At 42.3% G+C, this 126,220-nt stretch overlaps 7 protein-coding genes and 2 pseudogenes across 15 annotated transcripts; 3 read left to right on the top strand and 6 right to left on the bottom strand.

The window, feature by feature from the left end:
- The first annotated feature begins 8,928 nt into the window (after nt 1–8,928).
- On the top strand, nt 8,929–18,876 carry LOC110503905 (14-3-3 protein gamma-2). 2 transcript variants are annotated; one of them, XM_021582536.3, is made up of 2 exons: nt 8,929–9,241; nt 14,780–18,876. In XM_021582536.3, exons 1-2 carry the CDS (start codon nt 9,155–9,157, stop codon nt 15,437–15,439), a joined length of 747 nt encoding a protein of 248 aa, XP_021438211.1. In that variant the 5' UTR covers nt 8,929–9,154; the 3' UTR covers nt 15,440–18,876. The 2 variants fall into 2 exon arrangements, with proteins under 2 accessions (XP_021438211.1, XP_090074662.1); XM_090218536.1 differs by having other exon boundaries at nt 8,984–9,241; nt 11,109–18,876.
- A 16,450-nt stretch (nt 18,877–35,326) lies between these two features.
- LOC110503359 (calcium/calmodulin-dependent protein kinase kinase 1-like) lies at nt 35,327–54,524 on the bottom strand. Its single transcript, XM_090218534.1, has 17 exons — nt 53,584–54,524; nt 53,280–53,327; nt 53,102–53,155; nt 52,912–52,963; nt 52,677–52,810; nt 52,539–52,575; nt 52,329–52,350; nt 51,809–51,897; nt 51,208–51,407; nt 50,945–50,998; nt 50,652–50,725; nt 50,329–50,416; nt 50,043–50,171; nt 49,574–49,677; nt 40,654–40,698; nt 37,170–37,184; nt 35,327–35,520 (listed from the first exon to the last, which is right to left on the bottom strand). The coding sequence occupies exons 1-17, from the start codon at nt 53,845–53,847 to the stop codon at nt 35,424–35,426; spliced, it is 1,506 nt and encodes a 501-aa protein (XP_090074660.1). The 5' UTR covers nt 53,848–54,524; the 3' UTR covers nt 35,327–35,423.
- A 1,707-nt stretch (nt 54,525–56,231) lies between these two features.
- LOC110503460 (vacuolar protein sorting-associated protein 37D) lies at nt 56,232–59,435 on the top strand. The gene is made up of 4 exons (XM_021581798.3): nt 56,232–56,455; nt 58,224–58,395; nt 58,546–58,625; nt 58,745–59,435. The coding sequence occupies exons 1-4, from the start codon at nt 56,330–56,332 to the stop codon at nt 59,252–59,254; spliced, it is 888 nt and encodes a 295-aa protein (XP_021437473.2). The 5' UTR covers nt 56,232–56,329; the 3' UTR covers nt 59,255–59,435.
- A 2,172-nt stretch (nt 59,436–61,607) lies between these two features.
- Nucleotides 61,608–67,632, bottom strand: LOC110503358 (dicarboxylate carrier UCP2-like; annotated as a pseudogene).
- Nucleotides 67,633–72,054: 4,422 nt separating this feature from the next.
- LOC110503904 (prolyl 4-hydroxylase subunit alpha-3) lies at nt 72,055–88,283 on the bottom strand. Of its 8 annotated transcripts, none has more exons than XR_016491476.1 (13): nt 87,853–88,283; nt 85,673–85,827; nt 85,296–85,525; nt 84,221–84,370; nt 84,016–84,067; nt 83,398–83,561; nt 82,921–83,097; nt 80,346–80,410; nt 79,714–80,032; nt 78,646–78,708; nt 77,628–77,696; nt 75,588–75,684; nt 72,055–73,523 (listed from the first exon to the last, which is right to left on the bottom strand). XR_016491476.1 is itself a non-coding variant. In XM_021582534.3 (13 exons), exons 1-13 carry the CDS (start codon nt 88,041–88,043, stop codon nt 73,453–73,455), a joined length of 1,644 nt encoding a protein of 547 aa, XP_021438209.2. In that variant the 5' UTR covers nt 88,044–88,283; the 3' UTR covers nt 72,055–73,452. The 8 variants fall into 8 exon arrangements, 2 of the variants coding, with proteins under 2 accessions (XP_021438209.2, XP_021438210.2); XR_005039400.2 differs by having other exon boundaries at nt 77,628–77,995; nt 79,714–79,873; XR_016491478.1 differs by having other exon boundaries at nt 85,673–85,840; nt 87,853–88,252.
- A 2,040-nt stretch (nt 88,284–90,323) lies between these two features.
- On the bottom strand, nt 90,324–91,407 carry LOC110503357 (odorant receptor 131-2-like; annotated as a pseudogene).
- A 6,703-nt stretch (nt 91,408–98,110) lies between these two features.
- LOC149972387 (odorant receptor 131-2-like) lies at nt 98,111–98,722 on the bottom strand. The gene is given in 1 exon segment (XM_090218071.1): nt 98,111–98,722. A coding segment is annotated over 1 exon segment (612 nt).
- A 4,880-nt stretch (nt 98,723–103,602) lies between these two features.
- Nucleotides 103,603–106,509, bottom strand: LOC110503356 (odorant receptor 131-2-like). The gene is made up of 2 exons (XM_021581719.3): nt 105,632–106,509; nt 103,603–103,696 (listed from the first exon to the last, which is right to left on the bottom strand). Exons 1-2 carry the CDS (start codon nt 106,507–106,509, stop codon nt 103,603–103,605), a joined length of 972 nt encoding a protein of 323 aa, XP_021437394.3.
- A 16,906-nt stretch (nt 106,510–123,415) lies between these two features.
- On the top strand, nt 123,416–124,740 carry LOC118944108 (uncharacterized). Its single transcript, XM_036962086.2, has 4 exons — nt 123,416–123,834; nt 123,919–124,039; nt 124,143–124,216; nt 124,368–124,740. The coding sequence occupies exons 1-4, from the start codon at nt 123,721–123,723 to the stop codon at nt 124,407–124,409; spliced, it is 351 nt and encodes a 116-aa protein (XP_036817981.1). The 5' UTR covers nt 123,416–123,720; the 3' UTR covers nt 124,410–124,740.
- The last annotated feature ends 1,480 nt before the right edge of the window (nt 124,741–126,220 follow it).

Below are 126,220 nucleotides of genomic sequence, written 5' to 3'. Positions count from 1 at the left end.
TCACTCGGGATACGTCATCAGAGTCGGTACAGCCAACTGGCTTCTTCACGCATCGCGCCGACAGAAATAAACATCTCTCTGGTAAAAAGAAGGGCGGGTGTGTATGCCTTATGATTAACGAGACGTGGCGTGATCATAACAATATACAGGAACTCAAGTCCTTTTGTTCACCTGACCTAGAATTCCTTACAATCAAATGCCGACCACATTATCTACCAAGAGAATTCTCTTCAATCATAATCACAGTTGTGTATATCGACGGCCCTGAAATAACTTCATTTGACTCAATGCTAATTGGAAACCACATATCCCGAGGCTGCATTTACTGTAGCTGGGAATTTTAACAAGGTTAATCTGAAAACAAGGCTCCCTAAATTTTATCAGTATATCGAATGCGCGACCCGGGCTGGCAAAACCTTGGATCATTGTTATTTTAACGTCCGCGATGCATATAAAGCCCTTCCCCGCCCTCCTTTCGGAAAATCTGACCACGACTCCATTTTGTTGCTCCCAGCCTATAGTCAGAAATTAAAAAAGGAAGTGCCCGTGCTCAGGTCTGTTCAACGCTGGTCCGACCAATCGGATTCCACGCTTCAAGATTACTTCGATCACGTGGACTGGGATATGTTCCGCATAGCATCAGACAATAACATTGATAAATATGCTGATTCGGTGAGTGAGTTTATTAGCAAGTGCATCGGTGATGTTGTACCCACAGCGTCTATTAAAACATTCCCCAACCAGAAACCGTGGATTGATGGCAGCATTTGCGCAAAACTGAAAGCGCGAACCACTGCTTTTAATCAGGGCAAGGTGACCCAGAAACATGACCGAATACAAACAGTGTAGCTATTCCCTCCACAAGGCAATCAAACAAGCTAAGCGTCAGTATAGAGACAAAGTAGAGTCGCAATTCAATGGCTCAGACACAAGAGGTATGTGGCAGGGTCTACAGTCAATCACGGACTACAAAAGGAAAACCAGCCCCGTCGCGGACCACCATGTCTTGCTCCCAGGCAAACTAAACAACTTCTTTGCTCGCTTTGAGGACAACACAGTGCCACTGACATGGCCCGCTACCAAAACCTGCGGGCTCTCCTTCACTGCAGCCAACGTGAGTAAAACATTTAAACATGTTAACCCTTGCAAGGCTGTCGGCCCAGACGGCATCCCCAGCCGCGTCCTCAGAGCATGCGCAGACCGGCTGGCTGGTGTGTTTACGGACATATTCAATCAAACCTTATCCCAGTCTGCTGTTCCCATGTGCTTCAAGAGGGCCACCATTGTTCCTGTTCCCAAGAAAGCGAAGGTAACTGAGCTAAATGACTATCGCTCCATAGCACTCACTTCCATCATCATGAAGTGCTTTGAGAGACTAGTCAAGGACCATATCACCTTGCTTGATTACCAACAACGACGAGACGGCCTAGAGGGAGGAGGTGAGGGCCCTCGGAGTGTGGTGTCAGGAAAATAACCTCACACTCAATGTCAACAAAACTAAGGAGATGATTGTGGACTTCAGTGAACAGCAGAGGGAGCAGCCCCCTATCCACATCGACGGGACAGTAGTGGAGAAGGTGGAAAGTTTTAAGTTCCTCGGCGTACACATCACGGACAAACTGAAATGGTCCACCCATACAGATAGCGTGGTGAAGAAGGCGCAGCAGCGCAAACTTTTACAGATGCACAATCGAGAGCATCCTGTCGGGCTGTATCACCGCCTGGTACGGCAACTGCTCCGCTCACGACCGTAAGGCTCTCCAGAGGGTAGTGAGGTTTGCACAACGCATCACCGGGGGAAAACTACCTGCCCTCCAGGACACCTACACCACCCGATGTCACAGGAAGGCCAAAAAGATCATCAAGGACATCAACCTCCCGAGCCACTTCCTGTTCACCCCGTTATCATCCAGAAGGCGAGGTCAGTACAGGTGCATCAAAGCGGGGACCGAGAGACTGAAAAACAGCTTCTATCTCAAGGCCATCAGACAGTTAAACAGCCATCACTAACATTGAGTGGCTGCTGCCAACATACTGATTCATCTCTAGCCACTTTAATAATGAAAATTTATGTAATAAATGTGTAACTAGCCACTTTAAACAATGTTACTTTATATAATGTTTACATACCCTACATTACTCATCTCATATGTATATACTGTACTCTAAACCATCTACTGCATCTTGCCTATGCCGTTCGACCATCGCTCATTCATATATTTTTATGTACATATTCTTCTTCATTCCTTTACACTTTTGTGTATAAGGTAGTTGTTGTGAAATTGTTAGGTTAGATTACTTGTTCGATATTACTGCATCGTCGGAACTAAAAGCACAAGCATTTCGCTACACTCGCATTTACATCTGCTAACCATGTGTATGTAACAAATACAATTTAATTTGATTTGATTTAGAAATACATTCTATTAGGATTTTCGTGGTAGCCTATTGGTTTTCGTGGTTGTAAATGGAACTGTACATATTGGAAATGTGTGTACGGTAGGCTGGAATTGCTTAACTGGTTACGTTGGTGGAATTTAATCCACAGGAGTATATTGTGTCATATCACGTGTTGCTATACTCATGAGCAGTATGGTTTTCCATGTTTGAAGTGGGCCTATAGCCCTATTTGTTTTGCTAGACAGCTGGTCATGGCATCTCACTGCAATAGGCTGTAGGCTATGTTTTGGTTATTTGGATCTCCATTTGCCTTTTGTTTACTGCATTTGTTTACTGTTAATGTAACTAACCTAAATATAGATTGTTTCATATTGATCTGACATTTTGTTTACTAGGCCTCTTGGTACTGATGTTTTGTTCCGTTTGCATTCATTCGTTTACATTCACAGTGATGTTGGTATTCTACACTCTAAAAGAAAAGTGTCCTGGAGTTTCCTTTAGGGGTTCTTCAAATTGAAACTGTGGGGGAACCCCAAAAAGTTATTTTTTTACTACCCCCCTTCCCTGTTATTATTAATAATACTAACAATACACAGTAACACAATATTTTAGTTCTCAGTGTTTATGATTTTAGCAGAATAAAAAAAACTAATATGAGGTAAGCTCCCAGCAGAGCCCCAAGTCCATTGGGTATATCCTCTGGAGTGTTGACGTTGATGTTCTCTGTATCCATAGCCAGAATGATTTTGCAGTGCATGGTGATCGAACAGGTTTCCTGTTATATTCAGAGGTGTGGGGAGAGGGAAGTATGTGAATCCCCCCAAAAAATAGTAATTATACAGATGATTAACAAAACATGCACAACAGTATTCATACCTTGTTTTCTGTGGTAAATGTGAATGAAAAAAAAACTATTTTGATAATGATTTTCATACACATACCTTGTCCATAATGTAGAGGCCTATGGGATATTCATTGACAAGGGAAGGGAGGAGGATGGTAAATGTAACATACCAAACCAATTGACATACCTTTGTATGCCTCCTTGTACCTGCAGACACAGACACAAATGGGTGCAGTTCAGCCATCTGCACCCAATACAGCTAGCCTTCAACATATTCTTATAGCCTACAGTACATATTCTTAACTCTTTGTTGATTGATTTCTATTGAATTGTGTCCATTTTCTGTTTTTAGAAAGATTTGCCTAAACATGTTAAGATTGATATTTCTTTATGATGATACTATCTATTTAGTTCATGGTGTTACGCGGAGCAGGTGAACACAAGAGCAGACAGACGAGGAGATTGGGGTAAGGTATTTATTGAAAAGCAGGGGAAAGATGGGCTGCAGGCCAGGGGAAGCTTGGGCGGGTTGCAGGAGTCTAGGTTCTGAGGCTGGATCAAGGGGAGTTGGGGCTGGGTAAGCAGGTCCAGAGCGGAATCCAAGGAAACAGTGGAGTGGGGGTTCTGGGCAAGGTGGCAGGATTGACGAGACGTGGGACTGGAGATAGTGACCAGAGTCATAGCGGACTGAACTGTAGCGGAGAGAAAACAGTGTCAGGCATGGGAAAAGAGGCACAACATGAAAACAGGATATATGCATGAGCCAATGACTAAAACACAGACTGACTGATCAGAGGCTACGATCTGGCAGCATGGAAGTGGCAGGGCTGAGTATTTGTAGATGTCTTGATTATGGAACAGGTTGCAACTGGTGGGGATCTGCTCTGACTCCAGCACACCTGTCTCCACTCACACAATCACATACACCCACAGAGCGGGAGAGAGCACTGGGGAGTGGCGGCAGGTCAAGGAGACACAGGATGAGCAGTATAGGGCGTGGCAGAAGCAGATGTAACACATGGGGCCCCCAAGTGGGCTCCCGAGTGGTGCAGCGGTCTAAGACACTGCATCTCAGTGCAAGAGGCGTCACTACAGCCCCTGGTTTGATTCCAGGCTGTATCATCGCCCGGGGTAGGCCGTCATTTAACTAACTTGCCTAGTTAAATAAAGGTAAAGTAAAAAAATATGTAATCATACAAGAGACAAACCTTATCTTAAATTGAGGAGCTCTTTATTACAAGTTTCAGTTAAGTGCCTGCACCTGCTGTCCTTTCATATTCAAATCCAAATGTTTCAGTTGGGCAGTTAGTGTCACGTTCGTCGTAATGAGTAGACCAAGGCGCAGCATGAGTAGAGTTCCACATATTTTAAATAAACCGAAATTCAGCAAAACAAACAAGCACAAACGAAACGTGAAGCTACTGGTGTGCACTCAGGCAACTAAATGTCAACAAGATCCCTCAAACACAAATGAGTAAATGGTACTTAAATATGATCCCCAATCAGAGACAACGATAAACAGCTGTCTCTGATTGGGAATCATATCAGGCCAACATATACATACAAAAACTCTAGATGACACCCCCTAGTCACTATCACACCCCAACCAACACAGAAAATAAGCAGCTTACTATGGTCAGGGCTCGACAGTCCTCCCCCCCCCCCCTCAAAGGTGCGGACTCCGGACCGTGGACCGCCGTTGGTGGCTCCGGACCGCGGACCGCCGCTGGTGGTTCTGGACCGTCGCTGGTGGTTCCGAACCACGGACCGTTGTTGGAGGCTCCGGACTGTGGACAGTCGTTGGAGGCTCTGGACTGTGGACCGTCGCCGGAAGCTCTGGACTGGGAACTGTCGCCGGAGGCTCTGGACTGGGGAGGCGCACTGGATGCCTGATGCGTGGTGCCGGCATAGGTGGTACCAGGCTGATGACACGCACCTCAGGGCGAGTGCGGGGAAGAGGCACAGGACGTACTGGACTGTGGAGGCGCACTGAAGGCCTGATGCATGGGACCGGTACAGGTGGTACCGGGCTGATGACATGCACCTCAGGGCGAGTGCGGGGAGGCACAGGATGTACTGGACTGTGGAGGCGCACTGGAGGTCTAGAGCGCAGAGCTGGCACAACCCTTCATGACTGGATGCTCACTCCAGCCTGGCAAGTGCGGGAAGCTGGCACAGGACGTACTGGGCTGTGAAGGCGCACTGGCGACACAGTGCGTAGAATCGGCGCAGGATATCCTGGACCGAGGAGACGTACTGGAGATCAGGAGCGCTGAGCCGGCACAATCTGTCCTGGCTGAATGCCCACTCTAGCACGGCAACTGCGGGAATCTGGAACAGAGCGCACCGGGCTGTGAATAAATTTGGGGGGCTGCCTCTCGTGCTTGCTTTGTTGGTATAACTCCTCATAACGTCGCTCCCCGGCCTGCGTCCAGGGTCCTTTGCCAAGTCCACTCCTCCTGTACACGCTGCTTGGTCCATTTTTGGTGGGATCTTCGTAATGAGTAGACCAAGGCGCAGCATGAGTAGAGTTCCACATATTTTTTATAAACCGAAACTCAGCAAAACAAAACAAACAAGCACAAACAAAACGTGAAGCTACTGGTGTGCACTCAGGCAACTAAATGTAGACAAGATCCCACAAACACAAATGAGTAAATGGCTACCTAAATATGATCCCCAATCAGAGACAACGATAAACAGCTGTCTCTGAATGGGAACCATATCAGGCCAACATAGACATACAAAAACCCTAGATGACCCACCCTAGTCACTTTCACGCCCCAACCAACACAGAGAATAAACAGCTTACTATGGTCAGGGCGTGACAGTTAGTTTCCTGAAAGAACCCCCATCAACTAATGTCATTGGAATTTCATGATTCCTATAATTGTACATTAATTAAATCACTCAGTCTATTTTATAAGAATTTGTAAGATTCCTATTTGCATAAAATAGACAGAGACCAGTCTTTTCAAAATTAGATAATAGTATTTATTCTCGGAGCTCGCTGCCATGAAACCACGAACAACAGTTTATTTACAAAATATGACGTCATAGGTTATAAAATGTCCTTCCTCCTATTGACCAGGACCCAACAGGTTTAAAATTTAATTCCAACCCCCTTGCTCGCTCACTCCAGACACATAGTTAAATCAAGATTAAACTTCTGAAGTCTTCATCTATCACTATTCAGCAGACAGCTCCAGATAATGTAAAACCTAGGAAAACACACACTGCCTTATCTAAACATCCCAGAGCCAAGATGAGTCAGTTCAACCATAGGTTAACGATCCTTTCTGCTTACTTAAAACCCACAATCCAGTCCTCCCCAACCTAGCTGGAATGGTATTTATTATGTTTAATTACCCACTGTTTCATCTACACAATCGCTTCCTTATGAATTAATTTTATTAATCAGATATAATAAAACAGAGTAGAGCGTAATTAGTTATAGTTCTGTTTAAAATGTGGATATTGTTTAGTTATTATTCATAAAATTCCTATCAACTAAGGAGGTTCCTCGATGAACCCCACCTCCTATGGGGGTCTTAGAAGAACCTTTTGGGGGGCATTTTCAGTGCCCCCCCAAGGTTCTTCAAAGAATTTTGAGTATCTTAGAAGAACCATTGTTGAACCCCTAATATTTAGAGTGTAAGCCAAACTGCTTTTCAGTACTTGTTTGCATGCATAAATAACTAGGCTACTACTTTTAGCTTTTGCATTATTTTGTTAAAACAGCTGTGTGTACGGGTGCATTCACATAGGGTAATTCACATATTAAAAACAGCCTATCTTGTAGCCTATATTCATTACCAAAACGGCCCCACGTCGCAAGGATTTGTACATAATTCCTGGAAGCTGAAAATGTCCCAGTTCTTCCATGGCTTGCATACTCACCAGACATGTCACCCATTGAGCATGTTTGGGATGCTCTGGTTTGACGTGTACGACAGCGTGTTCCAGTTCCTACAAAATCCATAAACTTTTCACAGCCATTGAAGAGGAGTGGGACAACATTCCACAGGCCACAATCAACTGCCTGATCAACTCTATGCGAAGGAGAGGCATGAGGCAAAGGGTGGTCACACCAGATACTGACTGGTTTTCTGATCCATGCTCATACCTTTTTTAAGGTATCTGTAACCAACAGATGCATATCTGTATTCCCAGTCATGTGAAATCCATGGATTAAGGCCTAATGAATTCCATTCAATTGACTGATTTCCTTATATGAACTGTAGCTCACTGAAATAATTTAAATTGTTTCATGTTGCATTTATGTTTTTGTTGTGTGTATTTGATTTTGAATTTAAGGATCCCTTTAAGTATAAAAAAATATACAGACAAAAATGATTTGATGAAACATTGAATTTGGCTTTACTGCTATTAGCCCATAGAAGGGAAAGAAACGGGAAAGGGGATACCTTAGAGGGGTCATATACACAGCCCATGCAAATAAACAGATATGTCTATCTTAAACAGACATGTTTTTATGGGGATTATTTTATTATGCTAATTCTGCAGAATGCATGTTCGCCATTCTGCCCAGAAACTTTTCACAGCCATTGAAGAGGAGTGGGACAACATTCCACAGGCCACAATCAACTGCCTGATCAACATCTATGCGAAGGAGAGGCAGGAGGCATATGGTGGTCACACCAGATACTGACTGGTTTTCTGATCCATGCTCATACCTTTTTCATGCTCCTATCACTTAGAAAAAAGCAGGACTGCTTTCCAGCTAATATTGAGACTTGTGTGACTGACAAACATATACTACCTGCACCTACAGTGCTCTGAAACTATGTCAAAAAAGTCAAAATACGTCATGTTTGGGGGTGAATACTAAACTTCCACTTAGGTTGAATTTTCACTTAGTCATGCATTAATGTCAATGGGAAGTTAGGATTCACCCCTTAGTGATTCTCAAATGCAATGAGTTTGCACAGGCTGTGATGATTCATCCATCATTTGCACTGAGTCATGATGTAATACCATGCTGTATCAGCAGAGGGGGTTCTGAATGACTCATTGGATTGGTGCTACTGGACTAAATGTACAGAAAACAGGAGGTCCCTTCTCCATCACTCCATCTCCCTGCATAAACTTGATTTTAATGCACTGACATTGTGTGTGATATAGTGCACTACTTGGTGTCCAAAACGGACCACTATATAGGGAAATAGGTCCCATTTGGGACTTCCAATACCCATTGAATATGAATAAGGATATATGACCTTTCAAAAATGTTTGGCAAGACTTCCAGTTGGGTTGCAAGGATAGAATCTGATTTTATCAGAGGAAACAGGCAGCACAATCAAGTTGTGGCACTAGCATATGATAAATAGTTGTATTAAGCTTATCTTGCCAGGAGAGGTCACCCTTTGCGTTGGTAACTGTGATTGGTTAGTTCAGTGACCGGTGTCAGGTAGAGGTAAGGTTGAGCTGGGGTGTGGAATTGAAGCTAGGGTTATGGTTATGGATGAGGTTATGGTTGAGCCGGGGTGTGGACATGAAGTTAAGGTTAGACTTAGGGTTATGGGTTAGGGTAAGGGTTAGGTTTAGAGTCACTAAGGATACCTATTGGACTCATTTTCCCACATAGCCATTGCTTGCCTAGTGGGAATGAAACAGGAAATCTGATTCGCTCTCATCCCACATATGCAGGACCTCTGGATTCCCATATAAGGACTGTTTCATCAGTAGCAAGACACCCACCTTTCTGAGTGATGACGCAGTCAGGGGAAAGTGTGAGGAACGAGAAAGGGTGTCCCGTCCGCACTAGCACAGACTGCACCGAACAGCTGCAGCCTAGGTTCACATAGAGTTTCACAGCATTGCGAGTAGTACACATATAATTTCATCCCAAAACCTATAGAATAACGTTCACACTAACTAAATATTAAAATGGTTGATCGCGAGCAGCTGGTGCAGAAAGCCAGGCTGGCTGAACAGGCTGAAAGGTATGATGATATGGCAGCTGCCATGAAATCGGTAAGTCTCTCCTCCAAAATCATTGCATGTGAATTGACTACTGTATGAATAAGGTATGTGATATGGTGTTCAATGAAACATTGAATTCTCTCAATGTAATTCTAATAAATATGAATTCTCTATTTAGATATTTGATTGCATTCCTGGAGATTTTTCATGGATGTAATGTGTATAGAGATACACCAATACTAGCCTAGACCATTCAGAATATCACGTCTGTTTCATAGGGCTCGATCTCTGTTTATTTATAACGAATAAAATAGCCAAAATTTGGAGCTCAAACATTCAAGAAAGGCAATCAATATTTGCTATCGAATGCTCCTTGGGCAGTGCTTGGGCGGTGCCTGTCTCGTGCCTTTAAAAGAAATACAGTGGAGTAATATTACCACGAAATGTATTCGGAGGCACCAAAGAACATTGATTTCTCTGTCAAACGTGACCCTCACATTACAACATTTGATAAATGTTCTATGCCACTGGGCACAGACGTCGATTCAACGTCTATTCCACGTTGGTTTTAACATAATTTCATAGAAATTACGTAGAAACAACTTTGATTCAACCAGTGTATGCCCAGTGGGATTTAATATCCCTATGTGATTTATTACATTCAGATCGTTTAGAATTTGGTATTTAGGATATTGCCACGTGAGGTTGCTCAAATACTGATTGGTTCTTCCTGTAATATCTAGATTTAATTAAATAATAGCCTAGTAATAATAGTCATATTTTAAATACATTTTTGTAAATTAAATGTGTCCTCTATTGATTCACATACATACATGCATACATACATACATACATACATACATACATACATACATACATACATACATACATACAGTACCAGTCAAATTTTGGACACACCTACTCATTCCAGGGCTTTTCTTTATTTGTACTATTTTCTACATGGAATCATGTAGTAACCAAAAAAGTGTTAAACAAATGCATATATTTGAGATTATTCAAAGCAGCCACCCTTTGCCTTGATGACAGCTTTGCACACTCTTGGCATTCTCTCAACCAGCTTCATGAGGTAGTCACTTGGAATACATTTCAATAAACAGGTGTGCCTTGTTAAAAGGTCATTTGTGGAATTTCTTTCCTTTTTAATGTGTTTGAACCAATCAGTTGTGTTGTGACAAGGTAGGGGTGGTATACAGAAGATTTGCTAAAATACCAAGTCCATATTATGGCAAAAAACACTCAAATAAGCAAAGAGAAACGACAGTCCATCATTACTTTAAGAAATGAAGGTCAGTCAATCCGGAATATTTCAAGAGCTTTGAAAGTTTCTTCAAGTGCTGTTGCAAAAACCATCAAACGCTATGATGAAACTGGCTGTCATGAGGACCGCCACAGGAATGGAAGACCCAGAGTTACCTCTGCTGCAGAGGATACGTTCATTAGAGTTACCCGCCTCAGAAATTTCAGCCCAAATAAATGCTTCACAGAGTTCACGTAACACTCCTCTGAACAGTTGATGTTGAGATGTGACTGTGTGAATCAGGCCTTCATGGTCCAATTGTTGCAAAGAAACCGCTACTAAAGGAGATCACTAAGAAGAAGAGACTTGCTTGAACCAATAAACATGAGCAATGGACATTAGACCGGTGGAAATCTGTCCTTTGGTCTGTTGGGTCCAAATTTGAGATTTTTGGTTCCAACTGCCGTGTCTTTGTGAGACGCAGAGTAGGTGAACGGATGATCTCCGCATGTGTGGTTCCAACCGTGATGCATGGAGGTGTGGGGGTGCTTTGCTGGTGATTTATTAAGAATTCAAGGCACACTTAACCAGCATGGCTACCACAGCATTCTGCACCCATCTGGTTTGCACTTAGTCCCACTATCATTTGCTTTTCAACAGAACAATGACCCAAAACACACCTCCAGGCAGTGAAAGAAGGAGAGTTATGGAGTGCTGCATCAGAAGACCTGGCCTCCATAATCACCTGACCTCAACCCAATTGAGATGGCTTGGGATGAGTTGGACTGCAGAGTGAAGGAAAAGCAGCCAATAAGTAGTAAAAATACAGAAAACCCCTTGAATAAGTAGGTGTGTCCAAACTTTTGACTGGTACTGTATATCTGTTCATATAGGCTACAGATGTTCTCTGGATGAGGATCTATTCCTGCATACATGGTATTCAGTTTCCAGCTCTTTACACAAAACAAATGTATGAGGCAGCATAATTCTCTTTAGAATGTTCTGTATTTTGTCAGATTGCAGTGAGTCAATGATCAGATTGGATATTGATCCTTTTGCGTTCAGTTGTTGAGCTACATTATCATTCTGCAATGCACCTGTATGTCACATTGTGTGTCAATGTCAACGTGTGCAGTAGCCTCTAGACATACTGTATGTCTGGATATGGTTGAGTTGTGTGTTCTTTAAAGCAATTTTAATGAAATTTAGGTTATTGTTTGGTTTATTGATGCAGGTCTCACAGTGTGAAAATACATTGTCATTAGGCCCTAAACCTATATGCCCAGTCTCCTCCAATCATTATGTAGCCTAGCCTTAGTATTAAAACGGTACTCAACAACTTTTTCTCATAATGAAATTAAATCTTAACCATTTATTACTTTCTAGTAATACTTTGTCTCATCGCCTGCATAATTTAGATATCTTTCCCCTGCAGATTTCTTGTTGCAAGCGATAGCATTTTAGTGATGTCGGCCTGTAGGATTCCTTTCCCTTTAAGCAATCTGCTGTGTCAGTGCATGCAGTCAGAACAGGGCCTTTGGCAGTGTAGTGGTGTGTACTCGTTCCCCTCTCCAATGGGACATCCCTTGCCACTGCAGCCAGGGTTCTCTTGATGGCAGGAAAAAGCAATGAGAAGTATACTTTTATGTTCAGATCTCACCTTGTACAGTACAATATTATCCTGCATACATGTTTGCATTGGTTCCAGTGCTGCTTTGTCAGTGAATGCATCGAATGTCATTGAAGACATTTCTTTATTTTTATTATGTCATGTATTTACAGTAGCATAATGTGTTCAGGATAGTCGTGACAGATTTTTACCCAGCCCATCAATAAATGTTCAGCTTGGCAATTAGGTATTCAGATCAGTATGGTAGGCTGCCTCTCTTCAGTTATATTCACTGATATCAGCATTTTGGTACAATGATTCACTGACAAGAAATGCATATGATGGGCTTTTCCAACATCACTTGTGGTCTTTTGCACCCTCTGTCCATTAGGTTTCTTACGGATCCATTACAATCAGATGGACTAACAATTAGTCATTTCAAATTTGCTTAGTAATGCCATGGCATTTGAGCTGTGAATTGTATGTTCTTGCATTTCAAGCTGGGAAGGAAAAAGGCCTGTTTAGAAATATTCTGTCATCCATGCACACGATGGCTGTGATGTCACCTATCAGCCGCATTCTTTATGCTCCTCTATCAGGCTGGGAGGGTAATGTCACATCAGCTCACCAGAAAGGAGCAACGTCAATGAGAGAGAGCACTTTGAATGGGCCACCCATTAAGCTACATTTCCTCTGTAGCCTTTTGCTGTCAGCATCTTCCCTCTCTATAGTTCTAATCTAGATAATCTAATTCTTTTTGCAGATATTGATTTAGGTGGCTATAAATATGTGTGTTTTATCAATGTAAGGTTATCTGGAAGTGGATTGGAAGTGATATTGATCGTCTCCGGTCTTTTCAGTTGCTCTTAATGTGATTCAACACACATATGGGGGTTGTTCCATAACGTGTGTCATTTGCATCCCTTTGATATTTTAACTATAAATGTTGCGCAAATATTGCATTTTAAAAGCAAGTTATATTAAATGAAATGCCCTTTAATATAGACCACATGAATAATTCAATGAATCAGATTTTTAACATGAATAAAGATTCAGCATTGTGACATGTCCCTCTGTGCACTGTCTGACTGTCTGTGATTTCCAGGAAGACTTTAACCTACTTAACCCCAGAATTTCATCGTTATTGTAAAGCCCTAGTTATTTTGTTGTTTTGAAAAGATCATTTCTGAATATTATTCTTTATTTCATGTGATTATTGATTCATTTTAAGGTAAAAACAACATCCTGCCCTTCATTTTAAGTTCTATCCTATTCCTTTAAAAAAAATGTGATCAAAATAAACAAATCAAATATTGTTAGTCTACATATGTTGTCTACGAAGAATGTGACAAACAGTGAAATGCTTACTTAAGGGTCCCTTTCCAATAATGCAGAGTTAAATAGATATAAAAAAATAAACATTGAACATCTAATAGTGAAATCATAGTGTAAAGCAGGTGAGCTGGTTCTACTCTTTCTGGCCATTTTCAGGTGTTTTGTGGTGGAAACCTGAGTGTGTGGAGCGTAACACATCAACAGTGTTATCCATAGACTGACTAGAAATGTTTTAACAATTTCATTTACTTTTTTGAACCTTGCATTCAATTGACCCTTCCTGTTGCACACAAACATCCATTCCCCCTGTCAAAAAGGAATTTATGGCTGATTTAAGATGTCAGCTGTGTTACGGTCAACCCTGTTACTTAATTTGACTTTTTTATTTAGCCTCTTGAGATTTTAAAACATGTTTATTTTATTATGTTAAACATGTGATCTTTGACAATGTTGAAAGTAGGTGAAATCAAACCTTTTTTCCCACCAAGTTACACATCTCAAAAGGCACCGAATTGTTAGAATGACCCAGGTAAGATACTGTATATGTGACATTTGTGTGTGGGTTCATTATAATAAATCTTGAGAATATTTATTGTTACTTGCTATGCAATGTCTTTAAGTCAGACACTAAAATACCTTGTAGGTTAGTAGAATGAAGTGTAGCATTTAGACCAAGTCGTCAGGATATACAACGTTAAAAGTTCAAAGGTTACTGAACAGTTGTACTTTTTACTGTACACTATTTGACATTCCCAGGATTAACACATTACCTCCCACCCTGTACGTATAGAGTCAAGTAGTAGGTTCAAAGCATGTCCAGGGTGACAGCATTACATAGGGTTTTAGACAGGTGAAAGGTCAGTTTAAAGCAGAGGAGAAGGTCAGGGAGACACGTGAACTGCCTGTGCGATGATCGACTGACCGTCTACACTTACACTGCAGCTGCCCCTGGATTCCTTGTGGGAACATAGCTACCTCCAACCCTCTGCCCTCTCTCCAGTCCCAACCCCCACCCCCACCCCCACTCTCTCACTATCTTCAATCTGGTTCTCCACTTACGAGCATTAGCTGTCCACGTGGCAGTTTGATTTACTGGTGCACTAAGTGAGCTGATTGCCATGGAAACTAATTGAATCTTGCTCATTCCCAATGCAGTGCTGTATGTGCATCCAGTTTGAATTCTAACAGATCATACTGTACAGTAGATATGATAGGTGTGATACTATATAGGGTTGTGACATGCTCTGATATGATTTAATGTAAAACCATACCTTCTGTACGTGATATTGTTGAAAAATAACTGTTTAAATTCATGAATGCATAAACTAGGGGGTTATTGGCTGTCTTACACAGTGCATTTATGACCACTGCTCTGTCCCCTCCCCAGGTAACAGAGCTGAATGAGGCGCTATCTAATGAGGAGAGGAACCTCCTGTCTGTGGCCTATAAGAATGTGGTCGGGGCCCGTCGTTCCTCTTGGAGGGTGATCTCTAGCATCGAGCAGAAGACCTCTTCAGATGGAAATGAGAAAAAGATTGAGATGGTTCGGGCCTACAGAGAGAAGATTGAGAAGGAGCTAGAGACTGTGTGTCAGGACGTGCTCAACCTGCTGGATAACTACCTGATCAAGAACTGCAACGAGACGCAGCACGAGAGCAAGGTGTTTTACCTGAAGATGAAAGGCGACTACTACCGCTACCTGGCTGAGGTGGCCACGGGCGAGAAGAGGGCCACCGTCATTGAGTCATCAGAGAAGGCTTACAACGAGGCCCATGAGATCAGCAAAGAGCACATGCAGCCCACCCACCCCATCCGCCTCGGCTTGGCTCTCAACTACTCTGTGTTTTACTACGAGATCCAGAATGCCCCTGAGCAGGCCTGTCATCTGGCCAAGACCGCCTTCGATGACGCTATTGCTGAGCTGGACACCCTGAACGAGGACTCCTACAAAGACTCCACTCTCATCATGCAGCTGCTCCGAGACAACTTAACACTGTGGACAAGTGACCAGCAGGATGATGAGGGAGGGGAGGGCAACAAAGATTAATAAACCACACTTAGAAAAGATATATAATGAAGGGCCGGTGGGCTTTGGCAGGCGCTTTTGCTGATGATCGTACCGCAGCAGCAGTTCTTTATTTTTCCATGTGTTAAAAGAAAAGAATCAAAAGAAAGGTGAGGGGAGGTTACATCTTAGGCTAATATATATATCGATATATATGGTTGAAAGGGCCTCCGTCTTCTTGATTTTATCTTTGACATTTGCCAAAACCACTGAAATGTCAGTCAATCCTGAAGTGGTTGTTGTTGGATTGGTTTGGCAGTCTCACACTGGCATAGGGACTGGTGTCGTACCAAGGGAAGCTGCTTAGTTAGGTTTATGCATGATAGAGATGCAGACACTTGAGGAAGGGGGGAAGTTTGCAAATAGTTTGCAATGGTTCCAGTACTAGCAACTCAGCCACTTTTCAACCTCATATTCATTATCTCAGCACCAAACCAGTGTCTACTTATGTGAAAACATCGCGTTTCTATGATCTGTGGTTAAAAAGATAAGAAGAAAGGTCCTAAAAAATGATTCTGTGACATGAATTTCTAGCCAGAGATGGGTTCTTGCTCCCCACGTCACCGCAAATCTCATAGTGTTTGAAAATCACTTTTTTTGTTGTGAATTTGAACATGAATTATGCCCCTATTTAAGATTTCTCTATTTTTTTTGTACCTAATGATCAATGAAAACTTGCTCGGTAGGTCTGTCCTCATTGTGGTTTTACAAGCGTGTTTAATACGTCTTAATAACACACTTCATTTGAATATTTATGACATGCGTATCTGGTAGCACTTATTTGTTTTTCCTTCGCCTCCAACCCCTTTCGATGTGGGTGGGGCTAGGTCTACATAAAGGTGCTAGTTTTAAAAAACCTCACAAAAGCTCTGATGAAGGCCGTGAGGCCGATACATAAGCTTATTAAAGATCAGTGATACTATCAAGAGCAGTGTTTCCTTTTTCATTCAAAATCACTGTTTTTAAAATGTTGACACTTTTGATGTCATCGGGTAGAACATTTTAATGCTATTTTTTTATATATTTTTTTAAGTCAACAAAACATACATTTTCACATATGTAGACATTGGTTTAGTGCTGGAGATGATGAATATGAGGTTTGAAAAGTTGCGGAGTTGCCCTTTAAGATATATCACTCACTCTTGAAGGGAGTGCAGGACAGCCAAGAAAATGCTAATAGTATTAATCTGACCAAATCAACTAGAAAAAGTCAAATGCAGATGTTTGGTTAAAATGTTTGATGTTTATTGTAAAGGATAAAATACTGTTATCAATTTACTCTTTCACATGACTTCTAGTTTTAGGTATATTTGGCATTAAATCTAATGTGACTGTCCTCTGACAGCTCTAAATATGATACTGGAACCATGGCTTAACCTCCAATAGAGTCTATCTAAAGGCAGAGACAGTTTAAAACTGAGTCATTATGTTAAAGCAGCTGCGGAGTTTGTGGTTTACTTCTGTGTTTGTTTTATTAAATGCACTTGCCTACTACACTGTTTCTTCAGTGTAAGATGATTACTACAATAATATCGATTATTCAGTATTGTGCATGCTGGTGAAGTATTTAAACATACAGTAGCTTGACTTTATTAACTTATACTGTGGGTGTTAAGTATTCATATGATTGAGAAAACATAGGCTTTGTCTGATTATTTCTTATTTATAACTTATTCATATTTGTATTTTTTTTGCTATATCAAAATGTTGATCGTAAAAATGGACATGTTATGAGCATTGCTATAGTGACATGCAATATGTATTTAATTTGTTAATGGAAGGGGAAAAACACACCGGTGATTGCTTAATCTTACCAACTGGTGTTTGTCATGTTAAATTATAATAATGGCTTTGTCACGTTAAATTATAATAATGGCTTTGTCACATTAAATTATAATAATGGCTTTGTAAAACAAATACTTTGTTCTTTGAACTATTTGATGACTTATTTTGTCATGTTATTAACCAGTTTGAACAATGGTGAAGTTTTCAGAATCTGTTTCTGTTATGAATTCACCACATGGACCACAATATATTTCTGACAGTATACATTTTTTTGGTTTGTTTTTATACCTTTTAGCTGTTTGAGTGACGAATATCTTGAATGTGAGTCATTATGTAGCAGTTGCACAAGAAACGAGAACTATGATTCTAATTTAAAAAAACTATATGACAATTTATAAATGCACCATTTCCATGGCAGTCTGGTGTATTGTTGTAATGTCACTAAGTCAACGTTTGTGTTTTGTTGTAACCTCGTGTGTGCTGCTAGTATGCTATTCTTGAAATAGTAGATTCAGCATACTCCATAGGCATCCTCCATAACCATATATGGAAAAAGAGAATTATAACAACACAATAAAAACCCACTTATGCTTTTAGAGGCACACAAACTTGCATGACTCCAGTGCAGTGAATGCACATTTATGCTCATGCAATATAATGCAAAAGCTAGTCAAATAATAGCTGGCTATTAGGACTTCAGGTTGAAGCAGACAGGGAGAGTCATTTGTCATACACTGTTAACATGATTTACCACCGAGGGTTGAATGTCCCAACTGAATGATTCCCACGAGGACAAAAGAACAGATCTAAATGATCTAGGACTTTAACAGTGTCCCAAATGCCACCCTCTTCCCTATATAGTGCACTACTTTTGACCAGAGCCCTATGGGGTCTTGGTCAAAAGTAGTGCACTATAGGGTGCCATTTGGGACGCCATTTATTCTTTAACTCATTGTACATCGCACATCCTCTGAGCTAACCATGTATCCGAATAGATATTGCTGAGGATCTTGTTTTCCATTTTGCTGCTATGTTCTAGATTTTATTAGATTTATAATCTTGATCATAATTGGCCAAAACTCAGCAATTTATTATCTGGCCATTATCTGCCCTGGCAAACCCAAACACCTTGAGGTGTGTCCGATTTAGATATTTATATTCATAAACCTAGGGTGTTACTTTATGCCATTCATCTAGTGACATCAACAGAGAGACAGTGTTATACCTTCCATTTTTGCCATGCTAATCTAAGAACGGTTAACACATGTCATTTAGTAAGTACAGTTAACACATGTAATTAAACCTGGTACTTTATTAATTTACATAGTCCCTTCTGGTATACAAGGCCACTTTGGAACCCTGTATGTTACTTTTCTCTCTGTATGTCAACGTAGATGGCGAGAGTTAACAATTCAGATTGCTTTTCCTCTGAAAGAAACTTTAATTTGCTTGGTGTAGATTTTTGGACACATCAGAAGGGATGGTTCATTCATTAAGTACATGTTTTGTTTGTGTTTTTATTTTATTTTCAATTTGTTCATTCAGATCCTTGTGTCTGTAAGTTCAGGCAGAACACCACTGTAACATGTATGCTCTCTTTTCTCTGAAATTAAATTAAACTTCCATTGAATCAAGTAAAGGCTTGGGACCATGGCTATACAACAGAAAACATGTAGACTGTAGGCACATAATCTTGTCAACAAATCGACTACCATAAAAATGGAGGATGTTATTAAGAAACTTCGTTGCTATCTGTTGCTCATTCAAGTTAGTAGTTTGTCAGTATATAGATTTTATTTATTTATTAGTGTCATACCAGTTCATTCACCATACTTCATCCTATGAATCCAGTGCTACAATATTTCCTGTCCTCTCCAGTATTTTACTCAGTGCTACAATATTTCCTGTCCTCTCCAGTATTTTACTCAGTGCTACAATATTTCCTGTCCTCTCCAGTATTTTAATCGGTGCTACAATGTTTCCTGTCCTCTCCAGTATTTTACTCAGTGCTACAATATTTCCTGTTCTCTCCATTATTTTACTCAGTGTTACAATGTTTCCTGTCCTCTCCAGTATTTTACTCAGTGCTACAATATTTCCTGTCCTCTCCATTATTTTACTCAGTGTTACAATGTTTCCTATCCTCTCCAGTATTTTACTTGGTGCTACAATGTTCCCTGTCCCCTCCAGTATTTTACTCATAGACATTTAGAGAGTTTAGTGCACCATAGACATTTTAAAAAGGAGTTTAGTGCACCATAGACAGTGTGACAGAGAAACTCATTTGGGACACTGTGCTCTTATTTGAAACACTCATGTGCTGTTCATGTTCTGGGTCAAAGATGCTGGGTCAGAGATTAAAGTTCAAACATGTTTGTAGGTGTCGGTAGAAACTGTGTGTGTGTGCATGTGTATGTGTGTGTGAGAGAGAGATAAGGTGCTTTGCTCATCATCATCTACAACATCAGAATATGGATCAAAGCATACTTCTAGGCTATAACAATAGAGACCACGTATACTGTACTCTCTTCCTATGGGTGAAATATAGTATTCTTTACTCAACACCTATATTTAATTTACATGACAATAAATCTATGTCATGTGGATGCTATAAGCCAATACTATTTGCCATTCCCTGACAGTAGTTTCTCTTTCACACACGCCAATTATTCATGCACATCTGTTTATTCCAATACGGAAACTGCACCCCAAACTGACTGATAAGCTGAAGTGGCAAGTTGTTTGATCCCCCAACACTATACTGCAGTCTCTTACTGCAGCCTGCTGTACTGAAGCTTTCATGAGATTAATTTCTGTGCTTGGATCTGTCTCCGTTGCCAGCCAATAACTGATAGGCTCACCCTGCGCAGCCACCAATCCCGTTCCTGTTGCTAGGGCTATAATAAGCCTCCCGTTATTAGCCCCAGTTCCTTGCTGCACTGTTCAGACACCTATAGCATCCTGCAAAAAAAGATGAAAGCTCAAGCAGCAGAGGAAGCATTAGAATTCAGCAGCACCAACCTGTTCCCCAAGCGGCGTTGTAGTGCACTACATTATCTGCACCAAGGATGACAAAACCAACATTCATACAGTGGCCAAGAGATTGTGAAAGTATCCATGAAACTATCAAAATAGTCGAGGAAACACATTGTTGCAAAATGATTTATCTGTTGATTATCTGATGATTTCCTGGATTGAGGCAACAGACTAGACATCATAGTCAATTACAATACTAAAGTATAATCAAATTAACCAGATAAGTTCTATGTACAAATCACTGATAAATCATGTCAAACCAATACCTATTCTATGAGCTCTATTTACATAACACTTTCAAGGGTTTATATTGCATTAACAAATTATTAAATAACCGATAACATGCCATGCTTCCTCCGAAACACGACCCCACCAAGGCGCAGTGCTTCTTGACACACTGCACACTTAACCTGGAATCCAGCTGCACATCCAGGCCGGTGAAACCCTCCCCTAACCCGGACAGCACTGGGCCAATTGTGTGCCGCCTCATGGGTCTCCCAGTCACGGCCGGATGCGACACAGCCTTGGATCGAACCAGGGTCTGTAGTGATGGCTCTGGCACTGCAATGTAGTGCCTTAGACCGCTGCGCCTCTCGGGAGGCCCAACAATGAACTTCTTGACCATCTAGTTTGGAGTTTAGTGTCAAAAGGCAGTCCTGCTTAAGGTGTTGACAGATAATTAAGGAAGATAATGTATGATTAATTGCCGGAAAAAATACCAAAGCTACAGTAATAACCAAGCTACATACAGTTGAAGTCGGAAGTTTACATACACTTAGATTGGAGTCATTAAAACTAGTTTTTCAATACCCTCCACAAATTTCTTGTTAACAAACTATAGTTTTGGCAAGTCAGTTAGGACATCTACCTTGTGCATGACAAGTAATTTTTCCAACAATTGTTTACAGATGATTTCACTTATAATTCACTGTACCGCAATTCCAGTGTGTCAGAAGTTTACATACATTAAGTTGACTGTGCCTTTAAACAGCTTTGAAAATTCCAGAAAATGATGTCATGCCTTTAGAAGCTTGTGATAGGCTAATTGACATAATTTGAGTCAATAGGAGGTGTACCTGTGGTTGTATTTCAAGGCCAAAATCAAACACAATGGCTCATTGCATGACATCATTGAAAAATCAAAATACAGTGCATTGCGAAAGTATTCGGCCCCCTTGAACTTTGCGACCTTTTGCCACATTTCAGGCTTCAAACATAAAGATATAAAACTGTATTTCTTTGTGAAGAATCAACAACAAGTGGGACACAATCATGAAGTGGAACGACATTTATTGGATATTTCAAACTTTTTTAACAAATCAAAAACTGAAATATTGGGCGTGCAAAATTATTCAGCCCCCTTAAGTTAATATATGTAAGTCGCTTGGGGTCGCTTGGGGTATGTCTCTATCAGTTTTGCACATCGAGAGACTGACATTTTTTCCCATTCCTCCTTGCAAAACAGCTCGAGCTCAGTGAGGTTGGATGGAGAGCATTTGTGAACAGCAGTTTTCAGTTCTTTCCACAGATTCTCGATTGGATTCAGGTCTGGACTTTGACTTGGCCATTCTAACACCTGGATATGTTTATTTTTGAACCATTCCATTGTAGATTTTGCTTTATGTTTTGGATCATTGTCTTGTTGGAAGACAAATCTCCGTCCCAGTCTCAGGTCTTTTGCAGACTCCATCAGGTTTTCTTCCAGAATGGTCCTGTATTTGGCTCCATCCATCTTCCCATCAATTTTAACCATCTTCCCTGTCCCTGCTGAAGAAAAGCAGGCCCAAACCATGATGCTGCCACCACCATGTTTGACAGTGGGGATGGTGTGTTCAGGGTGATGAGCTGTGTTGCTTTTACACCAAACATAACGTCTTGCATTGTTGCCAAAAAGTTCAATTTTGGTTTCATCTGACCAGAGCACCTTCTTCCACATTCTTCTTGCCACTCTTCCATAAAGGCCAGATTTGTGCAATATACGACTGATTGTTGTCCTATGGACAGAGTCTCCCACCTCAGCTGTAGATCTCTGCAGTTCATCCAGAGTGATCATGGGCCTCTTGGCTGCATCTCTGATCAGTCTTCTCCTTGTATGAGCTGAAAGTTTAGAGGGACGGCCAGGTCTTGGTAGATTTGCAGTGGTCTGATACTCCTTCCATTTCAATATTATCGCTTGCACAGTGCTCCTTGGGATGTTTAAAGCTTGGGAAATCTTTTTGTATCCAAATCCGGCTTTAAACTTCTTCACAACAGTATCTCGGACCTGCCTGGTGTGTTCCTTGTTCTTCATGATGCCCTCTGCGCTTTTAACGGACCTCTGAGACTATCACAGTGCAGGTGCATTTATACGGAGACTTGATTACACACAGGTGGATTGTATTTATCATCATTAGTCATTTAGGTCAACATTGGATCATTCAGAGATCCTCACTGAACTTCTGGAGAGAGTTTGCTGCACTGAAAGTAAAGGGGCTGAATAATTTAGAACAAAAATAGAACTGTTTGGCCCTAATGACCATCGTTATGTTTGAAGGAAAAAGGGGGAGGGTGTCAGCATCATGTTGTGGGGGTGCTTTGCTGCAGGAGGGACTGGTGCACTTCACAAAATAGATGGCATCACGAGGAAGGAAAAAGATGTGGGTATATTGAGGCAACATCTCAAGACATCAGTCAGGAAGTTAAAGCTTGGTCGCAAATGGGTCTTCCAAATGAACAATGACCCCAAGCACACTTCCAAAGTTGTGGCAAAATGGCTTAAGGACAACAAAGTCAAGGTATTGGAGTGGCCGTCACAAAGCCCTGACCTCAACCCTATCGAAAATTTGTGGGCAGAACTGAATAAGTGAGTGCGAGCAAGGAGGCCTACAAACCTGACTCAGTTACACCAGCTCGTCAAGAGTTTGACCCAAGTTAAACAATTTAAAGGCAATGCTACCAAATACCAATTGAGTGTATGTAAACGTCTGACCCACTGGGAATGTGATGAAGGAAACAAAAGCTGAAATAAGTCATTCTCTCTACTATTATTTGGACATTTCACATTCTTTAAAAAAATGTGGTGATCCTAACTGACCTAAGACAGGGAATTTTTACTAGGATTAAATGTCAGGAATTGTGAAAAACTGAGTATAAATGTATTTGGCTAAGGTGTATGTAAACTTCAGACTTCAACTGTATAAACTTCATTCAAGACAATACATGTTTTGTGTTTTCATTCAATCCTGACTAAAGCTGTGTGTACAGTATATAGAGAGGAAACCTCACGGGCACCATCTGAACCATGCACTACATGTGTTAATAGTCTTTGACAGAATAAACTATGCTATTGTATTCTATTCTTACAGTAATGTTATTACATCATTTGCCTGCTATGTCCACTTTGGAATCTGAAGCTAGCCTGCTGTGCTACAAAGTGTTTATTTACAGTGTTAATGACTATCATAACGTAGAGGGAGGGGGTGTGCTAAATTTGGCTCAGAGATTTTTGCTTGTTATACAATAGTATGTTGGTTTCTGATGGACTGACGACACAGTAATCTAGTCTCTGTGGTGGGCTGTCACATTGATGTACCCAGTCTACTCAGTGTCTACTCACAGGCCGCAGGCAGAGAGTACTGTTATTAGAATTATCTGTGTACTCGGATTCTACAGTACCTCTAGCTTTTTAATAGGATGACATTTCTGGAGCTCCACTGGTATTCTCTTTTTTTTCCTTCACATTTTGGATTATGAATAACAAAATGCATGGTGATCTAATGCATCTACTTGTCTTCTGGTATATTTTACATGCAGTAAATTACGAGTACCAAAGATACAACTATTATGTAAGTTAGGAGTACCAAAACAAAGCATTTTCATAGTTCCATGTTGGGATACAGATAACCACAGCTTGCGGGGTTGGGAATGGCAAACCTTATTGATTGAGAAGTTTGAAACTAGTCAAATCTGGCATTCTATCAGATAATTGTCCCAATCTAATCCTTTATCAAACTTCAAGATTTGCTGACCTGTTTTGAGGATTAATTTCCTCCTACTCAGATTTGTCTGTTACCTTTGCTCGTGAAATATACTGTATATACAGTGGAAGTCGGGCGTTTACATACACCTTAGCCAAATACATTTAAACTCAGTTTTTCACAATTCCTGACATTTAAAGTAAAAATTCCCTGTTTTAGGTCAGCTAGGATCACCAGTTTATTTTAAGAATGTGAAATTACATAATAACTGTAGAGAGTTTTACTTATTTCAGCTTCTATTTCTTTCATCACATTCCCAGTGGGTCAGAAGTTTACATACACTCAATTGGTATTTGGTAGCATTGCCTTTAAATTGTTTAACTTGGGTCAAACTTTTCAGGTAGTCTTCCACAAGCTTCCCACAGTAAGTTGGGTGAATATTTCCCCATTCCTCCTGACAGAGCTGGTGTAACTGAGTCAGGTCTGTAGGCCTTCTTGCTCACACACGCTTATTCAGTACTGCTCATACATTTTCTATAGGATTGAGGTCAGGGCTTTGTGAGGGCCACTCCAATACCTTGACTTTGTTGTCCTTAAGCCATTTTGCCACAACCAAGCTTTACCTTCCTGCTTGATGTCTTGAGATGTTGCTTCAAAATATCCACATAAATTTCCTTCCTCATGATGCCAAAGCACCCCCACAACATGATGCTGCCACCCCCGTGCTTCACGGTTGGGATGGTGTTCTTCGGCTTGCAAGCCTCCCCCTTTTTCTTCCAAACATAACGATGGTCATTATGGCCAAACAGTTCTATTTTTGTTTCATCAGACCAGAGGACATTTGTCCAAAAAGTACGATCTTTGTCCCCATGTGCAGTTGAAAACCGTAGTCTGGCTTTTGTATGGCGGTTTTGGAGCAGAGGCTTCTTCCTTGCTGAGCGGCCTTTCAGATTATGTCGATATAGGACTCCTTTTACTGTGGATATAGATACTTTTGTTCCTGTTTCCTCCAGCATCTTCACAAGGTCCTTTGCTGTTCTTCTGGGATTGATTTGCACTTTTCGCACCAAAGTACGTTCATCTCTAGGAGACAGAACGCGTCTCCTTCCTGAGTGGTATGACGGCTGCGTGATCCCATGGTGTTTATACCTGCATACTATTGTTTGTACAGATTAATGTGGTACCTTCAGGCGTTTTGGAAATTGCTCCCAAGGATGAACCTGACTTGTGAATGTCTACAATTGATTTATTTTGATTTTCCCACGATGTCAAGCAAAGAGTCACTGAGTTTGAAGGTAGGCCTTGAAATACATCCACAGGTACACCTCCTATTGACTCAAGTTATGTCAATTAGCCTAACAGAAGATTCTAAAGCCATGACATAATTTTCTGGAATTTTCCAAGCTGTTTAAAGGCACAGTCAACTTAGTGTATGTAAACGTCTGACCCACTGGAATTGTGATACAGTAAATTATAAGTGAAATATTCCATCTGTAAAAAATTGTTGGAAAAATGACTCGTGTCATGCACGAAGTAGATGTCCTAACCGACTTGTCAAAACTATAGTTTGTTAACAAGACATTCGTGGAGTGGTTGAAAAACTAGTTTTAATGTCTCCAACCTAAGTATATGTAAACTATCGACTTCAACTGTATTCTTCAACATCACAAAATAAAGACAAATCGTATTCATGACTGCTACAAAATTAATTATTCATTCATATTAACATTTATCTACTTCGCTGTTTATTATTTATCAAATGAACCAGAATGTTCAGCGGAATGTTTTAAGAAACCTCCCATGACACCAACCGCACAGAGAACTATCCTTAGCCACTCCTCTTCGTATAATTAACTGGAAATGTCCACTATATTCAAAACACTGTACAGTAAATCTATTTGAAATCAGAGGATTGAAACATTATGAGACTGCAGAAATACTGACTTCCAGGTGTTATATAGAAAAAGCACGGTCACACTTTATTTGGATAGTCATGCTATCAACAATCTATCTGTTGATCAGAAACTGCTTTCAAAGGTTACAGTTAGGGTTGGGTAAGGTTTAGAATAAGGGTTTGGGTAAGGGTTAAGGTTAGAGTTAGGGCTAGAGTTAGGGTAAGGGTTACGTTTAGGGTTAGGATACAGGTTAAGGTTAGGGCTAGGGTTAGTTAGTTAGTTAGTTAGTTGAATTGGTACTGATAGTCTGTAAGCGCTTCTCTCCAGTTGACCAATATCTACTGCAGATGATCTGTATGCTTGACACTTCCTGTTTTGATTGGTTGTTAGGTCTTAGTCACTAGTCCCAATCATCATAATATTAATAAAGAATAACATAATAGATGTCTGTCAGTTCTCCTGTCCGTTTTTTAAAGACAACCATGATAGGGAATAGATAAAGGTTTGGACTACAAGAAGTGACACTAACAATGCAATTTAAGGTATAAAATATAAGCCACTGAAGAAGATGCCAAGTATTAGCTATGAATTGCACTTGAGAACTGGTGCCTGCAAAATGACACAATGTTTAAAAGCTTACTCATGGGGAGTTTACTTAGAGCGACAAGGGCAGTGGGGCCTCGGCGCTGAGCACACCCTCTGCAGTGGTCACCTTCTCAGAGTCCACACCTGGGAGAAGGCTGCAGCCAGGAGACTGAAAATGTTTGTATCAGAGGAGAGTACTCTCATGTGGCAGAAGTTATTATTGTCCATATCGGCATTCCAAATTGCACCCTATTCCTTCTATACTGTAATGTGCTTCTTTTGACCAAGGCCTAAAGGGCTCTGGTCAAAAGTTGTGCACCATATAAGGAACAGTGTGCAATTTAGGACGTATCATTGCAATCATCACCCAAGAGATGTTAATTTACATTTACAGTTTGATAACTATCCAAACGTTCTGCTTTGTACTCATGTCATTTTCCTGGTGAAGTGTCTTGGCACGTAACCGTGTTAGTTTCTTCTCTCCTCGTGCTTTCCTGTTGTTATGACAGACACATTGGGGTTTGGAGTGTATCTTCAGTGTGTACAGTATGTGTATGACAGTCGGTGCCCACATTGAGTTCGGTCTACAGTATATGCTTTAGAGTGCACCTGGCTGTAGTATATTGTATGTGTATTGGGCTGCTATATTAAAAGGCTTGTCTCCCTCCTGCATCTGCTCTGGGATACCTTTACCAACAAAGATTTGGCATTGACCCTTAACTATAGGCTGCAGCACTGTACATGACTAAGAAATGTAGCATATGTTCTAGCTTTGTCTGTCCAGTAGTTTTATGGGCTTTCAAAAACCATACATACAAAACATGTATTGTACCAAACACTGAAAAAATGACAAGTAGCAGGACCATGGACGTTAGAGGTAATCTCCCTATGCTGGGTGTGACATGCTGTGGGCCCACACAGCAGGCACGTAAATAATACACAGTACCTACTGCACAGACCTCATGGTACAAAAGCAACAACACGCCCAAAAGATTACACTGCAAAACGCACTGGTAGCAACAAAGGCTTGGCTTGAGCATTGCAAATAGTCATTTTATTTCCTGTTGTTGCACTTTTTGATTGTGTAAATCATGAACTTTTTGATTGAAACGTATAATTGTGCATTTCCTGTTTTGCTATCTATAGTTGGTTCTGGTTGGTCTGAGGGAGAGACCGAGAGCAGACCCAACAGAGACAGTATACAGCTGTGGAGATTTGTCAAGACCTTGTAAATGAAAACAAATACTTTGAGAAGACTGTCTGTGTAATCAGCAATTATTTGCATTGAGTTTCAAAAACAATTCCATGAAACGTTTTGTTATTAAGAATCATTTTATTTATTTATTTGTTATTTTTATTTTACCTTTATTTAACCAGGTAGGCAAGTTGAGAACAAGTTCTCATTTACAATTGCGACCTGGCCAAGATAAAGATAAAAATAATGGGGTGCAAAGGAGCAAAATAAATAAATAAATTAAATACAGTTGGGAAAGAGGTAGTTGATAGGGCTAAATTATAGGTGGGCTATGTACAGGTGCAGTAATCTGTGAGCTGCTCTGACAGTTGGTGCTTAAAACTAGTGAGGGAGATAAGTGTTTCCTGTTTCAGAGATTTTTGTAGTTCGTTCCAGTCATTGGCAGCAGAGAACTGGAAAGAGAGGCGGCCAAAGAAAGAATTGGTTTTGGGGGTGACTAGAGAGATATACCTGCTGGAGCGTGTGCTACAGGTGGGAGATGCTATGGTGACCAGCGAGCTGAGATAAGGGGGGACTTTACCTAGCAGGGTCTTGTAGATGACATGGAGCCAGTGGGTTTGGCGACGAGTATGAAGCGAGGGCCAGCCAACGAGAGCGTACAGGTCGCAATGATGGGTAGTATATGGGGCTTTGGTGACAAAACGGATTGCACTGTGATAGACTGCATCCAATTTGTTGAGTAGGGTATTGGAGGCTATTTTGTAAATTACATCGCCAAAGTCGAGGATTGGTAGGATGGTCAGTTTTACAAGGGTATGTTTGGCAGCATGAGTGAAGGATGCTTTGTTGCGAAATAGGAAGCCAATTCTAGATTTAACTTTGGATTGGAGATGTTTGATATGGGTCTGGAAGGAGAGTTTACAGTCTAACCAGACACCTAAGTATTTGTAGTTGTCCACGTATTCTAAGTCAGAGCCGTCCAGAGTAGTGATGTTGGACAGGCGGGTAGGTGCAGGTAGCGATCGGTTGAAGAGCATGCATTTAGTTTTACTTGTATTTAAGAGCAATTGGAGGCCACGGAAGGAGAGTTGTATGGCATTGAAGCTTGCCTGGAGGGTTGTTAACACAGTGTCCAAAGAAGGGCCGGAAGTATACAGAATGGTGTCGTCTGCGTAGAGGTGGATCAGAGACTCACCAGCAGCAAGAGCGACCTCATTGATGTATACAGAGAAGAGAGTCGGTCCAAGAATTGAACCCTGTGGCACCCCCATAGAGACTGCCAGAGGTCCGGACAACAGACCCTCCGATTTGACACACTGAACTCTATCAGAGAAGTAGTTGGTGAACCAGGCGAGGCAATCATTTGAGAAACCAAGGCTGTTGAGTCTGCCGATGAGGATGTGGTGATTGACAGAGTCGAAAGCCTTGGCCAGATCAATGAATACGGCTGCACAGTAATGTTTCTTATCGATGGCGGTTAAGATATCGTTTAGGACCTTGAGCGTGGCTGAGGTGCACCCATGACCAGCTCTGAAACCAGATTGCATAGCAGAGAAGGTATGGTGAGATTCAAAATGGTCGGTAATCTGTTTGTTGACTTGGCTTTCGAAGACCTTAGAAAGGCATGGTAGGATAGATATAGGTCTGTAGCAGTTTGGGTCAAGAGTGTCCCCCCCTTTGAAGAGGGGGATGACCGCAGCTGCTTTCCAATCTTTGGGAATCTCAGACGACACGAAAGAGAGGTTGAACAGGCTAGTAATAGGGGTGGCAACAATTTCGGCAGATAATTTTAGAAAGAAAGGGTCCAGATTGTCTAGCCCGGCTGATTTGTAGGGGTCCAGATTTTGCAGCTCTTTCAGAACATCAGCTGAATGGATTTGGGAGAAGGAGAAATGGGGAAGGCTTGGGCGAGTTGCTGTTGGGGGTGCAGTGCTGTTGACAGGGGTAGGAGTAGCCAGGTGGAAAGCATGGCCAGCAGTAGAAAAATGCTTATTGAAATTTTCAATTATGGTGGATTTATCAGTGGTGACAGTGTTTCCTATCTTCAGTGCAGTGGGCAGCTGGGAGGAGGTGTTCTTATTCTCCATGGACTTTACAGTGTCCCAGAACTTTTTTGAGTTAGTGTTGCAAGAAGCAAATTTCTGCTTGAAAAAGCTAGCCTTGGCTTTTCTAACTGCCTGTGTATAATGGTTTCTAGCTTCCCTGAACAGCTGCATATCACGGGGGCTGTTCGATGCTAATGCAGAACGCCATAGGATGTTTTTGTGTTGGTTAAGGGCAGTCAGGTCTGGGGAGAACCAAGGGCTATATCTGTTCCTGGTTCTAAATTTCTTGAATGGGGCATGTTTATTTAAGATGGTTAGGAAGGCATTTTTAAAAAATATCCAGGCATCCTCTACTGACGGGATGAGGTCAATATCCTTCCAGGATACCCCGGCCAGGTCGATTAGAAAGGCCTGCTCGCTGAAGTGTTTCAGGGAGCGTTTTACAGTGATGAGAGGAGGTCGTTTGACCGCTGACCCATTACGGATGCAGGCAATGAGGCAGTGATCGCTGAGATCTTGGTTGAAGACAGCAGAGGTGTATTTAGAGGGGAAGTTGGTTAGGATGATATCTATGAGGGTGCCCATGTTTAAGGCTTTGGGGAGGTACCTGGTAGGTTCATTGATAATTTGTGTGAGATTGAGGGCATCAAGTTTAGATTGTAGGATGGCTGGGGTGTTAAGCATGTTCCAGTTTAGGTCGCCTAGCAGCACGAGCTCTGAAGATAGATGGGGGGCAATCAGTTCACATATGGTGTCCAGAGCACAGCTGGGGGCAGAGGGTGGTCTATAGCAGGCGGCAACGGTGAGAGACTTGTTTTTAGAGAGGTGGATTTTTAAAAGTAGAAGTTCAAATTGTTTGGGTACAGACCTGGATAGTAGGACAGAACTCTGCAGGCTATCTTTGCAGTAGATTGCAACACTGCCCCCTTTGGCAGTTCTATCTTGTCTGAAAATGTTGTAGTTTGGAATTAAAATGTCTGAATTTTTGGTGGTCTTCCTAAGCCAGGATTCAGACACAGCTAGAACATCCGGGTTGGCAGAGTGTGCTAAAGCAGTGAATAGAACAAACTTAGGGAGGAGGCTTCTAATGTTAACATGCATGAAACCAAGGCTATTACGGTTACAGAAGTCGTCAAAAGAGAGCGCCTGGGGAATAGGAGTGGAGCTAGGCACTGCAGGGCCTGGATTCACCTCTACATTGCCAGAGGAACATAGGAGGAGTAGAATAAGGGTGCGACTAAAAGCAATAAGAATTGGTCGTCTAGAACGTCTGGAACAGAGAGTAAAAGGAGGTTTCTGGGGGCGATAAAATAGCATCAAGGTATAATGTACAGACAAAGGTAAGGTAGGATGTGAATACAGTGGAGGTAAACCTAGGTATTGAGTGATGAAGAGAGAGATATTGTCTCTAGAAACATCATTGAAACCAGGAGATGTCATTGCATGTGTGGGTGGTGGAACTAATAGGTTGGATAAGGTATAGTGAGCAGGACTAGAGGCTCTACAGTGAAATAAGCCAATAAACACTAACCAGAACAGCAATGGACAAGACATATTGACATTAAGGAGAGGCATGCTTAGTCGAGTGATCAAAAGGGTCCAGTGAGTGGAGAGGTTGGTTGAGGGTCACGGCGATTTAGACAGCTAGCCAAGCCAACCGGTAGCAAGCTAGCATAGGATGGAGTCTGTTGTTAGCCACCTCTTGCGTTCGGTCAGTAGATTAGTGGGGTTCCGTGAGGTAGAGGGGATTAATCCAAATCACACAACAACAACAAAAATAAGAACAATAGATATAGTTATAGAGGCCCGAGAAGAAAACATAATAATAATAAAAATAAATAAATTGTCCGATTGTCTATTCAGATAGCAGCCGGTAAGACAGCTAACGGTTAGCGGGCCGCAGATGGGCGTTCAGGTAACGTCGCGACAGAGGAGCCAGCCGGATCTCCTTCAGGTAGATAACGTCGGCAGTCCAGTTGTGAAGGCCCGGTGGGGCTCCGCGTAGGCAGTGAAACGGGTCCGGATAGGTGACTGCAGCCCAGGAGTGAATGATGGAACTCAGGAGTGATTGACGGAGCTGGCTAGCACCGGAACAATCGATGTTTGCTCCGGAATCGACGAAAGCCGACTGTCACACGGATAGCAGCTAGCTAGCTGTGAGATCCGGGTATGAATGTCCAGAGAGCAGTTGAAATCCAGGGACATGGAGAGAAAAATTGGTCCGGTATGTTCCGTTCCGAGCCGCGCTGCGCCGTACAAAACTGGCGATAGATTTTCGAGCTAAAGGATAGCTGATGACCACAAACCGTGGTTTGCTGAATACTAACGATTTGCCAGTAAAGAAGCTAACTAGCTTCTGATTAGCTTCTGGATTAGCTTCTGGGCTAGCTCCTGGCTAGCTTCTGGCTAGTTTCTGGCTAGCTTCTTGGAGTTTCTGGCTAGCTTCTTGGAGGATTACAGATCTGAGGTAAATAATAATTTTTTATAAATATAAATTGGTGAGGCTGGTTGCAGGAGAGTGTTTAGAAGATGAGTTGATGGAAAATAAAAATAAAATGTATGTGAAAAAAGTTGTAAATATATATATATACAGGACACGACAAGACGAGGACAAAAGACGTCTGAACTGCTATGCGATCTTGGAGAAGAAGGACTGTGAATCATCATGAACAGAAGGACTGTGAAAACAGTCTACCAAGGAGTATAGCCGAGAGATGAGCTCTCTGGCGCATTGGCTGGTCTGAAAGTGATTGTTTAATTTGTGTGTTTAGGACTTGATAGCATGTCAGTGACACCAGCATTGTCTTTGTGTGAAATTCAACTGAGACCTTAGTGTGTTTAGGCTGGGTTTTGCAAACCAGTCAGTTATATGAAGCTCAGAGAGAAAGAGACATGGGCAACATGACTGCTAGCATGTTGGAGTCGTGAGTGACTTAGAACAGACTGACAGAGTTGGGGATGCGAAATGGACTCTGAGAAACCCAAGCCCATGATGGAGCTGACTGGGTTGTAACAGCTGTAATGGGTTTAGCTGGGCCGGGGGAGTCCCACTTGGCCTCTGCATTGGCCTGGCTGGCTCAGCCTGTTGCTGAGGCTGTCATGGCAGATGTCACTGGCAAGAGAGCAGAGAATGATCAGCTATACACCATACAGTTCTCCCAAAGAAGACAGGCTGTGCTGGAGGGTTGGTGGTCTCCCGAGCACACAGGGGAGGTGTAACATAACAATCAATTATCAACTGAATTGTACCTCTATCAGTAGACCAATGGATTTTGATGTTTAATGTGGAGAAACAAGTCAGTTTTATGCATTCTATTTCTAAGGTGTGGTCCGATCAAAAACAGAGAAACTATTGTGGTGTTGCTTGGCAACTGTTTCCACAGTAACCCTTGCTCAGAAACATTCCACTGTGGTTTTCGAGGAGTGCCATGTATAGCAATGGGAAATTGAAATGATCACAAAAATGGCAACTAATGTAAAGAATGATTAAATATGGTCCAAAGTGATGGGCATGTTTCAATACATGAATGGACATATAATGAACATGCCTTTTTTTATATGGTTACAGCTCACATGGAGGCTGTGCATGCAGCATGTACCCCTGACACCTGTGCAGGAAGTCACACACTTCAGTATAGGGAAACTTAAATCCTGGAGTGTTTTTTTTTAGATAAAGAGACTGTGTGTCATGCCAAATCCCCTGCCATAACACATATGACTAGTATGACAGCCCCTTGAGATAAATGGCTCTTTAGTACTCAATCACAGGATAAACATACCTATTTGCACCTCTTCCTGCTGAGGAGTGCATGACAGAGACATAAGGACTTCATCTGTACACCTCTTATCAAAAGTGGGCACACCTTTACATGCATTGTGTTCCCTGACTGTTGACAGAAAAAAAGAATGGGACAAATGGCATGATGTTTCATTGTGGTCATTGGCAAGTGGTATTAGATCATTCTACAGAAGGAAGTTGGTGTCAAATACATTATGACATGTCTGTCTGAAGCAAGCCTAACATAGCCTCTGTATGAAGAACAATGAAGAAGAAAAAACTGACCTGAGGCACAATAGATGATACAGTCAGACACAAGGTGCCATCTAGTGGTATATTTACAAAGAAACAGGGACATTGAACATAGGGACATTGAACATAAGGCCAATGACTATTTGTCTGTCAATTTTGAATAAACAAACACTGATAATCAAAGTAAACACAAACCTTAGAGCAATTTACCACACCACAAATATTTATTAAAAACAACATTGTTCTCAGACACATTTTCCACCAACTTCAAGTACAAAATCTCTTACCTAAACAAGTCACAGGGGCGCTTTGATACGTTTGACCTGTCCCATCCTAATTAAGGTCACAGGGGAAACACTGACCAAAACTAAGGTTCCTACCCTGCCACAATAATACAAGTGTTATTCCAGTTAGTTTTTTGTTACAAAAGCATGTGGATGGTGTCAGAGAGACATACTTGAATAGCCTACTGGGCGGTGACATGAGGGAATATCAATATGAACTATTGAACAAATAGGTGGTCATATTGTTGGAAATTATGTGGTATACTTCAGCATTTCAGAAATACCAATTTAAAAAAGTCTGACCGAAAACAAAAACAGGTGGATTTTTTTTTATTCAAGTGTTTACATTATGATATTATATTACTTTCATGTCAGCTAAGATGATTCAGAATAAGCTGCACATTTGAGCTCCTCACAATGCAGACTTTGTGTCGACGTAACTTGTTTTTCCCTCTTAAATCCTAAAAGCTATTCTGACACATGTTCCAGAAGTCCATTTGACATCTAGATGTGATATCACTCACTTCAATTTGTAAAACAGTAAAAAATATATATATTAAAAATAAAGCCTTCAGTCCTACCCTTTCTTTTGAAACGGCCCCAGATGAAAGATTGCTGGCACTATAGGACATTAATAACACCTGCGTACAAGAGCCAGCACATCATGCTAGAGAGAGCCATCCAGAGAAAAAACAAGAATGTTCATTTGCTACCTTTAATTATCTTCAACATCAACTGTATGAAAGCATGCAAAAATGACTTCTTTAGAATGGTACATATTTACATTGTAACAACCACATTTCAGCTCAATACATAGGTGTAATATTTGGAAAACACAGAGCTAATAGTACAAAAGGCATTCAGACCATTATGAGTAATATAGTACAGTACGTCATGAACAGACAATGAAACCCTATGTTAACAGCAGACACAAACATCACGCAGATGGAATAAGACAAAAGTTAAAAACCTAATACATGGTTTGTACTGTAGTTATCACAAATCTTTCTAAAAGACTGTGAGGGTGAGCTCTTTCATTTGGATCTCTCTTCAAATATATTACATTAATATTACATATTATATGAAGATACAGCAAAGAGTTTGCTTTGAACAGGTCTGTCCCCTAATTTAAACAGGTCTATCAGAAAAAAGGGTTTACCAGCAGCCCTCTGCAAGTGCACCATCATCTTCAGTAAGGTCCTCCAACTCTCCTTCTCCGTTTCCATCCAATTCTCCTTCTCTGCTTGATTTCCTGCGGGCAACACATGTTTTATTGTCCCCCATGATGAAATCGGGTCAAGGGGGACGACTATGGATCGGTCTCAGTAGGTTTGCACAACATCTTCTGGCGAAACTTGGGTGAATGATGTGTCTTGCCATAGAGATTCGGCATTTACAAAATTACACAGATTGGCCCAAGGGAGGCGCTATTGCAATCAACTCAAATTCCAACATTTTAACAATTTTATTTAACCTTTATTTAACCAGGCAAGTCAGTTAAGAACAAATTCTTATTTTCAATGACGGCCTGGGAACAGTGGGTTAACTGCCTGTTCAGGGGCAGAACGACAGATTTGTACCTTGTCAGCTCGGGGGTTTGAACTCACAACCTTCCGGTTACTAGTCCAACGCTCTAACCACTAGGCTACCCTGCCTATCTCCTGTACCGTTTGAGCTACAATCATGAGATTTTGTACATACAATGTCTTGCAAAAGTATTCAGATCCCTTTGGATTTCATCACGTTTTATTATGTTACAAAATGGGATAAAAAAATATTTTTTTAAAGATGAATAGAAATGAAATAACTATGTTATTAAATAACATGTTAGAAACACCTAGAAACACCTTTGGCATCGATTACGCCGGTGAGTCTTCTTCGGTAATTCTTTTTTTTTCTTCTTTAAAAATCTTTTTTATATTGCAGCTAGATTTCAGCTTCCATCAACGTAATTTTCAATGGAATGTACTTTTATTTTCAATATATTTCCCTTTGTTATTTTCCCCTAACCCTACCACCCCTCCCCAAATTGGAGTAAACTAATGGACAACAACGCTTCTACTTCCAGTTTATACATACTATATACATTTTACAGACACAATGTGTTTTACAATAGTTAACTCTTGTTTGTTTTTAATCCCATCCTTCAGCTACCATCAACCCCTCCCATCTATCTCTGAAGACCATCCAGTTCTATTAGACATATATTGTTAACTGTGCTGTTTCACAAAAGTCTGCACCTATATACTGTACATTTTATGGACTCAGTATACTTTACATTAGTTATCTTGTTGTTTTTAGTCCCAACCTTCACCTGAACTCAACCCCTCCCATCTATGTCATTTTCTATTTGCCATATATTTTTTCAACTGTGCTGTGACGTTTCACAAAAGTTCTGAACCTTTCTATTCTCATAGTTTCTACAGAATGTAAATTAAATATAAAAATGGTTGCAAAAAGTATTACTACAGTTGAAGTCTGAAGTTTACATACACCTTAGCCAAATACATTTAAACTCAGTTTTTCACAATTCCTGACATTTAATTTTAGTAAAAATTCCCTGTCTTAGGTCAGTTAGGATCACCACTTTATTTTAAGAATGTGACATGTCAAAATAATAGCAAAGAGAAAGACTTATTTTAGCTTTTATTTCTTTCATCACATTCCCACTGGGTCAGAAGTTTACTTACACTCAATTAGTATTTGGTAGCATTGCTACATTTCGGGTAGTCTTCCACAAGCTTCCCACAATAAGTTGGGTGAATTTTGGCCCATTCCTCCTGACAGAGCTGGTGTAACTGAGTCAGGTTTGTAGGCCTCCTTGCTCGTACACGCTATTTCCGTTCTGCCCACAAATGTTCTAGGGTTGAGGTCAGGGCTTTGTGATGGCCACTCCAATACCTTGACTTTGTTGTCCTTAAGCCATTTTGCCACAACTTTGGAAATATGCTTGGGGTCATTGTCCATTTGGAAGACCCATTTGCTACCAAGCTTTAACTTCCTGACTGATGTCTTGAGATGTTGCTTCAATATATCCACATAATTTTCCTATCTCATGATGCCATCTATTCATGATCCCAGTCCCTCCTGCAGCAAAGCAACCCCACAACATGATGCTGCCACCCCCGTAATTCACGGTTGGGATGGTGTTCTTCGGCTTACAAGCCTCCCCCTTTTTCTTCCAAACATAACAATGGCCATTATGGCCAAACAGTTCTATTTTTGTTTCATCAGACCAGAGGACATTTCTCCAAAAAGTACGATCTTTGTCCCCATGTGCAGTTGCAAACCGTAGTCTGGCTTTTTTTATTGCGGTTTTAGAGCAGTGGTTTCTTCCTTGCTGAGCGGCCTTTCAGGTTATGTCGATATAGGACTTGTTTTACTATGGATATAGATACTTTTGTACCTGTTTCCTCCAGCATCTTCACAAGTTCCTTTGCTGTTGTTCTGGGATCGATTTGCACTTTTCTCACCAAAGTACGTTCATCTCTAGGAGACAGGCAGAGCTGTCAATTTTTTGGGTCCTTAAATTAAATTGGTATACCTTTTTATTGATCACAATTTTCTTTAACCAATTTTAGACTTTAATGGAGGGCCGACAGTCAAGTTCCTTACTTTTTCCTTCTTTCACTGGCGTCTTCCATTTTTGCCGTAATGCTGCAATTAGTTGGTTGTAATTTGGGTCAGAGCAGACATTTCCATATATTATTTTTAGCTGCATGTGTGACGTAACTCCATCAGTCCCATTTGTGATCTAATTTACAAAGATGCTACCTTATTTCTATTAGTATATTTGAGTTTAACCATATTTTTTGTTGCAGTATTTGTTCTGTCTTTTCTGGTGGATTAAACAGAAATTGCAACCAACTTTCTATGGCTTGTTTTAAAAATAGTGATATTTTGGAGATTATTTAATTTTCAAATAACCAGAAATTAGATGTTGTAATCTGGAAAAGGGACATTCTTGAACATGGCGTGAGACATTCTTACTAATCTGCTAGAGAACCAGTTTGGATTTAAGTATAACTTTTGTATTACTTTTGTATTACTGAAGCCTTTAGTGAGAGGTCTAATGGTTTAATGGTTACCCCTGTATATAGCCTCGTTATTGTTATTTTATTGTGTTACTTTTTTTACTTTAGTTTATTTAGTCAATATTTTCTTAACTCTGATTTCTTAACTGCATTGTTGGTTAAGAGCTTGTAAAGTAACCATTTCACAGTTAGCTCTGTATTCATCGCATGTGCCAAATAAAAATGGATTTGATTTTAGTTTTATTTAATTTGCCTTTTTTCTTTTCAAAATTATTCAAGCTCTGCCAAGATGTTGGGGATCATGGCTAGATAGCAATTCAAGTCTTCCCATAGATTTTCAGGAACATTCACTGTCTTCTTGGTAACTCCAGTGTAGATTTGGCCTTGTGTAGTAGGTTATTGTCCTACTGAAATGTGAATTCCTCTTCCAGTCTCTGGTGTAAAGCAGACTGAAGCATGTTTTCCTCTAGGATTTGCTTGTGCTTAGCTCTAAACCGATTATTTTTGTCCTGAAAATCTCCCCAGCATTTGCTGATGTCATACCATGATGCAGCCACCACCATGCATAAACACAAGGCAGTTACTCAGTGATGTGTTGTTTTGGATTTGATACCTTACTACCTTGTTAAAACCAAGATGTATGTTTTTGTCATTTAGGTCATTATTGTTGAGTACTATAATGGTATTGAGCCAGTAACAGTTTTCTACCATCAAAGACATTGAACTCTGTAGCTGTTTTAAAACCACCAATCGCATCGGCAATTTTTTATTTAAGTGAGCAAGTCGGTTAAGTACAAATTCTTACGTACAATGACAGCCTAGGAACAGTGGGTTAACTGCCTTGTTCAGGGTAGAGTGACAGATTTTCAACTTGTCAGCGCAGGGATTCGATCCACCAACCATTCGGTTACTGACCCAATACTCTAACCACTAGGCTACCCGCCACCCGTACATCCCTGAGCAGTTTCATTCCTGTCCTAAAGCTCAGTTCAGATGGACGACTGTATCTTTGATGTGTCTGTGTGGTTTAATATATAATCCACATCATAGTTATTAACTTGACCATAGTAAAAGAGATATTCTATGTATGTTGTTGTTACCCATCTACCAGTCACTGCCATTCTTTATGAGGCTTTCGAAAAGCTCCCTGGTCTTTGTAGTTGAATCTGTGCTTGAAATTCAGTACTTGACTGAGGGACCTTACAGATGTTGTATATATGAGGAACAGAGGAAGGTTTAGTCATTCAAAAATCATGTCAACACGTATTATTTCACACAGAGTGAGTCCATGTAACTTATTATGTGATTTGTTAAGCAATATTTTACTCCTGAACTAATTTAGGCTTGCCTAAAAAAGGGTCTGAAAACTTATGCAATGACTATATTTTAGTTATGTAATTTATACAGAATATATACTTTTTTGCCCCCTCTGACAAATTACTATAAAATCCATTACTATTAAATCCATCCTAACACAACATGTGAAGAACTCAAAGGGGTCTGAATACTTTTGCAACTTGCAAAGCATCTCCTCATGAGCAACACGTGTCCCATAAGGACCTACTATCTCGGCCTATTACAATTTCCAGAACCTATACTTTTTTTACCCCAGCAAATGTTTTACAAGCATATCTCCAGTCCCTTTTGAGCTACAGTCATGACATTTTATACTGACAGTGCATTCAGAAAGTATTCAGATCCTTTGACTTTTTACACATTTTTTTTACGTTAAAATCAATCAATTAATCATCAATCTACACACAATGCCCAACAATGACAAAACGAGAAAAAAAATGTATGCATCTCCTCATGATAAGTCCTGTTTTATATCAATGCATCTCCCTATCAGGCAGTGGAGTCTGGTCTCTAACATCCCGTCCAATGTGAGCTATCAAGTTTTGATTTCCAGCAAGGGAAAAAATTTGTTTAAAAAAAAATCTTTCTCATTAATCCCCGCGACATACATTTGTATAATTGTCACTAAATGTCACTAATTGGCCCAAGGGGGGGGGGGCTCTGCATCATTCGTGGGGGACAACTTGTTTATTGTTTCCTTGTTACTATGTGTTGTTAAAGGAAACTAGAAGGGGAAGGGTCATGACAAGAAGAACTCTGCATTAAATGCCATGCATGTCAGGAACAGCATTACCAATCAGGTCCAATACACATCAACTCTCAGCAGCGCATAAAAAGACAGTACTGAGACCATAGAAATAGAATCACATAGAGTAGAATGATAGTGATCAAACCCCAGAAGAAAACCTGTTAGCACAAGACTGGCGTTGCGTCCCAATTCCAAATTGCAAAATATTCCCTATATAGTATGCACTACTTTTAACCAGGGCTCTTACCTCAATGAAGGATGAACCTCGGTTTCCAGTCGCCCCCAAGAGTCCCTGCAATGGGTAAGAGATAGACAAGAAAAGGACAATATCAGCAAATATGTGCTTGTTAAAGACTGCACGTCAATGGTAAATAAGCAATGTAATCATAAAGTTACATTACATGATGGAGATAGATACTGTAGAAAAAAAATCTGAACATTTATGATGGACTAATTAATATTAGCATATTTCGTTAAGGCACAATCTAATAAACCACTTAGCAATGTCATCAAAGCTGTTGTGTGCCCTGATGTAGTTGACTGAGCTGAACTGTAAGTGTGTGAGAAGAAGACAGCTGTGTGTGGCATCGGAGTCGTCATGCTCATAGAGGGCACAGGGGCATGTGCCCCCTCAGATTTGTCATTTTTTGTTGTTTTGTTTTGTTGTTTCTCTGTAATACTACTAGCCACTTTGACATTTTATGAAGTTGGCATTAGCTAACCCAGATAGGTTCCTAATCTCCCAACCTCGTAACTAGCTACCAAGAAGCCATTTCAGGCTATCAATCAAGTTAGTTGTACAACCATAGACGACGCGTCCAGCTTCCACTAAAGTAAATTGAATTACCAGAATTATATAGCCTAATTAGCCTATTCCTGTCGAGACATAAATACATGAAGTCGTTCAAAAGAGGCTACTACACCAGAAAGCATGATTTGGCCACAGAGGATCATTAGCTTATTTTTAAAAAAATAAGCTGTCGATTTTAAATCACATTGCCTACAGTCGGAATTTGGGCAGCGCTGTCACACCCTGGTCAAAGTATTTTGTGTTTATCTTTATTTATTTGGTCAGGCCAGGGTGTGGCATGGGTTTTGTATGTGGTGTGTATGTATGGGGATTGTAGCTAGTGGGGTGTTCTAGCTAAGTCTATGGCTGTCTGAAGTGGTTCTCAATCAGAGGCAGGTGTTTATCGTTGTCTCTGATTGGGAACCATATTTAGGCAGCCATATTCTTTGAGTTTGTCGTGGGTGATTGTCCTTAGTGTTAGTTTGCACCAGTTTAGGCTGTTTCGGTTTTCATTACGTTTATTATTTTGCACTGTTTGTATTTAGATTCGTGTTGCTATAGTCACAATAAACATGGATCGTAATCTACACGCCGCATTTTGGTCCGACTCTCCTTCTCATAAAGAAAACCGTTACAGAATCACCCACCACAAAAGGACCAAGCAGCGTGTCAACAGGCAGGAGCAGCGCGAGGAGATGCGCAATAAGGATTTCTGGACATGGGAGGAAATCCTCGACGGGAGAGGACCCTGGGCTAAACCAGGGGAGTGTAGCCGCACCAAGGTGCAGCAGGAGAAGGAACAGAGGCAGCAGCAGCAGGAGCAGCAGCAGCTGCAGTGGGAGAGGCTGCACCACCTGGAGAAATGGACATGGGAGGAAGAACTGGACGGTAAAGGACCCTGGGCTCAGCCTGGAGAATATTGCCGCCCCAAGGAAGAACTGGAGGCTGCGAAAGCTGAGAGGCGCAGATATGAGGAGGCAGCTCGACGTAGTGGATGGAAGCCTGAGAGGCAGCCCCAAAAATGTATTGGGGGGGGGCTAACAGGGAGTATGGCTACGCCAGGTAGGAGACCTGGGCAGATAGTCCAGCTCCGCGTGTCGGCCGGGCTAGATTGAGCGTCGAGCCTAATGCCATGAAGCCGGCTCTACGCAGCTGGTCCCCAGTGCGTCTCCTTGGGCCGGCTTACATGGCACCAGCCTTGCGCTCGGTGTCTCCGGTTCGCCTGCATAGCCCAGTGCGGGCTATTCCACCTCGCCGCACTGGCAGGGCGACCGTGAGCATTCAACCAGGTAAGGTTGGGCAGGCTCGGTGCTCAAGAGCTCCAGTGCGCCTGCACGGTCCGGTCTACCCAGTACCACCTCCTCACCCCAGCCCTCCGGTAGCAGCTCCCCGCACCAGGCTTCCTGTGCGTGTCCTCGGCCCAGTACCACCAGTGCCAGCACCACGCATCAGGCCTACAGTGCGCCTCGCCTGTCCAGCGCTGTCGGAGCCCTCCTCCTCTCCAGCGCTGTCGGAGTCTCCCGCCTGTTTAGCGCTGTTAGAGCCTTCCTTCTCTACAGCGCTGCCGGAGTCTCCCGCCTGTTCAGAACTGCCAGTTAGCATAGAGCTGCCAGTTAGCATAGAGCTGCCAGTTAGCAAGGAGCTGTCAGTCTGCAAGGAGCTGCCAGTCTGCATAGAGCTGCCAGTCTGCAAGGAGCTGCCAGTCTGCAAGGAGCCGCCAGAGCTGCCTGTCTGCAGGATGCCGCCAAAGCTGCCAGTCTGCAAGGAGCCGCCAGAGCTGCCAGTCTGCAAGGAGCCGCCAGAGCTGCCTGTCTGCAGGATGCCGCCAGAGCTGCCAGTCTGCAAGGAGCCGCCAGAGCTGCCAGTCTGCAAGGAGCCGCCAGAGCTGCCAGTTAGCATGGAGCAGCCAGGGCCGCCAGTCAGCATGGAGCAGCCAGGGCCGCCAGTCAGCATGGAGCAGCCAGGGCCGCCAGTCAGCATGGAGCAGCCAGGGCCGCCAGTCAGCATGGAGCAGCCAGTCAGCATGGAGCAGCCAGTCAGCATGGAGCAGCCAGAGCAGCCAGTCAGCATGGAGCAGCCAGAGCTGCCAGTCAGCATGGAGCAGCCAGTCAGCATGGAGCAGCCAGAGCTGCCAGTCAGCATGGAGCAGCCAGTCAGCATGGAGCAGCCAGAGCTGCCAGTCATCATGGAGCAGCCAGTCAGCATGGAGCAGCCAGAGCTGCCAGTTGACCAGACTCTCCCAGATCTGCCAGTTGACCAGACTCTCCCAGATCTGCCAGTCGACCAGACTCTTCCAGATCTGCCAGTCGACCAGACTCTTCCAGATCTGCCAGTCGACCAGACTCTTCCAGATCTGCCAGTCGACCAGACTCTTCCAGATCTGCCAGTCGACCAGACTCTTCCAGATCTGCCAGTCGACCAGACTCTTCCAGATCTGCCAGTCGACCAGACTCTTCCAGATCTGCCAGTCGACCAGACTCTTCCAGATCTGCCAGTCGACCAGACTCTTCCAGATCTGCCAGTCAGCCAGGATCTGCCAGTCAGCCAGGATCTGCCGAAACCACCAGCCAGCCAGGATCTGGTAGATTCATCAACCTGCCTGAGCTTCCTCTCACTCCTGAGCTTCCTCTCACTCCTGAGCTTCCTCTCACTCCTGAGCTTCCCCTCAGTTCCGAGCTGCCTCAGTCCCGAGCTGCCCCTCAGTCCCGATCTGCTCCTCAGTCCAGTGGGGTTCTGGGTGAGGACTACTAGGCCATGGTCGGCGGCGAGGGTGGACTATCCAGGGACGCGAGGAGAAGGGACTAAGACATTGATTGAGTGGGGTCCACGTCCCGCGCCGGAGCCGCCACCATGGACAGACGCCCACCCGGACCCTCCCTATTGTTTTGAGGTGCGTTCGGGAGTCCGCACCTTAGGGGGGGGGTTCTGTCACACCCTGGTCAAAGTATTTTGTGTTTATCTTTATTTATTTGGTCAGGCCAGGGTGTGGCATGGGTTTTTGTATGTGGTGTGTATGTATGGGGATTGTAGCTAGTGGGGTGTTCTAGCTAAGTCTATGGCTGTCTGAAGTGGTTCTCAATCAGAGGCAGGTGTTTATCGTTGTCTCTGATTGGGAACCATATTTAGGCAGCCATATTCTTTGAGTTTGTCGTGGGTGATTGTCCTTAGTGTTAGTTTGCACCAGTTTAGGCTGTTTCGGTTTTCATTACGTTTATTATTTTGCACTGTTTGTATTTAGATTCGTGTTGCTATAGTCACAATAAACATGGATCGTAATCTACACGCCGCATTTTGGTCCGACTCTCCTTCTCATAAAGAAAACCGTTACAAGCGCACGCGGCAAATGCCAAATATATGAGTGTTGAGTTGCAACTGTCAATGAAAAGTAGGGCCCAGCCAGGTACAGTGCCTTCGGAAAGTATTCAGACCCCTTGACTTTTTTGTTACGTTGCAGCATTATTTTAAAATGGACGAAAAAAAAAAAATCCTCAGCAATCTACAAAAAATACCCCATAACACCAAAGCAAAAACAGATTTTCCATTATTTTGCACATTTATTAAAAATAAAACAAAAAACAGGTGCATCCTGTTTCTCTTGATCGGAGTTCACCTTTGGTAAATTCAATTGATTGGACAAGATTTGGATAGGCACACACCTGTCTACATAAGGTCCCACAGTTGACAGTGCATGTCAGAGCAAAAACCAAGCCATGAGGTCGAGGGAATTGTCCGTAGAGCTCCGAGACAGGATGGTGTTGAGGCACAGATCTGGGGAAGGGTACCAAAAAATGTCTGCAGCATTGAAGGTCCCCAAAAACACAGTGGCCTCCATAAGTCTGAAAAGGAAGATGTTTGGAACCACCAAGACACTTCCTATAGCTGGCTGCCCAGCCAAACTGAGCAGTCGGGGGAGAACGGCCTTGGTCAGGGAGGTAACCAAAAACCTGATGGCCACTCTGACAGAGCTCCAGAGTTTCTCTGTTGACATGGGTGTCCTTCTGGAAAGTTTTCCCATCTCTGCAGCACTCCACCAATCAGGCCTTTATGATAGAGTGGCCAGACGGAAGCCACTCCTCAGTAAAAGGCACATGACAGCCCGCTTGGAGTTTGCCAAAAGACACCTAAAGACTCTCAGACCATGAGCAACAAGATGCTCTGGTCTGATGAAACAAAGATTGAACTCTTTGTTCTGAATGCCAAGCGGCATGTCTGGAGGAAACCTGGCACCATCCCTACGGTGACGTATGGGATGTAAACAAGGGCACCCTCATAGACGTCATCCTGACCAACTGGCCCTCCAAATACACCTCCGCTGTCTTCAACCAGGATCTCAGCGATCACTGCCTCATTGCCTGTATCCGCTATGGAGCCGCAGTCAAACGACCACCCCTCATCACTGTCAAACGCTCCCTAAAACACTTCTGTGAGCAGGCCTTCCTAATCGACCTGGCCCGGGTATCCTGGAAGGACATTGACCTCATCCCGTCAGTTGAGGATGCCTGGTCATTCTTTAAAAGTAACTTCCTCACCATTTTAGATAAGCATGCTCCGTTCAAAAAATGCAGAACTAAGAACAGATACAGCCCTTGGTTCACCCCAGACCTGACTGCCCTCGACCAGCACAAAAACATCCTGTGGCGGACTGCAATAGCATCGAATAGTCCCCGTGATATGCAACTGTTCAGGGAAGTCCGGAACCAATACACGCAGTCAGTCAGGAAAGCTAAGGCCAGCTTCTTCAGGCAGAAGTTTGCATCCTGTAGCTCCAACTCCAAAAAGTTCTGGGACACTGTGAAGTCAATGGAGAACAAGAGCACCTCCTCCCAGCTGCCCACTGCACTGAGGCTAGGTAACACAGTCACCACCGATAAATCCATGATTATCGAAAACTTCAATGAGCATTTCTCAACGGCTGGCCATGCCTTCCGCCTGGCTACTTCAACCTCGGCCAACAGCCCCGCCCCCCCCGCTGCTCCTCGCCCAAGCCTCTCCAGGTTCTCCTTTACCCAAATCCAGATAGCAGATGTTCTGAAAGAGCTGCAAAACCTGGACCCGTACAAATCAGCTGGGCTTGACAATCTGGACCCTCTATTTCTGAAACTATCCGCCACCATTGTCGCAACCCCTATTACCAGCCTGTTCAACCTCTCTTTCATATCGTCTGAGATCCCCAAGGATTGGAAAGCTGCCGCAGTCATCCCCCTCTTCAAAGGGGGAGACACCCTGGACCCAAACTGTTACAGACCTATATCCATCCTGCCCTGCCTATCTAAGGTCTTCGAAAGCCAAGTCAACAAACAGGTCACTGACCATCTCGAATCCCACTGTACCTTCTCCGCTGTGCAATCTGGTTTCCGAGCCGGTCACGGGTGCACCTCAGCCACACTCAAGGTACTAAACGATATCATAACCGCCATCGATAAAAGACAGTACTGTGCAGCCGTCTTCATCGACCTTGCCAAGGCTTTCGACTCTGTCAATCACCATATTCTTATCGGCAGACTCAGTAGCCTCGGTTTTTCGGATGACTGCCTTGCCTGGTTCACCAATTACTTTGCAGACAGAGTTCAGTGTGTCAAATCGGAGGGCATGCTGTCCGGTCCTCTGGCAGTCTCTATGGGGGTGCCACAGGGTTCAATTCTCGGGCCGACTCTTTTCTCTGTATACATCAATGATGTTGCTCTTGCTGCGGGCGATTCCCTAATCCACCTCTACGCAGATGACACCATTCTATATACTTTCGGCCCGTCATTGGACACTGTGCTATCTAACCTCCAAACAAGCTTCAATGCCATACAACACTCCTTCCGTGGCCTCCGACTGCTCTTAAACGCTAGTAAAACCAAATGCATGCTTTTCAACCGATCGCTGCCTGCACCCGCATCCCCGCCTAGCATCACCACCCTGGATGGTTCCGACCTAGAATATGTGGACATCTATAAGTACCTAGGTGTCTGGCTAGACTGCAAACTCTCCTTCCAGACTCATATCAAACATCTCCAATCGAAAATCAAATCAAGAGTCGGCTTTCTATTCCGCAACAAAGCCTCCTTCACTCACGCCGCCAAGCTTACCCTAGTAAAACTGACTATCCTACCGATCCTCGACTTCGGCGATGTCATCTACAAAATGGCTTCCAACACTCTACTCAGCAAACTGGATGCAGTCTATCACAGTGCCATCCGTTTTGTCACTAAAGCACCTTATACCACCCACCACTGCGACTTGTATGCTCTAGTCGGCTGGCCCTCGCTACATATTCGTCGCCAGACCCACTGGCTCCAGGTCATCTACAAGTCCATGCTAGGTAAAGCTCCGCCTTATCTCAGCTCACTGGTCACGATGGCAACACCCATCCGTAGCACGCGCTCCAGCAGGTGTATCTCACTGATCATCCCTAAAGCCAACACCTCATTTGGCCGCCTTTCGTTCCAGTACTCTGCTGCCTGTGACTGGAACGAATTGCAAAAATCGCTGAAGTTGGAGACTTTTATCTCCCTCACCAACTTCAAACATCAGCTATCTGAGCAGCTAACCGATCGCTGCAGCTGTACATAGTCTATTGGTACATAGCCCATCCATTTTCACCTACCTCATCCCCATACTGTTTTTATTTATTTATTTTTCTGCTCTTTTGCACACCAATATCTCTACCTGTACATGACCATCTGATCATTTATCACTCCAGTGTTAATCTGCAAAATTGTAATTATTCGCCTACCTCATGCCTTTTGCACACATTGTATATAGACTCCCCCTTTGTTTTCTACTGTGTTATTGACTTGTTAATTGTTTACTCCATGTGTAACTCTGTGTTGTCTGCTCATACTGCTATGCTTTATCTTGGCCAGGTCGCAGTTGCAAATGAGAACTTGTTCTCAACTAGCCTACCTGGTTAAATAAAGGTGAAATAAAAAATAAAAAAATAAATGGTGGTGGCAGCATCATGCTGTGGGAATGTTTTTCAACGGCAGGGACTTGGAGACTAGTCAAGATCGAAGGAAAGATGATCGGAGCAACGTATAGAGAGATCCTTGATGGAAACCTGCTCCAGAGTGCTCAGGACCTCAGACTGGGGCGAAGGCTCACCTTCCAACAGGACAACGACCCTAAGCACACAGCCAAGACAGTGCAGGAATGGCTTCGGGATAAGTCTCTGAATGTTCTTGAGGGGCCCAGCCAGAGCCCGGACTTGAACCTGATCGAACATCTCTGGAGAGACCTGAAAATAGCTGTGCAGGGACACTCCCCAACCAGGCTGACAGAGCTTGAGAGGATCTGCAGAGACGAATGGGAGAAACTCCCCAAATACAGGTGTGCCAAGCTTTGTAGCGCCATACCTAAGAAGACTTGAGGCTGTAATCACTGCCAAAGGTGCTTCAACAAAGTACTGAGTAAAGGGTTTCAATACTTATGTAAATGTAATATTTCCATTTTTTAAATATAAATTAGCAAAATATGGGGTATTGTGTGTAGATTGATAAGGAAAAATAAACTATTTAATCAATTTTAGAATACGGCTGTAACTAAATTTAGAAAAATTCAAGGGGTCTGAATACTTTCTGAAGGCACTGTATATTGCAATATTTCAAAATACAATTGCAGGAAAATTGTTTGGAAAGCAAATGGTTATTACTGTAAAGAGAAGACAAAGAAAATACTCTTGTCTTTTAGTTATCAAAATTATCAACTTAATTTAGCGAACAGTGTAGCCTATCTTATTGCTGCGAGTGGAGAGCATTGGCCATGTCCACAGTGAGTGTGTATTTTCACTCTTTATCATTGTTGGATCAGTGCCACTTGAAAGTTTGTTTTTGGACAAGAATTTCTTCCCCCAGGTTAGATGGACGTCCTATTGTATTTGTGTCTCCTCTTCTCATAGCCATATTAGATGGATCAATGTCGTTTTTATTGATCTGTTTGTTCTTTTCCGTCATAAGAGACGGTAGCAGCAACATTATGTACACAATAAGTAAAAAATAAAAAATAAAAGTAAGTTACACAGAATGCTAAAAATCTAACAAAATACCCTCTAATTAAAGCTGACAGTCTGCACGTTAACCTCCTAGTCATTGTATAATTTCAAAACCAAAGTGCTGGAGTACAGAGTCAAAACAACAGAAAATGTGTGACTGTCTCAATACATTTGGAACTCACTATATGTCATGTTTCTCATTGTAGCTTCAGTCTTCTGCCATACACCTGTCCTTACAGTATTCTGTATATGTACGCTTCTTTTGTGTTAAGCCCATTTACAGTAGCCTATATATCTAACCGACTCTGTGTATTTCTGTCACTTTGTTTTGTTTTGTTTGTTTCCTAATCCCAAAATCGGCAGATAAAGAAAGCAGATAAGGAGGATTTATAGGGGACTTACGCAAGGAGACCTCCTGGAGCAGACATAGACCTCTCTGCCCTCCTGTTGTGACACTCAAAGGGGTTACTAAAAGACCTCTTCCTCAGCATGGACTTCACCAGGATCTAACGTGGGGAGAGTGAGTGTCAGAGGTCCATCCCAAAAGGCAACCTATTCTCTATAGTGCACTACTTTTGACCAGAGCCCTATAAACCCTGGTCAAAAGTAGTGCACTATATTGTGAAAAGGGTGCCGTTTGGGAAACATATTCACTGTAGCAATCTGCCTTATGACACAAATGTCCCCTGACCATAGGTATTGACCTGGAAAAACTCTGGGCCCTGGTGTAGGTCCCAAACTTTTTCCCTTGTTAAAACACAAAAACTCCTGGCCCTATTTGTGATAGATGGGTAAGTTAGTAAGTAAGTCTTGTCCGAGCCAGAACAAGAGCTGTATATCCCCTGGACAGGACACTAGTGAACTGACTCACCACAGCAGACAGACTGGGGATGAGTTTGATGGAGTTTTGGACCTCCTCCTCAGTCACCTCCACCACGGTGCAGTGTTCTTCCTCCAGGGGTAGAAGGTCAGTGCCATCCTCCGTCACCCACGGGTGCTCCTGGCAACAAACAGGAGGGGAAACACAATCGTCCCACAACACATACAAGACAGCTCTACCAGGACAGTAAAACATTCATTTGAAGTGTCATAGATGGTTTCATGAAGGATTTGCTTTTTATAGGCACTATTGAAGGTCTAGATCTGCCCCCTTTTACCTTGATTTCAGGAATGGTGATCCTTGAATCAGGATTTTTATCCAGCATCCTTATAATAAGCTCCTTCAACTCCTTGCATACTTCAGGCCTGTGGTACCAAAGAGTGACTGAGATGACCACCCACCAAATAGAATAGAACCATCTACAGTACAGTAACTACAGTAGCAGTGAATGGCTAGGAACGTTAAAACAATACTATTACTATGTTATTATCAAGTTATTACATGCTATAATGTGAAGTTCTACCCATATTTTAGAGTGGTGCATAGAGAACAGACTAAATTGTTTTTGCATGGTAAATAGTGTCCCTTAGTGGAACTCACGTGTTTGGGAACTCCACAGGCCTGTTCCTGATCTTATTGTGCAGGCCGATGATGTATTCATCGATGAAAGGGCACTGATATAGGAAGATAGTGAAGAAGAAAAGGCATTAAAATGCTGCTATAAAACGATAGGCTACATGCATACACATGCTGTCTGTTTCCCACATAAACCATTACATGTATTTATTTTGTGGGATGCAACGGTTGATCAAAATATAGTTGTAGTCCTCAGCATAATGGACACAGTAAATCCATGGCAGAATACCGTACATTATGATAATAACAGAACCTACCTTCCCATAGACAAAGCAGTACAGGGTGACTCCCATGGCCCACACATCCAAGGCCTAACAAACATGAACATTGACCATTACTTTACAAAGAGAGCTTGCTGTATATTTTACAGTACAGTAAAATGTTGACGTTTGATACCAAGTCAATTTCTAAGTATTTTTGATACCAGTCAATGTAATACATTTTCATGGGGTAAATATTATTCTAGGATACAATCAAAGATGAGTGACCTGATTAGATAAATTAGCAATTAGTGTCTAACCTTGCCAGTAAAGCTCTGTTCATGATCAGTCATCATCTCTGGGGCCATGAAGGCTGGAGTCCCTGCTGAGCTGGACAGGAGAGCATCACTCCCCTCAAACTGGTTACTGACACCAAAGTCTGCAATCTTCACATGCCCATTGTCTCCCAGTAACAGGTTGGAAGGCTTGATGTCTCTGTGGATGATCTTCTGGTAGTGCACTGAGAAGGAGGAAGAGAGAATAGGACCAGGGAAAAAGGACAGGAAACACTGATTTAGTTCTCTTTTTTTAGATAAACTTTTATAAGTATACAAACAGCATTGCCCATTTGATTTAGGTTTTGACATTCAGCTGTCAAAGCACCAACTGATCCTGTCTTTTCAGGAAGGATCTGACTAGTGACTTGCAAACCAATGTCTTGCTAAAACATGAGCAGGGTTAGCAGTATGCTGCAGGTCTCTGAGCAGAATACTATTAGGCCATACGTCCTTAATGGCACTCTATTCCCTATTTAGTGCACTATTTTTGACCATGGCCCTTAGGGTTCAGGTCAAAAGTAGTGCACTACTGTATATAGGGAACACGGTGCCATTTGAGACGAAATCCAGGTGGAGGACTTACAGTATTCAATCCCCAGGATGATGTCCCTGAAGTAAAAGCGGGCTTGTTCCTCTGTGAAGGGAGTGTCTGAGGGCACCTCCATCACTGGGCTAGGACCCAGGAAAAGCAACAGAGACAGAGAAAGGTAAGTAAGCATCACCACCATAATCTTCCAAACAGTGGTCTTCCTACCAATAACAATGCCTGAAGCTTGTCATTGGTATCTTATATTCCTTAAAAATGGATACCTTATATTCACCAAATTTAGTAACTGGAGGAATTATATATAAATAACAAAATTCTTAATTTAAGTGTTATATACAGTATAATAATATAATAATAAGAATATAAGCCATTTAGCAGATGCTTTTATCCAAAGTGACTTACAGTCATGCGTAGTTATGTTTTACATATGGGTGGTCCCAAGAATCAAACCCACTACCCTGGCATTACAAGCGCCATGCTCTACCAACTGAGCTACAAAGGACCAGTGTTATAATGTAATGTAATACAGTATATTTCAGAAAGGAGTAAAACGTACCCTTTTGGCAGTAACTCAAAGGCTAGAAAATAAACAAACAGAGAATTAAATGACTAGTCATATTAGTTTCTATGTAATAATCAAACTGGACAGACTATTATAATATACAAACTATGGACCTAGTACAAGGAGATACAACAGAAAACATAGTTTACCATGTAACACCTTGTATCACCATTCAGTGCACTGACATGATGAATGCATACTTACCCATGTGGAGATTGTCTTCAGCAGGATCATCAAGAACCTACAATTGGAAGGTGTAAATCTCTGAAATTAATAAAACTAAATGTAAATGAACTAAATGAACCTTTTAAATCTTCCACTTATGTATGTCAGTGTGTTCACCTCCACCAGATGGACAATGTTAAGGTGGTCTAGTTTCTTCAGGATGGCGATCTCCTGGTAGACTCTCTCCAGTGGCCCCAGGGGTTTGGGTGGCAGTCCCTGTTCTGTGCTGGCTCCTCGGGGAGGGGGGCGTCCTATAACCAACCGCCATTATATATAGTGGTGATCATCACCAGTTCATGTTCATACCAGTACCAAAGCACATACTAGACTTAAAAGGAATATTTTCACCTACGAGGAAATCCACACATCTTCATCAGCTTCTTTTTTGAAAAAACTTTCATTGCCTATGCAAGGAAAGACATGATCAGTTTGCTCCTATAGTATAATCGTCAAAAAGGCCAAAAAAAGAGAGTTGAGGAACTGTACATTTCTCTGCTCCCACAAAGGAGATGATAAAGAACGAAATGTGCAGAGAATCTTACATAGTATTGTTCATCATCTTCATTGTAAGCTAATCTCACCACACCATATGAGCCCTAGAATAGAAAAAGAAGAAAGTCTGACAGAATCATTTTGATTTATTACACAAGAGTTCTTTATGAAATAATGTTTTCTCTTGTCAGACAAATTCAGCATCTATTCTAACTTTTCCTTTCTTACCTTTCCAATCTCATCCTTCAACTTGTATTGGTTGAGCTGGATACAATCCTAGGGAGATACAAAGTGAAGGGCATTTGGTGGTGGGATAATGCACATTGACTACACATTATTTAGGCTCATGCCTATTTCTTTTGAGACTTCATGGATGGGTCCTAAATGGCACCCTATCCCCCATATACTGCGTCTCGAATGGCACCCTATTCCCCTATGGGCCCTTGTCAAAAGTAGTACACTATATAAGGAATAGGGTGCCATTCAGGACAGAACCCTGACCTCCATTTGGGACACAGGCCTGACCTCTGACCTGGGAATCTGAAATGGACACCCGCTTGGACTCGATGGTGGGCTGTCGAGCCTCTCGCGGCTGGGTTGATCGCTCCTGCAATGATAGCTTCCTGTCTGACAATGACAGCTTCCGGCGCGCTGGTGCAAGGGGCCTTCGGTGGCCGTTGGGAGGGGTCATCCGGTTGGATGCCACGTTCATGGCGGCCACCATGTCAGCCAGCTCTGCATTGTGCTCAGAGTCCAGCTCTGCCAGCTCTGTCAGTCCATCAGTGTCTTCACTCATGGTTATCCCTGACCCTGTTCCTTTCCCGGTTCAATCACAGAGAAAGGTCAGAGATGTCATAGGGGCCAGCTAATTAGATAATTAACATTAAATCGTACATTTTAACCGACATTCATTAGCGTTCTGTACTTGTTCATCAAGCTGCTTCTTGCTACAGAAATAGGAGATTCTGCCCTAGAGATTCCTCAGTCAAGGCTTACTTACTTAACCAAGATTCAACTGTAACATCTCCCCGATATGGGAGACTACACTCAACTGGCTTTCCAATTTTGAATATCGAAAATGTTTTCCAAATGCTATTTTGTAGAATTAAGGCATGCACATGAACTAGAAATAGCTTATTATTTAAAGGGTAAGTAAGCAAAAAAACAGTATGGCAATTGAATGAACTGTAATTGGCTTGTACATTTCTACATGTACAATACAAAACTAAATGACTATGACTTTTCATGGAAATAATATGTCTAAATGCATCATAGATGACAACCACCTGAGCTCTGCTGCCTACCGATTCCTGTCAACACAAATAGCACTAACTGCAAATCCCTTCCAAATCCACCACTAAAACGTTCACATCCACACAAATCAGATTTTCTGCAAATGACATAAAGGAAGCATATTCATATTATGGCTGTTTTACTTACACACAGCTTGAGGATCCTACATTGCTTCTCAGTGTGTATAAGCTGCAGGGTCTGTCCTGCTGATGTTTAAGTGAGGAAAACCCCTTTGTGTCTCAGGTCAGGACTTTCACTGCTGAGCCAAGGACTACAGGATTACTCCAGCCTTAACGATAAACCCTGGCCGTATTTAGCCTCGTTAAGGTTATTCTGAGGGTGGCAGTCAGTGTATACATTGATCAACTCCACCCCTGGGCCAAAGCATCGGGACATTAGGTCTGTGGGCCAAAGCATCGGGACATTAGGTCTGTGTCCCAAATGGCACTATTCCCTACATAGTGCATTACTTTTGACCAAATACCTATGGGCTCTGGTTAAAAGTAGTGTACTATGTAGAGAATGTGGTCCCATTTGGGACACATACTGGGAGTTATGGCCAGGAAACAGTTAAATCAGCCATAATGGAGACATGAGATTGCTGTTAGGAAAACCACTGGAAGGGAAGGATTGATGGTGGAACATCCTTCTAATCTGTACGTGATTTCTAGCTGAGTTGAGTGCACCAGGAAGTTCTTAAGCTTGCTGTTTACCTCAGAACAAATTGGCTCAAGTGTTACATAAAACCCCTGGAGAAAAGTTTCCAACACTGAACAGAGAATACCAATCAACCAACCAGAAATGGTTGAAGATAGTGTTTGTTTGGATGACTTCTAATACAAAACAATAGAATTGTATCAAACGATTTGAAAGACATGATATGTATTAATTTGTGAATGTTCATCATTCATTTCATGTATTTTTGTATTTGTATGTATTATGGATCCCCATTAACTGCTGCCAACACATCAGCTACTCTTCCTGGGGTCCAGAAAAATTCAGGCAATTTTCAAACATTACAATGCATTCACAGATTTCACAACACACTATGTGCCATCAGGCCCCTACTTCACCACTACCACATATCTACATTACTAAATCAATGTGTATGTAGTGTGTGTGTGTGTGTGTGTGTGTGTGTGTGTGTGTGTGTGTGTGTGTGTGTGTGTGTGTGTGTGTGTGTGTGTGTGTGTGTGTGTGTGTGTGTGTCTGTGCCAATGTTTGTGATATGGTACAATGATGGTCAGATTGGGAATTTGGCCTGAACACCAGGGTTAACAACCCTACTCTTACGATAAAGGCAATGGGATATTCGTATCCACAGAGGACACCTGTTCAGTGTCCCCTCTGAAAGACCGTACACAGAGCAATGTCCCCACTCACTGCCCTGGGGCAATGGGATATAAAAAAAAATAAAAAAACAGAAAAAAGTGCATCCCACTGGCATTCCAACTCCACTTCCAGCAGCATCTGGTCTCCCAACCAGGGAATGACCAGGACCCACCCTGTTTTGCTTCAGAAGTAAGCCAGCAGTGGGATGCAGGGTGGTACTAACTTCAATGTAGTGACGTCCAAAGGATACGTAATAGCAATGACCGTATAGGAAACGGAGTGTTCTGATTGGCCCTGATGTCTTTAGAGTGAGCCTGAACGCTACCCCTACAAATAGGCGGGGTTTATGACTTTGTGGCTGGGGTAACTAGTTACGACCCTCCCGCGATGTACTGGTAATACAGTACTCATCTCAGAAACGCGTGTGCTTCTCAAAACCTACAGCAGAGGACGACACATACCATCTTTATTTTAGAGCGCTTTCTATGTTGCTCTTCATTGGACGGGTAAACTGCAGTTTGATGGTGAAGATAATGTCACTGTCATGACATTACGGGTTACTTGGGTGATGCTCGTGCGTAATTAAGCATCTGGTGCGCATCATGGGGTCCAAATAAAGGAACATTTCCATATCAAAGGTCTGTTGCTTGGACATGATGCCTTGGCATTTCGACTCAAAGTCAGTAACTGACCAATTAAGGGTTTTGAGGACTGTTGAATTGCGGGAGCTTCTGCGGGATGAAGAAAAAATTAGCCAGATCATCAGATTCAGCCAAAAGGTATTTCCCGTTTATTTACCGAAAATCTTACACACAGTTTGATGTGGTTACTGTGTGTGTATAAAGAGTGTTTTCCTTCTTGTTTTTTAATGATGAAACTTTTAATTTACATTAGAATGGGCATATTTTTTAAGGTCAGCAAATATTGCAATATAGTTATTCGCTCCTGTAAAATATGACCAAATACAGGATATAATTAGTATCATTAGTAAGATATGACAAAATATACCCCTTTACTTTTTCCAAATGTTTTTGTTACATTACAGCCTTATTATAAAATGGATGATTTTTTTTTTTTACCCCTCATCAATGTTAACAAAATACACCATAATGACAAAGCAAAAACAGGTTTGTAGAAATTTTACATTTACATAAGTATTCAGACCCTCAACTCAGTACTTTGTTGAAGCACGTTTGGCAGCGATTACAGCCTCAAGTCTTCTTGGGTATGACGCTACAAAGCTAGGCACACCTGTATTTGGGTAGTTTCTCCCATTAGTCTCTGCAGATCCTCCCAAGCTCTGTCAGCCTGGTTGGGGAGTGTCCCTGCACAGCTATTTTCAGGTCTCTCCAGAGATGTTCGATGAGGTTCAAGTCCGGGCTCTGGCTGGGCCCCTCAAGAACATTCAGAGACTTATCCCGAAGCCACTCTTGCGTTGTCTTGGCTGTGTGCTTAGGGTCATTGTCCTGTTGGAAGGTGAACCTTCACCCCGGTCTGAGGTCCTGAGAGCCCTGGAGCAGGTTTTCATCAAGGATCTCTCTATACTTTGCTCCTTTCATCTTTCCCTCGATCTTGACTAGTCTCCCAGTCCCTGCCGCTGAAAAACATCCCCACAGCATGATGCTGCCACCACCATGTTTCACTGTAAGGAAGGTGCCAGATTTCCTCCAGACATGCCGCTTGGCATTCAGGCCAAATCGTTCAATCTTGGTTTCATCAGACCAGATAATCTTGTTTCTCATGGTCTGAGAGTCCTTTAGGTGCCTTTATGCAAACTCCAAGCAGGCTGTCATGTGCCTTTTACTGAGGAGTGGCTCCCGTCTGGCCACTACCATAAAGGCCTGATTGGTGGAGTGCTGCAGAAATGGTTGTCCTTCTGGATAGTTCTCCCATCTCCACAGAGGAACTCTGGAGCTCTGTCAGAGTGACCATTGGGTTCTTGGTCAACTCCCTGACCAAGGCCCTCCCCCAATTGCTCAGTTTGGCCAGCTATAGGAAGAGTCTTGGTGGTTCCAGACTTCTTCCATTTAAGAATGATGGCGGCCACTGTGTTCTGGGGGACCTTCAATTACACTTGTTGTACCCTTCCCCTGTGCCTCGACACAATCCTGTCTCAGAGCTCTATGGACAATTCCTTCAACCTCATGACTTGGTTTTTGCTCTGACATGCCCTTTCAACTGTGGGACCTTATGCCTTTCCAAATCATGTCCAATCAATTGAATTTACCACAGGTGGACTCCAATCAAGTTGTAGAAACTTCTCAAGGATGATCAATGGAAACAGGATGCACTTGAGCTCAATTTTGAGTCTCATAGCAAAGATCCAAATAGTTATGTAAATAAGGTATTTCTGTTTTTTATTTTTTATAATTTTGCAAACAAATCTAAAAACCTGTTTTCGCTTTGTCATTATGGGGTATTGTGTGTAGATTGATGAGGAGCATGTTTTATTTAATCCATTTTAGAATAAAATGTGGAAAAAGTGAAGGGGTCATAAATATTTTCCGAATGTACTGTATGTTTTTTGAATGTCATTATCCTGTCCAGTTTCAGGGGCTTCAGGGAGCAAAGGAGACTGTGTTGGTCTCCAACAGTAGATTGGCAGAGACCAGTCTCTCTCATGAGCCAGAGCTCAATACTGGTAAGCTATGGTTAGCCAAGAAGTACCAGGAACTGGAGAAATTCACCAATATCATCCAAGCCAAACAGAACCAACTTGGTGAGTCAAATTGTTTTGTATTATTTTTGGGAACATCAAAGTTTCAGAATACTTGCCATTTTCACTAACTACTTCTGCAATTTTGTCAGTTAGTCACAACTGTGCTTATGCCCCTTTCATTATACAAATCTACTGTTGCCTTTCTGGTAGTTTTAGTAGAGAAACAAAGCCTTCACATGGTCCAGTGGCTTCTTCTGAACAAGCTGGCCCACTCTGAAGAAGAATGTGATGTAAGGCTGGACTAATTGTGTAACACAAATGATCAAATGATCAATTAAGCAATCATATTAATATCATATTTGAGTGTAATAGTAGACTATACCAAACATTGTGTCTTTCTATCTTATAGGCTCTCTCACAGAGATTCACAGATGGGAAAATATCCCTGGAGCATTTTGTGGAGTCATGTCAAAGATCTTGTAAGCTCTACCATATTCGTCTGGTTCAGGCAGAGAAAATCCAAGAGTTTATCAAGCCTGAACACAAACCCCAAAGGCCCACTGAGAATCACAATAGTAGAGAGCCATCAGTTTACTTCCCCCTGAGCCCCCATCCCAATATCTGCCATGTTTTCTATGGCCTCACCCCTGCTATTATTCTGCCTAATGTCTACCACTCTGTCAGCTCTGCTCCGGTCCACTTCCGGATGGGTCCATATCTACCGCCCCTGAGTGACCACATCATCAACAATGCTCAACTTATGAGGCCTGTAGCCTCACCTTTTGACACATGTCAACCTGTGGGCCTTAGAGTGTATGGAAAGGGACATGCTCCCAGGTGGCCAGCCAGGCCTGTACGTCTGCAGCGACTCAACAACATACAGTCCAGACATCTTCAGCAGGACCCACCACCACATTGACACTGTTGGGTAAAAAAAGACATCAACTGTTACTCTCTGGACTATAATGAATTTGTGTACTTTATGATTGTGTCTGTAAAACAGTACCCCACATGTGAAACAAGTTCATTGAGAATTGATTGACAAAAGAAACAAGTTGATTAAGAGCGTTGAATAAACACATTGTGGGTTTTGTTTCATATCCAGGCTCCCCTCATGTCATTGGAACATCATACTGTAGGCATCAATGCTTTCTTGGGTTAGGAAAACCCTAAACTCACTGTGCCTCAGTGCAGTGGGTCACAAGGTGAACTTGAACGCTTCACCTAGCTATATTTGATAGCTCAGATCATCCTCTCTCCACAGAGACTCTCGCTAAGGTCAGCCAAGGACCACATCTAGAACTGTCAAACTGACAGTTTCTTCAAGCCTCAAAATTACACATGTTCACTATACTTTTTATTACATCCGAACCTAATGTTGAATCATTGTACCAAAAATCCAGGTTACAATACAGGGGGGGGGGGTCAATGTAAATAGTCCAGGTAGCCATTTCATTAGATGTTCAGCAGCCTTAGGGCTTGGGGGTAGAAACTCTTAAGGAGCCTTTTGGTCCTAGACTTGGCGCTAGGACCGTGCGGTAACAGAGAGAACAGTCTATGACTTGGGTGAGTGGAGTCTTTGACATTTTTTTAATGAAAGCACAGTTGCCTGATTCCATTGAATGACTAACACTGTCTACAGTACTCAGTGGCTGTCATTTGTTCCCCCAGTTACGTGGATCACCAGACCAAGGATTCGCCTGATCAGCCATAGGGTTAGCCAGACTGCCATCTAGCCTAATCAAGCTCACTGCACTAATTAGCTGTCAGAGAGAGGCCAGTGAGTTTACAGGGGCTGATTAGTGATGCGGAGGATGTGAAGGCCTTTGTCAGACAGCTTACTTCTGTTACAGCTATGTCAGCAGCCCCTATTGTCCTAAGCGGCTCAAATTGGGCAATTTTCTCATCTGTCATCTAATCATCATGCGCCTGTCAACTCCACATCTCTGTGTCTCTCCTTTCTTGGTTGAAGTTAATGGGCTCAAGTTATTTTATTTCAATAGGTGACCACTAGATACAATTTGCATGCCACAAATGATGCTACAAAGGATCACAATTACTAAAGGAGTTTAGATTTAATGACACTATCCCATCATTGAAAAGTATCTGTAAGGAACCTCTTCAATGCACAGCAGTACCAAATAAGGCTATCACTCAGGAATACATCTTCATGAGGGTGTTTATGTTTCCTTCCTAGAACAACTAGCTATGTGTATAGGGATTATGGGGTATCTGTGTCACTATCCGTTGGTATAGTAGGTATTGGGTGACTCTTAGAGGGGTTTAATAGTGTAAGAATACATGTGGGGCAGCTTTGGCTGACCTAGTTCTGTGAATGTTCTCTAACTAACAAGCACCTGTGTTCTGCATTCCAAATGGCACACTATTCCCCATGGGCCCTGTCAAAAGTAGTGCACCCCTGCACATCGAGTCAGTACAGGTACTCCCTGTAATTAGCTTAATTTCTTTTTACTTAGTTATTCACTGTGTATTTATTCCTCATGTCACTATTTACATTTTTTTTTACATTTATATTTAACTATGCATTGTTGGAAAAGGCCCCATAAGTAAGCGTTTCACCGTTAGTCTACACCTGTTGTTTATTAAGTATGGGACAAATACATGTGATTTCAATAGGGAATACGGAGTCATTTGGCACTCAACTCTGAACACTAAGCAGAAAAAGGCTACAACAGACAACCAAATAACCATGTAGTTATTTTACTAATAATAAATTATATTTTACTCCTAAAATAGCACAACATGACATAATAAATAACATATTTAGGACATCCAACATTCATAATTATTTTGGACTCTTCAAGACTTGTTCCAAAATTGCAGTTACTGTATACCAGCAGTAATAAAGTATTATAAAACAACTTCACATGCAGTGGTAATATGAACAGTACCACCTCCTTATCTAAAAGCTAATGGTTATGGCATTGGATTGCTTACTAGAATGTTGGATTATTTGTTATGAATACAAAACCACCAGGATTAGGCATTAAACAAAAAATAAATGATTATGGATGTTTTGAGGAAAAGTTCTCACGTTACAAATAGGCATAATACATAACTTAAATAACATTTGATGGTCACATTATGAACCTTATAGACCAGCGGGGAAGCATAATATATCATCCCTAACCTACTGTAAACACAAGCTACATAAACCGACGCTAGTCTGTCGGGCCATTAATTCCATTATTGAGTCACAAAGTTGTATCAATAGTCTGTGTGTGGCCCATAGTCTCTGGTACAAGGCATCATGGATACACGTGGGGTCACACATCCCTGCAGGGGGTGTATGTTCCTGTACAGAAGTCAGACTCGTAGCCTGAGTGCCAGTTTGTTTGTGCCATCATGCCAACTCCTTGTCAATCATTGTCAAGGCTTGACAAGGACATCAATGGAGTTGGCAAGAGCACAAACAGATCTGGGACCAGGCTAATACTTGTGTGGTTCCTCCTTTAAATGAAGATGTGCTCTGCCTGTACAAGCGGTCATAGTTTTGAACATCATAGTCAGTAGGAGAAATCCACACAGCAGTCCGTCAGGATGATACAGGTTAGATAAAGAGACTGCTGAGATCTCATCACATGCATCTTGATTTGATCATTTGTGACAAACCTTACAATGTTCCAGGAGCCAACATGAAGGAAAGAAGGCATGAACCTGAAGGGGAAGGAGAATCAGATTATTTAACCAAGCAGAACGATTTGCTTAATTCACTGTTCATATCTTGGAATTGTCTTGATTCAGCTAAAGATGATTTGAAAGCAATTTGGCTTTTGATCACTACACACCCTTTATAGAAGGCTTTGGGTCCCTCGTTTCTCATCATTGTAACAGCGCAGTTAATAGTACCGTTGTATTTTCCAGCTGAACAGTTCATGAACCGGTTCTTCACTACATCTACAGGAGACGCCACAATAGTGGTGATGAATCCAGAACTGAAGGCTGCCGTGAAATGGCAGGGCAGGTTATCTGTAAAAATAAAAAATATATAAAACTTACAAATTATATTACTTAATATACACTTTGAAGTAATTGTAACTATTAAAATGTAAACGTGTAGGTGTAAAACAAATGCCTGCCTACCAGTCATGATGTTATACTTCAGGATAAGTTCCTTGATGATGTCATAAGTCACCAGCTCCGAACAGTTCACTATGTCGTTACGAGTTATGTTTGGGCCACAACCTGGAAGATACATTTTTAATGAAACTGTCAATTATAACTTCAGAATCTTCTTTTTATGCATGTAAAGCAAAAGTAGTGTTTCTAATTGCAGTCGGCCTATCTTTCCAGAGTCCTCTGATGCTCTCAGTCCTGGCGATGGTTCTGTAGGCATCCATGATGCCGCTATATCTCTTTACCCCTTCCCCTTCGGCTCCCCTTACGTGAGCCTGGAACTGCACTTTCACCATGTCTGTTGGCTGAGCAAAGGCTACTGCCATGGCCCCGGTCGTACAGCCTGCCACCAGCCGACTCCCAATGCCTGCATCTATGAGAGTAGAGAGGAGTAGCGAGGATGAGATATGCAGTCATAAAACACCAAGCCATATTCTTTCAGCCACATTCCTTATATTCTACTTCCACCAACTCAGATAAAAATGTGATTGAGAGATCAATAAACTGATATTTTATACTGAAAATGTATGTTTCGTACTGTCTGTTCCCTGGGTGTAGAACTGCTTCATGGAGTCAGAGACCGATGCGGACCGAGGCAAAGCTCATCTGTCACTGGAGACCCGCCACTAGGCCGTTGTAGAGACTCCTGGGCCCCTCCGTCTTCACTATGGTGTTGATGGTGCCAAACCACACCTCTGTACTTCACCATCTTCCCTTCAGAGGACTTGGAATCGCCTTGGATCTAAGAAAGACAAACACGAGTGTTAATTCATCTGTCTTGAGAGTAATCCTAGTGACTATTTAATCAAGACAGAATACCTTTACGCAATCATTATGTAAAGCATGGCTACATTGCAATGACCATACCAGCATACCTGAATGGCGCAGCGGTCTAAGGCAGAATACATTATGCTAAATTATGTCAGTTTCACAGATCATAACAGTCAATGTTCTGTTGAACCTTAAAAACATGCATTTAGTTATATCTATCAAAAATTGGTAACCTTCAGTAATACTGAACAAACCGATTTGCAAGATACCGTAGGTCTTACAAACAATGAATTTAATTTGCAGCAGGGAGCCAAGGCAATAAGACTAGTTGAAATAGCATAGACCCAACTTAGACTTTATAATAATCATGTAACACTCCATAAGTGGTGTGGCCACCCATCTACTCAGCCAATGCATACATGTCCTTGATAGGCTGTGTGCCTGAGCAGTCTCTGGTATCAGGAACAGAAGTGGCTCTTGAATAGTGTGTGACTGCCTTGGGACACAGAATAGAACACTAGCCCACTAACCCGGACACCTGCAGAAATCCAAACAAAGGTGACATCACTTTAAGAACAAACTGTTCATCCCTTTGTTGGAAAAACAAGGACAACCAGACAGGTTTGTCAATCCTGTTGACTACTTGAATTTTTTTCTTCCCCTGTGACAATCCTTGATCATGGGTGCACACAGCAATAATAAATACACAGAAAAACATCAGTTACACTGGCAAACCATTTAATTAATAAAACCAATATTTAAATTAAATTCACATTCTTTACATAATTAGAAAGCACTGTACATGAGCAGCGACTAATCAAGATGTGTGGACATTCATAAACCTTTAGAAAACATACACCCAACCGTATATACATCACGACACACAATATCAAATAGTATTTAGAGAAAGTGCTAATGTTCATCCTTAAAATGAGATGCAAATATCTTTGCTGCTCTCTTGGTCTCTTCTGTCTTCACTGCAAATATTTAAATGTCAACCATTGTGTTCATTTTTTAAAATTTATTTCACCTTTATTTAACCAGGTAGGCTAGTTGAGAACAAGTTCTCATTTGCAACTGCGACCTGGCCAAGATAAAGCGTAGCAATTCGACACATACAACAACACAGAGTTACACATGGAATAAACAAAACATACAGTCAATAATACAGTAGAACAAAGGAAAACAAAAAGTCTATATACAGTGAGTGCAAATAAGGTAAGTTAAGGAAATAAAACATTTTGCTCCCTCTCCTCTAGTGTACTGCCTATGGGCTCACCAGAGCTCCAAGCTTCCAGGGTGTCAGTCTGTAGACCCAACTTCTCCCTCTCCCCCCCTGTTGGGTGAGGCTGGGGTGGTAGGAGTAGTCTAAGGCTTGGTGCTCCTCTGGTGCCTCCAGCCTATCCAGAGAGGCCAGGTCTGGGTCTGGCAGCAGGCTGGACAAGGGGCTGGTTCTGTCTGTTAGAGATGTGACCTCATTCAGAGGCCTGGGCTACACCACTGCCTCCTCATCTGTAATGAACACGATGGGAGACAGAGAGCTGGTTAAGTGCAGGGTGCAGCAGGTGTTAATTGTATAAAACCACAGGAGGAGGCAGGTAGCTGGGTCCAGGGGCAGGCAGAAGGTCATACACAGGAGGAGACAGGTAGCTGGGTCCAGGGGCAGGCAGAAGGTCATACACAGGAGGAGGCAGGTAGCTGGGTCCAGGGGCAGGCAGAAGGTCATACACAGGAGGAGGCAGGTAGCTGGGTCCAGGGGCAGGCAGAAGGTCATACACAGGGGGTCCAAAAGTGCAACAGTACAGGCAGGGAAATGGCTAGTAACATCGTCCGGGAGATAACAGGAAATCCGATAGGCTAAAGTACAGGCAGGGAATAGGCAAAAGGCGTCGTTAGTGAGGCAGGCAAAACTATCATACACAGGAGGATTAAATTACAGGAAAAACAGAGCTCACAAAACAAACAATACCTCACAATAAAAGGGTGCAAAGAACTGAACTAAATAGTGTGCGATGACATAGAGGTGTGTGAACAGGTGATCAGAATTCAGGGGATTGGGATCTGGAGAGTGAGCAGCATTCAGGGGATCTGTGTGTTTGACAGTGTGAGCTGGAAAGTGAGCTGTGTTCAGGGGGATCTACGTGTTTGAGTGTGAGAGTTGGAAGCAGACGTTACAGTATCGTCTCCATGCAATTATGTTCCTGTAGACCTTTTAGAAAGGAGAGGGAAGTGTTGAGTGGCCTGACTGTAATAAGTAATAATAATAATGTAATCAACAAGGAAATCCTCAAGACTTACACATTAAGTAACAGATTTTGGACGCCCTTTGGATAGGTTGTAGCGGTATTTATTAGAGAGGGGTAAATATAAAGATTTTGTTTGAGCGCCAGGCAGGTATTAACCATGCCGAAAGGAAAAGAGTAGAATAGAGAGAGTACCACTATCAGACCCACACACATCAGCAGAAGAGACTGCCTAAAGGGTAGCCTGTTTGCCAGATAGCCAGTGGAGAGAAAATAGAAGACACACTTCACAGCACAGGGTAACCCCATCAATAATGTCTCATACAATAATAAATGGCAGATCAATTGAACGGTAACTTCATTAGAAACAATTTACAAGAACCCTGTCATCAGAGGATTTACAATAATCTGTATTACCTTCCAGTGGAGGAGTGCAGAAGGTATGAATGTGGGGGGTGTTCATAGACAAAACAAAGGCCTTAAAATGTCCACAATCTTCTCTGCCACATGTCATTAGTACACCCCATCCCAATACAGTTAAAATACAATACACAACTTGAAAGCAACCTTCCTTTTAACTAAAATATGCACCCAAATACTTCTGGCAGGGCAATTATAGTCCAGCTTTAATGAACTTCAATGGGAAGTGTATTTGAAAAATAGAAAGTCTGTTGCAGGGTAAAGCACTGGAACGATGGAGGGAAGAACAAGAGATCTTAGCTGTGGTCTTCAGGTGTGCCGGAAGCTTCGCAACAAAGTTGCTACTAATCCATAACCGGCTGCGGTCCCAAACGATAACAACCACGACCTAGAGCGGTCACAGCAATGATTGAGTTAAATACTTCATAAACTACACACGCTGAAAATGAACAAGGACATCTGCAGCATAGCACACCCAATCAAACTGTAGCGCCAACCAAGAGCTCCCTCCCAGAGCGCTGAAAGAGCGGTATTTAATTCCTCCTTCCTTACTGCTGATGCGCTCTTAAAGTGGCAGCGCATAGTGAAGGCTCCGTGCAGGATTTCGCCACAAGGTTTGTGTCCCAAATCACACCCTAGTCCCTATATAGTGCACTACTTTTGAACAGAGCCCTATGGGAATAAGGTGCCATCTAGGAGATGTGAAAGCATCTCACCACTGATGAGGTTATTAACATCCCCAACCAGGTGGGTGGACTTGAGGAGGAGCTGAGAGGAGTCTGTCCCTGTGCTCATCCAGTCTGGAGAGAGGAAGGTAGGGGTGGACAACTCACAGCTGAAGTACCTCTGGATGTCATCCAAAAACACAACAAGCACATTCCTGACTGAAAAGTTACATTGGTGAAACTTTCTGTGTGGGTATACAGTAAACACAGTCCTGCCCTGTGGAGCCTGGTCAAATGTAGTGCACTACATAGGGAATATGATTACATTTGGGACACAGCCTGTGAGGTGTGGAAGGAGGTACAGTACCTGAGTGCTGAGAACAGAACTGAGCTGGAGGGATGGGCATCCCTCGCAGCAGCACTGGTGGGACGGCCCACTACCCCCCCCCCCCCCCCCCCCAATGTAACCATTACATACATTTGTTAAAGTGGTTCTCCAAAGTGAATTTCAGGCAGGTGTGTATGATACCATACACTTTATATTGCTTCCCATTGAAAAGCCTTTCTTACATGTTAAAGAAAGAATTGTGAGGGACAGAGCTAGAGAAACGAGCCCTACAGTACCTTTCTGACAGCAGCCTGTCGAGATTGTTGGGGTGTGGAGTTGATCCTCTGCTCTGTGTAGTGTCTGATGTGGGAGGGGAAGCTGCTGTATGTGGGTGGCTGTGGTGTGGTACTAGAGGAGGAGGGTCTGAAACAGAGCCTGACAAATAAACACACACACCACGGCTGTTAAACCCACACAGATCTTCAAGTAGAACAAAACACTGATGCACTCAAATCCTTTTGTGATTATTATGAGCCGTTCTGGCTCAGACAAGGCTACTTACTAAATGCTAAGATGCTTTAGGAAGAACCTAATACCGTTTCTCCCATCTCAGGGTCAGACTAACAGTGAAAGCCACTGCTGTACTCACTGAGGTGTCTTTGTTGCAGTCGTCACACACTGCCTGTCTCTGACCGCGCAGCTCCTGGACTCCCTTCAGGGTGGAGACAGACATTTTGAGCAGTCACTGGCTATTGAAGACAGTGATGTTGTACCAGCCACACACTGACTGGAAGCCTGACAGGAGAGGGGACAGGTCCACTGAGGCAAACCCAATCACCCACTCCACATCTAAAAAAGGCAAGACACAGCACCAATGAAGAAGGGCATTCCACATATTAAAACATCAAGAATTGTTGTCTGTTAGCTAGAGTTTTATTGTGTGTTACTACATTGCTGTACTGTACCTCCTTTATGCCAGACTTTGAACACAAGGGATTGTTGTGGATCCGGAAGAAGTAGCCTGTGTTTATCAAACAGTAGATCAGTTCATCATGACATGGTCTGACAGAGGGCATTCTCAACTAAGATGGTTCCAATAATCTCATCAGCACATTTGTTCATAATCATCCAAACAATCAATAATATGAATTGTTAACCATTGAATCTTTGGGCCCATTAAAATGGAATATTAAATAAACAGTATGTGTTGTCTAAACCTTTGGAGTAAGCTACGTATATAGATGGTACAAAGGTAGTCTACCTGTACTCATGCTGGCGGTCCCAGACAGGGCAGTGACTGTCTGCTATGGGAGCTGTGGTGACTGGTTCAGCAGAGTCCGCCATTACGTAGGACACACAACATCTAGGCAGCCCTCCACTACGCTCAGCTAGAAGACAGCCTGCCAAGGAGACAACACAGGACTCACAACCATCAATCATCAACAAGGTGTTAAAGGACACAATCAAAATGGATGACCCTACTGGAAGGATACATCCCAAGTGGCACCCTATTCCCTATATAGTGCATTACTTTTGACCAGAGCCCTATGGGCCCTGAAAACCTGGACTTGTATGGATAACATTGAGCAGCGACATTTTGAAACAACTTGATAAACAAATACCACAAATCTAATTACTAATTTGAAAGTGCATCACCCCCAGACGTTTAGTGACTACTTAGAACAAAAGCAGAAAAAACTAAGCACACAATTCCAACTAAACAAGTTCAAGCCGAGCAGGCATTTGAAAGAGTAAGAACATTTCTGTGAGACAACTTAAAGACGAAATCCATTAAAGCCAAGATAATGGAATTCATTGCCCTTGACAATCAATCGTTCTCTGTAGTGGATGATGTTGGCTTTCGCCGACTGGTCGAGCACCTCGAGCACCAGGACACACTTCCAAGTAGGCGCTATTTTTCAGATGTTGCCCTGGCGGAGTTACACAGTATTGTTGAAGCGCACATCCATGAGCTACTTGCTATGGGCGTCACTGCTATTAGCTTCACGACTGACATTTGGACCAGCGATGTGAGCCCCATGAGCATGCTGAGTCTGACAGCACAGTGGGTCGACTAGGATTTTGTACTGAGGAAAGCCGTATCGCATGCTCAAGAATGTGCTGGTTCTCATGCTGTGAACATGCAACATTCGATGGAATTCTCTCTTAGCCTCTTTACTGTGTCGCCATTGTAACGGTGGTGAAACGGCTAGCTTAGTTAGCGGTGTGCGCTAAATAGCGTTTCAATCGGTGACGTCACTTGCTCTGAGACCTTGACGTAGTAGTTCCCCTTGCTCTGCAAGAGCTGCGGTTTTCGAGCTGCGATGCTTCGTGGGTGACTGTTGTTGATGTATGCAGAAGGTCCCTGGTTCGCGCCCGGGTATGGGCGAGGGGACGGTCTAAACTTATACTGTTACACCACCATGCTCGATGCTAGGTACAAGGACCGCTACTTCGATGCAGACAAGAAACAGGGTTTACGTGAAATGTTACAGACACAGCTAGACCAGATAGACACAGACACAATGACAGTGTGCACCGAGGAAGAGAACCCACGACAGGAGGCCTGTCAGAGCTGAAACTTCACTGCTTGACATGTATGATGAAATCCTGGTTGAGAATGAAATGACTGAACAAATGAACAACGAAACCGCACAGGAAGTAAGTGAAAGAAATACGTTTTGATTATGTTTCACTGGGAATGGGGACATACGTAAATGCCAACAAAATTACTTTTTGGGAAGTGTGTGTGTTTCAACTATCTGTACTAGAATACTTAAAAGGACGTAATTTTTTAAAATATTGGTTATTGTATCGGTATCGGGTTTTTTGTCAAGGAAAATATTGGTTATCGGTATCGGCCAAAAATGTCATATCGGTGCATCCCTAATTGAAAGATTTGACTTTATCCCCTCCTCTGGAAATAATAGCAGCACAAACGGCCTTTTTGTTATCTTCCTTTGAAACTTCTAAATAGATCCACACAGCAGACATTGTGGGCTAGGTTAGGAATGCACGTGTAGCGCTGTATTTTTTGTGCCGTCATTACATCATCTACCTACGTTATATAGGTATGCACATCAGCTTTGACATCGGTTTTGCACAACAGCGTTAAACTAGACATCAGTCCGATGCCGATGTTGACATTTTTTTGCTAATATCGTCTGATTCTGATATGCTTACCGATATATCATGTATCCCTAATTGTTACTTTAGTTTATTTAGTAAATATTTTCTTAACTCTTATTTTTCTTAAAACTGCATGTTGGTAAAGGGCTTGTATATAACCATTTCACTATAATGTCTACACGTGTTGTATTAGAGCATGTGACAAATACGATTTGATTTGTTTTGACCGATGTCTGGTAAAAAGTTGTCACTCACGTGACTCGGCTGCCTGCCGCATTGCTCAGTCTCAACGCACACACACCCCTCCAGCCCTCCCCCTCCCCACCACTCACTCAGTAAAAGACTGCCTCTTACTGATAGTCAACTGCAGCAAGTCAAAGTGAAAATAATGCCATGGCGGCCGCGGTGCAATTTAGAAGTAGCTCAAAAAACTGTAACCCGCGACCAATACATTTTCACCCGCAACGTTGTTTTCAAAGTACACAATTTTGTCAGAAAACAGCAGACATGGCAACCCTGCTCCACCCCAACTCATTACCAGCACCAGTTACCACCAGAGAGCAGCAGTGCAGCACTGTTCTTTCTGTACAATACAGTAATTTCATAGAGGGTGAAACTAAAATCAACGTTCACAAATCCTAGTCATCAATTATTTGTGGAATCGCCTCCTGGAGAACTACTGGGTTTGCAGGCTTTTGCTCCAAAACCTGCTCTTTACACACCTACTTCAGCAAATCAAGGTCCTGATGAGCAGTTTATACATAAATCCAGATTTGCTTGAGCCCTCAAATTAAAATCTGGACCTCAAAGTCAGTTCTATTGCTTTGTTTCATGCTTCCACTCTAATCACTGATTTAGGGTACCGGAAAATGATGTCATGGCTTTTAGAAGCTTCTGATAGGCTAATTGACATCAGTTGAGTCAATTGGAGGTGTACCTGTGGATGTATTTCAAGGACTACCTTCAAACTCAGTGCCTCTTTGCGTGACATCATGGGAAAATCCAAAGAAATCAGCCAAAACCAAAGCCCCCCAAAATAGTAGACCTCCACAAGTCTGGTTCATCCTTGTGAGCAATTTCCAAAGATAGTACTTTTTGGAGAAATGTCCTCTGGTCTGATGAAACAAAAATAGAACTGTTTGGCCACAATGACCATCGTTATGTTTGGAGGAAAAAGGGGGAGGCTTTCAAGCTGAAGAACACCATCCCAACCGTGAAGCATGGGGGTGGCAGCATCATGTGGTGGGGGTGCTTTGCTGCAGGAGGGACTAGTGCACTTCACAATAGAGATGGCATCATGAGGTAGGAAAATGATGTGGATATATTGAAGAAACATCTAAAGACATCAATCAGGAAGTTAACGTTTGGTAGAAAATGGGTCTTCCAAATGGACAATGACCCCAAGCATACTACCAAAGTTGTGGCAAAATGGCTTAAAGACAACAAAGTCAAGGTATTGGAGTGGCCATCACAAAGCCCTAACCTCAATCCTATAGAACATTTGTGGGCAGAACTGAAAATGTGTGTGCTAACAAGGTGGCCTACAAACCTGACTCAGTTACACCAGCTCTGTCAGGAGGAATGGGCCAAAATTCACCCAACTTATTGTGGGAAGCTTCTGGAAGGCGACCTGAATCGTTTGACCCAAGTTAAACAATTTAAAGGCAATGCTATCAAATATTAATTGAGTGTATGTAAACCTCTGACCCACTGGGAAGTGATGAAAGAAATAAAAGCTGAAATAAACCATTCTCTCTGCTATTATTCTGACATTTCACATTCTTAAAGTAAAGTGGTGATCCTAACTGACCTAAGACAGGGAATTTTTCAATGTCAGGAAATGTAAAAAAACGGAATTTAAATGTTTTTGGCTAAGGTGTATGTAAACTTCCGACTTCAACTGTATGTGTCTTGTGCTCACATATTAGTCAGGTCAACTATAAATAGTCTGCGGAATGTACGCAGAGTAAATATTATTTTGTGTATGTTTCGTTTTAACTGCTTAGTAATGAGTCAGACATACATATTTTTATTGAAGTTATTTATTTTGAAATCATATAAAGTTTGAGAATTCCATAGAATAGAAATGTTCTTGGTTGGAGAAACTCCAAAGGCATAACCTCCATCCTCCATGCATTTTATCAAACATGGGCCTCCTGTCAATCCACTCCAGGGGGAACAATCAAGGTCTACTGTTAAGCAATGCAGCTGGGAGCATGTAGCATTCCTGTAGTATACGACCTCTGTGTTTGTATCTGTGTGTGGTGTGTGTCTAAAGGGTAGGGGTGGTACGGGGTTGTGCACTGGAAGGAATACTTCCTTACATCCCAGCAGGCAGAGATATTATCCTTGTTGAACCCCTCTCCCTTCAACACTCCCTGTCACCCAAAGAATCATACTGACAGTGAAGCCCCTGGGAGCCTACAGTACATTTCACTCCTCACTCCCTCATAGACTAGGTGTGAAAGCCTGTATGCACTCTTTTCAGAGAAAAGAGTTTTGACCTACATACAAACATATATTTTGGCCTGCTGGTATGCATCTAGATACCTAGGATTTGTAGTGAGGTCAGAGACTCTGTGCTAAAGCAGATGCATTCATCCAATTATCTGGTTTACAGACCATGACTAATTAATTATGCCTCTGAATGGGAGCTAGAAGACTAAACAGGTTTGACTCATATGCACCCCATTAGCTACAAGAAGATGAGCAATAGAGAGCACACCAAATGTCAGCAAGCCCCTCAGTGGGAGAGATGACTACCTCATCTCCTGAACTGACAGCATGAATGGGAAAAAGTCACAATAACCTTTTTCCTCTGAATCACAGCGCCGCTCTTAACTACATTCTTAAGGTGTGAGATGGTTAGAGAAATATAATACGAAATAAATTGTGATGGTAAAGATTAGCGCTGTGCTAATGAGATCAGTCCGTGTGAAGCGCATCCTGACAGATTCAGTGCATCAGTTTTCAAAAGGCTGCATTATACTTTTTTTCAAACAAACTGACACCGGAGCCAAACAGCCTAGCAGCGTTAACTGAAACCAGCCCAGTGTGTGAGTGTAGAGGCCTCTCTCAGAGAGAGCTCTGCTCCAGCAGGGACTGACTGGGGAGTGGGAGCAAGAGGCCACTCTGCTTTTGGGGCTGATTGCCAAATGCCCTCCTCCACCCCCACCACCTCCTCCTTCCCAAAACCAAGTCAGCCCCCTGCCATTCCAGCCCCCTCCAGCAGTGCCTGAAGCTCCAATCACAGATGCAGGCTGCTCTTTGGCTGCCTTCCTCTCCCCCTGCCTCAAGTGCTCTAGCATGCCCTTTCTTGCTCCCTCTCTCGTTCCCTCCCTCTCTGCCTGCGTGGCGCGCATGGCTCCATTGTGGAGGCTGGTTCTTGTACTCCAAGCGGTCCCAGCAGCTGCTTTCTCTCTTCTCACTCCTCAGGATTTGGGCTACAGCGTCTCTGGAACTCCTGGCCGTACTCATGGATCCATTTGTTAGCCACTGGAACAGGGCATGGACAACAGAGAGTATGTGTTAGTAGTGTATGTCACAGAGTAGTCAAACAAACATAAAATATCATATACAGGTGTGTAAAAAAGAGTTGTTAAAAATTCACTGACATTAAAATCACCAAAAAGTGTAGACACACATTTTTATATTTTTATATGGAGCCATCAATTTTTTAACTATATACATATATATATATATATATATATATATATATATATATATTTTTTTTTCCCCCACCTTTATTTAACCAGGTAGGCCAGTTGAGAACAAGTTCTCATTTACAACTATGACCTGGCCAAGATAAAGCAAAGCAGTGCGACAAAAACAACACAGAGTTACACATAAACAAACGTACGGTCAATAACACAATAGAAAAACAATTGTATACAGTGTGAGCAAATGAAGTAAGGAGGTAAGGCAATAAATAAGCCAATAGAATTTAGCAATTTACACTAGAGTGATATATGTGCAGATGAGGATGTAGAAATACTGGTGTGCAAAAGAGCAGAAAAATAAAAACAAATATGTGGATGAGGTAGGTAGTTGGTTGGATGGGCTATTTACTGATGGGCTATGTACAGCTGCAGCGATCTGTAAGCTGCTCTGACAGCTGACGCTTAAAGTTAGTGAGGGAGATACAAGTCTCCAACTTCAGTGATTTTTGCAATTCGTTCCAGTCATTGGCAGCAGAGAACTGGAAGGAAAGGCAGCCAAAGTAGGTGTTGGCTTTGGGGATGACCAATGAAATATACCTGCTGGAGCATGTGCTACGGGTGGGTGTTCCTATGGTGACCAGTGAGCTGAGATAAGGCAGAGCTTAATCTAGCAAAGACTTGTAGATGGTGTGGAGCCAGTGGGTTTGGCGACAAATATGTAGCGAGGACCAGCCAACGTGAGCATACAGGTCGCAGTGGTGGGTAGTATATGGGGCTTTGGTGACGAAACGGATGGCACTGTGATAGACTGCATCCAATTTGTTGAGTAGAGTGTTGGAGGCTATTTTGTAAATTATATCGTCAAAGTCAAGGATTGGTAGGATAGTCAGTTTTATGAGGGTATGTTTGGCAGCATGAGTGAAGGAGGCTTTGTTGCAAAATAGGAAGCCGATTTTAGATTTAACTTTGGATTGGAGATGCTTAATGTGAGTCTGGAAGTAGAGTTTACAGTCTAGCCAGACACCTAGGTATTTATAGTTGTCCACATATTCTAAGTCAGAACCGTCCAGAGTGGTGATGCTAGCCGTGCGGGCAGGTGCGGGCAGCGAACGGTTGAAGAGCATGCATTTAGTTTTACTAGCATTTAAGAGCAGTTGGAGGCCACGGAAAGAGTGTTATATGTCGTTGAAGCTCGTTTGGAGGTTTGTTAAAACAGTGTCCAAAGAAGGGCCAGATGTATACAGAATGGTGTCGTCTACGTAGAGGTGGATCAAATAATCACCTGCAGGAAGAGCGACATCATTGATATATACAGAGAAAAGAGTCGGCCCGAGAATTGAACCCTGTGGCACCCCCATAGAGGTCCGGACAACAGGCCCTCCGATTTGACACACTGAACTCTATCTGAGAAGTAGTTAGTGAACCAGGCGAGGCAGTCAATAATGGGAAATGGGGCCTTATTTCCTTGTTATAATCTTAGTTCAAATACATGAACACACAGTAAAATAAAAAATAAAAAGTATATACTTTCTCCTTTAAGTGTCTCTCAGAAGCAGCCACTCACATTAATTACTGATACCCCTCTGTGTTTCCTTTAGCCTTGTCACTGACTGTGGGATCCAAGATGGAGTTAAATGATGTGGAATGGAGGCCCACATGTTTAGCATCCCAGAGCAGTGCTCAGTGCCTGACCTCTTCTCTATATTGTCCCCAACTCTATCTGTATAATGCAGTGCAGATGTGGCCCCAGGCTCCAGCTGTGACTTCAGTATGACAGGCAGGGGCTACTGGAATAGACGTAGGGTCCTTAGCGTTCCACATCTGACACTGCTCACTGTACCTGTGTGTTTTTCTATAGGAACTATGTGGCGTTCCCAGTTGTCTCATTAAAGCCTCTTACCCCATTTGTCCCCAGCAAGCACAGGGCAGCCAGCATGCAGAGTGTCCCCATCTCCTTGGCCGTTCCTATGGAGGTTCCACCAGAATAGGGCAGCATTCTGGAACACAAGAGACATTGGAAATGTGTCACTAAAAACATTGGAAGAAAACATTTCAAATCTTGCCTGGATTTTGTGGGCCACTATTGTGCCTGGAATGTGTATAGTCTCCTCCTCTACTTGACAATCCTAAACATTGTACCTCAATGAAAATCAAATGTTGTATATACAGTGCCTTGCGAAAGTATTCGGCCCCCTTGAACTTTGCGACCTTTTGCCACATTTCAGGCTTCAAACATAAAGATATAAAACTGTATTTTTTTGTGAAGAATCAACAACAAGTGGGACACAATCATGAAGTGGAACGACATTTATTGGATATTTCAAACTTTTTTAACAAATCAAAAACTGAAAAATTGGGCGTGCAAAATTATTCAGCCTCCTTAAGTTAATACTTTGTAGCGCCACCTTTTGCTGCGATTACAGCTGTAAGTCGCTTGGGGTATGTCTCTATCAGTTTTGCACATCGAGAGACTGAATTTTTTCCCATTCCTCCTTGCAAAACAGCTCGAGCTCAGTGAGGTTGGATGGAGAGCATTTGTGAACAGCAGTTTTCAGTTCTTTCCACAGATTCTCGATTGGATTCAGTTCTGGACTTTGACTTGGCCATTCTAACACCTGGATATGTTTATTTTTGAACCATTCCATTGTAGATTTTGCTTTATGTTTTGGATCATTGTCTTGTTGGAAGACAAATCTCCGTCCCAGTCTCAGGTCTTTTGCAGACTCCATCAGGTTTTCTTCCAGAATGGTCCTGTATTTGGCTCCATCCATCTTCCCATCAATTTTAACCATCTTCCCTGTCCCTGCTGAAGAAAAGCAGGCCCAATCCGGCTTTAAACTTCTTCACAACAGTATCTCGGACCTGCCTGGTGTGTTCCTTGTTCTTCATGATGCTCTCTGCGCTTTTAACGGACCTCTGAGACTATCACAGTGCAGGTGCATTTATACGGAGACTTGATTACACACAGGTGGATTGTATTTATCATCATTAGTCATTTAGGTCAACATTGGATCATTCAGAGATCCTCACTGAACTTCTGGAGAGAGTTTGCTGCACTGAAAGTAAAGGGGCTGAATAATTTTGCACGCCCAATTTTTCAGTTTTTGATTTGTTAAAAAAGTTTGAAATATCCAATAAATGTCGTTCCACTTCATGATTGTGTCCCACTTGTTGTTGATTCTTCACAAAAAAATACAGTTTTATATCTTTATGTTTGAAGCCTGAAATGTGGCAAAAGGTTGCAAAGTTCAAGGGGGCCGAATACTTTCGCAAGGCACTGTATGTATGTTAAAATCCCACGTGCATAGCTGTGCTCCAAGTACAACATATTTGACATTGATATGAGGGAAAGGGTGCCCAGTGAGAGAAATTTTTTCTACCACTTGAGGAAAGGAAGTGAAACCTCAATAAAATCCAGGTTCATAGGTTAAAACCTGGTGAGGTCCTGTGTCTTTTCAACAGCAGCTCATTTATTAAACCAAACACTACACTGTGGATGCATCCCAAATGGCATCAGATTCCCAATATTATGTACAGGGCCCTGGTTAAAAGTAGTACACTATAAAGAGAATTGGGTGCCATTTGGGGCACTGCCTATGGCTCCTCTTTACTCATCAGGCCTTCTGTCATAAGAACAGTCCTACTCAAAACATCTTAAGAAATGATGTGACCTTTCTGAGGAAAGAATCTCTTATTATTTTTGATGGCATTTTAACACCTGCACAGAGTGAATGTTTAGGAGGGTATGTGTTCTGGCTTGAAGCAATTTTGATGGATAAACAAGAAGGTAAAGCCCATGTCCAAAATAGAATCCTTTTACCTATAGAGTGCACTACTTTTGATAAACACTGGTAAAAAGTAGTGCACTCTGTAGGGAATAGGGTGCCATTTGGGACATTAAACAAGTTTAGCCAGCAGCTGATGTGAGCAGTGCATTTACCTCCACAACAGGAACGCTAAAGTTAGCGTGGATGAAGGCTGTGGACCCACCTGCGTCCACAGAGCTGAGCTGTGGAGGATGACAACATTCTCACTGAGTTGTGTCTAGTCTAGCCACTGTGCACACGTCAAAAAAAAGCCATCCATGCCGGAATAAGGAGTGTGGAGTTTGTCCAAATCTCACAAGCAGACATTCTTTTTCATACCACCTTAACTAAAGCTCCGTAAAGCTCCGCCTTATCTCAGTTCACTGGTCACGATGGCAACACCCACCCGTAGCACGCGCTCCAGCAGGTGTATCTCACTGACCATCCCTAAAGCCAACACCTCATTTGGCCGCCTTTCCTTCCAGTTCTCTGCTGCCTGTGACTGGAACGAATTGCAAAAATCGCTGAAGTTGGAGACTTTTATCTCCCTTGCCAACTTTAAACATCTGCTATCTGAGCAGCTAACCGATCGCTGCAGCTGTACATAGTCCATCGGTAAATAGCCCACCCAATTTACCTACCTCATCCCCATATTGTTTTTATTTATTTACTTTTCTGCTCTTTTGCACACCAGTATCTCTACCTGCACATGACCATTTGATCATTTATCACTCCAGTGTTAATCTGCTAAATTGTAATTATTTGCCTTCCTCCTCATATGCCTTTTGCACACAATGTATATAGACTCTTTTTTTCTTTTTTTCTACTGTGTTATTGACTTGTTTATTGTTTACTCCATGTGTAACTCTGTATTGTTGTCTGTTCACACTGCTATGCTTTATCTTGGCCATGTCACAGTTGTAAATGAGAACTTGTTCTCAACTAGCCTACCTGGTTAAATAAAGGTGAAATAAATACAAAAATTATAAAAAACTTGAAGTTTGACATCTCATTGCAATTTCAATAAGAAAATACTGAATTCTAATTCTGATTGAAGCGATATAGCGTACAGTATCTCCAAAGATGCCTTTACTGTATATCCACAAATGAGACAAGCATGCACATAACAGGATAACAAGATAAAACACTTACGTATATCATGAAGGTTGCCACTCGATTCCCAGTGTTGAGCCTAAAAATGGGGCTTGATGCTGACTGGTTACATGTAGGAAATAGTACACATAAATATATCATGTCCTTACCATGGCTACGTCTCAAATGGCACCCTATTCCCCTATACAGAGCACTACTTTCAACCAGAGAACTATGAGCCCTGGTCAAAAGTAGTGTACTAGGGCAGTGGTTCCCAAACAGTGGGGCGCGCCCAGCAGAGGGGGGTGGGGAGCGCGGGTCCCCCTCCCCAAAATAAGTTGTAATACTAGAATGCAAAAGGTGCAATTTCGAAATTGGGTAGTTTTCCTCTTGTCATGTCAGTTATTGCAGACCTTAGAGAGATATTTATATCCTGTCAGAAATGTCCACATCAACTAGCCCATGTCAGCTAACGTTTTGTAGCTAGATTTTTTTAGTCCATAGATTTTGGATTAATGTTCGAGTCACTCAAATATCAGACGAATACACATTAGACATGGCAAAATCTATAGAATTGCCAGAAAATGTCCTTTAAAACGGCAACATTTTCTCTACAGCCATGACAAGATGTGTATAATTACAGGAAATAAGCTTTAAACCTGCAAAATGTTCTCTCCGCCAGCAAGAGGGGTGTGAGCAGTTTGTGCAATGAACAGGGCTTGTGCCCATAGAAATAGACGTGGCATGCACAGGGGGGGGCGCGGGACATTCCCAAATGCAGGTGACGACAGGTAGCCTAGTGGTTAGAGCGTTGGGTCAGTAACCAAAAGGTTGCTAGATCGAATCCCCAAGCTGGCAAGGTACAAGTCTGTCGTTCTGCCCATGAACAAGGCAGTTAACCCACCGTTCCTAGGCCGTCAAGGTAAATAAGAATTTGGTTATTAAATGACTTGCCTAGTTAAATCAAATAAAATGCTGGAAGAGTGTAAAAGTTTAGGAACCCTTGTACTAGGAAATAGGGTGATGTTTGGGACACAGACCATCACTCAACACTAACACACAAAATGAGGGTTCACTATTGCATTAAGTGTTTATTCATTTAGTAATAAGTGTTTAGTAAACACTCACAGTTGCATGGTCAAAATGAGGTTCATAGTGTCCTCCAATCCCATAGTTCACCACTTGGAGGTACTCTGCAAACGGAGGCTGCACATTGAGACTTGTGAGCAAGGTGATTCTCTGGTCCAGCCTCCCAATGATAGGGTGGGCTGTGTCCTTTAGCCATGTACTGAAAAACAAAACACACACTCTCATAATACAGATCATGTCACTGTCTTGGTTTGAGCTCGACCTGATGTTTTGTACACTCTGTCTTCTGACAGGTGGCGTCATTCCTTCTTGATGTGCAGTCCTCAACCGATCAATGCAGATTGACTCGTCGCTCTACCTGATGTAAAACAATAATGTACACTTCACCTTCCACTGATACTGTAGGTTCCAGAGGTGTTCAGCTACGTTCCATTCAACAGTTAAAGTTTATCCCACAGTTAACTATCATACATTACATGTTATAACTAATAAGCCTGAAAATCACATGTGCACCATAAAATTAGCCCAAGCATGTTATAGTGTTATACGGTATATTCACTGGTTGCTGTGAGGGTGCATTGTTCTGCTGGTGCTTTTATTACTGCTTGCAGTGTTATGAAAAGGAACTGTAAACTATACATTTAATAGTGACATGTTTCTGATAGTAGTACCTCTTGCTGATGCGATACTCTGCAGTAGCCTGTTCCTCTCCAGATGCCACCACAGATCTCCTTAACTTATGGCACAAAAAGAGAGAAGACTTTCAATACTCAATCATTTTATACAGCAGTAACTTTGTAGGATCAAATTGCAGGGCTCTGTCTGACAAGAGAAACATGAATGGTGTGAGGATAGAGAAGAAAACATCTGAAAGAGCACAGTAAATAACATACAAAAATGAACGTCAAAACTCAACAACCGCAGTAATTTTCCAATGAAGCTGTGTCTGACGGAAATATTTGACTGCCATTTCTATCTACACCCTCTCTAAATACTTTGAACTAGACAGCTAATAGTAAACCCTTGGAGCCAAGCATGAACACCTGAATACCAATGCTCAGGCAATGATGTATGTGTCTATGTGCTCAGGGCAAGGAGTACCGCATGTGCTCCAGGCTCCAAATGACTAATACTCCAGTGCGAGTCCCAAATGGCACCCTATTCCCTATATAGTGTGATACTTTTGTAATGCACTATATAGGGAATATGGTGCAATTTGAGACACAGGCCAGGCCTGGTTTTAATCAACCCACCAGAGCGCCATGAAATGTTGACATAATGAGTGGAGGGATTTTAATTTGAAGAAGGGGTGGAAAACCTGTTGAACAATGCCAAAACATCCCAAAATCTAGGAGATCATTTGGGTTACAGCATCTCGCCAGAAAAACTAAGTCAGCCAATGAACGCTGGTGGGAGGAGTTGTAGGAAGACGCTTTCATTGTAATGGCTAAAATTGAATAAATGGAGCAAAGTCAAACTTGGTTTCCATATGTTTGTGTTTGATACCGTTCCATTAATTCCATTCCAGTCATTAAAATGAGCCCATCAGTACAACGCAGACATTCTTCTTCCAAACCAGTTTGGACATATTTTAGCGGGCTAAATCTATGACGTTTAAATGCCCATTTACTCAGTTCCATCTGACTGCGCAATCCACTGTCTCATCAGCCCATGCAGGGAAGTTATAAACTTGATTTCCACTACAAAAATAATCTAGACACTATCTCACATTTCTTTTAGACTAATATTTAGTTTTCAACAGCGGAGATTTGTATAAACCTCACTGTCATTGTTTCAATATTCAAATTCGATCTCCAACTGTCCCACAGTAATATAATGAACGTGTAGGGGTCGGGAGTCGAGACGAGAAAGAGAAGCAGGCAGCTTTCTCAGCCAGTCGAAATCATGAATCAGCTAGCATCGTTTTTATAGATGTATACAAAGAAGAAGCAATTGAAAAAGGTAAAACGAAACGAAGTGCAACTAGTTTACAGTCTTTCCAGCTTCAGTTTGAAGTTATTGTATTAGCTGTGTTGTTGGCTAGCTCCTCTGAACAACAGTGTCCTAACGAGAGAGCACATTGTCTATGCCAGGCGAAATCATGGCTCATTAGCTCATTGTTATGGATGTATCCAAATAAATGTCACTAAAAGACAGCTTAAACAAATGCACCTACTGTTGTTATTCTGTATGGCAATTGAACACTTAGAACAAACAACTGGGTCGCGTCCATAGATACAGAACAAAAATAACTCACGAAAGGGTCGCGTCTCTAGCAACCCTAGATTTGTGTCAGGACTATATATCTTGCGGAAAGATGAAATAGTACGAATAAATTAATCAAAATTATGTTTTTTAATGAAAATATGTCAATCATTATTTCAATATGCTGGTAACCCGTTGTATAAAAGTGATTATGCATTCAAAGCCGGTGTTTGTTGGATATATTGGCACGGTTTGCCGGCCCTCGGCTTGTTCTTGGGCCAATATATCCAACAAACATCGGCTTCTCAGGCATTATTACTTATTTGTTAATATTTCTTAATATTGTAAATATTGCAACCAGGTCACAGAACAGAGACTGAGCCTTTCTAAAGCCCTTGATAGATTAAGTATTTGAGATCACAAACATGCAAGAATAGAAATGACAATACTATCATACCTATCAATCCTATCATACCTGCCATTGTAATCTAAGCTGTAACTATTACTCGGGTGAAAAACTAGCACCTCAGTGGCAGTCTAAGCAGCCAGACCACAGGGGGAAAAAAGCAGATTGGAAATTTCCTAAAATAACCGTTATCCCAGCAGAGCCAAAACAAACAGTGTTCTGTGTGTAGAGTCACTCTCCTGCTCAATCTTTACTGGAGTCATAAAATAGGCCATTGACATGTAATACATTTAATAATCCTTCAGATGCGCAAAAACTAATCATGACAAAGGAGGATCTCTTCTATCAGTTATGTTATTTAAAAGACACTCGTCATTTTGAATGGACTTGGAAAGTGAATGTGGTAATCAGAATCAATGTCATGACAATAGAATCTGGGGCCATATGCATCAAGCATCAGAGTTGGATGGCTGATTTAGGATCCATTTAGCCATTAAGATCATAATGAATAAGACTGGACAGGGAGGACTGGATCCTAGACCAGCACTTCTTATTCGAGATGCTTGATACATACTGCCCTGATAGGCCTTTTCTGAGTAAAAGGGGTGACACCATGGCAGTAGATAGACACTTACCCCTGTCTGGGCGAGGTCCTTGATGCGCTCTGCCTCTGAGCCAGTGATGAAGCTGTGGTAGAGGACCACATATGGCTGCAGGCTCAGCACCTCACGTCTGATTGGCTGCAGTAGTAGCCCAGGACTGTCATTGTTGAAATAGTCACAGAACAGCCGGGGGTTTTCATAACGCATTGGCTGTGAGGAGAGAAGGGCATCTGAGGTCATTACCGGATCCGAAACATGGAAAGAAAGCAGCAGTATTTCCTTTTCATCCTCAGAACTTTAAAAACTATTTTCTTTCTCTGTGAGCTCCAGAATGTAGCCAAGTCTTAGTTTTCCACATATGGTGTCTCATATGGTGTCGTACATTTAAAAGGACAGCATGATTTCAGTTCTGTTTGGAGCATTTCTAAAAGCAAATGTACTGTATCACTCAATTGCTTCCGCATATAGCCGGCTGGGTGGAGGAGATTACAATATTATAGATGAGTATACCGGAGTGCCCTGTGTCCGACACAGTCTCTCGTAGGTGTTCCTTGTCCGTAGATAGGTGGTGTTAGGCCTCTTCAACCCAGTGTCAGCGCTCAGTAATGGTGGATTGTCAACAAGTAGTCGCTCATACTTCTCTACATTCTTCAAAACTCTCCTGTTCATGGGATCTTCAGGAAGGGAATCATGTTAATACCATCAATATGATACCATGAGTTTGGAGAAACAAATCACAGCGTACAGTTGGTAAAATAGAAACAAGCGAGCAGTACAGATGTTTTCCTGGTCAATGTATGTCGTTTTATTAAAAGGAGGCCTGAATTGTAAGGTCCAGGTCCATGTCTGCATCATGCACAGTAAGTATACAGTACTTCAGGGTTCAGCTACCGTATGGGGAAATAGGCTGATATACAAAGCAGATGGTGACCATGATATACGTAGTGGGATGTTTTTTTATGGATTGGGGCAGTCCTACTCCTTTTTCAGAATGTTATTTTCATTGGACAGGATAAAGAAAAAGGAAGTGGGCCGGAGTAAACCCCATGAGATCCAGTGGGAGCAGTTTAGACTGCTGGACCACCCCAGGCCACACTATAGTGGGATGTTTTAACTAGACAGGCTTACCATGGTTCAACAACTCCTGAGAGAGACTCAGTGCACAGGAGATGTTTCCTGTCTGAAGCAAAACAAAAAAGTTACATTTGGTCAACAAAATGCTGAAAGAATCACATCTCTCTACAAATACTATTTTCAACCAGTAGGTCTATTTTTTAAAGAATCACATTCAAAATCAGAATGACTTGTATTTCTATGTGCAAAATAGACACACCTTGAAGTGAGAGAAGGCCAGGTGATCCAGAGCATCTTCCAGAGTTCCCTCATTCTCTGGGCTCCATCCCCTCCCCGCCCCTCGGAACAGACGCACTGACTCCTCCAGCCACTGCACTGAGTGGTAGTAGTCCTCCAGCTCATAGGCAACCTACCATACAAAACCACAGGATGTTAGCATTAGAAAACAACAGAAAGATTTTATAATGACAAATTGAGACACATTCTTTTCCTGAACAGCCATACACCATACTCAAAATATATGTTGGAAGGAAAGAGTGAACACCTTTTTAGCATTGTAAATATCATTCTCTAGAGCTGAAGAGAAGTACTATGATTGTTGATGGTGGCTGAGGCTTTGTACGGGCCCTGGAAACGTGAGAAATAAAGCTAACCCTTAGATAACCCTGCTGGTTTTAACGACTAGGTTTTAGCCACCACAAAAGTGCAGTTGAAGAACTATTACTGCATGCAACATGCCAAACGGAGCATTTGTTTACACATGGTCACAGTCAGATAATCCTGGTGTTAGCACAAGTGAAGGCAAAGGCCCTTACTCCACATTCGTAGACTTCCCTAAACAGATATGATGTATTTTCCATACTGTCTCTCCCACACAGTGCACCGTGTGCACTGCCACTGTACATAAACAGTAGGATCCATTGAGGAGTGACTCATCACGAGGAAGACTTCGTCCGTCTTCCAAATGTCTCCCTATTCCCTTTATTGTGCACTACTTTTGACCAGGACCCAAAAGACAGTGTACATTACACACTCAACACAACACATACATTGCACATTACCCTTATCATACACACTTCTCATAAAGCCACATACTGTAAGTAATAAATATTGTACATTCCCTTAGTCAGTGGCGTACTATTGACGTTCAGGTATGATGGACATGGGAATGAAAGAGTGCTTATGCCTGTTCAGCTTACGTGTGGGATTTGTGTAACCATTGGCTGGAGGGAGCTTTCATCATTGTTAGATCCATGCGAGACAGTGTGCAAGAGGAGAAGGGTGGAGAATCAGGTGCAGCCAATGATAAAATGGGTGGGTTATTGGTGGCTTACCTTCCCGACCAGGAAGCAGTCATCCCCAGAAAGAGGAACAGATATTGTGGGACTGTAGATGTCAATGGGGTTGCCGTTAGTGATCCTCTGGAAGTGACCTCTCACAAGTCCCCCCACTTGAAGGGCATATACATCCTGCAGTCTCATCAACCCATTGGCCGCCCCCTGAAGGTCCTCCAGTTTTGGCAAGCTTCCCTCCTCCTCTACCTCCTCATAACCAGACCTGAAGGCTGAAACACAACACGGCGAAGTGAGTGGGGGTGGGGTGACGACAGAACACAAAAAGCGGGGATGGACCTTTGTCAAACTTATGTCCCAGGTTATGTCAGTTGTAAGGACCAGATTTGTTTTTAAAGAGAGTCATAAAGGGAAACAACCTTGGGTGTTCTCTTGTGCTTCATCACTGTAGATCAGATTAATCCACTCGGACTGCAAGCGCTTGATAAGAGTAAACGCCACCAAGGGGTTTGCCATAGCAGCTGATGGTCCATTGTACACCTCACTGTGCAATTCTGACACCTTTGCATAAAACCTGCAGAAAGAGTCTATAAGTGCTAAAGGTTTAGAGAGAATATCACCCTAAGGTGATACCATGGTAGATGGACAGAGGGGAGACAACCATGCAATGATATACAGTGCCTTGCGAAAGTATTCGGCCCCCTTGAACTTTGCGACCTTTTGCCACATTTCAGGCTTCAAACATAAATATATAAAACTGTATTTTTTTGTGAAGAATCAACAACAAGTGGGACACAATCATGAAGTGGAACGACATTTATTGGATATTTCAAACTTTTTTAACAAATCAAAAACTGAAAAATTGGGCGTGCAAAATTATTCAGCCCCTTTACTTTCAGTGCAGCAAACTCTCTCCAGAAGTTCAGTGAGGATCTCTGAATGATCCAATGTTGACCTAAATGACTAATGATGATAAATACAATCCACCTGTGTGTAATCAAGTCTCCGTATAAATGCACCTGCACTGTGATAGTCTCAGAGGTCCGTTAAAAGCGCAGAGAGCATCATGAAGAACAAGGAACACACCAGGCAGGTCCGAGATACTGTTGTGAAGAAGTTTAAAGCCGGATTTGGATACAAAAAGATTTCCCAAGCTTTAAACATCCCAAGGAGCACTGTGCAAGCGATAATATTGAAATGGAAGGAGTATCAGACCACTGCAAATTTACCAAGACCTGGCCGTCCCTCTAAACTTTCAGCTCATACAAGGAGAAGACTGATCAGAGATGCAGCCAAGAGGCCCATGATCACTCTGGATGAACTGCAGAGATCTACAGCTGAGGTGGGAGACTCTGTCCATAGGACAACAATCAGTTGTATATTGCACAATTCTGGCCTTTATGGAAGAGTGGCAAGAAGAAAGCCATTTCTTAAAGATATCCATAAAAAGTGTTGTTTAAAGTTTGCCACAAGCCACCTGGGAGACACACCAAACATGTGGAAGAAGGTGCTCTGGTCACATGAAACCAAAATTGAACTTTTTGGCAACAATGCAAAACGTTATTTTTGGCGTAAAAGCAACACAGCTGAACACACCATCCCCACTGTCAAACATGGTGGTGGCAGCATCATGGTTTAGGCCTGCTTTTCTTCAGCAGGGACAGGGAAGATGGTTAAAATTGATGGGAAGATGGATGGAGCCAAATAGAGGACCATTCTGGAAGAAAACCTGATGGAGTCTGCAAAAGACCTGAGACTGGGACGGAGATTTGTCTTCCAACAAGACAATGATCCAAAACATAAAGCAAAATCTACAATGGAATGGTTCAAAAATAAACATATCTAGGTGTTAGAATGGCCAAGTCAAAGTCCAGACCTGAATCCAATCGAGAATCTGTGGAAAGAACTGAAAACTGCTGTTCACAAATGCTCTCCATCCAACCTCACTGAGCTCGAGCTGTTTTGCAAGGAGGAATGGGAAAAAAATGTCAGTCTCTCGATGTGCAAAACTGATAGAGACATACCCCAAGCGACTTACAGCTGTAATCGCAGCAGAAGGTGGCGCTACAAAGTATTAACTTAAGGGGGCTGAATAATTTTGCACGCCCAATTTTTCAGTTTTTGATTTGTTAAAAAAGTTTGAAATATCCAATAAATGTCGTTCCACTTCATGATTGTGTCCCACTTGTTGTTGATTCTTCACAAAAAAATACAGTTTTATATCTTTATGTTTGAAGCCTGAAATGTGGCAAAAGGTCGCAAAGTTCGAGGGGGCAGAATACTTTCGCAAGGCACTGTATGCATGAGGTTTTCCATTCCAGTGATTCATCAATGGCATATGTTCTGCAAGGAATACAACGGCCTAAGTATGATGATAATAGTAGCCTATCATGAAATTATATGGAACAAAACACAATAAAGGACACACAGCCCAAACATATAGCTTACTAATTCTTAGACACAATTATTTAGCTTTATTTGTTCTCTTTCTTTCTAAAACAACACCCTCTAAACCTTAATAAGTAAGCCTACAACATAAACGAGTGATAAACTATCAAGCACACGTGCATCATGACAACGTTCCCTGTCTGTTACTCACCTTTTGATGTCTTCAAGTCTCTGCGATTCGTGTTCAATATAAGTTTCTAAATTATCAATAAGTTGTCTTTCAACAATGATGGCTTGTTTGACGTTCAATAATGACGTATACATCTCACCAAAAGATAATGGAATCAAAATCATATTGATTATAACACAGACTGAGAAAATGGATTTGAAATAATATTGCATTTTGCGCGCGTATGATGACCTCTATGACGTTTAAAAAGTTGCCTATGCTTGCGATAGATTTTTTGTCAACTCTAATCTCTATCAATGGGTCTTGCTTTAAATCTATTAAATGTAGCGCAGTTTCTTGTTTCAAACCACTGAAACCTGCCCTACGGGAAAGCTTAGCTCGGTCCTGCCGTTCTGTGTGAATCTCCGCAATGTTCTTTCTCAACAATGCGTGCTGCTCACACCTGAGAGATCAGCTTTCACCACTTCACATCATCTGTCATCAAGAAGAATGGTTCAACAATAACAATCTCATATATGAATTTGCATGATTAATGAACAGTCCTATTACATGAGGTATTTTAGGATTTGGATTTGCTCAAAATGTATTGCAATAGTTTCCCTTCGGAATTGTCATGCGTAAATGTGCCCAGTCCCTGCATTCTACTTAACATATATTAGTCTAATTAAATGATTTTATAACAACTCTGACTATCAAATAATCTAACCCTTACTGCTTTAGATATCAGTGTTTTTATTTCGCCAAAGAAACTGAACGTCTTCTTATGGGCACACATTCATCCAGTGCCCAGTGGTGTAAAGTACTTATGTAAAAGTACTATAAAGTACTATTTAAGTAGTTTTTTTGTGTATCTGTACTTTACTATTTAGATTTTTGCCAACTTTTACTTCACTACATTCCTAAAGAAAATAATGTACTTTTTACTCCATACATTTTCCCTGACCCCCATAAGTACTCGTTACATTTTGACAGGCAAATGGTCCAATTCACGCACTTATCAAGAGAACATCCCTGGTCACCCCTACTGCCTCTGATCTGGCTGACTCACTAAAAACAAATGCCTTGTGTGTAAATCATGTCTGAGTGTTGGAGTGTGCCCCTGGCCATCTCTCAATAAAACATGTTTTTAATTGTGCCTTCTGGTTTGCTTAATTTAAGGAATTTGAAATTATTTATACTTTTACTTTTGATACTTAAGAACATTTGAGAATTCCATTTACTTTTGATAGTTAAGTATATTTAATATCATGTACTTTTAGACTTTTACTCAAGGAGTAGTTCACTGGATAACTTTACTTTTTAATTTTTGAAAAATGATTTATTACAAAAAACACAAGGAAGGGGTAACATTAAACTATTAGAACATGAAGGACAAACAATACAACATCAAGACACGATCAAACATGTATCAGTCATTACGCAACAGAGCCATCCTTATGTGTGAGGGTGCGTGTGCATGATAGTGATATAAAATATATGTCATAGTTTCCTTTTTCATGATCACAATCTTGTGACACCCGAATCCTCCAAGATCCCCCCGCAGTTCCCCAATAGCTGTCCCTCAACCATTCAAGACCCCTCCTACAGTCCCCCCTGGAAGAAAACAAATACAATTAATTCCATTCCCCACCCCCAAGAACCCCCCAATGCACCAACAACCAAGAGAATGAACTAAAGGGAAAAAAGGTAAAGACAGAAGAAAACAGCAAATAATTAATAATACATTTAAAACAAAGGACATCAAGGACAACTGAAATCATAACAGCAATGCCAACTGTATATGTTTGTGTGCATGTCTGGCACTATTACACGTATGTGTGTGTTCTTGTATGTGTTTATTTGAATGAGAGTGTGTGCATATGCATGTGTACAAACACCTGCACGGCATCAGCCTCAGGAAAACCGGCATTAGTTGTAAAAACACTGCCACTTAGTGTCATTCAAATATACTTTTATTATGTTTTATTTAGACTTTTTTCACCTTTATCTTTTGTCCATCATTCTCTCTCTCGCACAGCAACTCCACTCCCACTTGTCTCCAATTCCACATCCCAACCCTCAGCTTCCCTCAGCCCATCCCGTCTATCTCTGCTGGCCACCCACTTCGTGTTTCTACTCAACACATATCTTTCAACTATGCTATGATGTTTAACGTACAATTTCAATCTATCTAATCAAATAGAATCTACATGAACTTTTACTTCAGTCATTTTCTATTAAGGTATCTTTACTTTTACTCAAGTGTGACAATTTAATACTTTCTTCACCACTGCCAGTGCGGTAACCCAAGCTGCACCTCTTGATAAATTTGGAATTACAGTGACACCTAGTGAACAAGTTTACGGTTTCTGGAAGTCTTTTCAAATTGTGAAGAAATCTTCTCTATTCCAAAGCAAGCCTCTCTGTTTCAAGAAAAATGTACAGTTTTGTTAGATAGCAACCAACAAATATAAGTGTTAAAAGACACCTGCTTTATAATGAAATTATAGCTGTCATCCAGCCAGGGTTTTACTCCTTTTAACATAAAACAGGCTACTAGTCTGTACAGATTCAAAGAAAAACATTGATTTAACCAGCAGTTCCACTTCGGGACCAGTTATTTTGACCCTGGGCTTGGTGGCCAGGCCTCTGGGACTGATCCTGTGTTTGTGTGAGCAGCACAGGACAGACTCCCATCTCTCAGGCTGTAGATAATTGGGCTGAGAAAGCGGGGCAGCAAAATGAAGCAGAAGTAGTTGAAGGTGATGTGCTAGGCCAGCCAGCGTGCATACTGATGAGGCTCTCTAAGATCGAGTGGGTGAAGGTGATCATGCACAGCAGCAACTGAAAACCTTGGAGCAGCACTGTGTGCATGGCCTTGGTTACCGACGCCCGGTCCTGACGCATCTTCCTGGTCTCCAGCAGGATCCTCATGTAGGTGAACACGATGATGGCCGCCAACACAGCGAAGAACAGCCCGTTGAGCAACACCTTGAACAGCGTCTGGATTGGGGATGAGTTGAGGACCAGGGTTTTGCAGAGCACCAGGGTGGATAGGACGATCACGCCAGGCTGAGGCTTTCCCAGAGAGAAGTCCACAATGGGCAGGATGCAGCTGACCAGCCACAGGCTCAGGATGATGATCCAGATACGGTCAGCGTGCCAGGCAACTGAATGCTGCAGAGGATAGGAGATGGCCACATAGCGCTCCAGGGACATACATGTAGCTGCCAGGATCAGAGGGGTGTTGTGGAAGGTGGCGGTGGAGAAGAAAAGTAGAGGGGCACAGTAGACGATAGCAAACTTCACGTTGTCACAATGAAGAGGAAGAGGAGGACAGAGGAGAGGAGCTGCAGAGTGTCATTGATCAGCATGTAGGCAAACAGGATGTATCGGGAGTTGTCCAGGAATTGTCTGTGGGAGGCGAAGGTGTGCAGCATGACCACAATGCAGTAGAGAAAGATGCAGAAGAAAGGTAACACCACACACACCTTGATTATCACAGACAGACTCTTGTGTGAGTTGATGGCATTGCCTGGTAGGTCTGTCAGATTCTGCATTTTTCAGTGTGGCCTGCTTGAGGAATGGTCTATGTCTGCAAATCTGAAATGTTGAGGAAAACAACGCCTTGATATGCACACAGAAAATTTCATGACAATATACAGTGCATTCGGAAAGTATTTTTCGTGGTCTGAGAGTAAGCGGGCTGTCATGTACTTTTTACTGAGGAGTGGCTTCTGTCTGGCCCCTCTACCATAAAGGCCTGATTGGTGGAGTGCTGCAGAGATGGTTCACCTTCTGGAAAGTTCTCCCATCTCCACAGAGGAACTCTGGAGCTCTATCAGAGTGTCCATCAGGTTCTTGTTCACCTCCCAGACCAAGACTCTTCTCCCCCTATTGCTCAGTTTTGCTGGGCGGCCAGCTCTATGAAGTCTTGATGTTTCCAAACTTCTTCCATGAATGATGGAGGCCACTGTGTTCTTTGGGACCTTCAATGCTGCTGAAATGTTTTAGTACACTTACCCAGATCTGTGCCTCGACACGATCCTGTCTCGGAGCTCTACGGACAATTCCTTTGACCTCATGACTTGGTTTTTGCTGTGACATGCACTGTGGGACCTTATATAGATAGGTGTGTGCCTTTACAAATCATGTCCAATCAATTTAATTTACCGCAGGTGAACTCCAATCAAGTTTTAGAAACATCTCAAGGACAATCAATGGGAACAGGACGCGCCAGAGCTCAATTTCAAGTCTCATAGCAAAGGGTCTGAATACTTACGTAAATATATATATATTTCTTTTTTAATCAATTTGATAACATTTCTAAAAACCTGTTTTTGCTTTGTCCTTATGGGATATTGTGTGGAGATTGATGAGAATTGTTTTTTTTTTTAAATCAATTTTAGAATAAGGCTGTAACGTAACAAAATGTGGAAAACGTCAAGGGGTCTGAATACTTTCCGAATGCACTGTACATGATCCCTAAGATGAATAAGATATAATGAACTAACGTCAACTTGTCCTCTGATGGAGAACGTAAAGGTTTGGGAGGGATGGGTTGTGGGCGTTTAATACATATTTCACCATAAACCACTATGACACAAAACATCTGCGGGAAGAGGCATTTCCTTATTCTACAGTTTTTGGTAGTCTTGATTTCTCAAGAGATAAATTCATTTCATGCCATTGTCAAAATGCATCATGCTCATAAGTATTGCTCAAGCTCCTTGATAGCAACAGAAGAGTAGGATATGATGGAGAGAGACAACAGGCAAGACACAGAGACAGCAACAGAAGAATAGGATATGATGGGGAGTGACACCAGAAGAACAAAACAGGCCTTAACAGAAGAGGATAGACAAAGGAGACACTAACAAACAAGAACCTGAGACAGCAACAGACAAGACACAAGACAGCAAAAGACAAGACACCGAGAAAGTGACAGAAGAGATGGAGAGGGTTTGATGAGCACAGAGTAGACTACGTCACTTCAAGCGGCTCTATAGATTCTAATTTGTTTTATTTATTTGCCCAAATTATAACAGGTGAAATACAGTGAAAACGTAAAACATGGTTTACAAAACATTTGCAGTTGAGGTGAAAAAGCCTGTGAAATTACTATTAAAACAATTGTTTGCTATATAAACTTTTTCCAAACAGGACAGGAAGAGAGATGAGGATACACGAGACAAGTTAAGTGAAAAATATATAATCTCTCAATGTTCTAATCTCTCAATGTTCATATCAAAGTGCATCAAATTCATGCACTTAGCTGTTAAAATTCTTTATTTTTTTATGCCAGGGGAGGATAACCCCAGATCCCTTACTGGCTTTGGGCAAAGCCCAAATGTCTTAAAATCTTAGAAATGCCACTGATCTCACCCTGCATCCCACTGCTGGATTGCCTCTGAAGTTAAGCACGGTCAGTTTTGGTCGGTCCCTCTATGGGAGACCAGATGTAGCTCGAAGTAGTGAAAAATAAATATGTGAAGGGAAAATAAATCATGAGGGAAAAACGTGAAGAATTAAAATGGGAAACTTCACATACGTGTCCGAAAACCATGTCTGACTCGTGAAAATTATAACAGCCCAAAAAAGTTAGTGACTTTTTTGTAAGGGAACACACCTGAAAAATGTTGGGGCTGCCTTATTAATCAATAAAAAAGTTTGAATATCAAAAGAAACCCAACTCAGACGTGTAGAGAAAGAGGACATTATATGAGTAGTAATAATGTAGGACTATAGACATGAAAACATTCCAATAACAGTTGATTATACTCTAACCGGGAAACAGGTTCATTAAGACATGTTAGTGTTTCCCCTACCACTGTAGAGGCCGGGTGGGTTTCTGGCCTAAAGATCAAATCAAGTGCACTTTATGAGAAGCTAGTACAGTAAATATTTGATTTCCTTGCAGGTTTTCTTGGGAGGAACTGGGGTATTTTATTATTCTCCTGATCAAGTCATCATAACATGCAGTGCCTTCGGAAATTATTCAGACCCCTAGATTTTTTCCACATTTTGTTACGTTACAGCCTTATTCTAAAATGGATTAAAAAAAAATTAAAAACTGAGCGATCCACACACAATAACCCATAATGACAAAGCGAAAACTGCATTAAATGCATTACAAATAAAAAACAGAAATACAGTACCTTATTTACATAAGTATTGAGACCCTTTGCTATGAGACTCAATATTGAGCACAGGCGCAGCCTGTTTCCATTGATCATCCTTGAGATGTTTCTACAACTTGATTGGAGCCCACCTGTGTCACACCCTGATCTGTTTAACCTGTCTTTGTGCCTGTCTCCACCCCCCTCCATGTGTCGCCCATCTTCCCATTATCCCCTGTGTATTTATACCTGTGTTCTCTGTTTGTCTGTTGCCAGTTTGTCTTGTCTGGTCTTACCAGCGTTCTCTCCCGCCTTCCTGTTTCTCTAGTTCTGTTTCCTAGTTTACCCGGTTCTGACCATTCTGTCAGCCCTGACCCCGAGCCTGCCTGCTGTCCTTTACCTGCCTGACTTGGACCTGATCACAAACCTCTGCTTGCCCTCAACCTGCCCTTTCCTGGCTCGTGGCTTCCTGGCTTCTAATAAATCATCTGAGAACTGTACTATCTGTAAGGGTTTTCCTGTGGTGAAGGAGAGACGGAGACAGGGCACTGGCGGCCCCTGGCTGACTGGCAGCACTGGCGGCCCCTGGCAGACTGGCGGCACTGGCGGCTCCTGGCAGACTGGGGGCACTGGCGGCTCCTGGCAGACTGGGGGCACTGGCGGCTCCTGGCAGACTGGGGGCACTGGCGGCTCCTGGCAGACTGGTGGCTCAGGCGGCGCTGGGCAGACGGGTGGCTCAGATGGCGCTGGGCAAACGGGAAGCTCCGGCAACGCTGGAGAGACGGGTAGCTCAGATGGTGCTGGGCAGACGGGAAGCTCCGGCAACGCTGGAGAGGAAGGCTCTGGCAGCGCTGGACTAAGGAGCTCTGGCGCCTCTGGAATGAGGGGCTCTTGCGCCTCTGGACTGAGGGGCGGGAGCTCTGGCAGCGCCGAACAGGCAGACTCCGGCTGCGCTGGAGAGGAGGAAGGCTCTAGCAGCGCCGGAGAGACGGGAAGCTCCGGCTGCGCTGGAGAGGAGGAAGGCTCTGGCAGCGCTGGAGAGGCGGGAGACTCCGACAGCGCTGGAGAGGAGGAAGGCTCCGGCAGCGCTGGACAGGCGGGAGCCCCTGTAAGGATGAGCCGGAGAGACAGCCTGGTGCGGGGGGCTGCCACCGGAGGGCTGTTGTGTGGAGGTGGTGACGGATAGACCGGACCGTGCAGGCGCACTGCAGCTCTTGAGCACAGGGCTGGCACCAACCGCCTTGGCTGGATCTTCACCCTAGCCCGGCAGATGTGGGAAGCTGGGATGTAGCGCACCGGGCTAAGCATGCGTACTGGGGACACCGTGCGAACCACCGCATAACACGGTGCCTGACCAGCACCACGCCCGCCACGGTTAGCACTGCTAGGAGCACTGTAGTGCTGAGATGGCACAGGACGTGCAAGGCTAGGGAGATGCACAGGAGGCCTGGTGCGTGAGGCTGGCACAGTCTTCACCAGACCCCTAGCACGCACCTCAGGATGAGTATGGAGAGCTGACCCCGGTGCCATTAAATCCCTGACACGCTCCGTCAGGCGAATGTCGTGCTTCTTGCACCAAACCAGTAACTCCCTCATATCTCTCTCCTCCAATTTCCCCATTAACTCCTTCACGGTCTCTGCTTCGCTCACCTCCAACACCAGCTCTGGTTCTGAGCTCCTCCTTGGCTCCTCACGATAAACGGGGGGAGTTGGCTCAGGTCTGACTCCTGACTCTGCCACACTCCCCCTGTGCCCCCCCAATACATTGTTGGGGCTGACTCTCGGGCTTCCGTCCGCGCCGTAGTGCTTGCTTCGCCAACCTCATTCTCCTGTAACCTTCCGCACACTGCTCCATCGAATCTCAGGCTGGCTCCGGCACTCTGCCTGGGTCGACCGCCCACCTGTCTTTCTCCTCCCAAGTTGTGTAGTCCAGATTCTGCTCCCATGTCCCGAAATCCTGACCTCACTGTTGCTGTTCCTGCTGCTGCTGCCTCTGTTTCTTCTCCTGCTGCTGCTTTTGATGTTGCCCGTTACCACGCCGCTTGGTCCTGTTGTGGTGAGTGATTCTGTAAGGGTTTTCCTGTGGTGAAGGAGAGGCGGACCAAAATGCAGCGTGGTGGTTATTCATGTTTTTAATAAAGACAACTATACATGAACAGACTAAACAAAACAAGAAAAGTGAAAACCTAAACAGTCCTATCTGGTGCAAACACAGAGACAGGAACAATCACCCACAAACACACAGTGAAACCCAGGCTACCTAAGTATGATTCTCAATCAGAGACAACTAATGACACCTGCCTCTGATTGAGAACCATACTAGGCCGAAACATAGAAATACCCAAATCATAGAAAAACAAACATAGACTGCCCACCCAACTCACGCCCTGACCAGGAAATAAAGGTCAGAATGTGACACTATCGGCCTCCCGTGTCTGGATCTGGGTCATATCCTGAGTTGTGATAACCTGTGGTAAATCAGGTAAATTGGACCTGATTTGGAAAAGCACACGCCTGTCTACATACAGTCCTGCAATTACAGTGCATGTCACAGCAAAAACCAAGTCATGAGGTTGAAGGAATTATCCATAGAAGCTCAGAGAAAGGATTTTGTCGAGGCACAGATCTGGGGAAGGGTACCAAAATATGTCTGCAGCATTGAAGGTCCCCAAGAACACAGTGGCCTCCATCATTCTTAGATGAAGTTTGGAATGACCAAGACTCTTCCTAGAGCTGGCTGCCCAGCCAAACTGAGCAATCGGGGGAGAAGGGCCTTGGTCAGGTCGGTGACCAAGAACCCGATGGTCGCTCTGACAGATCTCTAGAGTTCCTCTATGGAGATGGGAGAAACTTCCAGAAGGACAACCATCTCTGCAGCACTCCACCAATCAGGCCTTTATTGTAGAGTGGCCAGACGGAAGTCACTCCTCAGTAAAAGGTAGATGACATCCGCTTGGAGTTTGCCAAAAGGCAGCTAAAGAATCGCAGACCATGAGAAACAAGATTCTCTGGTCTGATGAAACCAAGATGGAACTTTGGCCTGAAAGCCAAAGGTCATGTCTAGAGGAAACCTGGCACCATCCCTACGGTGAAGCATGGTGGTGGCAGCATCATGCTCTGGGGATGTTTTTCAGCGGCATGGACTTGGAGACTAGTCAGGATCGAGGGAAAGTTCAACGGAGCAAAGAAAAGAGAGGTCCTTGATGAAAACCTGCTCCAGAGAGCTCATGAACTCAGACTGGGGTGAAGGTTCACCTTCCAACAGGACAACGACCCTAAGCACACAATCAAGACAATGCAGGAGTGGCTTCGGGGTTCAAGTCCGGGCCCAGCCAGAGCCCGGACTTGAACCCCATCGAACATCTCTGGAGAGATCAAAAATAGCTGTGCTACAATGCTCCCAATCCAAGCTGACAGAGCTTGAGAAGATCTGAGGAGAAGAATGGATGAAACTCCCCAAATACAGGTGTGCCAAGCTTGTAGCATCATACCCAAGAAGACTCAATGCTGTAATTGCTGCCAAAGGTGTTTCAACAAAGTACTGAGTAAACGGTCTAAATGTTAATGTATATTTAAGTTTTAGTTTTTAATACATTTTCAAAAATGTCTAAAAACCAGTTTTTGCTTTATCATTAGGAGGTATTGTGTGTAGATTGATGAGGGAAAAAAGCAATTGAATACATTTTAGAATAAGGCTGTAACGTAACAACGTGGGAAAAGTCAAGGGATCTGAATACTTTCCGAAGGCACTGTACATGGTTTATGTTATGACATTTTTTTGGGGGGAAGAACACATTTCACTGCAATGCATATAATTATTGATGCTGTAGACCTAAAAACATACATAAGTGCATTTAACAGAGCTGTGCATATGTACCAAGACATTAACACAGTACGTCATTGTCTGGGGACTTGACAAAGAAAAGTGCATTTCAATACCACAAGATCATGTGATAATTAAATCCAATACGTTGTTACATGCTGTTGCAAGTCATGTTTTATATATCCAAATCTGAAACAGTAAAGACATTATTAATGAGTACATCATGCAATACAACAAAAAATCTCTGTTAACCTGTTCCAGTAAGTGATGTCTTTTCATATAATAAGCTATTTAAATATCAACAAATATTCTCTTATTCAATCCACAAAATACATAAAAACTTTTCATCATCGGTCTTCTAGCCGATAATGGCTAGAAGACCGGCGACGCCGAGCGCTGCCCGAAAAAGGAGAGGAACCGACTTCGGTGGAAGTCGTGACATTAGGCCATAGACAAGTGGACTCAGACATTGTGGGTCCAGAATAAAAACAATGTAATCAAAGTACCTTACACTAATAAAAATTCTGAAATGAATCTGCAAGACAGCCGCCTAGATGAATGGGCATCACATCTGGATCAGACAGAGGAACAGCTGGATGGAGTGGAGGATCCCCATTTTATGACTTTTAGAGGAAGATTTCATACTGTCTGATGATGCCTCTTTAGCAACTGCTATTATTCTAGCATAGGTAAACACAATGGTGATGGACATGACCAGAAAGTAGAACTGACTTACTGCTGATCTAATGTGACCCTGCCACCTATGTACAACAAGCATCTCCACTGAGCACTGCTTGTCCAGAGTGTAAAAGTCCAGAGGTACTGAGGCAAGGAAGATGGAGACCATTATGATGGACTGTATGGCGCTGATGCTGTGGATGAGTAGGATGCAGTGAATGGCTCTGCGTACAGTGGAGAGCTCTCCATGGCGCAGAGGCATGCAGATGGCCACATATCGCTCCAGGCTCATGGCTGTCAGTGTCAGTGGCGTGGCAAAGGTCAATACACTCATAAACACACGGATGATAATACACACTGCAACTGGCATGGGGACAGCAAAGAAACTAAGTAGGAGCAAGATGTTAGCCACTATTAAGTACAGGCAGTCAACCAGCAGTGTGTGAGCGAAGAAGATTCAGCGTGTGTTTGTCCTTTTTGAAGACGGTGAAGATGATCAAGCAGATGGCATTCAGGACCTGGACTATTACGACCTGGATTATTACAACCCTCTCATTAAACTGTCACTGACCATTTCTTTTTATGTATTGAGGTTATTTGAATAATGTTCCTAGGGTAGAACGTGGCACTTATTATTGTGAGGATCAACGCTGAAGACAGGAAGCAGGTACAGGGAAAACATTTAATACACAACAGACATGAAACAGGACAGGAACAGCGTCTGGACAGGGGACAAAATAACGACATTAATGTTGACACAGGGAACAAATGGGGGGAGCAGACAACAAAGGGAAGTACCCTCCCCTCTAGGGGCGCCACCCGGCGTCCTACCTGGGCGAGCCTGACGGGCCAGCCGAGGCATGGGTGCTGGACAAGCCTGACGAACCTGCAGAGGCGTGGGAGCCTGGTGAACCGGCTGAGGCGTGGGAGCCTGACGATCCAGTTGCGGCACGAAAGCCTGACGATCCCGCTGCGACGCGGGAGCCTGCCAAACCGGCTGAGGCATGGGGGCCAGATGGCCGGCTGCAACATGACGTGGGGTGGGCGCCTGCCGAGCCCACCGGGGCAAGAAAACCTCTCGAGCCGGCATGGAAGCCCGACGAGCTAGCTGAGGCACCCCCGGTTCCATCGGTGACAGCATCCGGTCCCGACGTCACCAACAAAAAACAAACCCACCCTGATGCTTCCAATTTTGGTGTCAGCATTCTGTGAGGATCGACACTGGAGACAGGAAGCAGGTACAGGGAGAACATTTAATAGACAACGGACATGAAGTAGGACAAGGGACAAAATAACAACATCTATGCTGACACAGGGAACAAACGGGTGAGCAGACAATTATAGACGAGGCAATCAACAAAGAGAAGGAGTCCAGGTGAGTACTGCTGCACGCAATGATGGCGACAGGTGTGCATAACGAAGGGCAGCCTGGAGCCTTCGAGCAGGAGCAGGTATGACAATTGTAGGCTACTACAGTTGCTAGGCTCATTGTGAGATTATAAATGAGGATATAATCAATATGTTTAGAGTTACATAAGAGGTAACATGTATAGTATAAAGCTAGTATTTGTGTGACTGTGGATTTGAACCTGGGTCTCCTGCTTTTCAAAAGACTGTCTTACTCCACTCAGCCAGTCTTCAGTCTTAGTGGTTCTGCTGAACCACCCATGTTACACTGAGCACATGGGGCCCGATTCAGACTTGAGATACATAGACTTAAGTCAGTAAAACATGGACATTTATTTTACTTAAGTCTATGTTAAATCAACTTATCTCAAGTCTGAATAGGAATTCTACCTTCTCCTGTGTGGAATTTCACCTTTATTTGTAAATGCTTTATTTAGACAGATTATAATTATACCGAGAATACAGAGAAGGAGTGAAAGGGAAAGGAATAAAAATCCTGAGTTGTAGGGCAGAAAGAGGGACACATTTATTTGTAATGTGACCCACTCAACCACATCTCCACATGTCAAGTGAGGAGCTTGTGAATCCCATTGAGTTCAAGCCTGGGCACCCATGTCAGAAGACAAATGTTTAGATTGAAGGCAAAATGTGAACTTCAAAAATTGTGCCGCCGCACTGTTCAGAATTTCCCCAGTCTGGGGCATAAAGGTGGAGAAAGGAAATTCATGTTAGGAGTGCCCTCTGGATAACTCTATGATGAAATGGTGGAACCAACCTGGTCACAGAGCAAAACGTATTATAATTTACAAAATTCGTACCACTTTATTTAGTATGATATGTTACTTTACGAATCATACTAAATATAATAGTGGTTGTACAATACAATAGAAATTGTAAGACGTATAGTATCCTACGTTTTGATCACATTTGACCCATTTAGTATGATATACAGTGGCAAGAAAAGTATGGATTTCTGCATAAATTGGTCATAAACTTTTATCTGATCTTCATCTAAGTCACAACAACAGACAAACATAGTCTGCTTAAACTAATAACACACAAACAATATGTTTTCATGTCTTTATTGAACACACCGTGTAAACATTCAGAGTACAGGGTGGGAAAAGTATGTGAAGCCTTGGATTTAATAACTGGTTGACCCTCCTTTGGCAGCAATAAACTCAACCAAACGTTTTCTGTAGTTGCAGATCAGACCTGCACAATGGTCAGGGAGAATTTTGGTTTCAATTCAGCAATATTCTTAGGATGTCTGGTGTGAACCGCTCTCAGGTCATGCCACAGAATTTTTCATCGGGTTGAGGTGAGGACTCTGACTGGGCCACTCCAGAAGGTGTATTTTCTTCTGTTGTTGATTTACTTCTGTGTTTTGGGTCGTTGTCCTTGTCACGTTCTGACCTTAGTTCTGTTATTATATCTTTGTTTTAGTATGGTCAGGGTGTGAGTTGGGTGGGCAGTCTATGTTTGTTTTCTATGTTGGTTTTTGAGTTCGGCCTAGTATGGTTCTCAATCAGAGGCAGCTGTCAATTGGTGTCCCTGATTGAGAATCATACTTAGGCAGCCTGTTTTCCCACTGTGGGTTGTGGGTAGTTGTTTTCTGTTTTGTGTGTTTGCACCTTACAGGACTGTTTCGTTCACTCTCTTTGTTGTTTTGTTATTCAGTGTTCAGTTGATTTATTAAATATTAACATGGACACATACCACGCTGCACATTGGTCCGATCTTGACTACTTTTCCTCAGATGACGAGGAGAATTGTTACAGAACTACTCACCACCAAAGGAACAAGCAGCATGGTGAAAAGGAGGAATGGACATGGGAGGACATCTTGAACGGCAAGGGATCCTACACATGGGAGGAGATCCTGGCTGGAAGGGATCACCTCCCATGGGAACAGGTGGAGGCAGCCAGGAGAGCGGAGGCAGCAAGAAAAGGGAACCAGCGATACCAGGGAACACGGCTGGCAAGGAAGCCCGAGGAATTTCTTGGGGGGGAACACGGGGAGTGTTACCGTAAGGAGCCAAGGATGGAACCAGAGCCGGTCAGGGCGGAATTGGAGGTGAGCGAAGGGAGCGAAGCAGAGACAGTGAAGGAGTTGATGGGGAGATTGGAGGAGAGAGTTATGAGGGAGTTGCTGTGTTGGTGCATGAGGCACGACATCCGCCCGACGGAGCGTGTCTGGGATTTGATGTCACCTGAGTCAGCTCTCCATACTCGCCCTGAGGTGCGCGCTAGCCGTCTGGTGAAGACTGTGCCAGCCCCACGCACCAGGCCTCCTGTGCGCCTCCCTAGCCCTGCACGTCCTGTGCCAGCTCAGCGCTACAGCTCTCCAAGCCGTGCTTACCGTGGCGGGCGTCGTACTGGTCAGGCACCATGTTATGCGGTGGAGCGCACGATGTCCCCAGTACGCGGGCTTAGCCCGGTGCGCTACATCCCGGCATCTGCCGGGCTAGGGTGAGGATCCAGCCCTGCTCTCCAGACAGCCAGTGCGTCTCCTCGGGCCAGAATATCCTGCGCCGGCGCTGCGCACTGTGTCTCCCGTGTGTCTGCACAGCCCAGTGCGTCCTGTGCCTGCGCCCCGCACGTGCCGGGCTAGAGTCACCATCCAGCCAGGACGGGTTGTGCAGACCATTAGCTAGAGACCTCCAGTGCGCCTCCACGGCCCTGTGTATCCGGTGCCTCCTCCACACACCAGCCCTCCGGTGGCAGCCCCCTGCACCAGGCTGTCTCTCTGTCTCCTCCCCACAGGTGCTCCCGCCTGTCCGGCGCTGCCGGAGTCTCCCGCCTTTCCGGCGCTGCCGGAGTCTCCCGCCTGTCCGGCGCTGCCGGAGTCTCCCGCCTGTCCGGCGCTGCCGGAGTTGTCCTTCACTCCGGCGCTGCCGGAATCTCCCGTCCATTCGGGACCCATTGCTAGGGTCCCCAGTCTGAGGTCGGCGGCGAGGGTCGCCGCTCTAAAGAGGCCACGGAGGCGGGCTAAGAGGCGGACAAGGACTATGGTGAAGTGGGGTCCACGTCCCACTGAACTTTCTCCATTTATAGACAATTTGTCTTACCGTGGACTGATGAACATCAAGGCTTTTATTAGGGAATTAAGCCAAGGTCAGAATACGGCGTATCAGACACACCTGGCAAACCTTCATTTATTTGATCTCCACCCCAAACGAATAGCAGGTGAACAGCATGCTATTCTCATGCTTAAGTTCAAGGTCAGAATACTCATAGAGAGAACGGAACAAAAACGGAATTACATTCCATTTAAACTCAGGTCGGAAAGAGGCCCAATGTGATTTCATTCCTTTGTGACCAAGAGAAAGTTCTAAATTCTATGAAATTGCTCAGCATTCTTTTATGTTAAGAGCCGTAAATCCGGCTGGTAATATCACAGAAAGATGAAACCACAACTGTTGGATTTGCAGAACTGTCACATTTCAATTGCCGTCTCCCAGTCTGGGCTTCATCACTCAGAGGGAGAGCAAATCGATTCTTTGTCTGGATAGGCCAGAAAATGTGACAATTCAAGTCAGCTCCCATAAGGGGGACTTAACATCTAAGAATGAAAATACACATGCTTTATAATGATATACTGTTTGTCATTCAGCCAGGGTTGGACTCTTTTGATATATTTTAATTGACTAATATACAAAAAGTTGAGGTTGTGCATTACAATAGGTAGCATATCTAGGCTACTAGTCTGTACAGGCTCAAATAAAGTAATTGACTTGACCAGTGGCTCTGCTTGTGTACCAGTTCATTTGAGCCTGGGCTTGGTGGCCGGGGCTCTGGGGCTGATCCTGACCCTGTGTCTGTGTGAGCAGCGCAGGACATCTCCCCTCATGTAGCCCCTCAGGCACCAAGTGGGGATATCAGTTATAATGACAAGGTGTGTTTTTAAAAGGGACATAACATTTGGTGTTCTCTTGTGCTTCATCACTGTAGACTGGATTCAGCCACACGGACTGCAAGAGCTTGATAAGAGTAAACGCCACCAAAGGGTTTGCCATAGCAGCTGATGGTCCATTGTACACCTCACTGTGCAATTCTGACACCTTTGCAGTTATAAGTTAGAGAGAAGACTTCACTCTACGGTAATACCATGATAGATGGACAAGGGGGAGACAACCATGCAATGATATATGCATGAGGCTTTCCATGGAAATCAACCTGCCCCTAGAATGCATTTTGAGTTCATGATAGGCTAATAGTATATTTAATGAATTACTAATGTTAAGTTCCTTCTAGTTACCTAGAAGATAATAGTATCATGAAATTGTATGGAGCGGAATATAATAAAGGTAAAGAGTAAAAGTATCAATCATTTCACATTCTTTATATTAAGCAAACCAGACTGTATGATTTCCTTGTTATTTTAATTTACGGATAGTGAGGGGCACACTCCAACACAGAGACATCATTTACAAACAATGCATTTGTGTTTAGTGAGTCCGCTCTAGGAATGTAGTGGAGCAAAACTAAAAGTTGTCAAAAAGATAAATAGTAAATTAGAGATACCCCAAAAACTACTTAAGTGTTACTTTAAAGTATTTTACTTAAGTACTTTACACCACTGTATCTATCCAACTGTCACTCACCTTTTGATGTCTTCAAAGTCTCTCCGAATCATGTTCGATATCAGTTTCTAAATTATCAATAAGTTGGCTTTCAACATTCATGGCTTGTTTGACGTTCAATAAGGACGTATACATCTCACCAAAGATAATCGAATTGATTGTAAAACAGACTTTGTAAATGGATTTGAAATAATATAGCATTTTGCACGCACATTATGTCCTGGATGAAGTTTAAAATGTAAATGTTGCCTAAACTTGCAGCAGATTTTTGGTCGACTCTAATCGCCATTGTGGTCTTGCTGTAAAATTATGACATTTATGTCAATTTCTTAAATTAACTCAAAACTGTCCTACGTTAGGAAAGCTGCGCTTGACCGGTCCTGCCATTCTGTGTGATTCTCCCCCAATGTTCTATCTCAGCAGAGCACGAGCTGCTCTGACAGCTGAGATATGAGCAGTCATTACTTCACATCATCTGTCATCAGGAGGAATGTTTGAGAACGCTTGTTAATTTATTAATAACAATCTCATACATGAAGGTGCATGATTAATGAAAATTCATGTTACAGTAGGTAGGTATAGTAATTAGGAAAACTGGTTTTGCTCCAACTTTATAGCAACAGTTTGCACTTTGGAATTATAATGTGTTAATGAGCTCAGTCCCTCCGCCTTTCCACTCTACGTATATTAGTCTCATTAAATGGTTTTATAATAACTCTCTGAATGTCAAATAATCTAACCCTTATTGCTTTCAATATCAATCTTTTTATTTTGCCAAAGAAACTGCAAGTCTTCCTATGGGCGCACATTCATCTAGCCCGGTGGCTCAAGTTACAGTATCTGTGCACCAGCAACATGTCCACAACTTGACAAGTTTGGAATAATAATGACATCTGGTGTTCCAGTTTACTGTAAAGCAACCTTCTCAATGCCAAAGTAAGCTTCTGTGTTTGAAGAAAACGTTTTTTTAAAGACACCCCTTTCATCCAGCCAGGGTTTTACTCTTTTGAGATATTTTAATTGACTAATACACAGATTGGCCGGGGCTCTGGGGCTGACCCTTACCCCGTGTCTGTGTGGTGGCCGGGGCTCTGGGGCTGACCCTGACCCAGTGTCTGTGTGGTGGCCGGGGCTCTGGGGCTGACCCTGACCTTGACGCTGAACCTGTGTTTGTGTGAGCAGCACAGTACATCTCTCATCACGTAGCACCTCAAGCTCTCATCTCTCAGGCCATAGATGAGCGGGCTAAGGAAGCGCGGCAGCAGTATGAAGCAGAAGTAGATGAAGAAGGAGATGTGCTCGGCCAGCAAGCCGGAGTACACACTGATGAGGCTCTCTGTGACCGGTTGGGTGAAGGAGATCATGCACAGAAGTAGCTGAAAGCCGTGGAGCAGCACTGTATGCATGGCCTTGGCCACCGACGCCCGGTCCTGACGCATCTTCCTGGTCTCCAGCAGGATCCTCATGTAGGTGAACATGATGATGGCCAATACCACCGCGAAGAACAGCCCATTCAGGGACATCTTAAACAGTGTCTGGACAGGGGACGAGTTGAGCACCATGGTTCTGCAGAGCACCGGGGTGGAGAGGACATTCACGCCAGGCTGAGGCTTTCCCAGAGAGAAGTCCACAATGGGCAGGATGCAGCTGACCAGCCACAGGCTCAGGATGATGATCCAGATACGGTCAGCGTGCCAGGCAGCTGGACGCTGCAGAGGATAGAAGATGGCCACGTAGCGCTCCAGGGACATAGCTGCCAGGATCAGAGGGGTGTTGTGGAAGGTGGAGGTGGAGAAGAAGAGTAGAGGGGCACAGTAGACGATAGCAAACTTCACGTTGCCAACAATGAAGAGGAAGAGGAGGACAGAGGAGAGGAGCTGCAGAGTGTCATTGATCAGCATGTAGGCAAACAGGATGTATCGGGAGTTGTCCAGGAATTGTCTGTGGGAGGCGAAGGTGTGCAGCATGACCACAATGCAGTAGAGAAAGATGCAGAAGAAAGGGATCACCACACACACCTTGATTATCACAGACAGACTCTTCTGTGAGTTGATGGCATTGCCTGGAAGGTCGGTCAGATTCTGCATTTTTCAGTGTGGCCTGCTTGAGGAATGGTCATTGTTTTCAATTCTGAAATGTTGAAGAAAACAACGCCTTGATATACACACAGAACAACAATTCATGACAATATACTGGATCCCAAAGATGAATAAGAAGTCATGAACTAACCTCAACTTGTCCTCTGATGGAGAACGTAAAGGTTTGGGAGGGATGGGTTGTGGATTTATACATTTTCTCCATAGCACCACCATGATGCAAGACAGAGGCATTCCCTTTTCCAAACATCTCAAGGGATAAATTAATTTCATGCCATTGTCATAATGTTCATAATTATTGCTTATTCCTCAACAGAAAAAAGGTCTCGTGTTTAACTTTTACTTAGGGAACTCATTAGAAGTAATAATAACATAGTATAGTCATTAAATTGATGCTTTGAGCAATTATATGGCCCATGCAAGAAGCAAGAACCTTGCTCCATCCAACTTAGCTAACAGAGCCATCTTCACTCAGTTTAAGTAATTTGTGCAAAATCATATACATTGTCTTCAGAAAGTATTTACACCGGTTGACTTTTTTGATATTTTGTTGTGTTATAGCCTGAATTAAACATTTATTCCATTTAGATTTTGTGTCACTGGTTTACACACAATACCACATCATTTCAAAGTGTAATTCTGATTTTCACATTTTCTACAAATGAATAGAATTGAAAGCCGAAATGTCTTGAGTCAATAAGTATTCAACTCCTTTGTTATGGCAAGCCTAAATAAGTTCAGGAGTAAGAATGTACTTAACAAGTCACATAATACGTTTCATGGACTCACTCAGTATGCAATAATAGTGTCACATGTTTTTTTAACGACCAGGGAGGTTTTCCAATGCCTTGCAAAAGGCACCATTGTTAGATGGGTGAAAACAATAATAAAAAGCAGACATTGAATATCCATTTGAGCATGGTGAAGTTATTAATTACACTTTGGAAGGTGTATCAATACACTCAGCCTGTACAGAATAAAAAAATATTCCAAAACATGCTCATGTAAGTAAAACTGCTGAAAATATTGCTAAGAAAAAAATGTTATGTCATGAACAGTGATGATCTGCCATTCAGGACAGGTGGGGCAGAGCAAATAAAAAAATGTTTTGCATGTTATTTTGACATTAATACCTGTCACATATCCGTTTGCAAACAATGTAATAAAATAGATGTTTAATAATTGAGTTAATGAAGCCTCCATACAAACATGGTCTCTCTTTTGCTTTCTTGAGTAAGGCAGCTCCAAAATCCAGGTGTTTCAGCCTAGCTCAGTGCTTTCTGTGGTGGTGGGACCAAATACGAAGCGTAGGGGTTGGTAATGTTCTCTAGTTGCACCGTGATTGGCTCAGTGTTCTGTCACTCATGGGGACACTACACCACTGCCAAATTTAAGGGTAGAGCTCGAAAATTCAAGCCCCTTGGGTGCTGCCATAGAGTTACATTAGAAGTTCCATTCCAAAAAGACTCAGGGTCATTGGCCACAGATAAAATTACGTCAAATCACGTTACATGTAGAGTAGCTTTGACTGGACTGATCATGTCAACATCATACTTTTAGCTAGCAGTCATCATTATTCATCAAGTCGACAATCTACTGGAAAATCTTTTTAAATCCTTGTCAAATGAAGAGAAATAAGGAAGAGAAATTATAGATAAAACTCGGGAACTAATTCGGAACTGGGAAATCTGTCTTCTGTGAGTTCAAGACAAATGGGAACTCGGGGAAAAAACGAGCTCCGACTGGGAAAATAGGTTTTAAACGGTCATCCAACTCAGAATTGTAAGTCGGGAACTCGAGCCTCCTACAGCTACGACCTGAAGATCACTGAGGTCATCATGATTCGACCTTGTTTTTTTCCGAGTTCCCAGTTGTCTTGAAAGCACCATAAATCCAGAGAATGCCAGACTTTGACGACAAAGTTTGATGACAAAATATGCCCACGAAGGACCGCCGCGCCACCTTCCTGTTCAAGTGAGCACAGCACAACAAGGTGAGTCCAAAAATGTATTGTATGCTGCTGCATAAATTATGTAATATGCCAGGGAAATATGTACTGTATACTGTTGCTAAGTGTATGTTGTGTAGTAAGCTGTTAGTAGCCCATGTGCCTCACCCTAATAATTTGGTCTATTTTCCCCACTTAATTTCGGCTATGTCACGCCTTGACCTTACCGTTTTATTTCTCCATTTGGTTAGGTCAGGGTGTGATTTGGGGTGGGCATTCTATGTTTTCTATTTCTTTGTTTTTGGCCGAGTGTGGTTCCCAATCAGAGGCAGCTGTCTATCGTTGTCTCTGATTGGGAATCATACTTAGGTAGCCTTTTTCCCACCTGTATTTCACTGTTACCTGACAGAACTGTTCGCTTTCGTTTTGTTACTTTGTTTGAGTGTTTTTTGATACTAAAATAAATCATGAACACTTTTCACGCTGCGCTTTGGTCCACTCCTTCCGACGAAAGGCGTTACAGGCTACTGTTCTGACTTGGTGGTGTAGATGTAGCCTATAGCCTGTTTTAGAGCAATGTAATCATCAAACATTGTAAGAACTTTCCTTGTCTGTTTATATTGCCACTTTATTTATCATACGGTTCTGACTTGGTGTACAGGAAGAACAATGAAAGAACAGCCCATGTTCTGAATTCTGTTGCTGTACATTTAAAAAATGCTGAACAAGTAGTGATATTGACTATGTCTGTCCTAGCTCATTCATTAATGTCTTATTCGAAATTACGGATTGCCTCTTATCCGCTTGTCGTCCCCTTATGCCATAGTTTGTACATCTCAACTGTCAGTAGAAACCACATTTGTAGAAGCAAGTCAGCCATATCAGCTATGTTTTTTTAAAGGCAGTAAATTAATGAATATTTCATGGCCAGGTGGGGCTCTGCTGATAGCCAGGTGTAGTAGTGGTAAAGTGTTGGGACTGCTGTTGTGACAGTTAACAGTTTTTGGGCACCATTTTGTCACTGTTATAGTGCAATTAACGTATTGTTTAGTGTTGTGTAGTGGCTTTGCTGGTATGCATAGAGGAAAACTGGGTTCAATCTGCTTTCCAACAGAAACTGAGACAAATTCACCTTCTGGGCAGGACAATAACCTAAAACACAAGGCAAAATATACACTGATTGGACAACACATTAGAAACACCTTCCTAATATTGAGTTGCCCTTTTGCCCTGTGAACAGCCTCAATTCGTAGGGGGATGGACTCTACAAGGTGTTGTAAGCATTCCACAGGGATGCTGGCCAATGGACACTCCAATGCTCCCCTCAGTTGTGTCAAGTTTGATGGATGTCCTTTGGTGGTGGACCATTCCTGATACACACAGGAAACTGTTGAGCATGATAGCCCCAGTAGCGTTGCAGTTCTTGACACACTAAAATCAATCAGTGCGCCTGGCACCTACTACCATACCAGTGGTGGTCCGTGCCGTTTAAGATGAAGGAGGATTATATTTTGGGGAACATGGACTTATTTCTATTACAGCATATTGGATGATTTTCATTCATATTTCATTCACCCAGTTCAATGTAACATCGATAGGTTTAGGCTACATGATATAAGATTTTCCCTATACCATCATGAGGTTGCTACAACCTAGCCTATGAATGAAAGTTTACAATGTAGGTGCACACAAGTCGAGATAACATTTTGAGGTGACAGACAGTGTCCAACAGTTGAAAATTTTGAGGTGACAGACAGTGTCCAACAGTTGCAAATTAGAGTTTCTACTAGCCATGTATCGCAAAAGTTTAAACCATTATTTGGTGACGTGAATATACACTTGAAGTCGGAAGTTTACATACACTTAGGTTGGAGTCATTAAAACTCGTTTTTCAACCACTCCACAAATTCATTTTTAACAAACTATCGTTTTGACAAGTCGGTTATCTACTTTGTGACAAATTATTTCACTTATAATTCACGGTATCACAATTCCAGTGGGTCAGAAGTTTACATGCACTAAGTTGACTGTGCCTTTAAACAGCTTGGAAAATTCCCCAAAATGATGTCATGGCTTTAGAAGGTTCTGATAGGCTAATTTACATCAGTTGAATCAATTGGAGGTGTACCTGTGGATGTATTTCAAGGCCTACCTTCAAACTCAGTGCCCCTTTGCTTGACATCATTGGAAAATCAAAAGAAATCAGCCAAGACCTCAGAAAAAAAAAATTGTAGACCTCCACAAGTCTGGTTCATCCTTGGGAGCAATTTCCAAACGCCTGAAAGTACCACGTTCATCTGTACAAACAGTAGTATGCAAGTATAAACACCAGGGGACCACACAGCCGCTCAAGAAGGAGACACGTTCTGTCTCCTAGAGATGAACGTACTTTGGTGCGAAAAGTGCAAATCAATCCCAGAACAACAGCAAAGGACCTTGTGAAGATGCTGGAGGAAACAGGTACTAAAGTATCTATCTCCACAGTAAAACGAGTCCTACAGCAACATAACCTGAAAGGCCGCTTAGCAAGGAAGAAGCCAGTGCCCCAAAACCGCCATACAAAAGCCAGACTACGGTTTGCAACTGCACACGGGGACAAAGATCGTACTTTTTGGAGAAATGTCCTCTGGTCTGATGAAACAAAAATAGAACTGTTTGGCCATAATGACCATCGTTATGTTTGGAGGAGAAAGGAGGAGGCATGCAAGCCGAAGAACACCATCCCAACCATGAAGCACGGGGGTGGCAGCATCATGTTGTGGGGGTGCTTTTCTGCAGGAGGGACTGGTGCACTTCACAAATTAGATGGCATTGTGAAGCAGGAAAATTATGTGGATATATTGAACCAACATCTCAAGACATCCGTCAGAAAGTTAAAGCTTGGTCGCGAATGGGTCTTCCAAATGGACAATGACCCCAAGCATACTACCAGGTATTGGAGTGGCCATCACAAAGCCCTGAACTCAGTCCTATCGAAAATTTGTGGGCAGAACTGAAAAAGTGTGTGCGAGCAAGGAGTCCTACAAACCTGACTCAGTTACACCAGCTCTGTCAGGAGGAATGGGCCAAATTCACCCAACTTATTGTGGGAAGCTTGTGGAAAGCTACCCGAAACATTTGATCCAAGTTTAACAATTTAAAGGCAATGCTACCAAATACTAATTGAGTGTATGTAAACTTCTGACCCACTAGGAATGTGATGAAAGAAATAGAAGCTGAAATAAATAATTATCTATTATTCTATACCATTTCATATTCTTCAAATAAAGTGGTGTTCCTAACTGACCTAAGACAGGGAAGTTTACTTGGATTAAATGTCAGGAATTGTGAAAAACTGAGTTTAAATGTAATTGGCTAAGGTGTATGTAAACTTCCGACTTCAACTGTATTTAGTCTAGTTTTATCTAAAGGATAACTTTTTCAATGTTTCACTATTTATATTTTTAGGAGATTCGCGCTGGAGGATGGTCCTCCTCTGAGGAGCCTCCACTATACTATACCCTGTTCAAAAGCATTTCAATCTTTTGTCTTGCCTACTCACCCTTTGAATGGCACACACACAATTCATGTCATATCATAGGATAATACACCACATTCACATGGATTTGAATGAGTTGGGCTTTTCCGATTTGTCCAAATATATCATACTTTGTCTGAAACAACGACTTAAATCACTGTGCAAAACATTGGGAAAGCTCTGGCCATCGTCTTCCAGCTTGAAAAAATGGTTTAAGGCTGAAAAGGAGGCCTGCTATTTATGAATTTACATCAAAGTTTCTTCAAATGTGTTTATTGTTCTCAGTACTGTGATATCAGTATATGTAATAAAGTATCAACTATATGTCTAAAACCTTGTTCTATGTTTAAAGGGTGTTCTATCAACCTTGGGTGAAATGCATGCAGACCAGGGCCTAGAGTAAAAGGCATGTCCGTCAACCAGCGTTTGTTATTGTTTTCATTGAGAATGATGAAACCGTAAAGGAAACATTGGGATGGGGTTGTTTGTGAGGGAACTTGCATGAATTGCATTTGATGAATAGGGAGGCATGTTCACTGTGTTGCCAGATATCTCCAGTGTACAGTTAGGGAGAGAGCGGGTCCCCTGTTCCCTGATTAGTAATTAACAGACTGGTTGATTATTAACAGAGCGCTTCTGAGTAGAGCCTAATTGTGCAACCGTATGTTTTATTTTGTTTGGCAAACAAGATGACTCTATTGAGAGTAGCACACCAGGGCTTGGTCTGCTCTTGACAAATGTCATGCATCAGTAATGAAGAAAGTTTGGACCAGGTCCAATCAGTGTGTTCTCCCTGGGTCTCTATCATGAAAAAATGGCCAGTGACATCAACTTCTGAAACAACAGAGATAGGGTTTGAAACAATATGTTACTGAAAATGTGCAGTACAACTTTATAGAATCAAGGAACCATGACAAATGTAGGACAGAAATTATTGAAGTTTAAAAGAAACGTCTGTCACTCAGCAAGCGGGAGTTTAATAGGGGTGTAAAATACCATTTCTGGTAAGCAGAGATTATGAAGGGCAAATATCAGTGAAAAAAAAACAATTAAACTAAATAAACAAAAATGAACTTTGATTTTACAGGAGTGAAATCAATCTGCAGGCCCTGGGAGATTTTTGTCTTAATTTACGATTAGGCTTGTCCATATTACATATAAATACTTTTTTTGAATATCCAAGCAGGGTATAATATTTCATAACCACCACACAATTCTTATCCCTTAATCAAGGCGCAAGAATAAGAATAACATACTCAATATTGTCACGTCCTGACCTTAGTTCCTTTTTTATGTCTCTATTTTGGTTTGGTCAGGGCGTGAGTTGGGGTGGGCATTGTGTTTTGTTCTGTATTTCTATGTGTTTGGCGTGGTATGGTTCCCAATCAGAGTCAGCTGTCAATTGTTGTCTCTGATTGAGAACCATACTTAGGTAGCCTGTTCCCACCTGTGTTTGTGGGTAGTTGTTTTCTGTCTTTGTATTCTGTACCAGACAGAACCGTTTCGGTCTCGTGCATTCTCTTTTGTTGTTTTTTTGTCATTCAGTGTTCAGTTTATTCAATTAAATTTACAATGAACACTTACCACGCTGCGTGTTGGTCTAATGATTCCTATTCCTCATCATCAGACGAAGAGGAGAGACGTTACAAATATACCTATGCTGAATAAACAGATTCAAATTGATCTTCATTATAGTTAATTATATCATTGGACACCAGAACTGGATTAAACAAAGGAGTAATTGTAAACCATGGGGAATAATGTAACTGACAATTAACCTGTGAGTCTATGTCGATGTTTTTTTGTTTGAATTGTTTATTTGTTCGCTATGTGGGGGAAATGATAAGACAAGCGGACCTACGTGGCTAATAACTGTTGTAACGGGGATCATTATCGTAGCAACACACCTTTGGAGTGAAGGCAATCGCGCGCAGTGTTAGCTAAGTTTTCATGTCTTCGGGTGTAGTTTGTAAAGGTTGAAGTGTGTATGTTAGGATGGTAACGTTATAATAACTAACGATGAAGCATGAATTCATGCCAGGAATAATAAGTGTGAAGTTTTTGAATTCCTCTCCCTTTGGTAATAAGCAGCCAATTATGTATTTTTCCTTTATCCATGTATTTAATCTGATAGTGTTATAACTCCGGCTAAACTGTTTATGTACAGTGGGGCAAAAAAGTATTTAGTCAGCCACCAATTGTGCAAGTTCTCCCACTTAAAAAGATGAGAGGCCTGTAATTTTCATCATAGGTACACTTCAACTATGACAGACAAAATTAGGGAAAAAAATCCAGAAAATCACATTGTAGGATTTTTAATGAATTGATTTGCAAATTATGGTGGAAAATAAGAATTTGGTCAATAACAAAAGTTTATCTCAATACTTTGTTATATACCCTTTGTTGGCAATGACAGAGGTCAAACGTTTTCTGTAAGTCTTCACAAGGTTTTCACACACTGTTGCTGGTATTTTGGCCCATTCCTCCATGCAGATCTCCTCTAGAGCAGTAACGTTTTGAGGCTGTTGCTGGGCAACACGGACTTTCAACTCCCTCTAAAGATTTCTATGGGGCTGAGATCTGGAGACTGGCTAGGCCACTCCAGGACCTTGAAATGCTTCTTACGAAGCCACTCCTTCGTTGCCCGGGCGGTGTGTTTGGGATCATTGTCATGCTGAAAGACCCAGCCACGTTTCATCTTCAATGCCCTTGCTGATGGAAGGAGGTTTTCACTCAAAATCTCACAATACATGGCCCCATTCATTCTTTCCTTTACACGGATCAGTCGTCCTGGTCCCTTTGCAGAAAAACAGCCCCAAAGCATGATGTTTCCACCCCCATGCTTCACAGTAGGTATGTTGTTCTTTGGATGCAACTCAGCATTTTTTGTCCTCCAAACACGACGAGTTGAGTTTTTACCAAAAAGTTCTATTTTGGTTTCATCTGACCATATGTCATTCTCCCAATCTTCTTCTGGATCATCCAAATGCTCTCTAGCAAACTTCAGATGGGCCTGGACTTGTACTGGCTTAAGCAGGGGGACACGTCTGGCACTGCAGGATTTGAGTCCCTGGCGGCGTAGTGTGTTACTGATGGCAGGCTTTGTTACTTTGGTCCCAGCTCTCTGCAGGTTATTCACTAGGTCCCCCCGTGTGGTTCTGGGATTCTTGTGATCATTTTGAGATCTTGCGTGGAGCCCCAGTTTGAGGGAGATTTATCAGTGGTCTTGCATGTCTTCCATTTCCTAATAATTGCTCCTACAGTTGATTTCTTCAAACCAAGCTGCTTACCTATTGCAGATTCAGTCTTCCCAGCCTGGTGCAGGTCTACAATTTTGTTTCTGGTGTCCTTTGACAGCTCTTTAGTCTTGGCCATAGTGGAGTTTGGAGTGTGACTGTTTGAGGTTGTGGACAGGTGTCTTTTATACTGATAACAAGTTCAAACAGGTTCCATTAATACAGGTAACAAGTGGAGGACAGAGGAGCCTCTTAAAGAAGAAGTTACAGGTCTGTGAGAGCCAGAAATCTTGCTTGTTTGTTATTGACCAAATACTTATTTTCCACCATCATTTGCAAAGAAATTCAAAAAAAATCCTACAATGTGATTTTCTGGATTTCTTTTCTAATTTTGTCTGTCATAGCTGAAGTGTACCTATGATGAAAATTACAGGCCTCTCTCATCTTTATAAGTGGGAGAATTGGTGACTGACTAAATACTTTTTTGCCCCACTGTATATCGCAAGACCAGTCCTTTGTTATGTCCATTACATCCAAGATATATTTCATGTAGTCCTCATTGTATCCTGTTGTATTCCGACATAAAAAGGAAGAAAGATTCTAACGGCCGCTAATGACTAACTAAAAATGTGTCTTAGGCTTCACATTATATCCTGTTGTTTTGTGCCATGGCTGTGCCTGAGCCGCCGCAAGCCAACCCCGGGCACTCACTTATGGGAAGGCATACCCATCGATTCCGACACATACATGCAGTACTGACAATCCAGAGCAAGTGAACCTGTAAAACCAACCCTCTCTCCACCCACACACATTCTGTTTTTTATTCCATCATCATTGCTCTATCAACAAGGCTGTTTTACACCTATGCCATTATCATTAAGATCAATAATGTAGAATAAATTGCTTATATAGAAATATATACTATACCTTTTTCTCGCTTTAATAAGTGCTTCCATAAGCCAATTTATTAGTTCTACCGTTAACTTGAATCACTTTATCCCAGTGTTAACCAGCCTGCCACACACTAGAGACAACAACCCTGTTGACAATACCTAATCCATCCATTTGCCGGTGTGTATCGGAAGAATAATCATCCTTTACATTTTTCGTATTGAGATTTATTTTAGAATCATATAGGCGTATTCCAATAGAGAACCTAGGCAGGTTTTTAATGATTTAATCCTTTATCTTAGCCCTATATTAAATATATTCATATTTATTACGTTTTATCTTAAAAGCTGATCCTTCCGATTCACATCGGCGAAGAGGGACCGCACTATATAGCAACTTTTAAGTCATAATATACCCAACCCCTACAATTAGGCCCTATCATATTGAACATAAAAAAACGACCTTGGTATTTCTAATGTACAATCTTCTAATTAAATATATAAAAAATCATAAAGGAAAAAAAAGTCAGCCTTACCCATCCATTCCTTCCCCTAAATCAAAACCTGATATAACGTCCATAAGTTCCATATTGCCTAAATAGAAAAAGGATCTGTTCATCATACCCATTCTGCATTAACATAAGTCCAACCTTATTTTAAGTCCACATAGTCCATGGTTCCATACCACATGAAAAAAAATAGGGAAAAAAGTTTTTGTAAAAAACTAAATAATCCATATTTATAATGTGTGATGCGGTGCAAATATGTATCGGGGACTACTTCAACAGGAGGTAGCTATCACTCACAGCCACGTTGTAATCTTCAAGTCCTTGAACATTTGGTTGTTTACATACAGTTGAAGTCGGAAGTTTACATACACTTACAGTGCCTTGCAAAAGTATTCGGCCCCCTTGAACTTTGCGACCTTTTGCCACATTTCAGGCTTCAAACATAAAGATATAAAACTGTATTTTTTTGTGAAGAATCAACAACAAGTGGGACACAATCATGAAGTGGAACGACATTTATTGGATATTTCAAACTTTTTTAACAAATCAAAAACTGAAAAATTGGGCGTGCAAAATTTTTCAGCCCCTTTACTTTCAGTGCAGCAAACTCTCTCCAGAAGTTCAGTGAGGATCTCTGAATGATCCAATGTTGACCTAAATGACTAATGATGATAAATACAATCCACCTGTGTGTAATCAAGTCTCCGTATAAATGCACCTGCACTGTGATAGTCTCAGAGGTCCGTTAAAAGCGCAGAGAGCATCATGAAGAACAAGGAACACACCAGGCAGGTCCGAGATACTGTTGTGAAGAAGTTTAAAGCCGGATTTGGATACAAAAAGATTTCCCAAGCTTTAAACATCCCAAGGAGCACTGTGCAAGCGATAATATTGAAATGGAAGGAGTATCAGACCACTGCAAATCTACCAAGACCTGGCCGTCCCTCTAAACTTTCAGCTCATACAAGGAGAAGACTGATCAGAGATGCAGCCAAGGGGCCCATGATCACTCTGGATGAACTGCAGAGATCTACAGCTGAGGTGGGAGACTCTGTCCATAGGACAACAATCAGTCGTATATTGCACAATTCTGGCCTTTATGGAAGAGTGGCAAGAAGAAAGCCATTTCTTAAAGATATCCATAAAAAGTGTCGTTTAAAGTTTGCCACAAGCCACCTGGGAGACACGCCAAACATGTGGAAGAAGGTGCTCTGGTCAGATGAAACGAAAATTGAACTTTTTGGGAACAATGCAAAACGTTATGTTTGGCGTAAAAGCAACACAGCTCATCACACTGAACACACCATCCCCACTGTCAAACATGGTGGTGGCAGCATCATGGTTTGGGCCTGCTTTTCTTCAGCAGGGACAGGGAAGATGGTTAAAATTGATGGGAAGATGGATGGAGCCAAATACAGGACCATTCTGGAAGAAAACCTGATGGAGTCTGCAAAAGACCTGAGACTGGGACGGAGATTTGTCTTCCAACAAGACAATGATCCAAAACATAAAGCAAAATCTACAATGGAATGGTTCAAAAATAAACATATCCAGGTGTTAGAATGGCCAAGTCAAAGTCCAGACCTGAATCCAATCGAGAATCTGTGGAAAGAACTGAAAACTGCTGTTCACAAATGCTCTCCATCCAACCTCACTGAGCTCGAGCTGTTTTGCAAGGAGGAATGGGAAAAAATGTCAGTCTCTCGATGTGCAAAACTGATAGAGACATACCCCAAGCGACTTACAGCTGTAATCGCAGCAAAAGGTGGCGCTACAAAGTATTAACTTAAGGGGGCTGAATAATTTTGCACGCCCAATTTTTCAGTTTGATTTGTTAAAAAAGTTTGAAATATCCAATAAATGTCGTTCCACTTAATGATTGTGTCCCACTTATTGTTGATTCTTCACAAAAAAATGCATATATATCTTTATGTTTGAAGCCTGAAATGTGGCAAAAGGTCGCAAAGTTCAAGGGGGCCGAATACTTTTGCAAGGCACTGTAGGTTGGTGTGATTAACACTCATTTTTCAACCACTCCACAAATGTATTGTTAACAAACTATAGTTTGGGCAAGTCGGTTAGGACATCTACTTTGTGCATGACACAATGAATTCTTCCAACAATTGTTTACAGACAGATTATTTAACTTATAATTCACTGTATCACAATTCCAGTGATCCAGAAGTTTACATACACTAAGTTGACTGTGCCTTTACACAGCTTGGAAAATTCCAGAAAATTATGTAATGGCTTTTAGAAGCTTCTGATAGGCTAATTAACATATTTCCAGTCAATTGGAGGTGTACCTGTGGATGTATTTCAAGGCCTACCTTCAAACTCAGTGCCTCTGCGTGACATCATGGGAAAGTAAAAAGAAATCAACCAAGACCTCAGAAACAATTGTAGACCTCCACAAGTCTGGTTCATCCTTGGGAGCAATTTCCAAACGCCTGAATGTACCACGTTCATCTGTACAAACAATAGTACGCAAGTATAAACACCATGGGACCACGCAACTGTCATACCGCTCAGGAAGGAGACGCGTTCTTTCTCCTAGAGATGAACGTACTTTGGTGCGAAAAGTGCAAATCAATCCCAGAACAACAGTAAAGGATCTTGTGAAGATGCTGGAGGAAACAGGTACAAAAGTATCTATATCCAGAGTAAAACAAGTCCTATATCGACATAACCTGAAAAGCCGCTCAGCATGGAAGAAGCCACCACTCCAAAACCGCCATAAAAAAGCCAGACTATGGTATGCAACTGCACATGGGCACAAAGATTGTACTTTTTGGAGAAATGTCCTCTGGTCTGATGAAAAAAAATAGAACTGTTTGGCCATAATGACCATCGTTATGTTTGGAGGAGAAAGGGGGAGGATTGTAAGCCGAAGAACAGCCGAAGAATACAAAATAGATGGCATCATGAGGTAGGAAAATGATGTGGATATATTGAAGCAACATCTCAAGACATCAGTCAGGCAGTTAAATCTTGGTCGCAAATGGGTCTTCCAAATGGACAATGACCCCAAGCATACTTCCAAAGGTGTGGCAAATGGCTTAAGGACAACAAAGTCAAGGTATTGGAGTGGCCATCACAAAACCTCAAGCCTATAGAAAATTTGTGGGCAGAACTGAAAAAGCATGTGCGAGCAAGGAGGCCTACAAACCTGACTCAGTTACACTAGCTCTGTCAGGAGGAATGGGCCAACATTTACCCAATTTATTGTGGAAAGGTTGTGGAAGGCCGAACCGTTTGACCCAATTTAAAGGCACTGCTACCAAATACTAATTGAGTGTATGTAAACTTCTGACCCACTGGGCATGTGATGAAAGAAATAAAAGCTGAAAGAAATTATTATCTCTGCTATTATTCTGACATTTCACATTCTTAAAATAAAGTGGTGTTCCTAACTGACCTAAGACAGGGAATTATTACTAAAATGTTTACTAAATGTCAGGAATTGTGAAAAACTGAGTTTAAATGTATTTGTCTAAGGTGGCTAAGGTGTAACTTCCGACTTCGACTGTAGAATTTATCGACCACAAGACGAACGTCGTCTCTCCACTATTTCATAGGGAAATTGTTCATTAATAGAGAATAGGGGGTTCTTCAATTCCCTACCCTGTTGTAACGAGGTAATTTTCATTTTGTTGTGGGTTAGCATAGCTACGATCGGACAGAGCTTTCCCTCTGCCCTGCAACCAGAAACTGTGAGCTCTTTTAAAATCTAAATTTTCCACCTGTTTGTACCGAGGTAAAGTCAGTTTCAGGTTGGATATTCGCCTGTAGTTTTCCTTACGTCCACCAACAGCAGTTAGGGACCGTCAACAAAGTGACAAATCGAATTGGTCATATGACCTACTGACTTCAAACAAGGTTCAGAATGTCCAATAACTATCCTTCTATATTGCACACCCTTTAGTTTGTCAATTTTCATCTCACAGGATTTTACATTAATTCTTCAAAATCAAATATTTCAATAGCTCCTTGGTCATGTGACCTACTGACCTCAAACAAGGTTCAGAATGTCCACTGACTATGCCTTCTTATCGCACACTCTGATGTTTGCCTACTTTCATCTCATGCTATTAGACTTAAATCTGTAAGCCTGAGACCCAGTAGGTGTGGACATTGCTGTACAGTGGACACCCACACTCAGAAGTCATTTGGAGAAAAAGAGAGTATCTGACAGAGTAGTTAACATTGATTACTATTATCTGTCTGACCCCCTTGTACCCTCAAACCCTTCCAGGACATTACAATCTCACAAAGCAGGATATTCCATGGTCCCTAGACTCCTTTCTAACAGTCCTCAAGCTTCAATAGGATAGTCGATGACAGTGTAAATGTTGAAATTCAGAGTCAATGTTATCATTTTTGGAAGTCTTATGGTCAGGCATAAAATGTTGTCTCCAGTTTCTTGCTTGCTGAGTGGACGGTAATGATGCCTTTTCAGTCTAGCTCCAGTCAGGTATCATTATGTTATAAGCACCACGCCACCCCTCTCCCATTTCATAACAGCCTATCACCTTCTACCATTTGTCTACACTCCAAGCACCATGACAGCCCTCTAGGTTTAGACGATCCATGACAACTGAGATTCCCATATCCATAGCCTTCTTAGCTTGTAGCGTGTAGGTCTAAAAACGTTTTTTGTCCTTACTATGCTGAAATATCAAAGACTAAGCTTTTTGTGTGACTCTGGTAAGTCATTTCAAGTCAAAGCCTTGTTTTCCCTGGCACATAAACATATACTACTAACTAGTTCTGTTTATTTAGACTTTGCAGCATAAAAATCTTGTTGGGAGCTGAAAAACACTTTCCCAGCGGTATGTTGATGAAGAAATCCTACAGCTCAGTGCAATGGTAAATGTTAAGTCAGCTGTTTGTTGATGAAGAAATCCTACAGCTCAGTGCAATGGTAAATGTTAAGTCAGCTGTTTGTTGATAAAGAAATCCTACAGCTCAGTGCAATGGTAAATGTTAAGTCAGCTGTGGGACATGACCACTAGAGGAGGATGCTGTTGTACTGACAGTAGAGTCATCACTGTTTCAGGACTTTTCTTTTGATGAGGGTCACAGCACTGGAGAATAACCTGGTTCTGGTCTAGATGTACCGGACTCATTTGCCTGAGGGTGGCCTCTAAAATAGTACATAAAGTTATGTTTGCTTGTACACTGGTCATCCTGATGCACTCCATGCAATACTTGCTGTTGTTTGTAATAGTTATTGTCATGTTTTTGTCCACATTTGTTTGGAAATAGTGTAACTGTCCTTTGTCATTGGCATACAGCTGCATGGTACTGTGATATATATATTTTTTTAATCCGTTATTTTACCAGGTAAGTTGACTGGGAACACGTTCTCATTTGTAGTTATAGTTCTATATAGTTACAGGGGAGAGGAGGGGGATGAATAAACCAATTGTAAACTGGGGATTATTAGGTGACCGTGATGGTGAGGGCCAGATTGGGAATTTAGCCAGGACACCGGGGTTAACACCCCTACTCTTACGATAAGTGCCATGGGATCTTTTAATGACCTCAGAGAGTCAGGACAACATTAGTTGTCATTTTGTCACTAAGCTGGTTGTTGTTAGTCTAAAGCATACTTTTACAAGTTTGTTTAATTTGCATTTGTCCCCCATCTCTTTGCCTCAAGAGTCCAGTCTGCCTTTCACAGCCCTTATCGCAAAGACAACATTATAATTAATTTACTGTCCCATTACATTTTTGGTTGAAAATGAAAAAGTATTAATGGTAATTTCTTACAAATATGGGCTCTTGTGCATGGTGGATTTTTCGTAATGTGATGATCTGTTTTTGTAATTTAATATATTGTAATAAGCAACTAGAACTAGATAGCAGGGGCTAACATGGCAGAATAACCTGGTTCTGGTCTTTTAACCCTGCTGCACCTTTACCTACCTATTGACAAATAAGCTTTTTCACATCTTTTATTGCTTATTTTAGTCCATGGTATTTAAGGCTTGACAGTAGACATGCACCACAGTTAATTTGCCCACTGGCAAATATATCCAAAACTATTGTCAGCTAGATTGTGATACTAACGTGATTTTAACGACATTGCCAGATGAGAAAACATCTTTATAAAAAATAAAATGTCTCATTAGTTAGTTTTCGTCAGTCGAAAAAACATGGGACGTATTTAAAAAAGGCCACAGAAACTCTGAATCAGATCTGTGGAATAAAGGTGGAGGGAGAGAGAGTTGTGCAGGCCTTCATTTTACATGGGTTTAAAAAAAATGTTTTTAAGCCTTGCAATAACTAGTCTGGCAGTCTGACTAAAGTGTCAGCGTACGAGGAGAGACATCCTCCTTTGTATTTATGGGAAGAAGTATTTCCTAACACTTTGGATCCTATTCTTGGATAGTGCATCAATGCAAAAAAAAAAAAAAAAAAAAACTAATTCCTGTCCATGAGTAACCTCAACCTTGGGTCTGTGGGTGTTTGGGCCAATAAGGTGCCAACTCAATTCTACCACTGACTAGTCTCTCATGCCCCTATGAATGAGGACACAGGGCAATAGTTTTTCATCTAAACCAGCCTTTTTTTACTAGAGTACACTAACCCCTAATTGGGGCTCTTTTCTTGACAAACAGTAGCAGTTTACCAGATAAGAAGTCAAGAAGATAAAAAAGTAGATTGTTGTAAGGGTGTATTACATCCTGTGCTGGTCACATTGTCATATCCATTCTGGATTCTGAGTGGGAAAATCATAGCTAAATACATTCTCTAATGTCATAGATTTGCTGGGCACTGTCATCTGTGATCTTTGTGATATGACTTTCTTTAAGCACGTACTGATGAAACTGTCACTTAATATTTTTTTCTTAAAGTCTATAAACGCTCTACATTTATTCACTCTGTGATAGGGTTGGATCCTATATGCTACTTTTATTATTGTCCTGTAAATGGTTCAGTGCCTAGAATTTAGGCTGTGTGTAGAATGGGGCATAAAGGAAATTACTAGATTATAGTGATAAGGAAAACAGCATACAGTTTTGGCCTGGGTATTCACTTGCCTATAACTAATCAGAATTCCATTATGTTTACATAAAGAAGAGAATACTTCAAAATGAGAAGATCCTGCCATGGAAAAGACGACTGGGTGGACAGGAAGTGTAGAAGAGGGGAAATAACTCACAACATGCAGCAGGACACCTTCAGCTGCGGGGTCTTTGTAATGCAGGTTTGATAGTTATATTTTCAATAATGAATGGTTAGCTGTTATGTGACAATTAGGTCAAAAACTCTATTTTATTTTTTGGTGTAGATGGCCAAGGAAGTTGCACAGAACTTCCCCAACATCCACTCCCAAATTGATAAGGAACCTTCACAAAAACACATGGAGCAACTGCGAAAAGAAATGGCTGAGGATATACTAAAAATGTCTGGTATGTAATGACATTTAATTCAAAGTAAATGTACATGTAAATTCTTTATTTTTATGTAGTTTTGTGGGACAGCCATATGTTCAGTTCATGCCTATGATTTCAGAGTTCAACAAAGCCAACAACTGCTTCATGTGTGCCACTGATAAAGAACCTGGATGTGGCCCAAAGACTGACTGGGTTAGTAACTTTATTTAACATGTTTATAATCTTTTGACAACAGTGACGGCATGCAAGACAATTTATGATATAACACAATGGATGGCTGATTCGTCATGCTGCATTGATATTTGATATTATTTATAAAGTGTTCCGCTTTGTTTTGTTTTAGGTTGAATGTTTTGCATGCGGTGGTTCCATGTGCTGTGCCTAGGAAGGAAGATAAAATAGTTCAACAGAGTAAACACAAACTGGAAGTGCAGTCTGTGTTGTTGAAAATGTATGCTATACCCCATCCACACTGAAGTGGCTCTGAAATGTACATCAACCAGGAATAAAGAGAAAGTTAACACTGTGAAATATTTCGTACTTATTTGAAGTAAAGTGTCTGTTGACATGTTGGTAAAAATTAAAGGTCTACAATTTCTGTTTCATTTGTCAATATTACATTTTTATTCATTGATTTACTGGCCACCAATACTGTGGTTACATGTTCAGTATACTGTATGTACTGAACAGCAAACCCACTGCAGCCTACCTCACTAGCTCACTCTCCATCCCTGCTTTGGACAATTATTAGCATGACTCTAGTACTTTGTCATTTTCCTTTATGGTTGATATTAACGATGAAAGGAGATATCTGTCTCTCTCCTATTGTTAAATACTGTAGAAAAATAAAAAAACAGGGAAAATAAGTACTTAGAACTACCAATTATTAAAGATAAATATTAAAGAAAAGGGTAAACACAACACTGGACTGAACCCCCTAATTGTCAAACTAACATTAATGTACAACAATATAGAAGATACATGACTAGAGGTTATGCAATATGGGTGTATATCCACAGCACGCTTCTTAGGTGTGTAATTGACATGACCAAGGAGCTATTGAAATTGAAACCTATGAAAAATGTACGTTATATCGCGTGATTTTACAGTACACAAACAAGAGTGTGTGCAATATTTTTTTTTTTTTTTTTTTTTTTTTTTTTACCTTTATTTAACCAGGCAAGTCAGTTAAGAACAAATTCTTATTTTCAATGACGGCCTGGGAACAGTGGGTTAACTGCCTGTTCAGGGGCAGAACGACAGATTTGTACCTTGTCAGCTCGGGGGTTTGAACTCACAACCTTCCGGTTACTAGTCCAACGCTCTAACCACTAGGCTACCCTGCCGAAGGGAAGGGAAGTCGATGACAAAGGAGCTATTAAAATTTGAAAGTTTGAAAAATGAATGTAAAAACATGTGAGATGAAAATGGACAAACTAAAGGGTGTGTAACGTGTAGGCCCACTGAGTGTACATTCTTGTTTGAGTCAAGTAGGTCACATGACCAAAGAGCTATTGAAATTTGAACGTAAAAAAAGTTTGTACTAACTAATTCAACTAGGAATACAAAATGCTCACATTTCCACATGTTTATTAGCTTTGGAAAGTGAATTAATGTCCAAATCGTGAAAATAAGACCTGTGCAATGTTGTGTGCAATTTTTCCAACATCATGACACTTATTTGGAGTCTGTTGCTCAAGTGGTTTGAAAGCTGTTGAGGTTTCAAAGCGCGAATATCTGTCAAATATCCTACTTGAAACTGTCTTTACCTCGGTCCTGTGTGTCTGTCATCTTGAGATTACGTTTCATCAACACCTTGACTTTTTCCTTAGTTGACTGATAGTTTTCATTTTCATCCTCCTTTATTCCCATTATAACAATATTATTTTTCATACTTCTGCACTTTAGATCAAGTCATTCGGGTTTCATTGTTTTATTATCATACCGTAGCCTCTCTGTAGTGTCTTTTAGGGAGTCCACGGTAGTTTTCAATATATTCTTTTCCGCTCATATTTCTTCCATTTTATTACTGTAATCCATTCCTGTTTTTAAGGCCTCAACCTCCCCCAGTAGCCCAGGAAATAGATCTAGTTTTTTAAATTGCTCGCTCATGCTTGTAAGCAATGCTCTATCTTCTGGACACAAAGTTATAAAAACGTCCCCCTACAATGTTAAATTTGATATCTTAGACGGAGG

The sequence above is a fragment of the Oncorhynchus mykiss genome, chromosome 24 (assembly GCF_057628025.1).
Source record: "Oncorhynchus mykiss isolate SJ-2025 chromosome 24, ASM5762802v1, whole genome shotgun sequence".
Classification (NCBI taxonomy): Eukaryota; Metazoa; Chordata; class Actinopteri; order Salmoniformes; family Salmonidae; genus Oncorhynchus; species Oncorhynchus mykiss.
This window is presented reverse-complemented; position numbering and strand designations above follow the sequence as displayed.

Bases quoted from the DNA above. Each gene is read 5' to 3' on its own strand.
- LOC110503905 (XM_021582536.3), top strand. From the start codon at position 9,155: ATGGTTGATCGCGAGCAGCTGGTGCAGAAAGCCAGGCTGGCTGAACAG. The intron at 9,242-14,779 runs GTAAGTCTCTCC...TCCCCTCCCCAG, and splicing joins TGGCAGCTGCCATGAAATCG to GTAACAGAGCTGAATGAGGC.
- LOC110503359 (XM_090218534.1), bottom strand. From the start codon at position 53,847: ATGAGTGAAGACACTGATGGACTGACAGAGCTGGCAGAGCTGGACTCT. The intron at 53,328-53,583 runs GTCAGAGGTCAG...GTATCTCCCTAG, and splicing joins TGTCCATTTCAGATTCCCAG to GATTGTATCCAGCTCAACCA. The intron at 49,678-50,042 runs GTGAGTCAGTTC...TCCCCACGTTAG, and splicing joins TCCCCAGTCTGTCTGCTGTG to ATCCTGGTGAAGTCCATGCT.
- LOC110503460 (XM_021581798.3), top strand. From the start codon at position 56,330: ATGATGCCTTGGCATTTCGACTCAAAGTCAGTAACTGACCAATTAAGG. The intron at 56,456-58,223 runs GTATTTCCCGTT...TATCCTGTCCAG, and splicing joins TCATCAGATTCAGCCAAAAG to TTTCAGGGGCTTCAGGGAGC. The intron at 58,396-58,545 runs GTGAGTCAAATT...CCTTTCTGGTAG, and splicing joins AGCCAAACAGAACCAACTTG to TTTTAGTAGAGAAACAAAGC.
- LOC110503904 (XM_021582534.3), bottom strand. From the start codon at position 88,043: ATGCAATATTATTTCAAATCCATTTTCTCAGTCTGTGTTATAATCAAT. The intron at 78,709-79,713 runs GTGAGTGTTTAC...ACATGTAACCAG, and splicing joins CTCATTTTGACCATGCAACT to TCAGCATCAAGCCCCATTTT. The intron at 75,685-77,627 runs GTAAATGCACTG...CTTGTGTTCCAG, and splicing joins TTAGCGTTCCTGTTGTGGAG to AATGCTGCCCTATTCTGGTG.
- LOC110503356 (XM_021581719.3), bottom strand. From the start codon at position 106,509: ATGCAGAATCTGACCGACCTTCCAGGCAATGCCATCAACTCACAGAAG. The intron at 103,697-105,631 runs GTGCTACGTGAT...TTGGTGCCTGAG, and splicing joins CTGAGAGATGAGAGCTTGAG to GGGCTACATGAGGGGAGATG.
- LOC118944108 (XM_036962086.2), top strand. From the start codon at position 123,721: ATGAGAAGATCCTGCCATGGAAAAGACGACTGGGTGGACAGGAAGTGT. The intron at 124,040-124,142 runs GTATGTAATGAC...CTATGATTTCAG, and splicing joins GGATATACTAAAAATGTCTG to AGTTCAACAAAGCCAACAAC. The intron at 124,217-124,367 runs GTTAGTAACTTT...GTTTTGTTTTAG, and splicing joins GTGGCCCAAAGACTGACTGG to GTTGAATGTTTTGCATGCGG.